The 107,211-nt window shown below is 41.3% G+C and overlaps 1 protein-coding gene across 1 annotated transcript; it reads right to left on the reverse strand.

Moving 5' to 3' along the window:
- Nucleotides 1-60,674: 60,674 nt before the first annotated feature.
- On the reverse strand, nt 60,675-85,873 carry PCTP (phosphatidylcholine transfer protein). The gene is made up of 6 exons (XM_004608887.2): nt 85,633-85,873; nt 71,462-71,579; nt 68,272-68,351; nt 64,703-64,874; nt 63,757-63,824; nt 60,675-62,123 (listed from the first exon to the last, which is right to left on the reverse strand). The coding sequence occupies exons 1-6, from the start codon at nt 85,771-85,773 to the stop codon at nt 62,052-62,054; spliced, it is 651 nt and encodes a 216-aa protein (XP_004608944.2). The 5' UTR covers nt 85,774-85,873; the 3' UTR covers nt 60,675-62,051.
- Nucleotides 85,874-107,211: the final 21,338 nt, after the last annotated feature.

The following is a 107,211-nucleotide window of genomic DNA, read 5'->3' on the forward strand; positions in this document are numbered from 1 at the left end:
CTCGGCTGACCCGGGTTCGATTCCCAGCATCCCATATGGTCCTCTGAGCACCACCAGGGGTAATTCCTGAGTGCAGAGCCAGGAGTGAAAAAAAAGAAAAAGTATGTCCTATGACTGCATTTATTATATCTATGAGTACATTCTTTACTAGATTATATTTACTTTCTGTAATAAATCTCTTAAATATATAGTTGATGTTATTATATGCCAGGGTTGGAGCGATAGTGCAGTGGGTAGGGCGTTCACCTTGCACGAGGCTGACCCGAGTTCGATTACTCCACCCCTCTCGGAGGCCCAGCAGGAGCCACCACAGAGCCTGGCAAGCTACGCATGGTGTATTCGATATGCCAAAAACAATAACAAGTCTCACAATGGAGATGTTACTGGTGCCCCGCTCAAGCAAATCGATGAGCAACGGGATGACAGTGACAGTAACAGTGATAATAAATCTCTAGCTAAACTGATCAAGAAATACAGAGAATACATAAATTCAAGAAAGAAAAGAGATTACTACAGTGTCTATTACTCTAGATACTACAGAACTGAACAAGAATAATATAGGAATACAACAAATAGCTCTGTGCTCCATAATGAACTCACTAGATAGATCAATTATGTGAAATACCCAAACTACTGAAAATTATTCATGAAGAAAGAAATAATGCATATTAACCCTATATTTATCAAGAAAATTGACTCTATCATTTAAAATCCTTTCCAAAGAAAGCCTCAGATGCTTTCACAGGCTAATTCTATCAAATATTTAAGGAAGAAATAGTACCAATTCAATGGATCTTTTTCAGAAAACAGTAGATGAACTAAAATCTTCCAATGCATTTACTGAGTACAGAATTACCATGACATCCAAATTAGACAAAGATGAAAATACTATTAAAACATTAATAAATATAACCCATGAACATGTACACAATAATTCCTAGCAAAGTATTAGGTCAAATACAATATTAACATGATGTGATATCAGACTCATCCATTGTTCTTGTTCCAGTCAATAATACTTTAAAGAAACATCAAACATAAGCAAATAATAGGCTTTTATGCTTATCCACTTGTTTACTATTGTTGGTACTTTTCATTTCTTCCTTTATTTTATTAAATTTATTTTTAACTTTCTGTTTTTTTGCATCACTCCTGGCAATGCTCATGGGTTCACAATGCTCATGGGTTCCTCCTTGCTCTGCACTAAGAGATTACTCCTGGTGGTGCTCAGGGGATCATAAGGGACCCAGGGATCAAACCTGGGTCAGCCGTGTGCAAAGCAAATGCCCTACACGCTGTGCTACCACTGCAGCCCCCATTTCTTTCTTTATATCTAAGTTCCCAACTTGTTTGTTTGACTTCCACTTAAAAATCTTTTTGTATGTAATGTAGTACATATGCACTGACACTGAATTCTCTCAGCTTTTTTTTTAATGTAATATCTTTATTTTGTTTTTCTCTTTGAAATATATTTCCATTGGATACTGAATTCTATACTTTTGGTTCTTTTAGTTTTTTTCTTTCTTGTAGAAATTTGGAGTTTTTGCCTTATTGCACTTTGGTTTCCATTGTTTCTGAGAAGAATTATTTATCAATCTTAGTTCTCCTTCCACTTCCACCCCAAATCATTCATAATTTTCTCTTTATTTTTCTTTAGGAAATTTTCTCTTTGTTTTTTAGTAGTTTAAATGTTTTATGTAAGTGTGGTTTTCAATAAACTTATCTTTCTTGGAATTTTCTAGCTTTAAATATGTATGATTTGCTTTTTTCCCCCATCAAATTTGAAATGTTATTGAATAGCAAATTCCATGTGATTTTTTCAAATATTATTCTGCCTCATTCTTTCCTTCCTACTGATCTATGTGTCTGTCTCTTCACCAAAACTGTCTATATTCAATAGAGACGTCTTTTAAAAATTTATTTATGTGTGTGAAGACAAATTTATTTGTGAAATAAAGGTAAAAAAGAAGGACCTATGGACTTGAGAAAGTGTGGGCCTCTCCAGAATGGAAAGAGCAGTGGTATATTTTGGACATATTGGGATATATCCAACTTTCTTCTTCTGTCAAAATTGGTCAGCTATTCTAGTTGTACTGATATATCATAGACATTTTTGAATCAGCTTTTTATATCTTCAAACATAAGCTGGGATTTGTAGTCATTTTTCATCACATCCGGTGGTGCTCAGGGGCCACTACCTGGCACAGCCAGAGACACCATGTGATGCCAGGAATCAAACCAAAGCCTACATTTGTGGCTGTGCAACATCTTAAGAATCTACAATACTAACATCCCAGTAGGAGCACACCGGGTTAGATGGGAATGTTACACAGATGCCGATTAGTCTTAACTAATGACAATATTGGAGCTGGAGCAATAGCACAGTCGGTAGGACATTTGCCTTGCATGAGGCCTACCCAGGTTCGATTCCTCCGTCCCTCTCTGAGAACCCGGCAAGCTACCGAGAGTATTCCGCCCGCACAGCAGAGCCTGGCAGGCTACCCATGGCTTATTCAATATGCCAAAAACAGTAACAACAAGTCTCACAATGGAGATGGTACTGGTGCCTGCTCAAGCAAATCTATGAACAATGGGATGACAGTGCTACAGTGCTACAGTGAAAATATTAACACAGAATGCTTAACTTGCAGCAAAAGCTTAGTAAACACTCAGATAAGGACTTAATGTTCTCTACTTAATCACTACTTAATATTGTAGTGAGATACAATAATTTTCACAAGTTTTCTTTTGCTGAAATATTTTTTCATTATTGCAGTAGCCTTTTAGTGGTAAAAAGCAATTTATAATAAATTATTGTGAGCCTGCCATGGGTTGGAAAATGGAGGCAATGGTGGAATAAAGGTGACAGTGGTGTTGGGATTGGTGTTGGAATATTGAATGCCTGTACCAAATCATCATGAGCAACTTTGTCAACCATGGTGCTTAAATAAAGTGTGTGTGGGGGGGGGGGGCAAAGGAAGGAGTAAAAGATGGATAGATGGATGAGTAGATAGATAATATAAAAAAAAACATATTTGTTTAAATTACTCTGCCTAATTAGATCCCAATCTGTGGTCAAATTGTAAGCTTCAAAACTAGATGGAGGTGGGCTGGGGTGATAGCACAGTGGGTAGGGCATTTGTCTTGCATGCGGCCGACCCAGGTTCAATTCCCAGCATCCTATATGGTCCCCTGAGCACTGCCAGGGGTGATTCCTGAGTGCAGAGCCAGGAGTAACCTCTGTGCATCACCAGGTGTGACCTAAAAAAAAAACTAGATGGGGAGGGACAAAGACATAGTACAATGAGTAGGGCATTTGCTTTGCACATGGCCAACCTAGATTCAATCCCTAGCATCCTATATGGTCCCCTGAGCACTGATAGGAGTGGACCAAAACCCAAAAATAACTAAATTTAAAAAAAACAAAACATCTAGATGGGGACCAGAATATGTGGGAGCTATTTTCAAGTGATTGAGCTTATTATGTGAGTTTTAATGTGTTTCTTATTGTTAAAAAAAAACAGAAATAGGATGAGCAAAAATTTAGGAATTTCTATTTTAGTCTCAATTAATTCAACAAGTATGCTTTTAGAATTTGTTATATATGGGCACTGTTCTTATACTTGGCTGTATCTATGAAGAAAGAAGACAAAATGTCTCTCTTATAGTATAGTTTACTTAAGAGAAAGCTATGGAACAAAGAGAAAATAAAACTGTGTCAAGTGGGAAAAGTGACATTTTTTGGACGCAAACCTCTGGAAGAATCTTGATAAAGGTTAAGCATACTTCTGAGATCCTCAGTATGAAGAGAATGACTCAGATGACCTCTAAAGTGTCTCTCACTGTAAGGTTCTCTCACTCTTTGACAAGTCAAATGGTCTACAAGCAATGTTTCTTACTTTCACTCACTGAAAGAATGAATTCATCTCTTTTCTAAATGTCCAAAAGTTGGGTAATAAAATAATCAACGACAGATTAATGGATTAAAAACATTGTCTTGTGTATACACAAAGGAATATTATGCAGCTATAAGGAAAGATGAAATCGGGACCCAGAGAGATAGTACAGCAAGTAAGTCATTTTCATTGCACTTAGCTGACCTGGGTTTAATCACTGACATCCCTCATGATCCCTCCAAAGCATGTCTGGAGCGACCCCTGAGTGTAGAGCCAGGAGTAAGCCCTGAGTACCTGTAGGTGTGGCCCAAACAGCCCTCTTCCTGATCCCCAATTTCACTCAAAGAATGGAAAGGAAGTGAAAAGAAAAGGAAAGAAGAGAAAAGAAAAGAGAGGAAAAGAAAAAAGAAAAGAAAAGAAAAGAAAAGAAAAGAAAAGAAAAGAAAAGAAAAGAAAAGAAAAGAAAAGAAAAGAAAAGGTGAAATCATGCAGTTCACTGCAACATGGAAGGAACTAGAGTGTAGCACTGCACTGTAGAACTGTCATCCCTTTGCTCATCGATTTGCTCGAGCGGGCACCAGTAATGTCTCCATTGTGAGACTTGTTGTTACTGTTTTTGGCATATCGAATACACCAAGGGTAGCTTAGCAGGCTCTGCCGTGCGGGTGGGATACTCTCGGCAGTTTGCCAGACTCTCCAAGAGGGATGGAGGGATCAAACCCGGGTTGGTGGTGTGCAAGGCAAACACCCTACCCACCGTGCTATTGCTCCAGTCTGGAACTGGAGTGTATCATGTTGAATGAATAAGTCAGAGGCAGGACAAATATCAAATGATCACTCTTATTTGTGAAATATAGAGAGACAAAATGAGGGAATAATCAGTACTGAATGATGAAAAGCCCTTGGCCTTGGATTACAAAATCAATTAGCAAGCAGTGACGGTTGGGGAAGGAATGAAGAGCAGGATAGAGGCAACTTAAGGACAGAGGTGGTGGGGTGCAGTAATTTTATATATCAATACCACAAACTCTAAGGTTATTGTCACCATACTACATAAACTGTAATAAGAAAATTAAGAACGACAACAACAACAACAAAACAACAAAAGTGGTATCTCTGTTACCACTCTCCACCGGCTATGCTGGATCAGTAATTTGGTTTCAACCACTGGTTCCTCCTACACAGAGAGCGTTCCATCCAAGAGCCTCTCTGAGATCTTAGCTAAAGCATCACTTCTGACTCCTGGACCCCCAAGTCTAGGTAGTTTAACATTATGCTTTCTTTTGCTCACCTCTGAATTTTCCTGCTGAGTGGACCCCTCCATTTAAATTTTTTTCTATTTTATAAGTTAGTTCACTATATTTGATTACATTTAATATTGAAACACCAACCCCACCACTATTACACTTTTCCACCACCAAATTCAGGATGTTTCCATCCTAAGCCCCAAGCCCTGTCCTAAAATACAAACAAAAGAATTTATTTTGTATTGTCTGTTATGAAGAACTGCTGAACATGCTTACAAGAAAAGTGTTCATGTAGGAAACAGTGTGGAGATTGTTCTATTTTGGCAGGATCCATTAAGACATTCTATAGGATATCACTAACATATTGTTAAAGTTCGGGTGATGTGAGCTTTGGTATATATGTCTGAATATATGTATATATGTGTATATATATATATATATTTCCTTCTATGATTGGTTGTCTACTGTCTGAATCCCATTAAATGTAGTGTGGTAAATACAGAGAATGGGTAGGGAGTGTCTTATGATGTGTCATGCGGTCCAGGAATATGTTCACTCATATGTGAGGTTCGGTCCGAGCATGTGGAAAGTGACCTGGAACCTGGCAGTGGTTGGGTTGTGGAAGTTGGCTGCTAAGGTTCAGTCCCTTGGGGCAGGAAGGGCTCTCACTTAGCCGTCCTCTGGTGAATCCCTCCATTTTTAAGATTGCCCTATGTGTGTTTATCTGTATATTCCTATCTCTCTATATGATTTACTAATAGGTAAGCTTTCTAAGAAAGGGACTGTGTTTATTTCCTTCTACGCTTTATAGGAAGAACCTTAGTCTTCACTGTCACTGTCACTGCCATCCCATTGCTCATCGATTTGCTCGAGCGGGCACCAGTAACATCTCCATTTTGAGACTTGTTGTTACTGTTTTTGGCATATTGAATATGCCACAGGAAGCTTGCCAGGCTCTGCCGTGCGGGGCAGATACTCTCGGTAGCTTGCCGGGCTCTTCGAGAGGGAGGGAGGAATCGAACCTGGGTCGGCCGTGTGCAAGGCAAATTTTCTACTGCTGTGCTATCACTCCAGCCCCTTAGTTTTCAATGCATGAAAAAGTACAGTAAATATGGGTTAGCAATGAATAGCAAATTAGTTGAGTAAGATGCCTAGGGGACAGATATTATTCATCTCCAAGCGATCCAGAGACGGTTGGATTACAAAATGGTTAAAATCTCAGCAGTGTCCCACAGATCTCTCAAACCATTGCATTACATTGGAGAAGTATTAGAGGAGAGAGAATTTCTCCAAGGTCTCCATTGAGTCCTTGCATAGATTTCTCTACAATTCATGAAAACCTAGAATGCCAAGTTGGGATAAAACCTTTAAAATGCTTATCTAACGTCTCATTTGACAAAGAAGAAACCTTGAAGAAGAGAGCACGTCATGAATATGCATGAATTCAACACATACACCCGGAGCATTTTAAGAGTTACTTTCAGAAATATTTTAGAAAATGCACAAACAAAAACAAACCTCTCAAACTCCCCAACTTCAACTCTAAATTCATGTTCAGCTGTTGATACAAAAGTGCTGAAAATGGTGTGTGTGTGTGTGTGTGTGTGTGTGTGTGTGTGTGTGTGTGTGTGCTGGGAGGTGTGAGACCAGTTGACCTGCTTTGTAGGCCCAGCACCCCCATGCCCACAAGATCCCTCCACACACCTTGGGCAGAGTGGCCCTCACTCTAGTGCCCAAGGTCCCTGGGGCTGGGTGCTGAAGGAGTTAGCGGGCCTGTCCAACAGAGCTGAAATGCTGACAGCCTTTGATTGCAGTGGTCACCACAGTAACTTTCCGAAACCTCCCACAGCGGGGGTTGGGGGAGGGGAAACCAAAAATCCCAAATATAATTTAATTTCCAGGGTAAACACTTTCATGTAAAAATGGCCAAGGCTTTCCTCGAGGCGAGGCTGCTTGCTTCAGCATTACCACACTGCCCCCTTGAGCTTTCAGGGAAAGTGTCCGCAAATCCGGCTCCAGTTGTAGTCAAAGTCTCAGGAAAGCATCTCCAGAGCTGGGGATACAGGGAGGGTGGTGCAGAGAAGCTCAGGAGGGAAGATATTTGAGGGGCTTCTCTCCTAAGACAGCTGAATGCACATAACAGAAACTTGAATCCTCAGGAATGCTCTCTAGATCGCCAAAGCCCTACGAGACGAGGGTACTATCAGTGTTAGAAATCAGCGACATCACTGGCCCTCTGAGCGCCGGGGAGCTGCACCCTACTCCAAACCCCATCCTGGGCTTCCATGGGTAATGAAGGGGAAATGCCTACCTGCGCGGGAAGTTGGGGAATCTCAGATCCTGTGATGCTTAACTCTTGGCAACTGGTAGAGGGAAGACACAGTTTCCTGGATTTTCCAGAGAACAGGAGGGAGGATATGGATGTTCACATCTCTGTTTCATCTCTGAGTGGTGGTCAGTTGCTAGGCTGGAATTTGAGTGAGATCTGTGGGACACGGTTGAGATTTTTAGAAAGTGCCCTGTACTTCTGTCAACAAATAATTTTGTCCAGGCCCCTTGCAGACCTTCCACTCTTCTGAAAAGTGAAGGAACGGCTGCTGGTTAACACAAGCAATCTTCTCTAAAGACAAGGTTCTGATAGCTTGACAAGACTAGTTCATTGAGGATTATGACCTAAGTTAAAATCTGGAAAGCAGATACAAGGTAGAGAAGTTGTGAGGGGCAGCGGTGGAGAGATGGAGGTCCACTTGACACAAGGCACAGGAATGGAAACTGCAGCCTGGGAAAATCTGATGAGGGCATGAAACTTAGAGGATGCAGGTCCAGATATATCCTATAATAACAGGTTTCAGCGGCTTGCTAATTTAGACATGTAGTGGCCTTGCACAGAGAGGGTTGTTAGTTCATCTTTGATCAAAGGCAAAATAATCTATTGTGCTCCATTTGATCAATTCCGCTTATCCAGCAGCGACCATGCTGATCAGGATTCATTTGAAGACAGCAGGAATGCAGCACTTAGAAAGTGTGGAACTAAATGAGATTGGAAAACCATTTATCTCTTCCCCTCTTAAAGCCATCTATCCCCTGCAGGGTTGTGGGTAAGTCAATAGGACCCCCTTCACTGCTCAATCAGAGTGAATTGCTAAGTTTGGAAAATTGCTTCTTGTCAGAGTAGTTATGATTTATTGAGCCCTATCTCTGTCACTAGTGTGAAATTTGTGATTGCTGAGCAGTTGCCAAATTTTTATTCCTGACCTTACATATATTGCAATATTTGAGTTCTTCAGTATACCAACCCCCCAGCCCCCCCCCACACACACCCCTGATTCAGTATATTATAGAAACTAGCTTAATAGCTCAGTTTTGCCTTCAAGAAATTCTTAGTCTGTGGTAAAGGAAAACAATAAACTAAAAAAAAAGACAGTTAAATCACAAGACAGTAAGAACTATGGGAGAGTTATGCCCAGGATGATGTAAGACTCACGACTCAACTCAGTCTTAAAACAAAAAGCTTAGGAAGAAGAAGTGACAAACACAGCTAAAGATAGGAGACTAGGAAAGACATTTGAGTCAGAGAAATTATAATAAGCAAAGACACTCCTGTGGGGAACAGTGTGATTTACTCGGGGAATTGCATAAGTAGCTAGGAGGATATCTGTGGAGAGCAACAGAAGACAAGTTTGAAGAAACAGGCAGGAGACAAACGTTGTTATGCATTAGAAATCATTTATTTAAAATTTTTATCCTAATGGAATTTGAGGTCACTAGGAATTTCATGTAATGTAATCCTCCTGAAATAAAATCAGAAGCCATTTAAAAGATCTCTGACAATAAAGAAACAAGGCTAAGACTGAAAAATAGTCTAATATGGCCATAAGAATCAATAAAATCATTCATTAGAATTTATTTATGCTGTTGACAATTTCTGGGTTTTATCACTGTAGGAAGGTATAGCATTTAATCTGTACTTGATATTTAATGTGTTTACATGGCAATAATAGCACCATGAATCTGATTCTTGGGGTCAGAACTCTTTACAAACAGTAAATAATTCCATCTTCCCTGTATCTTCTCGACGTTGACAGAACGTAGCCATACTGTATGAACTTTCCAGGGCTCTTCTTATTTTTGCATTTTCTCTCTTTGCAGTTATCTGACTTCCCATCAAAACACTTCTCTCCATGATTATAGATTGCAGAGCCCTTCTTTTCCCTAACCTCTCTATGAAATTCCAGTATTATTCTCCGGTTTTATTTGGAAATAAATGCCATGAAGAGATATCACTGAAGAGTCTGAAATCTATGAAAATGACAGAAACATAAACTCAAAATAGAATCGGAAAGCTTATTTGTTCTTTCCCTGGAGCTCTTATGCAGACAAGAAATTATGATGCAACTTCACTGGCTGACCATAAATTGTCCAATTTCTTCACGCCTCCTAGCTGACGCCAACCTGTCATCAGGATCTGGTCTTGATCTTTCCAGTCTGTTTCTTCACTTTTTAAACCAAAGCCTGGCTCTTTACAGTCTCTTTCTGATTAACTTAGGGTCTGGCTTTTCTCAGTCAAACTTCTGCCCATTCAAGAATTGACCTAACAACACTGGGTTTCCTGGGACTTCCAACCTCTCAATGAAAATCAGGCAATGGAAAAATCATGTAATTTAAACCAAACAATTCCCTGTTGCTCTGAAATTTAGGAGGCACTCTTGGACAGCAGACATATGTGCATACTCAAGTGCCACTTTGCTAAAAGTTCTCTTGACTACCTTATTTAAAGTTATGACCTGCCCCCAACACTCCCAATCTACTTGCCCCACCCTAATTCTTGAGTACCTTTTATTTTACTGTAGCCTATTTATGATAGGTATTGTTTATTAAACTCAATTCCACTTTGTCTGTGGAAAGAGATGTATAAATACATACACTCACATACTTATTTTTAATTGCAAGAGTGCACATGCACTCACACCTATTTTTCAATAACAAAAACTCATAGGAGGGAGGGAAGAAGGTAGGCAGAATCACATTTGTGTTTACATGAGTGTAGAAGAAGAGAAATTGACAACTAATTAGGCAACTATTTTTTTATGGGCAGTCGTATAAAAATATTTTGAGAGACATAAAATTTTGCAACAAAGTTTGCCAATATGAGAATCACCATATGTATGCTTCTGGGCATAGTGTTACTATACAAATATAAATATATCTAGTAAAACAATTACTTACGGGATCACATAAAAGCAATTAGAGTTGGGTCTCTTCCAGGAAGTCCTGGTGGGTCTCCGGTATTCCTCACTTAGATTTCATCCAAGTTTGGATGGCTGTAATCATTTTTAGGATCATCCAGAATCATCTATCATTAAAGCAGCATGTGAAACCACAGACCTTATCATCAGTCTTGTTTGAGAAATGAAGTAAATAATCATGTCCTAATAGATTTCTTAGTAACAGCACTAAGTTGTATCGTACCCCTGTCTCTAAGACTAGTACAACAGAGATATTAAAAAACTATACGAGATTCAAATTGTCTGGAAGAATGCAGTCATAGTGACCATATCCACCCCAAACCTCTCCCTAGATGGACCTCCTGGACTCCCTGTGGAAATTCCAGAATCTCACTTAATATCCTTCTTGGTACCCAAGAATGATCTAAAACCTACGGAATAATCTCTACTCAAGGAGCCTCAGGAGTACCAATGACTCAAGTGCCCGAATAATCAGGGCACTTTTGGAAGCCTGAATTCTGAAAGAAGGCTACTATACAAATAAATCTCCCTCCAGACATTTCCAAGCACTGTGATCCAAGTCTAAGTCTCATTTTCTTTTCCTTGTACACGCACACCACACACTCATCAGCTATTGGTTATTTTCTATGGCTTCTGGAGGATTCATCTGGAATAATGATCTGCATGGAGGCAGAGCCCTGCCTGTGCGTGCCACTGTGGATTGGAATGGTAACAGCTCTATTTTTTTTTTTTACAAGAAAAGGTGCACAAAGACACAGTTTATTTTACTTCCCCCCCGGGGAATCTACATATTCATGTTGTGTGCAATGAATGTGTTGCTATGGTAATGATTTTAGTTTTATATAAGTAGCAAGAAAATCAGCAGTAAGAAAACTGGTTTTATTTACCACGCAGTTATGGTCTCTCCTCTCTCTGCAGCTCCTATACTCTGAAGTTGCCAGAATTCCTTGCAACAAACATAATTTAACTATGACCCTGATCTGGGTGGCCACTTTTGGCAATTGCAGGCAGTGTAAAATAAACTGAAGTCTGTTAAGTCACTGCTCCCATTCTTTGTTCAGAGGGTAAAAGGACAAATGATTAAAAATAAAAAAGGCAACCAACAAAACAGTAACAACAGTCAAAAGAGGTTCCTATTGATTTGTTGTGGGTGTGCAGACAGAATTTATATGTCTTTCTTTTTCTTTTTGAATGAGGTTTCGCTTCCTTTTTAGCTAGATGACAATGGTAGACCAAATGTTTTCCAGATTTTCTCTTGTGGGAGCGTTCTGTACCCTATAGTTGAAACTAGTTGAAACAGCATAGCCAGAAGAAACATATATGCTTGAGTTTTAATCTTAACTAAAGACCAGGTATAAACTTTATAATCTCTGTTAAATTAATTTCTCTGAGATCAACTTGTCCTTATCATTAATATTAAAAAAAATTGCTAGCTCTTTTCTAGGTTGTGATTAAGGTCTAAGATCACACGTGGATAAAACATCTAGTCCACTTTTGTTTTCAGTCAACAAAAAGAGACATTTCATATTTGTTTAATTAGTCACTTTTTATTTAGTCACCAATAGTACCGATGGCCTATGAGACTCTGGGCTACAATGATAAGCAAGTAACCGGAAGTGAGCTTTCCCTCGTGGAGTTTGTTATCTAGTCAGGGGAAGAACGGACAATGAACTGAAGCAAATAGAAAATGGCAATCTTGGCAAACACTTAGTAGAGCTCTGAAATGCTGTAGCAAGAGGATTTCACAGGTCAGTACAGGCTCCCTGAGGAAGTGCTTCTTGAAGATATACTGAAGTAGTAATTCCAGTGAAACAAGAGGAAAATGAATGGGACAGAATAGTCTCAGCAGGGGAACAGCAGGGACAAACCCCAGGAGGAGGACATGCAGCGCAATGAACTGAGAGGATTCCCTGTGAATGGAAACAAGACTACGGGATGGTCAAAAAATAGATATTGAAGAGCTCGGAGGCCATATTAGTAAATTCTGTCTGCCTCTTCAAATCAGATGATCCCATCCTCAAATAAAGTCATATCCTGTGATGTATGGGGTATTAACTTCAACATGCCTTTTCATGTGTGGGGGGGGCTTTGGAGGGTGGCATAAGTCAACACAGATAAAATGCTAATTTTTAGAATTGGCATTAAAATTCTAATTTTAATATAATTTTAAAATAATAATTCTAATCCTTAGAATTATTAGCTGGGCTGGAGCAGTAGTACAGCAGATAGGGTGCTTGCTTGCAGGGGGCTTACCAAGGTTCAATCCCCAGTACCACATATGGACCCCTCAGTCCTACCAGTAGTGAAGCAGCAGTGAGCAGCCAGGAATAAGCCTTGAGCATCACTCTGTGTAGCCTACAATACAAAAAAAAAATCTCCTGGGAATTCATTCTTTGCATCCTCAGTTCCCCTTCCCTTTTCCATGTCCAATCTAGTTACCAGCACTCTTTATGGTTTAGTCAAACTTCTTTCCAGAAAACCATCCCTCCGCCACCCATACTACATCAGCTAATCAACTCCCAGAGGATATGTCCCTCCATACCCATCACACAGGTGACTAACCCCTAATGTTGAGTTGATTCTACAAGGGATGAGATTCTCATTTAGAAACCTGGGAATTTAGACTGGAAGACACATATAGGTTCTTTGCTGGTAGCTGGAGTTGCTCCATCTGCCAGCTGCAAGTAGTAGCCGTATTTTCCAATATGGACTGAGAAGTGGAGAAAGCCACTGAGCAATATGATGAGGAGGAGAGAATGGGAGAGGGTCCTGAAGCAGAGCAGAGGCACTGGGAAGTGGGGCTTGTTGTTTTTCTTACTATTTCATGAGACACCACTATCCCATTATGTGAAATTCTCCCACTTTTTCTTAAACATTGGCATTAATAGATTTTTAATTGAATCACCGTGAGCAACACTTACAAAGCTTTCGTGCTTGAGTTTTAGTCATACAATGATTAAACATCCATCCCTTCACTAGTATACATTTTCCATCACCAACGTCCCCAGTATCCCGCCCCCTGCCCCACCCCGTATCCCACTCCTCCTCCTGCCTCTATGGCAGACAGTTTCCCTCTTACTCTCTCTCTACTTATGGGAATTACAGTTTACAATACAGATAATGAAAGGCCATCATGTGAAGACTATTTCATGAGCGGAGGGGAGAAGGCAGATGGAATAGAGAAGGGATCACTAAGAAAATGATGGCTGGAGGAATCAGTCGGGATGGGAAATGCATGCTGAAAGTAGATAATGGACAAACATGATGACCTCTCAGTGTCTGTGTTGCAAGCCATAATGCCCAAAAGTAGAGAGAGAGTATGGGGAATATTGTCTGCCATGGAGGCAGGGGGAGGGTGGGAAGGGGGGGGTTATACCGAGGATATTGGTGGTGGGGAATGTGCACTGGTGAAGGGATGGCTGTTTGATCATTGTGTGATTGTAACCCAAACATGTAAGCTTGTAACTATCTCACAGTGATTCAATAAAATTAAAAAAAAAGAAAGACCATTATGTTTGGTCCTTTATCAAATTTCAGCACACAATAGATCTTAATTATAATTAAACTCTAATTATCAGTAGAGCTGGGGATATAGCACAATGGTAAACCCCTAACCTTGTATGAGTGAGGTTTTGGGTTTAATCCCAGGCACTGTCCAAAAGGAAAAAATATATACTATTAAAACACACTATACAAATCCAATCTAAAAGAAGTTTCTGATAAATAAAGTGTATATCCCATGTGTCCTAGTTGTATATAATATGCAAAGGTTTGAAAGGCCCAAATTGTTTTATATTTCAGTACAACCAAGAGCTAAAACTCTTAATCCAAAGATATAAATCTAAAAGAGTCCCAGGTCACGGCAGGTGGGAGGCAGGTCTTAAAGAGTGGAGAATATTCTGTTTCTAAAACCACATTGTTTTAGGAGAGTACAGAAATGTTCAGTGGCTCTCACATTCAAGCATTCACCAGAGTCACCTGGAAAGCTTGTAAAAACTCAGAGAGCTGGGACCACCTCCAAGTTTATGATTTGGTAGGTCTGGGTGGGGTGCAAGAGCTAGTTCTCCTAACAATATTCCAGGGAATGCTGGTGCTGCTGGTCGGGGGACCACACTTTGAGACCTGCTAATTTTGAAGCCTGGCATTATGAAAGGAAATAGTACCTACCAGGTGGTGTTTCTGAGTGGGGGGTCCTCAGGCAACCCAAAGTCTATTCCTCAGTGTGGGAGGGTACTTTACCTACTTAATGCAGTTTGGTGGATCAATTATGCATTTTTAAAAAGCACTGAAGAAATTTAGAGTTGGTTTCTAGGAGGTACAGCTAAATTTCTTTCTGGGATTGTCCCCATGGAAATTTAAGCCCTGGGGTCTCCCAAGATACTCAGGGGAGTATGTATGCGTAATATCTCTGGGTCTCAGGTTTCTCTTCTACTGAATGAAAGTACTGAATTATTATTTATCACTACTTTTCGTGGGCCTCCCCTGCAGTGTTCAGGGTACCTAATGGAAGCATGCTGCTCAGCCATCCAGGGGGTTATTAGGGCCATGCTCGAAATGTTGGCAGGAGCATGTGGTGTCGCAGATCAAACTTAGATCCTTGGACATGCAAGGTATACATACAACCCTAGCTCCCGACCTAGCTCCCTTTCTCCTTATTTAATTTTTAATGTATTTATATATATTTCCTTGCCCAGCCTTCTTCCCTTCTGATGTTTCAATGACCAGGGGTCACATACTTGCTCGCGGGACCCTCACATACAACCACGGTGCTTGCTGCAGTTCACACTCTTTTCCTTTCAATCCTTGCAAGATCTGGTTGCACTGCTCACTGAGGTGAACTGTGATGCCCATGCACAGCCTTTCCCGGGATCATGCTTCCTGGCCCAGGTGCTCCCACAATTCTTAGATTCAATACTTGCTGAGGTGAGAATATGCATCACACACCTTCATGATGTTTACCCACATCTGACTTCCCCTCCCATCTGGAAAGGGAGCTAGCTCAGGAGTTAGGGGTGCATGCCTTGCATGTTCAAGGAGCTAAGCTTGATCCCTGACACTATATGCTCCTGCCAACATCCCATACATGGCCCTGAAAACCTTCTGGATAACTGAGCCTGAGTAGCATGGTTTCACTGGGCCCCCTGAATCGTGCATGGGAGGCCCATGAAAAGTGATGATTTGAAAAAAAATCACTCGTGCACCAGAGATTCTAGACCTCAAAGCTTCCAGACACCAACAGAAGAGCGGCAAGGATTGTGCAGCAAATGTGGGACACTGAGGATTTGAACTTGTGACCATATGCTTGCAAGGCAGGCATTCTCTGCTTCTGTGATATTTCTCCAGACCTCTGAATTACTTTTGCTCTTATATCTTTCTTGGCTCTAACATTCTCAGGTCTAAGATTTTGCTTAGCCTTGGCTACTGAAATTCTGGAGTGAATTTTCCACCACTTCCACTCTAACAAATGACCTCAGCTGTTCCCCTACTGAGGGGCAGAGTGACATCACTGTGGAGCACACAACAGAAAAGCAGGAGTCAGGAAATGTTCCTGGAGGAGAACAATCATTTCTTCAAAGTTCTCTGTCACTTACACTGAACAGTGATAATGCTAGTACAGGTATCAAGAATCTAACTCCCCATCCCCTCTCTCCACTTGGAGGGTTGCACCTAGCTGGTTGTCCTGATCAAAATGTAAGCCACAGTCCAATGACCTGAATCTAGCATAATACAGAAATAATTAATACCTCAAAATCTCTATTACTCCACCAAATGTATCAATTAATATAATGTTCTTTCATGCCCAAATAGCTCAGAACAGACTTAGTTTAATAAACTCTTGAATGGGCCATATCTTAAGAAGTAAAGAGCTTTCCTCAAAATCCTATATGCATAAACTATGGTATTAAATTTAGAAAATGCACATAGGTTAAGTCCATGGCTCATGGCTACCCATTCTGTGCACATTTTGTGCACACAGGCAAGAAACTGAAGAACTTGGATTAGGGTAAAGAAGAAAACAACAATTTGCTTTTTTGACTCCCATTCCAAGGATTCCTGAATAACATGTTTCTGCTCTTCTGTCCTTTTTTCTTCTATCTTGAGGTTGGGACCCTTTATAAGAAGAATGAGTCTGGACATTAGAAAATAAAGGAATTAAAACCGCAGTAGTGTGCTTGGTGCAAGGCAGTGTCCTCAAGAGATGATTCTCTCTGGCTCCTATTTCTTTAAATTTATTTTAGCCCCTAATTACTTATTTTGCAGTTCTAGGGTGTTGAACTCAGGACCTTACACAGGTAAGACAAGAGCTCTACTGCTAAGCCACATCCCCAGCTAGTTCACTCTGAAATTTGATAGCATAAATTGTTGAAGTATGAATTTCACAGAAAAGAGTTAATGTAAAGGATTGACCCTATATGCAGACATTCACTATGAGACATGTAGTCAAGATAGCTTTCTGTACTGCCCCCAGTCCTTAACCATTTAACGGGTTAGTCTATAGGGCGGTACAGGAGCATGGGCAAAGGTCCTGAGCAATTTGGCATGAGGTAAGGTGAAGTAACTCTGTACACCAAGACTGTAAATGTAATCACATTACCATAACTATAATAAAATTTTAACTAGATCTAAGTGTAGTGTGAAAACCCAAGAGACTGTGGCTCAGTTAGTCAGAGGGATAAGAAATCATTCTTGATATTTTAATTAGCAAGGGATTTGATAGAGGTAACTGGGGAGTTTGAAAGTGCCCAAGTCAGGCCCACGTTGGGACAGTGGGAATAGCTCAGAGACTGTCTTGCACAAAGGCATCTTGCTAGAAGCCTTAGTCAAGCCCAGAACTTCAGAAGTAGCTTGAGAGATTTTGGGGAAAGATTTCTCATGCATGAGGGGGACTGATGCCTAGATAGCTTGGCGGTGTGGCCAGCACGACCCAGTGAATTGACACCATAGTGGGGAATTCAGTGCAGGTCTTCCTCTTCCAGGGCCTCTAAACTGGCTGCTCACACCCCTTTGCAACTCTCTCCACATCCTGAAGAGTCCTGCCAAAACAGACCCATGGGAAAATGATCCTTTGGGACCAAAAGCAAAGACTCTCAAGGAAGCTTGAATTGAACTCCTGAATTATGCAACAATGGAGCAAGCTAATAAGCTCTCCTGATCCTTCAATTAAGTACAAGGATAATTATACCCTGGAGTTAGAGGAACAACTGAGACTGGGAGTGTTACGGGAACTGTCAGGAGCTGAGTGGCTATTTAAATCCCAAGTTTCATTGTGGCTCCTTTTGAGGAGCCAAATAGAAAAGGAGGAGAAGCACTGGGTCTTCTGTCTTGTGGACAGCCTGCAGTAGATCCGATGAGCTCATTCCCTGCCTTGTGTGTGTGTGTGTGTTTGAGGGGTGGAGGGGGTGTGGGGAAAGAGAAGGTGCTTGAAGCTGGCAAGAAAAGTCTCTGTTGAAAACATATCTTTCCTTGTACCATCAGTTCCAACCTCAAGTCTTTTTTCCCCAAAGTCAAATTTCTTCCTGCAGAGCAATTCTACTGCTACTTTATATAACAGCCAGCATGTGTGGGTTCTCATGCTTCTGGACATGTTTAAATTCTGTCCCAGAAACCATTTGAACATGGAAAGCGTCATTTATTTTCACTCTCCCTCCCATTATTGTTATTGATAATATTCTGGGTCTTTCTTTGCTCAGCACTTTTGTCTGTGCTTTGCACAGCTTCACTTGTTCTGATTTACTAATATCCCATGTTATCCTACTGTGCAATTGCAGCTCTCTCGAGATACCTTAATTTTTTTTAAAAGCAATTTTTTCCGTAGTAGAAAGAAAACACTTTTCAGATTCACATATATCAGGCATTTTCCCTCCCTCTCCCCCACCATCAAAATCTGGAATTTCAGAGACCAAGTTTTATTCTAAGATGGCAGGCACAATTTTATGTGGCACGATATAAATGCACTAACCAACACTTATGAAAACTGAAGCATCAAAAAGATACTGACTTCGTAAGAAAATCAGACCCAAATCAATAAGTCTTTCATCCAGCAACAAAAATTTCATTGTAGGACACAACCATTAGAGGTAAACAGAAGGCTGAACAACATGGCCCTGAAATATAGTACAGGGGTTAAGGAAGTTGCCTTACATGCAGCCGACCCCAGTTCCATCCCTGCCACTGCATATGATTCCTTTAACACAGAGCCAGGACTGATGCCTGAGCACCACTGAGGGATATGCTCAACCATATCCCTCAGCCCCCTGCACGCCCCCCCCCCCACACACACATGTGTGCAAAGAAAGAACAAGAGCAGCTGATCTTTCAGACCCAATAGTAAAGCTTTCCAATCTTGGTCTCTCAACCCATCCCTTACTGCACAACAGGATCCTTAGAGACTTCGAAAATAAAATAACACAAAATGGAAAGCCATGTTGCAGCCCAGGTCAAGTAAACCAGGATCTCTGGGGGCTAGACATCAGTATTGTTCAGCTTTCCAGAAGGTTCTTATATCTCGGCTGGTTGCTGATGACCAATTATTCTCAGTAGCAGTTCAAGTAATATCAATTCTTACACTTAATTCAACATGCTACATCTACTTGGTATTATAAAAACACAGACAGTGGGAGACATGTCTGAAACACTTATCAAGTATAAAACACATTGCAAAGTAAAAAAAAAAAGCAATTTCACATCTCATTTGATCTTCCTATTAGTCCTGTGACTCATGGCTCTGTTTCATAGATGAAAAAGCAGCAACTCCCCCCAAAAAATCTAGTGCACTGTTGTTGTATGGAAAAAGCAAAGAAGTGGTAACCAGCATGAAAATCATGAATTTTATTCATCTGGACCTCTTTTGCAATAGCAGACCAGAACTTAAACAGCTTTTGCACAAGCTTGTGGATGTTGCATATGTGTGAGTGTGTGTGACTATGATTTCAAATTATAATATGAGGTCTACAGACAAGGCAACTGAGGCTCTGGGGAAGTTAAAACTAAAACCAATCAGTTAAAATCCCCAGGTCATACTGTTTACTTATTGACTGATTGGGAGAAAACACTTATCAGTGTTCAAGGTCTACTCCTGACTCTGCTTGGGATCACTTTGGGTGGTACTTGGGGGACCACGCAATTCTAGGGTTCAAACTCAGGCATCTTGCAGCATATTTTACAAGCACTTAACCTGTTGAGCTATCACTCAGATTCTGGTCTTCGAGTTTAGGGTTGAATTCCTAGAGCTTTTATACCTAAGAGTCTGACTAACTAAGTAAGATGTATGATTCTCCATGCTGACTGTGTTGCAAAATTTCTTTTCTCACCCTCATCTCCTCTTCTGGGCACAGCTTAGAGCTCTGTGGCCATGCAGGTCTCAGGAAGTCTGATGTAGCCCCCATTCAGTTTGGTAAGTTGAATTCAATTGAATTCAACCCTCACTTATTCCTTTCCTCCTTCTGTGGTCCAAGGGTCTTCAGCTAAAAGCAGAGCTGAGTCCTGCTGATCTAGGATATCCTCCAATGTGTCTTTCACCCCAGTGCAGGAGCCTGAGAAGGGTAGAGGAGACAGTAGTGGCCACTCTGGGAGTGGGTAGATCCTGGGGCCATGTGTGGCCCTTCTTGGCCATCAGGCTCTTTGTGAGGTGACAGGCACCAGGAGTTTTTCTCTTGAAGCATTTGCATGTTCTCCACAAGGCCCTCAGTACAGGGTCTCTCCCTGTTAGTCCACTAAGCTACATCTATTGTCCTGGCTCTGAAGACTGAATTTTCTCACCCTGGTGCCAAACATTTAGGTTGAGTTTGCCCTCAGTCCAACTCCTAGTCCCCATGTCCATGATTGTGACCTTGTTTGAAAATAAGGTTTTTGTCTTTAAAAATTCAGCTAATACTCAAGTGGGTCCTAATCCACCTGATGAACGACATCCACACAAGCCAATTCATCCTGAAGACACCATGAGAGGGAAGGCTCTACGCAGGCATGGAAGGAAGACAGCTGTGAAGTAGGAGGCAGAGAGAGTTTGGAGGTGTGCTGCCCTGAGCAAGGACAGCTGAGCTTCCAGAAGCAGGGAAAGGCCAGGAGGGGTCCTTCGCTAGAAGCGTCAGAGGGCGCACAGCCCTTCAGACGCCACAACTTTCACAGCTCCCATTCCTCTGGAAGTCAGAGACCAGCAGTTCTGGGATCTAACATAGACTCTGCACTAACAAAAAAATTCCAGTCCCCCTGCCTGGTTCCTTTTCCATAAGAAACTGCCAATTCCAGGTAATTGTAGACAAGACTGATGGGTGAATTTTCTATCCCTGACATCCTAGATGGCTCCTGAAAGTTTCCTGCCTTCAGGAATTTCTGGACAAGAAGCAGGCACAAGGTAGTATTTTCATGTACTTCCTCAAGTTCTATGGTATAAATGTCAGCTACGCACCCTCCCTCCCAACTTCTGCTCCACCCAAGCACTGGTCTCTGGTAGGAATAATGTGGTGCTATGGGACCTGCATTTATCCAGCCACTGCCCGAGAGTGAAATGCTAAAACCCATTTCCCAGGGGCCTCTTGCCCTCCACAACTGAGTCTCCAAAGTGATTTTGCTCCAAGTTTCTCCTTAGTTGTCTTGTCTGGTTTGTGCAGAAACCTGTCATCTTTTCTGTCAGGAGGGCAGACTGGTGTAGATTGTTTTTAGGAACTCTGTTCCCTCTAGACCTCGAGCTCCTGGTGCCACAGATGTCTCCTGTAAGGCAGGTTGTTCTGAGTTTGAGGTGAAGTCTGCCACCGCCTTAGCAAGTCTCTCTGGGGCATGACTCTGAGATTGCTTCAACACAGAGGTGTTTCTGTTGGCCAGTGCCACATAATGAGACCCCTCAGATTCCGTACTTTGAAATAATTCACAAGTGCAACACAGCGCCATCAGCAGTTTCGCTGCGATGGGCCTGGCTTAGCTGAATGGAGCTGTATTTCCTCCTGCTCCTGTGGCCTGCTGGTGGGTGGGCTGTGGGCTGGCTGAATGCTCAACAAGGAAGGATGGCCTCATTCACATCATTCACATATCTGGTGTTGGCTGGGAAGGCTGAACCTCATGGCTCTCATCATTCAGCAGACTAAGGCTTGTTGTCACGATTGAGAGGGAATGGCAGCAGCATCCAGAGCCTCCATCGGCCTTGATGGCACAGCAGAAAGCCTGTTGCTTCTTTACACTCCATTTGCCAAAAGCTGTCACATCTTTGCCTATATTCCAGGGCTAGCACATACACCGATTTTGACTCTTTTAGGAAAAAACCCAATTGCAAAGATCTTATACGAGTGGCAGGGAAGCATCCTGACATTATTATTTCTTTTTTAAATTTTTGCATTTGTAGAAGGGAGACTTAGTGTCTATTCTGTGTTAGTTAGTCATAGTGAATGCTGAAAAGAATGACCTCAGATTGCAGCAACTCTTTTCTTGTTCAAAGCCCACGCCAATAAAGCTGATATGAATGGAGGAAGGGCTCTCTGCTCCATTAAGTTTCCAGGACCTCAGCTTGGATGACACCTTTCTCTAAAACCTGTTATTCTTGAGGGCAACTCAGATAGAGAAGGGAACACCAAGTAAAATGTGGTTGGAGGCCACGCGGGGGAAGGGTGATGCGTGCTGAATGTAGACTAGAGACTGAACACAATGGCCACTCAACACCTTTAGGCCACAGTGGCAGGGTGGGGTGGGGGGAGATGGGATTGGGGGGGTGGGAGGGATGCTGGGTTTATTTGTGGTGGAAAAATGGGCACTGGTGAAGGGATGGGTTCTCGAACTTTGTATGAGGGAAGCATGAGCACGAAAATGTATAAATCTGTAACTGTACCCTCACTGTGACTCACTAACAAATAAATTTTAAAAAAAAACAACCTGTTACTCTTTGACTCATCCAAACATACCCTCAGTTGACTGAGAAGGAAGGTCTGAAGGGTGGCACAGGAAGCTACAGCTACCAGGCTGGCTCTCTTCATACCTGCTTGCCAGGAAGTGGTTAAGAGATTCCTGATCATCTGCAAAGGGAAACTCCTCTTCCCTTTGCCACAAGGAAGAAAATGAAGCTGGCTTGTTCCTCTACCCTTCACCTTGGAGGATTCAGCACAAATTCCAAAGCAAAAGAAGTCCCAACCTATATCCTGTCCACCACATTCGGTGGACTATTTCCTTTACATATGCAAGGGACTGCTAATGTCATCTTTTCTTTTACTTGCACTTTTAAATCCTTCAGGAAGGATGACCTCCACAAGATGCCTCATTTCTTCAGAAGAGGAAGTGAGGCACAGTGAAATTGGCCCTCCTGGGTTACCCTCTGTGTGGGGCAGAACTGCGGTCAGCACAGGAATTTTGAGTACCTCAAATCTGTACCCTATAGCACCCAAGTACATCTATGGTACCTTGCATTTGGATATGCGCCAAAAGCCAAGTGAGGCTGTACTGGATTTCGGCTCCTTATAAGCTGAGAAAGATTGCTACTCCCCACTGAGCAGCACCTTCCCGTCTCCTTAGACTCCCAGATCAGACACAGTAAGTTAAGTTCACTCCATGATTCTCAATTGACTATGCAATCTCAGCCTAGTTTCCTAACCTTTCTGAACCTAAGTTGCCTCAACTTTTCCATGGGTGTGCTTTTATCATTTGAGGTTAAATTGTGTACTACCATGGTTATTACGTACCCAGACCAACATAAGCCATGAGTTAGAGTGGAATCAGCCCAGCCCGGTATCAACGCAGTACTTAGGAATGAACTCCTCTATGTTATTGAACATTGCTGTGGAATTTTAGCTCTTCAAAAATTAACTATTGATCTGGAGAGAGAGTATAGGAGGCAGGGCATTTGCTTTGCATCTGGCTAACCTGGGTTTGATCCTCAACACGGCAATTGGTTCTCTAAACCTCACCAGGAGTGATCTCTAAGCACAGAGCCAGGAGTAAACCCTGGGAACAGTCATTTATGGCCCCAAATAAAAAGCAAACAAAAATAAACTACTAACAGCTTGTTGACCAGGCACATATTTTATATACTATGTGTACTATATATTAATTTTTTACGATAAAGTAAGCTACAGAAAATAAATAAAATCATATGGAAGAGAAAGTCCACGTACAATACTGTATTTTAGCATTGTTGTGAATTTATGTCATTCGTACATATATGGACCCCAGAAGTTCAAATCTGTGTTATTCAAGGGTCTACCGCAATTTTTTTCTTTCTTCCTGGGCCCCATCCTCGGGTACATGTAAATGCAGAGTGTGCCCACAATTGGAGCTGTCAAAATGATGCTTCTGTAAAGAGACAAGGATTGTGGAAAGAGTCCGGAAGAAATGTTATAGAAGTTGGTCTCTGAAAAAGTGTGTTTGTGTTAGAGAAGGTAGAGTTAAAAGGAAGCCCAGTTTCATTCTTATAGAGGTACTAAGAACAACAACAAAAAAAGCAGAGGCAGATATATACAAAGCATCTTGGGATTTACAAGGACACCCATTTTGTCACAGTTGTAAAGAGTAGGACTTTTAACCACCACACCTTCCTCTGGAGTGTGCCCCTATGTCATCTCCGTTCCAGAACCTGCAAGGGTGTGCCAGGTGCTGAGACATCTCCTTTTGAAGCAAAAAGATCCCTCTCCACCTTCCATGGGCAGCCAGGTGTCCATTCATCACTAGATGGCAGTAACATCTAACACTCAATTCTCCATGAACTCATCAAATATTTCACCTTTTTGTTTCTCTGTATTGAACCAGTATCCATTAAACACAAAATAGCAGTTTTAAACTTGTCTCATCCTCATTTTTCAGTTCACATGGAGAATCACAGGATTTGAAACAGAAGGGGATTCTATAGGCAAGACATTTCTCACTGGACTTCCTTCAGCCTCGTCCTAGACAAGGATGAAATGACAAGTCGCAACCCTCTGTACTTAACAGAGTTATATACATGAACCAAGTGTTCTTTGCCTTTAATAAGAGAAACAGGATATTACAATGTATGTACTAGGTAGGCATAGGGACCATGTTCCTAAAATATGAGCCATCTAGTTTTCTAAATAAGCCACTTCTAATTCCACTTTCACTTTCTCTCCCAGATCTGTTTCTTTCTCTTCTGGATTCATTTTCACTATCAATGTCAGTTTTTCTTTCTAAGAAATCCTTAGAGTAAAGATGAAAGAAAATGTAGAAGCACTGAAATAGATTGATAAGAATGGAAAACCTATACTATTGCTCTAAGTTTCCTAATGAATCTGGATTTAGGAAACCCAGGATATTCCCAGAGTGGATATAATGGGGCCTTGAATTAGTCCTTGAGATCTTTTTCCGTCCACTTGGGATGCTACCTCTTTGAGCTTGTTCAGAAAACTGAAGTAAATATGAAACCTAGATTGTCTTGTCTCTATGGTCAGGAACGTATGGTCTAGAGAATATGTAATAGCAAATGCCTATTGATACCCTTCTCACCATGAAGTGACTTCAGTGAAAGATTATTATAACTTGAGACTTGGACCCTAGAAACTTGCACTGATGCTGATAGTATTATCAAGTGAGCTATGAAGGGAGCAGGAGTTAACCTGAGAAATGCACCCTTAAGGAAGACAACTCCAAAGGTGCTAGAGGACAAATCATGCCCAGTGTCCTTGAGTATATATCTGTCTCCATTTTCAACTTGGAAATGGTTATACCCACAAATTGCCCTCAGTAAGTAGAAACCAGAATTAGTTTAGTGGACATTCACCAGTCTAACAGGCCACATAGGCAATCTCCACGGTCTTATTTTAAGTAAGAAAATCTACATCAGGACTGAGTTATTGGAGCCAAGGTTTCATGAATCTAAATGAGTAAACGAGAGGAGTAAATTGGTTGAACGACATAAAGGGCACTAAAGTCGTGGATTGATTCTGTGGACTAGGTAGATGTGGAAAGAAGCTAGTAGAACAGAGCTGCAACCCAAACTTACCCAGTCCACCAATATACTAACAGAGCTCAGATAAGTTAGGAGTAAACAGGATGGAAACTCCTCAGTCATCTTGGGTTACTGAGTCTTGTTACATGGGGTAACATGACACAGCCCTGGAACACAAACCATACTACATTATCTTATCCATCTCCAATTAGGAAATAGGTTATAAGCTTGGTCCTAAGCTAGAGAACATCATCAAAGTCAACTACAACCAGCTGAGAGGTCTACTAGATGGAGCTTACCATGGCAGTATGTGTGAGGGGAATGCTGTGGAGGAAGGCAGGGGGATGGAGACTCAGTGGAGTATTTGGAGACAATGGTGGGTGTAAACAAACACTCTGATGGGGATGTATGTGTTTTATTGTTATATACATAGAATTCTATCACTGACAGTGTTATAAAATTGTGACTAAAATACATTTTTTAAAAAGTGGTGAGAACAAGGCTGCATTTGAGAAGTTCTTTTGGAGCCAACGAGATAATACAATGGGTAAGGCACTTGCCTTATAAGCAGCCAGGTTTAATCCCCGGTACCCCATATGGTATCCTGAAACCACCAGGAGTGATTCTTGAGAGCAGAGTCAATCGAGCACAACCAAGAGTGGCCCAAGCCAAAAAAGAAAAAATTCCCTTAACATCTTCATAGTAGCTTACATACAGGTACTCTCTTGAACTGGGATTTACTAAAAACAGCATTTCTACCACCAAAAATTAATGTATGATACTGGCAGGTAAAAGAGAAAGAAGGCGTTTCTTTCACCAAGAAGCAAAAATATCAAAGGCTCTCTACTTCTCTCATAAGCCTCTAATTTATATCTCCACTTTCAAATTTTTCTTCTTCAGTAAAAATAAGATATTTGGTGATGAGTCAACAATGAACAGGGTCAACGTAGGAAGCCTTAACCCTGAGTTGATGTAAGTACTTCCAAATTTCTGTTTTTTCAGTCATTTGGGGAAAATATTTAAAGGATTAGTTTAGTTGCTTCTCCTGAGAAATTAAGATTTGGCAAAAGACTTGAGGTTAATGGCAAAAACATATTGAAAGTCCAGTAACAGTGAGGGTCGTCAGTATTAAAACTTAGCAGCAAAATAAAACAAATATTTTTTAGTACTATGGTAAAATTTTTGACAGGGATTGTAGCTATTTATAGGAGAAGAAAAATGAAACTCAACTCTTTCTTGGCTAATTGAGAAGTTGCCTTCGAAAGGTTTAGTAATTTAACATTCTAACTCTCAAATGATGATATTTTATCCATGAGAATGTGAACTGCAGGAGGGCAAGGGATTTTATGTCCCTCTAATCCATAGACAATGGTGAATCCTCAGTAAATATTGTAAGCAAATGACTTCATTCAGGGTTTATGTCACCTACCAGTCTGAATGCATTGCGTCTGATTATTGACAGCCTAACACCCATATCAATGTTTCAAAATGAACTCAGTTGTTTTTATGACTACATCATCACCTTCTTCCTTCCACTTAATTTATCATGGAAGGTTTGCATTCACTGAAAAGCTGAAAAGCAGAGAACTCGGATTCTGAGATTCCATTTGGTATAACTGATTCTAAAGAATACTAGGGAATAAACAAAGGAGAAGAGGAAGTGCATGACACAAATATTCCTGCTGATACTTCAGAATTCCCAGAAAAAAAGAATTGGAGACTGTCATGGAAAGATACTACAAAATATCCAGACTTTGGCTTTTGATTGTGATGACTGATGATGAATTTTAACTTAAATGTTGCTGCTCTTACCAATTTGTACCCTTGTTTAAAAAACAAACACCTTTTATCACAATTACAGCTATATCCCCCTGAAATGCACCATTTTAATACCCATTGAAATGAATGACAAAGGGTACCAGGTGCCAATTATCAACAAAGGGTAACCATACCTGTGGCTTCTTTTAAACTTGGAACATCACAGGTTATTTGGTCATTTTTGTCCAGGATGAAAGGGGTACAATCCAGGTACACTTCTGCCAAACTCAGACATCATGACATGTTTTTCAACATTTGGAATTTGACAAGATCCCAAACACAATTGGCTTTCATCTCCCCACCATCCCCATTAATTGCTGAGCCTAAACAAGAAAATGTAATTTATCTGCTTCACAGTCATTTTCCCAAAACTCATCCAAATTTTCCTTGGATGAGAGCTATTTGACATCTTTGTCTTCATGGGCCTAACACCTTCCTTCTCGTGTTTTATTTCTTGGAACTAGGAAGCAGACAGAGCCAAGAGTAACAAGACTCTGTTTTCAATACAAGATATGTCCTGTAAAATCAGGTGCTTGGGGTAGACAGTGACGAGTCTCACCTCCAAGGATTACAGCTGTGAATCCTGGGACAGGTAGCGGGATGAAAGCAGGGAGGCTAGGGGAGGGGTCGGGACGCTGTATTAAGTAAGTTGCTAGTGTTTTTGGAGAAGACCAGAAGCACGATTAACCAAGACAGATTTCTCTGCATCCATTCGCAAAAGCAACTGGTAAGAAGCCAAGACCCTATCGCAGTTGCATGGTGAGAAAGTTGGAAGCAAAGGTTTTACTAATTCTTGCTGTTTGATGGTTAGTCATACTATGAATTCTGTACGTGGAACATGGGAAAGCTCACAAGATCCACATAAGATCTTTCAGTTAGACACTGAAGTTCGAAGGGAAAAAAAAAGAGGTCAGAGTTCTTTGCTAATCCTTAACTAACATGGCACATACTACTTTCGAAAACTTGAACAAGTTCCTTATAATCTTTGAACTTATTTTTTTCACTGTGAATAAAGATGATAAATTCTCCCTGACAAATACATTGTGAGAATTAGATATGACTGTAGAGTTTTAGTGCCTGGGAGTTCAAAAACACTCAATTAATAATAACCATTTGTACTGTTAGTTTTTTTTAATTTATTTTATTGAATCACCATGTGGAAAGTTACAAAGTTCTCAGGCTTATGTCTCAGTTATACAATGCTCAAACACCCGTCCTTTCACCAGTGCCCATATTCCACCACCAAAAAAAAAAACCAGTATACATCCCACCCTCAACCCCCCAACAACCCTCCTTGCATAACTGATAAATTTCACTTCCTTTTCTCTTTACCTTGATTACATTCCATATTTCAACACAAAACTCACTATTGTTGTTGAGTTTCAACACAGAACTCACTATTCTTGTTGGAATTTATCCCCCAAGAATACGGCCCTATTGACAGGGAAATATTTGATAATCAGTTTTCCACTGATGAGAATGAAGAGATATAAAGTCGTGCGGCTGCAGTAGTGGCCGCGCGGTTTACAATTTCTGTATTTTAGTAATTAAGTCCAGGGAGATTTAAGTTGGAAATTGAATCACTTCCCTTCCTGGAGCAGCATGGAGCAAAAGCTTAGTTCACAGTCTGGATACATGGCTGCAAGCACTCGCTGGAACCCCAAATCATATAGCTGGCTCTGGATCCTGCTCGTTCAGCCGCCAAGCGGCTGTGCAAAGGCATGGCCACCCAGGTCGAGTCTCGGCGGAGCTCGAGCTGGCACCGGCCCTGGCCCGAGACTGTACTGTTAGTTTTGTAACAACCACAAACCATTCAATTCATGTATTAAAATTTTAGTAAGGATGCATTAGTTTATAATATTATGTTTGTTTTGAGTATATAGCATTATGTCAACATCTGTAAATGCTGCATTATAGTCCCAACCAAAAGTCTAGAAAGTTTAGTTTTCATCTATCACACATCTATCACCCTATACCCAATTTAATTTATGCACTTAAAGTGTACATTTTGATGGCTTTTAGTATATTCAGAGTTGTGTAACTATCATCACAATCGATTTTAGAGCTTTTTGTCATCTGAAAAAGAACTCTATACCCACTCCAGTCACATCCCATATCCCTCAATCTTAAATACTGACCAGGAAATTGATGTCCTTTTATGTTATAGAAACTGAATAGAGCAACCGAGTTACAACTCCAGTGTTATGGCTTCATGTTCAACTTCACTTAGGAGACCACAAAGACAGAAAGTATTTGAACCCTTTCTCCTCACTCCCAAAAATGTGTAGTGTGTAGTGATATCAGATAGAAAAAAGGTATTTCATGTGCAAACGAAGTTTTTAGCTGGTGCAATTCTGATTGGTGAAAGTTCTCAAGCAATGACTGGTCTGTTTGAATCCTGGGAGGTCTTTGTCTTACTAGCATCCTTTCATCTCAGTGATGCCTCTGGGAATCCGAAGCATTTGAGGTGCATTTGAATGTGACTCAGATCCTCAATAATCTTTCAGCTCTGATTTTTTTCTTATACAGAGTGAGAATGATTGCACTTAATTTCTTCCTCCATATTATTTAGCAGAGGGCTCCACTAATCTACATTCTGTCTCATTGGATTTGCTTATTGTGGACATTTTATATACTAGAATGATACAATATTTGGTCTCCTATTATCAAGTTTTTTCACTTGGAAAATTTGGATTGTAGCTTGTGTCATTACTTCATTTATTTTTATTTCTGAATATTTTTCCATCATATGGATATACTGTTTGTATTTATTAACTTATCAGGTATCATACATTATATATTATATTATAATAGTTTTCTATTATAAATAATATGCTGCTATGTTCAAGTTCGTGTGTGAATCTGTGTTTTCAGATCTCTTGTATTTCCTTTTGAGGAAATTCCAGATTTTTTTCAAAGTAGCTGCACTATTTTACGTTCCCTTCAGCAGTATATGAGAATTTCAACTTCCCTACATTCTCACCAACACTTACTTCCTTTTACACTGTAACCCCTGGATATAAAATGGTCTCTCATAGTGCTTTTGATTTGCACTCAAAAGTGCAAATCAAGTAGCTGATGATGTTGAGCATCTTTTATGTGTTTGTGGCTTATTTGTAAACATTCTTCAGCTAAACTTTTTGGATGTTTTTCTACATTTTTAGTTGGCTTGTAAAATTTTGTAATTGTGAGCATGTTGGAGGTTTATAGATGTTTTAAATACAAGCTCTTTATCAAAACATGATTCACAATCATTTTCTCCCATTTCATAAGGGTTATGTTTTTATTTTCTTGATGATATATTTTGAAGCAGAGGTTACTAAGTTTATGTTCATGTTCTCGACTTTTTCTTTTTTTCCTTTTTTTGCTTTTTGGGTCACACCCAGCGATGCTCAGGATTACTCCTGGCTCTACACTCAGTAATTACGCCTGGTGGTGCTGGGAGACCATATGGGATGCTGGGAATTGAACCCCGGTCAGCCGTGTGCAAGGCAAACGCCCTACTCGCTGTGCTATCACTCCAGCCCCTCTACTTTTTCTTTCATTGCTTGCATTATATTTAAAAAACTATTTGTGTCATCTGGAGAAATCAGTGTCAAATCTAATCTCTTGAAGATTTCCCCAGTTTCTTTTGTGAGATTTATAGATTTCGCTCTTTGATTCATTGTGAGGTAAAGTTTGTAATGATAATCCTCCAACTCCTTTGGATAGCCAGTTCTCTTATCAACTTTTTTTAAGAAAGAACAATTTCCCCCATTGATGTTTTTTGGCATTATTTATGAAAATAAATGCATCAGAAATGAGAATGATTATGTTTGACTCTTAATTCTAATCCATGGCATAGATATGTGTCATCAATGAAGTACTACACATCTTGATTAAAGTAGATTTGCAGTAAGTTTGATGATCAGGAACAAAATCTCCTTTATATTTCTCCTCTTTTAAGAATGTTGTCCTGTGTACAGAATCATATTGTCTATCATTGAGATACTGTCTTACTAATCTAAGAATCTTTTGTTTCTTGTTCTTTCCTAATCATCCTGGCCAGAACCTCCAAGGCAAGTTTTGAACAGAAGTGACAAGAGCAGATAGCCTGGCTTTTCCCTGATCTTCGAGAGAAAACACTGTGTCTTTCACCAGAAAGAATGATGTGTGTTGTGGGTTGTTCAGAGATGCCCTTTAACAGGTTGAGGAAGTTCCTTTCTATTCCTAGTTTGTTGACTGTTTTTATCAAAGGGTGTTATTGTTATTACATAAAAATGCAGCTGTTCCCTTCTTTCTCTCCCCTTTTTTTTTTGATTTCTTTCCAGAGATTGGTAGGACAGCAGGTTGACCTCAGGAAAGAGGAAGCCATGGGCTGCTGTGCAGTCACTCCCCGAAGCACCCTCCGAGCCAGTGTCCTCTCTTCCCTCCAGTCTGCACTCCTGCCCCAGTGATGCCCTTGTTGTTCTGGCACAAGCTGTGTTCCTCTCACTTTGATCTGCTTTGCTGGTCTACTGTCTCCTGGTGTGGAGTCCCTGGCTTCCTATCATTCTTTTTCAGGGTTCAGATCCCTTTTCTACCTCTTTCCAGGTGCCCTGCATTGCTTTGGCAGTTACTGGTGTTTGGCAAGCTGATTTCCCGAGCAGTAGAGTTTCCTTTTCACTCCTGTACCCAGTTGAATTCCACAGTTTGGGGGATGAGGCTTCAAAATGTCAGCCCTTGTACCTGTTTAATCCTGGCAATCCTCACAGCAGTCCCATGAGATTGTTCATGGTGCTTTCCCATTTTACAATAGCTGAAACAGAGGTTCCATGGGGATAAGTTATCAGAGATCACATGTGTAAGTGTCAAGGCCAGAATCTGAGCACGGATGTGTCTGTGCGGAGGCAGAATATACATTCAGTAGTCATTGTCTAGATGGAGATCATAACACCAGCAGTCATGTAGGAAGAACCAAGAAAAACTAGGAAAGTAGTGTTTCAAATGCAAGTTTTCTACTGATCTGGACCTTGCCAACTTGTCAGGCCCCATTTTCCAAAACACACAAGCCCTCTACTTAACACATGCTAAACCATATCTTGTTATCTCCATTTCTGCCCATTTCAGCACTTTTCCATCCATTGCTATGAAGCTGTCAACTATAGGTACCTAGCTAACACCTATGCCTACACGTAGGACCCAACCTTGGAATCTTGTTTCCTGGGAAATTTGACTTTCCCTGGGTTATGTTTCAGCCTATACATATGTAAATCATCACATTCATATCTTTCTCCCTCTCTCTCACACAACCAGTTGCCAATAAGTCATGTTTGGAAATAAGAGAGCAAGGCCCAAAATTAGCTCCCTTTTGTTTCCAAAAAATTCAGGTAAGTCCCTTACCCAATATTTCTAAAATAAATGAGTCTCTCAAATGAAATTTAATCCACAGATACCCTTTCTGGTAAGATTTTTTTCTTTTTGGGTCACACCCAGCAATACTGAGAGGTTACTCTTGGCTCTGATCTCAGGAATTACACCTGGTGACTCTCAGGAGACCTTATGGGATGCTAGGGATCAAACCCAAGTTATCCATGTACCAGGCAAATGCCCTACCTGGTGTACTACTGCTCTGGACCCTCTTTTTCTTCTGGTAAGATTTTAAACCATCTTGCAGCCAAACGAACAAAAGCTGGAACAATTTCTTGTTCTCTCCCATTCCGAAGATCTTAGAAGGATCAACATTCTAACATTTCACTTTTTGTTTTGATTTTGTTTTGGGTCACACCCAGCAATGCTCAGAGGTTATTCCTGGTTTTTCATTCAGGAATTACTCCCTGCAGTGCTTGGGAGACCATATGGGATCCCAGGAATCAAATCTAGGTCAGCCAAGTACAAGTCAAACACCCAGCCAGATGTACTATCACTCTGCCCCCCCTTAACATTTTACTTCTAAGTAAAATTACATTTTTGTTTTGTAAAAAAAAAAAAAAACAAAAACGAAAACAACTCACCCTCACCAGGCTACCTCAGGCAGGCCTCAGAAAAGATGGCACTCCAAAGCAGGGAACCCAGGGCCTCACTGTCTCTCTAGGCCAAAGAATACCCTAATATTCTACAGAATTTCTGAATCCCCGATGATCCATTGTCAGTGTCAGGGACTGTCTTTAGATAAAAAGACACAAACCCTTCCATAATGGAAGAAAATCCCATTCCTTCAACTGTTAAAAAAAAAAGGATAACTTCACTTCTAATGAGTCAGAAAGAGAAGGACAGACATAGAAAGATTGCACTCATTTGTGGAATATAAAGTAACAGAATGAGATACTAACATCCAAGAATAGTAGAGATAGGTACTAGGAGGATTAGTCCACAGCTTAGAAGCTGGCCTCACAAGCTGGGGGAAAAGGCAGCTCAGATAGAGAAGGGACCACCAAGTAAAGGGTTCTAGGAGGGCCCATTCAGAATGGGAGATACAGGCTGAAAGTAGACTATAGACCGAACATGATGGCCACTTAATACCTCTACTGCAAACCATGATGCCCAAAAGGAGAGAGAGAGCAAAAGGGAATGCCCTGCCACAGAAGCGGGTAGGGTTGGGGGAGGACGGGGAGGGTATGGTGGGAAGAATGCTGGGACCATTGATGGTGGAAAATGGGCACTGATGGAGGGATGGGCACTTGACCATTGTGTGATGAAACACAAGCACATAAGTTTATGTCTGTAACTGTACCTCATGGTGATTCACTAATAAAAAAATTAATATATATGTAAAACAAACAAACAAAAAAGATAACTTCACTTCTGACTCAATGCCATCTTAGTGAAAAGAGTCCAGCTGCAAGAAGAATCACTTTCTGGGCTCTTTTTTGGCAACTCTTAGGACAAAGCTTTCACATAGTCATCTCTTCTGTCTCTTCCAAGAGAAGGCTATGAGGTCAGACCCAGAATGACAATGCCCAACAGCCCCCAGAAGACTCTTGGCATTAATCTTTGCCAATTTCTTTCCAAGCCCTGGCATATTTTGGGCTGAAGGCACACATGTTATTTTCATTTAAGCATGAATGCTGAACCACAGGGTACTTTTTTTTCTCTGGGTTTTCTGTTAACTCTGTCTGCAGAATGTGGTTTTAAGAAATATTACTCCTGGTCATTTATCTAACAGACCATACTGTGATCTGTAAGCTCCATCCTTCTTGCAGCTTTCACATTCTATTAAAACGGGATCTTTTACCAGGAAATTTACTCAGACGGGGGAGTTCATTTGAGGTTGAAACTGTAAAGTGGCCAATTATCTCTCAGCCATTGGTTGCATATGATCTTTACCCCAAGCTTTGGAAATAAAGACAACATTTAGCAAACGTTCTGCTCCAAAGCTAATGTTTTGGAAAGAATAACAGCATGTTGGGAATAAATTACATGGTCTTTAGTGCATTTTAGTGTTATTGCCTGTTAACACGCAGTATGGTGTGCCAGCTCATGAGAGAACACCAGTCTGTTAAGGAATCGATTTCTGAATTGTTGGGCTGACAGCATCTGTGTTGCGCCACTTATCAGATTGGGAATATAGGGGTCTGGGTCTCTGGGAGCTGACCTGGGGTGGCAGTCAATCATTAGGTTACCCCTTCATTCTGATAATATTCATGAGCACATTCTGTGTAGGACACCTGAGGCTTTTCATCTGGGACTTTCCAGTCTGACACTTCATTTTAATCCTAAAACGAGGTCATTTAATATGCCCAAATACAAAAAGATGATTTTAGCCTTACTTAAAGGTCTACTAGGAATAGGGTCTTTTCCCAGGCTCTATGGGAGAATAATAGGATGTAAAAAAAAAATCCTTGGCTCCAGTTTTAGAAATGTTCAGAACAGCAGATCCATAGAGATATAAAGTAGGTTAATAGTTTGCTAGAGCTAGGAGGATGACAGGATCAGGATGGGCTAGCTTAAAGGATGTGGGGTTTCTCTGGAGGGTGATGAAAATACCATAAAATTGATTGTGATCATAGTAGCACAACTCTGTGAATATACTGAAAGTCCTGGAATTGAACAGTTTCAATGGGAAAATAATGCAGTATGGGAATGTTTACTCCATAAAATGGTTATAGTCAAACAAAATTCTATTGTTCTCACAAAGAGAAGAAAGGCACTCATAATTTCAGGTGGAAAACACTAACCACTATTACCAGGAGCATGGCGTGCATGCAAAAGGAGGTGAAACAGCTTAATCCCCAGACCTGAAGCCTCCACTTCCTCTTGGGACGTGTCACAATCTTTCAGCCATTCCTGTGGGTCTTTGAGGGAAAGAAAGGAGACTGTGCTTTCAGCACCAAATAGATATGAGGGTGATTGCAAAAGAGACCCTGCATTAACATCTGTCTTATGTCTGTCAGGAGGAGCCTGGCAAGCTACCCGTAGCATACTCGATATACCAAAAACAGTAACAATGATGATCCTCATTCCCCTGACCCTGAAAGAGCCCCCAATATGCCATCGGACTACACTAGCACGAGACAGGGACAAATGGAGACATTACTGGTGCCCCCTCGAGCAAATCGATGAACAACAGGATGACAGTGACACAGTGATTATCTCTGTAGCCCTGAGATTTATTTATTTTAACTAAAATATTGATTTTATAAGTCTTTTTTAAAAATTATCAAGCATTGCATCACCACACTATGTGGCACTGTGGCACTGATGTCCTATTATTCATAGATTTGCCCAAGTCTCCATTGTGAGACGTGTTACTGTTTTTGGCATATCGAATATGCCACGGGTAGCTTGCCACGCTCTGCCATGTGGGCGGGATACTCTCAGTAGCTTGCCAGGCTCTCCAAGAGGGACGGAGAAATAAAATCCAGGTCAGCCATATGCAAGGCAAACACCCTACCCACTGTGCTATTGCTCCAGCCCAATATGTAACCATGGCTAAAGAAAAAGTTTGTGGGGAGATTATTCCAGGTTTGGTCTCCTCAATGACTGTGAACTCTGGCTTCTGTAGTATGACACTTGAGGACCTGTTGCCTGTTGGGTCTGTCCCTAGTCTCTCTATCCACAAAGCTACAATAATAAACTGAGGCTTCTTTAAAGAGACAGTGAATCAGTAGGTCTGAAGGTACAGAGTTCAAATCTTTCCTACCCTCTTGGAAGTGCCTACAACTGGGTGACAGTTTGGTCAAATTCCAAGTTTGTGACTCAAGTTTGCTCACACGAAGCTGGGTGATATTGTGTTCTTCCCTGCACCTCTGGAAGAACCCAGGAAAAAGAGTTTCCTTTTTTCTAGTGCGTGCCCCTTCTCCCCCCATGACAATGCATGCCTCTGCTTGGGATGCTGCCAGATGTCTGGTATGGGACTTGAACCCTTGGCCTCCAGGGCAAAAGTAATGATGCTACCAGCTAAGTGACAATGACTGATTTCCTGAGTCAATGACCAAACAGATCTGAAGGTATGTGAAGCATTTTTTTCTCCCCACCTCACCCAGCCTGGACGCTGCCGCTGGCACAGTTAGAGACATAATCTCGCCCCTGCCTTTCCCCGCCCCCAGACCCCCCTTCCCTGGCACTGCACCCCACCCTCCACCCCAGGTAGCTGCTGCCGGGCCTCTACCAAGCCTGCCAAGTGATTTGTTGACCTCGTTCTATGACCTCAGTGATGTTTTTTCTCTTTTAGTTTTCTACTTGAAAAGAACTAGCCCCACAAAAAAAAAGCATGTTAATGAGAAATTTGGGCCTTTCCCCACTTTCTTGAATAGGGACAAATATGCTTACACTATAGAAACAGGGATAAAAATATCAGGATGTCAATGAAAAGAAAAAGCGAAGGCAGTACTAGATCCAGGTGATCCACACATTGATTTCTTCTCTAATAAGAAATAAAGGACAACTGGAAAAAATATTCACTCCAGACCCATTAAAGAGACCGAGAGATGAGCACAGATCCTATATAAGAATGTAGGATGTGAATATTTTCTCAGTTAAAATGATCCTAATGTTGCTTAAACTATTATTTAAAAATAGCATCTTTCTTTTAATAAGTGGAGGGCATTTGCCTTATACACAGCCGACCCAGGTTCAATCCCTGGCATCTCATGTGGTCCAGAGCCCACCAGAAGTGATCACTGAGCACAGAGCCAAGAGTAAGACCTGGCATGGCCCCCAGACAAAAACAAACATAAACCAAAAACCAACCAACAACAAAAAAAACAATTTGTTTTTTAAGACTAGTAAGTTAATCACTGGACATAAGAAAAATCTTCAACCCACCTGGTCTTTTCTCTCTCCCTTTTCCCGGAGAGGCTTGACTATTCTTAGTCCCTCTGGGGTGGCCTTTACTGTGGCTGCTGCTGCTTCTCCTGGAGAGGCCTAATAACCCCCACGGATGTGTAGATTCTTTCCTGGAGTGCTGAGAATTCTTCCTAACCCAAGTGTCCATTGTGTGGAGTGGTTCTCTGTCAGGCTTGTGAGTTTCCAGAGACTTGGCAAGGCACTTACGTATATTTTCTCCCCAGTTCATTCCCAATACAAGGGGATGAGGCATCCTAGACTCCATGCGTCTCAAGAACTCCACCACTGGCCACAGACTCTTAAGTCAGTCTTGGAACATGCAAGTATCCATTGACAAGTGTGATTTAGGCTAAATGGATTCCACTGGTAACAGTGGCAGGTTGACCTACTTTTGAGTGCTCATTGCGCTTTCTTTGAGTGCTCTTTCCCTGAAGACTCAGAACTATAGGAGCATCCCAGCAGCTCCTCCAGTAATGTGTGACCATCTGTTTCATCTAGAGTACAAAATAACTGGACTCAAATCTTAAAGCTCCTATTTGTTATCATGGACCAATCACAACATCTCTGAGCATCATTGTCCTGCTTTGCGACATGGGAGAAATACTAGCATCTACCTCAGATGGTTGTTGGAAGGATAAAATGAAAGGATGTCAGTTAGTGACCTCATAGTCCCTGTTGCTTAGTGAGAACCCAATAAATAATGGTGATGTGTATTAGTAGCATCTTCTGGGTGACATTGCTACCTCCTTTGTGTTTCTCCACCTCAAAGTGAGGTGCAAGCATTGTGATGAGCAACGAGGGTAGCAAACCTAGAATCCAAGCTTCCATTCTGTTAGCCGAATGACCTTTGACAAGTAATTTTTCACATTTGAAGTTACTTCCACTTCTGTACCATACAAATAGTGACACTCACTTCACAGCCACTCAGATTATCTGGTGTTAGAAGAAATGAAAAAAGGTCAGATAGACACTCAGCACTCAGTAGAGAATGGCTGCATTGGGACTTGGGTTTGGATGCCTCTTCTCAGTTGTCCCTTTTTAGCTTATGTTTGCAACTAGAGAAGGCGTCCACCCTCCTCTGCTCTGGCACTTCCAGCAAAGAGCAGCAGGACAGGAAGCCAAAGCATGAGTGAGCTTTTGGCAGGCACCGGACCAGGAGTGTGATCACAGGACCACCAGGCAGAACTTCGACAACTGAATGTGCACATGATGTGATCCAAGCTGGAATATCACCCAAGTGTGTTTTGGAACCACAGTGACCACATCCCAGCTGGACTGGGTAAGTGAAACTGCCCAGCCAAGGATTTTATTATTTTTATTTAGAAGTGTGAATCATCACACAAGCCACCCGCTCCAACCAGGTGCTGCATTCAGATTCCACACTAATAGCGACCTCTTGGGCAGCACAGCAAGGTGAATGTGCCTATGAGAAAAATCTCTGCGTTTAGGGGAGAAGATGTCAAAGGTTCATTAATATCCTAGTGGACTAGACAAGGTGACTTGGGGAATGTCAAGTCAGCTTTCTAGGATTCAGTTCGCATGCTTGTAATATAAGATAATCACAGCGGAAGTTGCATAGGCTGTTGTCAGGATTAACTAAGATATATGAAATGTGGGCAGAGAGTCTCTTGCCCCCATGCCTGACTGTCTTCCCCAGGGGCCCTCGGAGGGAATGGGCTCCAGCTTCCCTCCTCGCCCCGAGCAGAGCTCCTGGCGGCCGAAGACCACCAGAACCTAGGCACAGCCATGCTCAAGGCCCCTCTCCACACGTTCAAACAAGCCTCACGCATGAAGGTACCAGCAGAAGAACCCAGGTGTGTGTAATCCCATCAATGGCCAACATCCAGAGACTTAAAAGCAAGCTCCCAGAAGCATATCTTATAACCTACTTCTCCCTCTGGGAGAAACTGGCAATCTACTGAGAGTTTCCTGCCCACATGAGACAGCCTTGCAAGGTCCCCATGGTGTATTCATATGCTAAAGCTGGGTCTCATTCCCCTGACCCTGAAAGAGACTCCAATGCGGCATCGTTGGGAAGGCCGAGTAGAGAGGCTTCTAAAATCTCAGGGATAGGACGAATGGAGAGGTTACTGAGACCGCTCGAGAAATTCGATGATCAATGGGATGATAATCATGATGATATGAAATGTGATTAGGAGAAAATGTGGTGCAGAATAAGAAATAAGTGGATCTTTATTATAATGTTATTATTATACTAAAGCTTTTGATACTTTTATAGGGTCCCATGTTATCACCTTTATTTTCACCTTTATTTTAATAAATAAATTTTATAAAGAAATGAATTCTATTTTATTTTTGGGGGGGGATATAAATGTTCCCCAAAACAAATGAAATGGTAAGATAGAGCTGTTTAAAGTATATGACGGCTAAGTAAGATCTCTATAGTTTGGATTTCTTAGACTAATTCTTTGCTGGACAAAAATATGCTGGATGAAATATCAGAGCTAAGCCTTGCAGGAAATCAAAGTAATGGATAGGAAAAACAGGGTATCACATGGAAAGTAAATAGCTTGTTTGACAATTGTCTTTACCTGCTCCATCACTAATCACTTTTTAATTCTCCTGGCCTCCCAGCCAGCTCATGGCCTTGCAACTAACTATTGCTTTATCCCATTCTTAATCCATTAAATCAGCACCTAATTTGGTTTTTTAGATATTTTGACTCCTCTTCCCTTCCTATTATTTCCCCTAGTAAAGGGAAGCATCTAGTAGGTTGATTTTTTTTAAAAATTGAGGTTGACTGAAGTCCCCGAGTCCCCCCTTCTAAACACTACCTCCAGAAAGATCACTTCCACAAGCAGAATGTGAGTTAAGCAGTCATTGGACCTGCCATATTGAAAGGACAATGAGTATTTGAAATTCACACAGGCCATCAAGGCAGCTGGAGTAAACACAAAGCTCCTTAGAGTCACACTTAGTGCAGGAGATGCCTAGAATAACAGACCATTCATTATAACAGCCCCTTTGCCCCAGGCTGTGAAGAACATTAAGAACTCTGGGGTTCTGGCTTTATAGAGAGGATACTCACCTAGCCCCGCAAATCTCCCCTATCACTTTTTTATGCTACTTCTATCATTGGTTCACTTAATATTAGCAGAATTATATAGGTTTTACTTTCTGCTTAGATGAAATTATCTTTATGTCAACCTGAAGGCCAGTTTCTAGGTAGTAACCCCTACATTTGTTTTGTTTTTATTTCTTAAAAAGCTGGACTGGAGCGATAGCACAGTGGGTAGGTTTGCCTTGCATGTGGCCAACCCGGGTTCGATTCCTCCGTCCCTCTCAGAGAGCCTGGCAAGCTACCGAAGAGGATCCCGCCTGCACGGCAGACCCTGGAAAACTCCCGTGGCGTATTCAATCAATCATAGAATCCCGTTGTTCATCGATTTCTCCAGCGGGCTCAGTAACTTCTCTACTCGTCCTATTCCTGAGATTTTAGAAGCTCTCTCCATTCGGCCTTCCTAATGGTGCCCCATTGGAGGCCCCTTCAGGGTCAGGGGAATGAGATCAGACTTGTTACTGGCTTTAGCATATGAATACACCATGGGAAGCTTGCTAGGTTGTCCCATGTGGGCAGGAAACTCTCAGTAGTTTGCCAATTTCTCCCAGAGGGAGAAGTAGGTTATAAGACATCGCTTGTGGGAACTTGCTTTTAAGTCTGGATGTTGGCTGTTGATGGGATTACACACACCTGAGGGGGTGGGGGGTGGGGGGGAAAGGGCATTTTTTGTTGTGTTTTTAAAGCATTCAAATTTATTTTTTTAATTTTAAATGAAAAAATGTCTTTTTCTTAACCAAATGGGACACCAGTGATAATGTTCAGGTTGGCTTGGGACTTTGGCCTCTTTGCATTGAAACAACAAATCTCTTTCTGAACGGTGGAGCTGATGCCTAATATTGGGTTATCAAAATCCATTTGTCTGAGGTAGCAGGGCCACAGGGAGATAGTTGTGACGCAAGCTTTGTATCAGGTTAATTCCAGCTCATTCCTAGTAAGCATTGCGTGATTCCCCAAGGATCCATGGCCACAGCCGTAGAGGCCACCTAAGCATCACAATGTGGCAAAAAAACACAGGAAAAGCCTGATTCCAGAGCATCACTTGTGAGACCCCTATCCATCACTGCACAGCCCCTCCTTTCCCCCCAGCTCCTGGCCCCCAACACCTCAGCCAAATAAATGTGCTGGAAGGAGGACTAGAGGAATACTTTCCTTCGTTCTCTTTGATGTAGTGTGAACTTAGGTTTATTCTAGGACTATTCTTCCCAGTGTTCTCCATCTTTCCCTGCTCTTCAGAGATTTTTTTTGGGGGGTCACATTTGGCGATGCACGGGAGTTACTCCTGGTTTTGCACTCAGAAATTACTCCTGGTGGTGCTTGGGGGACCATATGGGATGATGGGAATCGAACCCACGTGCAAGGCAAACATCATACCCGCTGTACTATTGCTCCAACCCCCAGACATCTTCTTATAGGATATTTTGTTCCTCAGCAGTGACAGGATTAAGGTTCAGAGGTTTGAACAGAAATTAAAGATTACAAATTGCTGACTAATGTGAATAATTTTGAATAATGTGCTGATAATCTAGATTCTGCGAACCCTCAGTTAATGTGACTCTCTTTTTGTCACTTGTACTTTTCATGTTTAGGGTAAAGCATAGAGTCCAGTGGTCTATGCAGAAAAAGTATCCCACAATACAGTAAGTGCTTTCTATATCCTAGAAATTGGCCTATATCCTAGGATATTGAAACGGCCTATATCCTAGGCCATTGAGGAAATCCATTTTATCTCTGCAAAAGCTCCTGAGAAAAATACTTATTTGATGAATGAGTAACTTCATGTTAAATAGTTTTCCTTGAACCACATGGTTGATAAGTAACAGAGAATGCTTCTCAGAGGAGGTGAGGGTAATTCAAGTTCTGTTAGAGATAAGATACAACTGAAGGCTGGAGTGATAGTACAGAGGGTAGAACACTTGCCTTCCACACAGCAGACCCTGGTTCAATCCCTGATAACCCATATGTTCCCCTGAGCACTACCAGGAGTGATTCCTGAGCATAGAGGCAGGAGCAAGCCTGAGCACCACCAGGTGTGACCCAAAAACAAACAAGTAAGATACATTGACTGTTCTTAAAAATATAAAAATCGGGGCTGGAGCAATAGCACAGCAGGTAAGGCATTTGCCTTGCACACGGCCAGCCAGGTTCGAATCCCAGCATCCCATGTGGTCCCCTGAGCAATGCCAGGAGTAATTCCTGAGTGCATGAGCCAGAAGTAACCCTTGTACATCTCCAAGTGTGACCCCTGCCCCCAAAAAACAAATAGGAAAATTATTTTATACGATAGATTTGACTCTGTCTCTCTCTCTCTCTCTCTCTCTCTCTCTCTCTCTCTCTCTCTATATATATATATATATATATATATATATATATACCAAAGAGTCTGGACCAGAAGACTCCAAAACACTTTCTGATGTATATATGTGTTACTTTGGACAAGTAACTTCATACATTTTTGTTTAGTTTTCTACTCATAAGATTGCTGGAGAGATTAAGTAACATAATAAAATAATCTATTTTAAGACTGAGAAACCTAGAAGGGTACTTAATGAACCGCCATTGCCACTTTCCTCCTTCTCCTTATTATCATTATCAATACCAAAACCATTACTCTTACCAACACTAATTATCATTAACATCTACTAGATTTACTTTCAACATTTTAGTGATATAATAAAATAATGGACGTTTTGAAATGAAAAAAATAAAGGCACTTTAAAGGTATTGGAGCATATTTTAGGAACTTGGAGAGTTGAAAATAAAAAGCTATAGATTGAATTTAAGGTAACTGTCATGAACTTTGCAATTTTTTTCTCTCCACTTCAAGGTTTTGTGAACTGAAAATGCTGAAAGACGACTTAAATAAAAAAGAAAACACATTTAACCAACTCTTGATGTTTACACGCTCATGCTGTTTACATTTATAGAAGTCGGCTAGATGTATTTATGACTTAGTTAACCATTGGAAACTTAAATGGGCCAGTAAATCTCTTAGGTTGCATTCTAAGAAAAAGAATGAGGTAAGGGATTTAATATCTAATAAAAGAGATAATTATTGTCAATCTATGAAGAGAGAGGGAAGAAAGTAGAGATCCAATGGTTCTCTTAGTGCTCAGAGGAGACATAAAGGAAAGACAACTTCTTTAAAACTGAAATTGTGTGTATGGCACTGATGATGTCTGTCATGCCAAACCCCATCTGAGAAGGAATATAGAGAGACACCCCAGAATGCTGATGACTAGTTGCTGCCCAGGAGAAATATGAGTTGAATTATATCTAGACTCACTTCTGAGTGTGCATCCCTTAATGAACACAGCTGCTGTAAACTCAGTAGTTTCCAAGTCACCGTCATGGTGATGATGCTGATGATAAAATATCACCATTATCCATCAGCATGGTTGTATTGCCTGAAGGATTAGACTATCATTAACAGCTCATTTTTATATACTCTATTATGGCCTCACTTCTGTATCAAATGAGAACTTCGAAAATCAAAAGGATACTGCCATCCATCAAAATTACTGTGCCCCTCTCCTCCCCCAGCATTACCTTGTATGTTTTGATAAACTTTAGGTATGTGTATATATGTTCGCAAAATTCTTGTTCAACATGGGGAAAAGTGCCCCAAATGCTTGAGTCATTGACATGGTTTCATAGATCTCTGCGATGTGTAGAATTTCAAAATAGGAGAGACCACACACTTTATTCTGGAGAGACCACAAATGATGGTGCCACAGTCATGCTCAGCTTGTCAGGTGTCCGGGGATGGAACTTGAAACTTCATCCCTGATTGGCAGATACTCTGTGGTTGAGCTGTTCCCTGGCTTAGTCAGGAATGGAGTTGTTTTAGAGTTGTGAAGAACAATCCAGTGCCATATTTTCATTGTTACTTGTAAATAATAGTTCTTTCTGTGTTCCCAGAGTCAGGAGTAGGATGAGGCCAGTGGAATACTTACACAAAGGATTAAATGATTGCCTTTTAAATTTTGCATCATAGTCCCTTACTTTACTTCATTTCACCCCATTCTTCCTGGTCCTAGCATTAACTGAAAGTCTCTGATGTTTACCAAGCTTCTCTTCCTTGGCAGAGTCTGAATTCCATATGTTCCTTCCTAAGTCCTCTCCGATTCTCTCTGCTGAACGTAGCTCCTTGGCTTCTTTGCCTTCACTTACAAATTGGCAACTATTTCCAGAGAAAATGGAAAGTTTTACTATCAATCTCATCTATCTGCACTTCTCCCAGAACTTTTAAGCACTTAAGTCATTACTTATCTGTCATTGACGAGTGAGTTTCAAATGGATTTTTGGGTTTTGTTTTGGGGGTTCAGACTTAGCTGGCCTCAAGCCACTTCTGACTCTGTATTTGGGGGATTGCTCCCCGTGGTGCTAGGAAGATCATGCAGAATTAAACCCAGGTCACACATATGGCAAAGCGAGAGCTCTATCAATGAGTCATATTTCTTATCTTCAAATGAACAGGTTTGTCTTTCACTGATTCTCTGCAGCATGGTTAGTCTGATACAAGCTAGTCTTCATAGTCAAAAGTGAAAATTCCTTTGTGTGATAACACAAGGTAGAGAATGCCTTCACTTTTTTCTCAAATTATTAATATCCTGTAGATGTTTTAAATTCTCCCTAACTTTCTACCTTTCCTGATGACCGGTAAGTGTTGGGTTTCCTCAGGTTTTTCTTTGAACAATACTATCTGCATTGCATGAAATTCTACCCATATTCTGAAGAGTTCCAGTTTTCGATCTCCATGAAAGGCTTTGAACCCTTTCTGAGATATCTCTTTCTAGCAAATCTTTTCTGCTTCTTAATGTCTAGGGGCCAGAGAGATAGTACAGCGGGTAAAGCATTTGCCTTGCATGCAGCCAAACTGGGTTGGATTCCTGTCCTCTTATACCATCTCCCAAGCAGTGCCAGAAGTGAATCCTGGGTACAGAGCTAGGATTAACCCCCAAGTACCACTGGCTGTGGCCCCAAAACCAACCAAACAAAACAAGTCCAATAGTGAATCACCATTTTTCTTTTCTCTGCCTTATCCTCTTACTTTCCTATTCCCATTTCCTCTTGAAGTTAATGATGGTTGCTTTCTGCAGAATCCCTTCTGAAATTAAAACTTTAAAATTTCATTCTCTTACTGTATTTTAAACCTCACATAATTTATTGCTATACATGTATTCTCATATAAATATGTCACATATGGTATATTAAATTATTTAGTATCCGATGTTTAAATGTATTCCTTGCATCTCCTATTTTTCCATTTAGATTGCCCTAATTTAGAATGTCTTGCTTATGCCTTTCCAGCATCCTACTAATTTAGAAATGGCACATGTTTACCTTGCGTCTGTTCTCACTTTCTCCTCTTTCTCACACCCATGACAAGCACTGCTTCTTTATTACTGAGACTTTCCTAATGAATCCAGATGTAGTTTAAAATTTCTTCTCAGGGCAGTGCTCTTTGTAGTCACCACATGCACTGATAAACAAACCAAAGCCAACATTTCATTTTCTCTAACCTTTCTACCAGGTGGTAGGCATACAGATAGTATTGACTGTGTGGGCAGGAGATATCAGGAAAACCATGTCATCATTGACATTTTAAAAAACAATCTATGAGGGTCTGCTCTTGCTTGCAAAATAAAGTAACAGCTCACTGATCGAAGGTTTTTACAATCTAATTTATTGGAAAATTTAGATTCATTTACCATCATTGGGCTGGAGCGATAGCACAGTGGTTAGGGCGTTTGCCTTGCACGTGGCCGACCTGGGTTCAATTCCTCCGTCCCTCTCGGAGAGCCCGGCAAGCTACCGAGAATATCCCACCCGCATGGCAAAACCTGGAAAGCTCCCCTTTGCATATTCTATATGCCAAAAACAGTAACAACAAGTCTCACAATGGAGACGTTACTGAGGCCCACTCAAGCAAATCAATGAGCAACGGGACGACCGTGGCAGTGATACATCCTTGACAATAGTACTCTCATCTCCCAGGACAACACATTTCCCCCATTCCAGCATTCTCAGCATCTTGCTTGTGCTCTTTGTCCACGCCTTTACTTCTTTCAAAGACTCCCTTTCTCATTCATTATTTAGCCCCTCCCAACTCTTATCCTTTCCTAGACATCTCCTTGCAGAACTCATTGATCCTTTTTCCTGTTCTCCAGAACAAATTTTGCACCTTCCTTAGAGAATATAAAACTTCTTTCAACTGTTCGTGCATAGTTCCGGAAAAATCATTCCCGATAATCCTGGTGTCCTCCTTCAATGCAAAAATGCCTAGCAGGTGCTCAGTAAAGAAATGAAAGAATACATGAGTGGGAAGCCCTCTTTTCTCTCTAGGAGCCGTGACAGGCCTGGCTGCTTCTTTCAATTTCACCATAAATTCAATATTTCTTGGATAGCTAGTATGTGTTAGTCATTGTGCAAAATACATGACAGAAAGCTACAGTTTCTGCCAAAGCATCACACTGTATCTAAAGTAACAGGAACTAAGTGAGAACCACTTTAAGTAGCTTTTACACAAACATTTCAATCTGTCATGTTCCCTTCCATGGGTGAGGGAACTGTAAATGAAGTATTTGGCTCTCAGAGAGTTATGGCACAATTCTTGGCTCACTTTGATAAATATTGATCTTGTATAAATTACTCAGGAGAGGCAGCCGATGGTTCTCTGAGCAGCACACACAACCCCTACCCCCTTTATGCAAAGACATAAATCATTTATGAATAGAGCCCCACATGCTCTATGAATAAGTCCCTTGGATTCCAAAATGACTGATACTCAAGTATTTTTCTCATTTGAGTGCAGATCTAAATTTAAGCAAGCATTCAGACTACATGAAGATACAATGCCCTTTTGTTCCCAGTAAGGTGAGAGATGCATAATAGGCTTCCGAGGGTAAACATTGCATGTTTCAAAATAAACACCACTAAATGCGACTGCACATTTTATGTCTTTAATAAGGCTGATGGCAAGGGGATAGCTCTTTAGAAACATGTCATGTCATGTCCATTCAATTTTACGTTTAGTCACTTGTAGAAAGAGGAGGGTTAGAGTGTGTATGTATGTATGTGGAATTACAGAGAATTCGTTTTCTTTGACTACAGTTGAATCAAGCCTTTGGTTTCATCTGGAAAGTTGTGAATAGCACAATAAGGGGTCTGTGTGTGGTGAGGAGTCATTAAAATAAAGAACCAAAGGGCAGCAAACATTGGTTTTCAGGGATTCTTGTGGTAAGATTAATAATGAGTGTTTAACCTCTGGGGACTTCATCACTAAAGGGACAGGAGGGAGGATAAAGAGACATACTGACAAATAGCTTGTGGTCTCTTGGCAGGAGCTGGAATTTGACATTAGAGCTCACACAAAGGGTCAAAATGCTGAGACTTCTTAGGGGGAGAAAAAGGAATGTGACTTATGCTCTTTGGTACCTTTATTTATGTGACTTTCTCCACCTTAAATGTTTTTTTGTTCTCCAACTTTCCCCACGCACACACATTCTATGAATTTTTCTCATTTCTTTCATAATTTAAATTGCATATAACCATGTCACAGAAATCCTATATTTAGGAATTGATGAACAGAAAGTATTTAATGAGGCCAAAGAGTTATATACACAAGAATAGTTATTGCAAAATTATTTATAATGAGACAATCATCTAAATGCCCACAGTAGATTAATTGAACAAATTTGTGAAAATGCCAACAAACAAATGAAATGTAGCGGTAAAAATGTAGCATATATATGAGATACATATATATGTATATATATATATGCATACATATATAAACATACCAGATAGAAATTTGTCTATACTTACTATGGGTTAAAGGATAAAGGCTTCAGAACAATATTTATAGTGTCACTTAAGAAAACCAAATCACCATATCATATATATATATATATATATATAGATGACATGGTTTATAATGAATATGTCTGAGAATGTAATTAGAGGAAAAGGAGAGTGAATTTTTACATTGCATATGGAACATTGTCTATATTACTTGAATTTCTGGTATTGTATAAAGATTATTATTTGGTTTTGCAGTTGAAAATATTTTTTGTCAGAAAGTTTATTGTCTTTCAAGTCCAAGCTCAAATATCATCTCATATAGGAATGGACACTCCCTATTCCACAAAGAAGCAGAAATTGTGCCAATTTTGTGAACTTGATCCTATTGATGTAACATTAAGGAGAAAACACTGACTTTGGGGATAAGAATACTGGAGTTCTGCAGCTTTTTAGCTAGAGTAATCTAGAAATAACAAGAACTTCTAAGCCTAAATTTTCCTTTCTATAAAATGAAAAAAGCAACTTTATCACCACAATATCCTTGGAAGTTGCAAAATGAAATTATTAATTGTGTGCACGCCTTGTGGATCTTACAGTTTTTCAGTTCCCAGAGGGCAGAGCTTACACGTTCATTAATTCAATCAATAGGTAGAGGTTAAGCAACTCTATGTATCAGGCACTATAGTGAGATCTAGGAACACATCAAAGAACCAGAACAAGGACAGCTTCTCCCAGGTGAAAGATTAAGTAAAGAAATTACACAAATAATCAATCCCCAAACACTGTGATAAGTGATATAATAGGAAAATCAAGAAACGCCTTTCATCAGAAAAGACATTTTCAGCTAAGAAAAAAAATCTCTAATAGTCAAAAAATTACAGAGAGGATTTTAAGTGTCAGGTGAATAGGACAAAAAAATGGATGACAGTGGAGAGCTTTAAGGGTGTTAAGTATGGCATGATTGAAACTTGAAGGGTGAAGAGAGGGGACATATGTGGGTCTTGCACTCCACTAAGATGCCTCCTATCTTCCGCGAGGTTTTTGTTGGCTCTACAGAATATCACTGAAGCTTAGAATTTAAATGTCTTACAATCTTAAATTCAGCTGAAGTATAAGAAGGTCTCAGACTCAGAACCAGCACTACTTTAGAATTTATGCAGAGATTCAGCAGTTTCTAAGAAACATGGATCCATTTGACCTCTTCAAAATTAGGTCATGGGGCAGAAGTATTCTAATTCTAAACTAGGTCATCTGAGCAATGGAGAGGGTGAAAGAGAGAAGCTGATGAAAGAGTGAAGCCCGGATTTTCATTGACTGAATATTATTGATTAATCATATAATGCAACTTCATAGGATTAGCATCACACTTGTCCACGTGAAGAAGTATTATGAAGCAATGATACTTCGTTACACCAGCACCGAAGTTCTAATGCGATTTTACCCCTCAAAAGACCCCTTCATATACTCTTGCCACCTCTCTTTCTCTTTCTCTCAGGTAACCATCATAATTTTCACTGATTTTATGTTATTTTTGCTGCATTGTTTCCAGTTTGTTTTCTTCTGGAGTTGTTATTCTACATATGAGTGAAACCATTTGGTAATTGTCCTTCACTTCCTTACTTATTTCACTTAGTACCATCACCTCCAGATCCATCCCTTTTGTCTTCAAGATCACAATTTCATCTTTTTAAATAGCAGAGTAGTATTTCATTCACTGTATCACTGTCGTCCCATTGTTTATCGATTTGCTCAAGTGGGTGCCAGTAACATCTCCATTTGTCCCAGCCCTGAGATTTTAGCAGCCTCTCCTTACTCGTTCTTCTAAATGGTGCCATATTGGATGCTCTTTCAGGGTCAGGGGAATGAGACCCGTTATTATTACTGTATTTGGCATATTGAATATGTCACGGGGAGCTTCCCAGGCTCTGTTGTGAGGGCAGGATACTCTCGGTAGCTTGCCAGGCTCTCCGAGAGGGAAGGAGAATATAAGAGAATACAAGCATGTTAAAACCAAACACACGTGTGCTGCTTTAGGTATATCAGTGGGCTAGACTATAAGAGATTGGACCAGAACTGGACACCCTCCACCCAGATCCTTCATTTTCCAGTAGCTTTGCAGTCACAACAAAAAACTGCGCCCAGCACCTTGTAATCCCATCAATGGCCACGATCCAAAGACTATAAAACAAAGCTCCCAGAAGAGAGCGATGCAGAGTCTCCTGCCCCGGCACCAGCTATCCTCACTGGAGCCCCTAGGAGGGGGTGGGTTGTTTCCCTCCCTGCCCAAAGCAGAGCCCCGGTAGCTGAAACCTCCAGAAGCCAGTCATAGCCATGCTCAGGGCCACTCTCCACACACTCGTATGAGCATCACACATGAAGGGACTGGCAGAGGAACCCAGGTATGCAGGATCTGGGGCTGAGATCTCCAAGCTTGCTTGGATTGGGACTGGGCCTCCTCCACCCAGATCCCCCATTTTCCAGTAGCCATGTAATCCCATCAATGGCCAAGATCCAGAGACTATAAAACAAAGCTACCAGAAGCAGAGTATTTCATTGAATGTATAAAAGTCAAATGAGCTCGAGTCTATTCAGGCATGAACTCCATGAGAGCTTAGGTGTTCCCAGTCCTAAATGCCGGGCATAAAAAGATGGAAGAGTGTTTTTTACTCTTTCCTCACAATGTTTACCACAAGATGGTAAGCTATATATCATGTTTTGATATGTAACATGATAGTGTAGACATATCATGGGTGAATCTGGAGGATGAATTCAGAGATTCTTCACAAAAGGACATGACACGGAACTTATTCTCAAAGGGAGTGTAGAACATTTTTTCTAGTTAGCAGTGAGAAGGTCACACGATAGCGCAATGAGGACACATACTAAGGCAAGACAGGAATTGGAAATAAAGAACTTAAAATGTAGCAGCAATTATCCCTGCTCAGGGTATCAACTACATTCCTGATGTGGATGGAAGATGAAGGTGATTTTGAAGATGACAGATAATCTTCTGGCATCAGATTTGCGAAAGTAAGGCATATGATAATCTACTGTATTTGAGTTCTGAAAAATGTTATTTTACATAGGTAAGGTAAGAAAAAATAGCATTCAGAATAAAAAACTTTAAACTCATAATTTTTGTTGATACTGTTTGTTATTTCTTTTGATGGTTGTTTTACTTTTGTTTTAAAATGACGGAAAGAATTGTTAAGTGCCTGGTAGATCAGTGGAAGTGGGAAGGAAAGGTACATTTTAAACATGTCATTATTTTCACTATTTTATTTCATGTTCACAATATGGAGAAAGAGACTGCTGTATTCTCAGGTTTTATGAAAAGCAAGTAAAACAATTCAGAGTTTAAGGAGGTTAATGTAACTGAAAACTATAAATGAAATACTACTCATGAAGAATTGGTGAAGGTCCCAATGTTTTATTATTTAAATTATTATTTTATCAATATAATTAATATTACATAATTATTAAATTATTTAAATATGCAGGATCGTTGAAATAAATGTCCTATCAATAACAATATGCCCATCACCTATATTCTATAATTAACATTATATTGTTTTTGTCTTATCAATATTAAAACTTAAAAAAAGTCTGACCATGCAATCACTAGTCATAGTATGTAATTCTACAAGTAATTATTTTAAATGCATTTATAAGCTCCTGGGTTCAGTCCTTGACACCAAAATTAAACAAAAGTGTAGATCTTAAGTTTTGTGAGGTCAAGAACGATGTTTGTTTTCCTCCTTAGAGCCGATGCTCAGTTTTACTCTCAGCTCAGATTTAACCCTTAATAAATTTTTATTGAATGAATGACATCATCCCAGTGAATAAAAATGGGTCTCAGCTAGTGAGGCAATCTAGTATGCTCTTTGATAAGTTAATAACAGGGAGAAATATGTTCCAAAGTGGAAGGAACCAGAATTCAACAGATCGATATTGCAGAAATTGGATACTGAATGAAAACAAGATAAATTGAAGCCAGTCTTTCTGCATATGCTGACACACACGAGAAGGATTTGAAGAATTCAAGTGAACCATGGTAAACACATTAGACACTAGCATGAGGTCTCTCATTTTGGTTAGTGATTAATTAATCACACATGTGAGATATGGAAGAACTTCTGCTTAGCAGAGTTTCTACATTTAAAATCTGGTTGACAACTAGAGAAATAGTATAGTGGGTAGGGCACTTGCCTTGCACACTGCCAACCCAGGTTCCATACTTACATCCCATATAGTCAGTCCCCTGAGACCACTGGGAGTGAACCCTGAGTACAGAGCCAGGTGTTAATCCTGCACACCTCTAGGTGGCCCCCTTATCCCCCAAAATATTTAATGAGGGCTGGAAAATAATTGTGTTATTATAAACTGGAAGCATAAATATTTGGTTAAAAAATAGTTAAATATAAGACAAAGTAGACAGTATTAATGGGAAAAAATAGGCCTTAATAAGAAATGGTCCCACTTACTTTAAGTAGTCCTCTCAACACTGAGAGCTATAATAGTACTTATAATAGAATAAGTGTAAAATACATGATAGGTTAGAATTTTTAAAGGAATTTGGATATTTAGACTAAGCAGAAGAAAATAAGGAAGAATGTCTTAATAATCTTCAAATATTTGAAGAGCTGACAGAAAGTGACACAGAAATAAGGGTTCCAAGAGGGTAGCTAAACTGACTGCATATATATTCATTAGTCACTGTCACTGTCATCCCGTTGCTCATCGATTTGTTCGAGCGGGCACCAGTACGTCTCTCATTGAGAGACTTATTGTTACTGTTTTTGGCATATCTAATACGCACGGGTAGCTTGCCAGGCTCTGCCGAGAGGGCGCAATACTCTCGGTAGCTTGCCGGGCTCTCCGAGAGGGGTGGAGGAATCGAACTTGGGTCGGCCGCGTGAAAGGCCAAAGCCCTACCACTGTGCTATCGCTCCCACATATATATTCATATAAATAAAAATATAGTAATAGTTTATATTTTTAAATATATACATATACATATGAATACGTAAACCATAAGGATCAGAACATAAAAGAATTTATGCTCTATGGTCAAAAACAAAGAGAAAGTAAGTAAGACAACGTTGCAGAGAAAGCTATAGGTAAGGGTTTGTGGAAGAATTCAGTTTTATAAGATAAGAATGAAGCAAAAATAATATATATTCAGAAGAAGTGAAATCTGCCTAATTAACCAGGATAACTAACAAACATCTAACTTCCAACCCTAACCACACACACACACACACACACACACACACACACACACACACACACCCCAGAAATAAAAGAATCTGCATTCAGATGAGAACAGTGAATGTGAGAGCAGAAAATAATCCCATGTGGTAGCTTCTAGGTGTTCTTCTAGGCAGAAGAACTTCCCTAGGGATGTTCAGTTCCCAATGATCTGTTGTCCAGAAACTCTCCCAGGTATTAACACACCAGCCTCCATAGAAGGCAACTCTCAAAAGGCAAAACGCTTTATCGGAGAAATAGTGAGAAAAGCCACAAGGGAAAGTAAACAAAACCTCAAATTAGTCTTTTATAGCATAACTTTGGATGGGAGAGGCTTTCTGCTGTATTTAACTCTTAAGAAGCAAATCACGTGTCCAGTCCACACAGAGAAGGTTTTCACAAGCTTGTGAGGACCAGGTGAGGTCACTGGGACTCATGGCAGAAAGTTGTACCCCACAGCAGGACACTAAGGACTGGGGAACAAGGGCGTTCCAGATATTGGGAACAGCAAATGCAAACACCAAGGTGTGGTTTAGGGACAGAGGGAAGGCAGGATACAGATTAGGAGACCAAGAGGTAGTAACTTAAAAAGTAGATGGGGGCCAGATCCTAGGTGGTAAGGGACTTCTCAGATATGTTTGGATTTGATTATGATTGTGGAGAAAATTTCTTGGAGGGGTTTGAACAGAGAAAGGTAAATCAACATTCCTCTATGAAATCATAGGAATAGTAAATACGCATTTTATTTGTTCTATTTTTAAGCACCTTTCTAAGGGGAAGCTTGACAATTTCATGCCAGTTGTTTGATTTAAAATTTATCACATTATATTGGTTCTTAATACCATGCCAGCTAATGACCAGTGAAGAGATGATGCAAAGTCATAGAGTTCACGAATTTCAGCTCCTCTCTGGGGAAGATCTAGTTGATTTCTCATCATAATCATTATTAATGGGACTGGAGTGATAGCACCAGCGGGTAGGGCGTTTGTCTTGCACGTGGCTGACCGAGTTTGATTCTTCCGCCCCTCTCGGAGAGCCCAGCAAGCTACCAAGAGTATCCCACCCACACAGCAGAGCCTGGCAAGCTACCCGTGGCGTATTCAATATGCCAAATACAGTAACATGTCTCACAATGGAGATGTTACTGGTGCTTGCCCGAGCAAATCAGTTAACAACAGGACAACAGTGCTACAGTGCTACAATCATTATTAATATTATTATTGTTGGGCTATTTATTGCAAGCTCCCCGTGGCGTATTCATATGCCAAAATGAGTAATAATGATGGGTCTCATTCCCCTGACCCTGAAAGAGCCTCCAATGTGGCACTGTTGGGAAGGATGATTAAAGAGAGGCTTCTAAAATCTCAGGGCTAGGACAAATGGAGATGTTACTGAGACCTCTTGAGAAAATCGACGATCAACAGGATGATTATGAGGATGATGAGGATGATGATTTATGGCAATCAGTTGATCTTGTCCTACTACAACCTCAGTGGGGGAAAAACTTGGGGGGAAGCAAGGACTTCGCATGAGAGGCAATATGGTCAATAAGAACCTGACTATGTATGTAGTCACTGGGGAAAGTCTCCCAACACTCAGGGGTGCTCAGGAAATTTTCCTTCTTGAAGAGTAAACGTACTTAATTTTCTGATTCCTTCTCCAGAGTTGCCTGCGCCACTTAACCCCAACACATAACTACCAGTTGTATCTCTCCTCTGACCAGAGTGCTCGGCTTTGAAATTCTCCCCTAGGCTACCTCGCCCAGTGATGTCAGACGGGTGAACTCCCTGCCAGCCCTCGGCTCTCACAAGATGAGGTGCAAGGGGAAATGCACAGTCTCTGCTCAGGAAACATCTGGCTGATCGGCCAGTGCTCAAGCGGGTTGTAGGCTGTTTTACATGTTAGGGGAGAAGAATGGGATGGGAAGACAACTGCCGGTGTGGTTCAGCGATGACTCCACCCCGCCAACAAGTCACAAACTGAAATGAGACGTGAGGAAACAGCCTCTGCGGCAGGCCCTCTCCAGGGACCGGCATCGCTGTTGCACAGCCCCATTTCCTAGCTTGTAATGGAAAACGAATGCTGTTTACAAGAGCTTAAAGTAGCTGGGATGGGAACATGAGCCAAGCAGTGTTGAGGAGGACAAACTCCTACTTGGAGGCTTGCAGCGGTCCAGTACTTATTCAATACCAGGCCTGAAATAGAGGCTCTTAATGAAGAATATTATTCACTTTCCCTTGGAAAATGAAACACCACATTCATGGGTAAGCAGAATCCATGACCACTTTAAAATGGATCCAGCCCTTCCTAAGCTGTTTGACATAAAACAAAAGTGTCTGTATGTCCTTCACGGAGTTAAGTACCATTTTTGTCCTGTTTGGCTTCCAGGTGATTTCTACACCTACACACACACACACACACACACACACACACACACACACACACACACACAAACCGCGAAAGTTTATGAGCTACTATGAGAGGAACCATGTAAGGGATAGGAGTAAATGGATTGTGTTTGTAGTCCCCACCATGCCAACTCCCATCTCCATTCCTGGTAGAATTCAGGTTCCTTGACTCTCGGGATCCTAGCCTGCCAATATGAAGGGCTTCTCTTCTACCCTTGTCTTATTATCTGCCTCTTGCCCCCTCTCAGTTAAATCAAAACTATTCTGGTGTGTGGACTTTTCTTTTTTTGACAGAGTTTGGGTTTTTGGTTACACCTTATGATGCTCAGGGTTTACTCTTGTGTCTGCACCTCAGGAATCACTCCTGGTGGTGCTCAGGGTACAATCTGGGGTACAGGAGATAGAATCCTGGTCAGCCACATGAAGGCAAATGCTATACCCACTGTACAACTGCTCCAGCCCCAGGTGTGTGGATTTTCCAGTATAAGTTCTCTAAAGGCGGGCTGGAGCGATAGCACAGCGGGTAGGGCATTTGCCGTGCACGTGGCCAACCTGGGTTCGATTACCAGCATCCCATATGGTCCCTTGAGCACCGCCAGGGGTGATTCCTGAGTGCAGAGCCAGGAGTAACCCCTGTGCATTGCCAGGTGTGACCCGAAAAGCAAAAAAAAAAGTTCTCTAAGGGTACTTATTTTTTTATCACAATGGAAAAGTAAGGGAATTTTTAAAATATGAAAAGCAGAGGTGGGATGGGTGGGGAGGGACTCTGAAAAGCAAAGCAATCCTAGCTTTAAAAAAATTCTAGGAAATGCATTTGTTCTCCAAGTTCACTTTTTGAGAATTAGGTGGAAGACAAGATGAAATGAACAATTTTCATGGCCCCTTTCTCTATGCAAAAATCCATTCCCTCAGAGGAGTGGCGCTCATCTGAGATAGGGCATCTGCTTGACTCAATCTTCTTTACTGAAATGTTAATCTCATCCCAGAACCCTCTCACAACTACAAACATGGTTTTACCAAATACTGGGACAACCCAGGACCTGGTGAAGTGAACAGATAAAATAAACCATCACACTTGTTGAGATCCCAGTGTGCACAAACGGAAAAGAAAAAGAATTAACATTAAGAAACAGCTACTGTGTACTGGACACCCAAATACTTGGTTATTGTAAGGAGTATTTGGCCTGGAGAGACTCAATAGTCTATTTGTGGCAAGTCCACCAGTTAAGTGAGAAACTGGGAACTCAAATCCAGACCTCTTTGATTACTGACACCATGCTGGAGGACTTATTTACTGATTTGTTTGGGGAAGGGGGGTTGGGTTACATCTAGCAGTGCTCATGGGCTATTTTTGGTTCTGTGCTCAGAAAGGACCTCTAATAGTGCTCAGAGGACCATATGTGGTGCCAGAAATTCGATTAGGGATTAACAGGATGTAAGACAAATGACCTAACCCTTGTCCTATGTCTCCAGAATCAAGAACCCTTCATAAGTTTATGCTACATCATCAATGTGATATGAGCTAAGTTCCTTGATACCTCTACATGTACCACCTTCTCCCTCAAGGTGTGTGTTGAAATCACACAGAACCAGATCAAAAGCCTCCTCCTCTCTAAACTCCTGAAATCCCAATCCAGTGGGATACGTCCCTTTGAACTATTCCTTACTTGGTAAAGGCCAAGCTGATTTTGCTGTTGTTGTAACTAAATTAAGAAAAAAGCTTGTTTCTTCCTTTAATGTAATTGTGGATGGGTGGTAGAGTTGTTTTGTCATTCTTAATTTTAGCCTTTCTTCTTTGAAGCCGAGGCAGTGAATTGTTCCAGCTCTCATTATTTCCCTGCCATCACGAAGGGGAAGAGTACCAAGCCACTTCATACCCTTTTCTTTTAACATTCTGAGCTGGAAATGGCACATATTATTCATTCATGCTCATATGACTCAGGCCCAAAATTGGCTAAATAGCCACACTGCACTGCAAGGGGTGGGGGTTAGAGAGGCCATGCACTTTGCTAAAACTCAATCACTGGAATTACGAGAAAACAGACCTTCTGGAACAATTAGAAGTTAGCCACAAAAACTCCTAAAATATTAGTTTTCTTCCAAGGGGTGGTGACACACATTTCTCATTATAATAAACTGCATGTAAAACCTTTGTCCCCTGTAGACCTCTAATTCCCTAATGAAAGAATCCATTCCACCATCATGCACTCAACCAGCCAGCACTAGATCAGATATGCCATGCGGAGACCTTAACAGTTACTCACGTAACATGCAGGTTGGCTGTTGTTTCATTATTATAGCTTATAAAATGGAGCACACATTATGTCTATCCAAGTAATTTACTGATTGGCAGTGAGTGTTTTTCAAGCCCTTGTGTTTTGATGGCTCTCAGTTTTGGGAACCTATCCATATTTCTATCTACTCAAGCAGAACGATCTCCTTCCTCATTAAAGGTGAAGGTATAAAAAGACAATTTGGAGAAAACACATTTGTTCAAATTTTTTTTTTGTCTTTCCTCTCCCTGAAATAGTTCTGGTCCCTGAAATAGCTCCGCACTGCCCGACCCAGTCACCTCTATAATATGCATGCACCAGAAGGGACAGGGAAAGTAGGACTGGAAGTTCCCTACCTCCCTTTTGTTGAGGTTATCCTTCAGAGAAATTCATGTTCCAATTTGGAGAGATTTGTTTGGACTGTTCTGTACACTGCTTCATGGTGGAGATGGCTTAAAGGGACAGGCTGAGAGCATTTTGACTGATCCCCCTCTGATACTATGGGGATGACTACTGGAGTGATGGGGAATCCTTCAAACTGTACTGATGCGCAGGGCATCCAGGTGTGGCCTGAGAGCATCTTTATCCTAGTGAGCAGCAATTCTCTGACTTGTATTGCTCCCCTGCTACCTGCCTTTGGAGTTCTCCAGGCATGATGGAGTGCCTGATGTGTCCATTCCACTCAGTGAACTGCCATACCAAATTTCTTGCCAGATGGATGCCAGACCTCTGAGGAGTTTGTCTTAGGTGAAGGCAGGGTTCAAAGTTTAGAAAGATAATTCTTGGAATCACTCGATGGTTGCTGCCAGCCATGTGAGCTGAGTGGGTACTTGTCACTCTGTCTTTTTCAAGTCCTGCTGGGAAGCAGTTTTGAAGCGCAGGTATTTTAGACTGAGGTGGGGATTCTGGGTGAGGAATCTCAGCCAGGGAATCAGGCCAGACCTCTCTGTGAAATGGAACCCTTGGAAAAGGTCATGACCCTCTGCTGGAACTCCACAGTTCTAAGGTGGCTGTAAACTTTGCATTGTTAGGCAGTGTTGGCAATTTGCCTATGGAAAAAAAATTAGCATCGTTAATAGTGCTACTCTAGTCATTAAAATCCTGAGAGCCTGACTAATTACTACTGGACTCACTCCAAACTGCACCATTTCTGTAACAGTAATGTAGCCACACCAGCAAAGCAACTTCTCAAGCAAGAAAAAACCTTAGCATGCACGGCAAAGCCGGGCAAGCTACCCATGGCGTATTTGATATGCCCAAAACAGTAACAAGTCTCACAATGGAGACATTACTGGTGCCCGCTTGAGCAAATTGATGAACAGTGGGATGACAGTGCAACAGTGCGACAGTGCGACCTTCAAGAAAGAAAGGAAGGTGAGAAATCTAGAACTGCCAAAAAATTATAAATTAGGGATGTCACTATTTACTAAGGTTACTATTGAAATTTTATTTAATATAATCAGACTTCCATCTAGCTGGGTTTAGTCTTCTGAGTGTGTCGACTGGCCAATCTTCTTTGAATAACCTATTTACTCATTTAGTTACCATTTGCAGGTCTACTCTATAATATCCTAGGGGTCAGTAATCAAAGTGAAATAATTCTATTCACAAAGAGCAGATTACCTCTCAGAGAGACAAAAGGAATCTCGTAATTGATTCAGGTTACTAAGACAGAATGACAATAAATTTATAATTTCGAAATGGTAAATCCAGCCCCATGGAACACTGCTTCCCCCCCCCCCCAACCCAGACAATCATCTGTAGCCACTCAGGCCTAAGTACCACACTTTCTGCACTACTGGTGTTTACTCTCAACTTAGAGGTTCTGGTTCTTGCGTACCCTCATATTTCAGTGCCACTTAGGATAGTCTCCAAGGTAGCAAGTATAAATGTCAAAAAGTTTTAACTCCACTGATAATAGCTAATTTTGTGATATTTCATCCTCTGTCCTTCAAAGAAATGTGGTATTACTGGCATTCTCGGAGTTCTTAAATCATTGCATGCTATTAAAAGATAGATTGCTTGACACCACTGCATGTTGATTCTCTGCTTGAAGACTTAGCACTTGTGTTTTCTAGTGACTTCGTAAATTAAATTTCAACTCGATTGCTATTACTAAATTTAGATTCATCCAAAACTAAACTTCAGTTATAATAGTGACAATTTTACATGTGTGTATATGTGTGTCTACATACATGCGTACATACGTATATAGTTCTCTATATGGGTGTCAGCCTGGGAGAATGTATTTTATTTTTGCTGTGAGCAATAATCCTTCCACCCAGTACAATCCAAAAATCAAAGAAAATGAGAAGGATATCAGAGCTGATTTCTATGATCAGCTTGAGAACCTGTAACATCTCCACCTGAGGCAACTCTATGTCCAGCCTCACATACCATCGAGCCTACCTAAAATCCAATTTTGTGTCCAGGTCCATAAATTAGGTTGGCTGTAACTTGCAAATCAAAGAACCTTGTAATTGATTCAGGTTACTAAGATAGGAAAGAAGCTGCAAACAAGACAAATATAAGTCGATAAGCATTTATTAGGTCCAGAGAGAAAACCAAGAGAGTGAGGTATTTGTTTAAATAAATCATCTGCTTCTGACAAAACAAAGAGATAGACAGTACTGAATGATGACAAATCCTTAGCCTTGAATTACAAAACTAAGATTACTAAGCAGGGGGAGAGGAGAATAGGTGGGTTTAGAAGTAATATAAGGACATCGGTGGAGGTTCCTGAGCACTTTGGTGGTTGGGTGCAGTAACTGTACATTAAACCATAACATTAACAGTATTGTAAACATATCACCTAAATGTTATATACATGTCAATTGTTTTTTTATTTAAAAGAGCTTACTTCTGGCTTTACATTCTGAATTTCTAAGTCCACTAGTCAAAGTTCAGTACCATCATCTGTAGTATTTCACTTTTTTTCCCTGAGATTACCAAGACTCTTCCTTTCGCCACAGAATAGTTTGCCTCCCTACAATTTGGAAGAAAGCAAAGAAAACTGGGAGCCCTTCTGAGGTAGAAGAAGCAGAAAACTTAGGTAGAATTCCTCAGCAAAGGGGACAGACCACCAAACTACAAATTAACTACTTCCCTGGCCATGAGCCGGTCTATCTTCAACATCTCCCAACAGTCTGAAGGGAAATGCATCTAACTGCATATACACCAAACCCCAGATGAAGCATCTTCGCTGCTGCTGACTGCCAGAGTCATCTAAATGGCACCTCCGCTTCCAGTAAAATGCCTGGCTAGTGAGACATGGATGGCTTCCCCTTAGTGCCACATGGAAAAGGGAAAAACCTCGTCATGCACGAGGAGAACCAGTTACCACATTTTGTGCTCAGTCAGGCCTACCACTTGTCTGAAAGTGGTTGGATACCAAAACTGCTAGTGACCCTTCACAATTAGGAGTCGGGCGAGACTTCACAGAGGGTCGCTTCAATCAAAGCAAGTCACCAAAAGCACAAGCAAAGGGGCCGCTGCCCTAGTCTTCCCATCTTAGTGCACAATCAATGTCCGCTCAGAATGCCACACCAGAGGCCCCACCCACTACACTGCAAGAAATCCCACTCTGGGAAGGAGCCGGCTGGCTGGGGTCGGCCCGTCTTGTTGTCCCTCCACCCACCCATCCCCCTGGAAAGGCACAATGGAGTGATTGTGTTCCCTGTGGAGGACTTCCCTTTTAAAACATAAACAAGCAAAGGTTTCCCTGATCTGACCCATATTCAAGGCAGCCTGTCCTGGGGTGGGAGAGTGGGACAGGAAGCAGGCGGGTGAGCTGGACTGAGCCGCAGACACGTGCTGACGTGCTGAGGTGGGCACAGGCAGCTGAGCATGAGCGGGAGAGGGGGGAGCCCTTCTGGAGACATCGTCCCGTGGGTGTGTGGTTCTGAATTCCTTTACTGAGGTGCTCTTTGGGGGAAGGTCTGGCAGGCTTTTCCCAGGTCTTTCAGGAAGTTAGGCACTCCATTCTGCAAGGCAAAAGAAACAGTCAGGTTCATGTCCTCAGAGCCGACGCTCAGGGTTCTTTGAGGTGTGGCCAAGAGGTGAACAGAGATGACACGGGGAATACTGGAAGAAAACTGGTGGCCTCTGCCCAGGTTTCAAAAGATCCAAAGAGCGTTGCCACAGAGAGGGGCAAAAAGTAAGACCTAGGACACAGGCATTGATACAAGAAACTGCCTTGTATCAGCACTTGTGAGTAAAAATAAGTAAATAAATAAAATAGCTGTTTCAGAGAGATACTGACTACTTTTTGTTGTTGTTAGTGAATCACCATGAGATACAGTTATAGACTTACAAACTTTCGTTCTTGCATTTCAGTCATACAATGGTCGAGTATCCATCCTTTCTCCAGTGCCCATTTTCCACCACCAGCGGTTCCAGCATCCCTTCCTCCACCCCGCCTCTGTGGCAGGGCATTCCCTATTGCTCTCTCTCTCCTTTTGGGTGTTGTGGTTTGCAATAGAGGTATTAAGTGGCCATCATGTTCGGTCTATAGCCTGCTTTCAGGGTGCGTCTCCCATCCCAAGCAGATCCTCTTAGCACCATTTACTTGGTCATCCCTTCTCTATCTGAAGTACCTTTTCCCCCAGTATGTGATGCTGGCTTCTAAGCTGTGGAGTAATCCTCCCAGTACTTAATAATTTGGGGTGTTAATTTCCCATTCTGTTAATTTATATTCCACAAATGAGTAAAATCTTCCTATGGACACTGAATACTTTTTGAAAAGAGAAAAGGGACAGGAGGTGGGACTGGACTGAGTTACAGGACTCTGCCAAAGAAATGGAAAGAAAAAAAAATTCCTAACTGAATTAGAAAATGGTAAGGATTTGGACGGGTCAGGGTAGGACAGACTTAGTTATTATCGAGTTTTGTGCAAAACTTTCCCCAAACGTGATCTAATTTACTTTGAGTCCATGAGCTAAGTTGTATCTCTGTCTACTTTTTAAAGGGGATAAATCAATGGTTTCCCTAGATGACACACACAGTCAGAAACTGGGGCTGGAATTCAAAATCACATGAGTCTGACTCCAAGCCTGTGAGCTTTTTCCCTCTCTCCAGGCTCTGCTGCGCCCAGCCAATACGTGGGATTTGTACCAGCCAGGCTAACGAGCCCCGCAATTCCAGGCTCCGAGGCATTCGCTAGTGACGTGAACTGCCACTGCAGTTTCCTTTCCTCCAGAAACACAAAACCACCCTAACAAAACCAGTAACTTCCCTGGGGCCTGGACGCGTCTGGTTGTCTCCAGAGCCAGTCTGGTCTGTCTTACTCCTTCCTAAGCAGAGATGGAATCCAGAGGCGCTATTGTTCCTACAAGGAGCAGACTATTGTCCGGAGGTTCCAAAGAGTGATTCTGGCAGGGAGCTGGGGCATTAGCAGTCCGGAGGGCCTGGCATTCCAGCCAACAATCCTTTGTCTTTTGTTCCAGCCTCCATCCTGGGTGTTGGCAGCCCCAGTCCTCGCTGGAGTCACTCAACCAAGCTGCTTCATAAAAGAGCCTCATTAGGCCTGAGACAGTGTGTCTCTGCAGCCCGACAGCCCCATGGGTTAAGTCAACATTTGTCAAGCACACTTCCCCCTCCTGCCTCCTGGGATCTCACCTTGGCTGCCCAGTTAATGAGCCAGGACGGAATTTGGCCACCCGGGTTATCGAAGTAATACATGGAAACTAGGGAGAGAAAGAAAGGACAATTGAAAAGGATGAAAAAAAAAATGTTTTAGAAAGATCCAGCCACAAACCCTGAGAATTCTGCTTCTTCATATTAGACCTAGAAAGTAAGCGGGAGCTAAAACATAATGCAGAATTTTTTTTCTCTCTCCCTTGCCTATTTTAAAGGACAAATATATATGTATAATATATACTATATATATATTGATATATCAATCACAATCTCACAAGCACAGTCTGCAGTGGTCTAAACACCTGGAAGATAGTAGATAACTGGAACATCTCTTACTGAATAACCCTTACAATCCTGAAGAAATACAGAAGTTAAACACATTTCTAAATAATAAAACAGAGACTCTGAAAAGTGAATCTCTTTCCTATCAAGGTGGCGGATGGAGAAGCATCAGACATGGTGTTCAGGTATTCACATCTGGCCTGAGATGCAGGCTGTCTTCACTCCAGAACAGCAAGTGGCCGCCAACCCCATTCCCTTTTCCCCTCGAAGTCAGGAACTTGGGACAGACTGAGACAGAGAATACATACACCCTTGTGAACAGACCCTGTGTCTTCTGACAGGTTCTGCCAGTCTCTCACCCCCCCACCCCAGGCTTGGCCAGGACCAGCCTGCCATGATTCCTCAAACTTTCCACTCTGCCGGGCTGCTCTGATTTCATCTGAACAACAGAAGCATCCACCAAGAGCAGAGGGAGGCCAGGCAAACACCTGGCCCTCTAGCCCAGCTTGGAAAGCTGCAGGGGTGAGTTCATCCCTGATCCATTAGTATGGGGCCCATTCTTTGACCTCGGAGCAGGGGCAAAGTCTCCATCCTCTGACCTGCCCACCGTGAGCACAGCCTTGAGGGAAGGACCCGGCTTTACCTTTACTCCCCTGCTTGCCGTCACTCATAATCGCCAGGGTCTGCTTGTATTTCTTCACCCGGATCACTCCCGTTCTCTCAGCAATCTGTGGTACAGAGACGCCCTGCGACAGGATCACGTAGATCTTGTGCCCATCTATATCCAGGTCTCGCCGCTGCCGGATGTAGACATACTGCGCCTCCAGTCAAGGCATGCCCTCCACACCTGCATTTCAGACCTACACAGACGTGGCCCCCAGAGCCCAGAGCCAAAAAGTGTGATACGAAACCGCCCACGTGGCCTCTACTCCCTCCTACCATCACTCACTGCCCTGCTTCCCTTCCAGAACTATGTGATAAGTACCCCAACCAAGAGGATTCTGGTTTCAGAGCATGCCTTACTTACTTGCCTCTCTTGCTTTTAATCATGGGAAGCAGAGGGGACTGAGATACTCCCTTTTTCCCAGAAGGCATCATGATGCATCACTGCTCACTTCCCAGCAGGGTGGGTCTAGGTTCATAAACCTTTTCTGAGACTCAGTTTCCCAATCCAGGAGAAAAAGTAACTATGTGGGGCAGTGGGAGCAAGGCAGAGAATGCAAGGAGTTGAGTAAGCATGTGATAAACGACAGTCTTGTTTCACTATGTTCTACTTTTACTCAACGCTCTGATGATCAACTAGGCACAGACAATGGTTAAGCAGTGTGGCTTATAGCAGGTGACCTAACAGTACTTGAATATCTAGTAAACAGATATCCACTCTGGGTTAATACTGATTCACCTAAGTAGCAAAACCTACTTTATGTTAGTAGACATTCACAAAACAACCATAGGGTGCTATTCTAAGAACAGCAATTAATTCCTGACGAACAATGAGGACATTTAAGGGGTCCTTACCATGTCATATATACCGCAAAACTTTTACATATAGCATTAGTTTTGAACCAAATTCTCTCTAAATTTGATATTAAGTAACCCCATCTCACAGATGTCAAAATTAAGGCTCACAGATCTTGTCTGAGAAACTTGTCAAAGATCTCAGACTTTAGCTAAAGTAATGAAATCTCAATCTGAACCCAGATCTAGCTCCCAAACTTTCACAGCCAGACAGGGCTCATCTCTTTAATATGTTCATTATAGTTTCAAATGGTAGAAATTTAGGTCTACACAAGAAATGCCAGGAACAATCAAAAAGCCTTCCTAACACATCACACTTGCTGTGACGCAGAAACAACCCCAACCCCATGCATGCCTCCTCCAAGTCTCTATGGAACCCACAGTTGTTTCCCCCTTTCATTCAGGCACCCTACAGGGATACATAAACACTAGATCCTCTATTTAGATTCCTCTCCAGGTACCAATGAGTCAGGTTCTTAAATGTTTTAGGGAAGAAATAATGTGGCTTGGAACTGACTTTCCTCTCTTCCAAGCTTTTAACTTTTTCCCTAGAAGCAAATTTGTCCCATTCTCTCCCACACTGGACTCAGCTCATGTATTGGCCACCTGTGGCCAAATTATTGAGGGAAACTTAACTTGATCTACTGATGACAACTGACAAGGTCTTTGAAGGGTTGGAAAGTCTGTGTACCATATAACAATATTCCCAAAGAAGTTCAAGTTCATTGTGGACTCAGATTAAAAGGCCCTCTAACAAACCAGGGAAGGAATATACTCAACCAGGGATATATCACTCCAAAACAAATCTTCTTTTCTATTTCACAAGTCTGTTCTCAGGAATTTAACAACCCTGGGGCGTGGAGAGTTCGGTGTTTGTTTCGCCTGCTACCAATCCCCGTTCAATCACTGGCATAACAAAGACCCTAAATATTTCTGGGTCTAACCATGGAGGTCCCTAGGTGCCCCTAAGCACTGGCAGGGTGGCCTGGGTAAGCCCTAGCGCTGTAGGGTCCATGCAGCAATGTGTCCTCAGGCCCTTGCACTGAACCACTGGCCCAGTTAGCTGAGCACCACTTTGGAACCCATTACCCCCAAAGACTTTATCGACCCCATTAGAGTTAAAACACACGCAGATGGGAAGATTAAAGACTCACTATGGAGTTGCTAGCACTGGAAAGATACCAAACAGAACTTTAAGGAGCCCACATGTGTGCTAGTGAGAACACATCTGCAGTCAGGTTCCTGGGGCACCCAAGAGGTAGAACCATGCTCTGGTCAGGTTCACTGAGTCCACAGACAGCTGGACTAGACCCCAAACCTGCTTCTACCACTCACTAGTTGTGAACGTGAAAAAAAAACCCAACTTCTCTTTGCCTCAGTTTCCAAAGTTAAGATGATTCTCACTTTGCACAGTCAATGGCAGGATTAGAGAAAACCACATAAAGTCTAAGGGGCTTTTGTTTGTTTGTTTGCTTTTCGGGTTACAGCCAGTGATGCGATGCACAGAGGTTATTCCCGGCTTTGCACTCAATGAATTACTCCTGACAGTGCTTGGAGAACCATATGGGATGCTGGGAATTGAACCCGGTTCGGTCGCATGCAAGGCAAACGCCCTACCCACTGTACTATCGCTCCAGCCCCCAAGTCTAAGGGTTTTGTAAAAATCTAAGTAAAATCAAATACTTATTTAAATGTATATAGTATAGACATATACTAGCTAGCAGGAAGTGGAAATTGTGCCAAAAAAAAATCTTTAGAGAGTTTATCATCTACAAGGAGCCTAGGATATATACACTTAGACAACAACACCAGACACAAGTAACACACACAAAACATATCCCCTATCTCAAGTATTTAGAAACATATTAACTTATACTGTGGCAGAGCTAGAGAAGATTCCCATGATCATATAATTCAATGATTTAAATCCAAAAGACTCTGCTCAGATGCTTTTGCATGGAAATTCACTATGTAAATCACTCAGCTGCTGTGATTGAAGAAGACAGTGAAGGAGTTGAAACTCCCAGCTGCACATCCAGCAAATTTCTATCCTGTGCTCCCAGGCTAGCGTTAAGGGGATTTCTGAGACCCTTGGAAAATCAATTAAATATTACTTCATTCCACTCAGCCACTTCATTTCATAACCAAGGAAATGGAGGGGAAGGAAGATACATCCAGGGTAAAGAGTCAAGGAAGGGTCACCCTGGGGTCAACTGAAACAGGAGGCAGGAGGCTAGGTGGTGGTGGTGGTGGTGGTGGTGGTGGTGGTGGTGACAGAGGGAGCCAGGAATAAGAGGCCTGAGTTCCTGTCCCCAGCCGCCACTTATTGGTCATTTACCTCTCTGGGTTCCTACTATGGATATGAGTATATGAATATGTGACTCAATCCTTATCAAGATCTTCCCAGAGCCCCAATTCTGTGACTCAACAGTTTCAAGGCCTAGCAAAGTTCTCAAGCAAGTATGACTTTCTCTCCAATGAAACTCTCCACCGTGATAGACACTCCATGTGGCTAGACCCAGAAACCACACTCTCGCAAATGCAAAAGGACAAAAAGCTCTCACAGGTCTTTCTGGAAGAACCATCAGACATTGCTGTCCACACCTGCGGTAAAAACTAGCTCCACAAACACTGGGTGATGGAATACCAAAATACTCAGAAGGCCAAGTAACGGCATGTGGTCCAGAAGGATACATCTCTGTTGGACAGGGGAAAGGGGTACTTCACTTCCCAGTAGACCACAGTCTTTCCGTCGACTTCTTTTTCATAGAGTTCTAAAGAGGGAGGGGGAAAAAATGAATTTAGAAACCTCCAGAAACCTTTTGAGGTCCAGTAAATAAGAAATCGAGATATGACAACCTCTAGGGTATGATAATTCACTAACTCCCAAGGCACAGAATTCTAGACAAAAGTTAGGTAGACTCATTACCACTGAAAGATTGTTGTCTAGAGGTAAATCCTAGTAGAAATCAAGATGAAAAATAAAGAATTAGGCCAAACTTGTAGGGCACCGGCAACAGTCTCTGAAGGCAATAAAACAAACTCCAGGATCCAAAAATTCCACTTCAGAGGGGTTTTAAACCAGGGTAACCACCAGGTGGCACTGCAGTACCAATAGTTTTGATTCTTGGCTCTCTTCCCTTGTGAAAAGTAACCCCTCCCAGTCAGTCTGCAGCCAGTCGCCCAGTCTAGGAGATTCAGATGGGAAATGAAGGTTTCAGAGCTGGCAGTGTATTTCCTGGACAGTTGAGAAAGGGGCAAGCCTGCCAGAAACACGCTAACCCTAAGTTTCTTATTTCTCACTGTCTCTTTACATGAGAACCAGGCATCTGGGACCAAAATGCCCTTTTCACACTCTTGTGTACAAACAGCAGCTCACTTGTGCAGAGAAAAAGAGAGAGCAATGAGATTTCGTGACACCTATATCCAATGTCAGCTCCCACCTAACCACTGAAGAGTTGCTGAGGCAATCTAAGGAGACACTGATACGGGAAACTGGATCTTTTAGTTTGGAATTTGAAGAAAGCACCCCCCCCCCTTTTTTTAAGCTTGTTGGGTCATACCTGGTGGTGCTCAGGGGTTACTCCTGGTTCTGCACTCAGGAATTACTCCTGATGGTGCTCGGGGAACCATATGGGATGCCGGGGATAGAACCCAGGTCATCTGCATGCAAGGCAAATGCCCTACCTGCTATACTATCATTCTGGCCCCAAGAAAGCTTATTAAAATCAGACCACAAATTCCACAGCTTGCCAACCCACGGTGCCACGGGAGCAAAAGCCAGTCCTTAAGAGGAAGGAAAGCAGGAGAAGATATGGTCCCTTTTGGGAGGCTGCACACTGATTCCTCTTCCCAGGCCAGAGTCCCAGTTATCCCTCAGGACACCTCCTTCCTCCTTCTTGACTATACGGTTCAAGAAGGAGGGCACTGACATTAACTTCAGGGATAATGAGCAAACCCAAGCTTGGTGATTGTGCTACATCTGGGGAGAGTCTTAGCGGACCATTCTAGAAATTGAGATCAGAGAAGTGGTGCAGAAAAGATTCTGAGGAAGCTCCAAAATATCCAGGAGGAGCACAGTTAGCTTTCGAACTTTCAGAGTTCTTCAGAACTTCCAGAGTTCTAAAGTTTCAAGCTGGCTCTCGCCATCTCTACTGCCAGGAAGTGGTTAAGAGATCCCTGATCACCCACAGAGAGAAACTCCTCTTCCCTTTGCTACAAGGAAGAAAATGAAGCTGGCTTGTTCCTCTACCCTTCACCTCGGAGGCTCCAGCACAAATCCCTGGCAGAGAAGTCATGCTGTTGCTACCACTGGACCAAACAGCATGGTTCAAGCTGATGATGCCAAACTCAACACAGCAGAGGCCCTGGGATGGTTCACCCCAAATCAGACTGTCTCAGCTATGACAGTCTCTGGAGACATGATTTTACATGCTGCCTGCGCCTGTCTCCTTGCATTGCTTTACCCCCTAGTGGAGCCAGATATACACCTTATTAGCAGTATCTTATTCCATGATTGAGCCAACACTACTAGGGAGGTTGGAACAGAGAACACCTGAATTCTCCCTCAGATGATACCAAAAATCTCCAAAAATGGGAAGGGTAAATGGAAAACACCTCTTGGTTTGCCCAAACAATGACAAATGTCCACAGAGTATAAGCATGTGATCCAACTGAGCTGATATGAGCCAATCCATGACTCTGGCTACCAACAGTACAAAAGTGGTATTCTCATTCCTGTTCCTTCTGGGTTGTTTAAATAATTAGAATAGAAGCCTGGATCTTCTGGTGACCATCTTTGCCTTGACTGAGGAATCTGCCTAAGAATTAGGTCAACACATAAGAAACATCTGCTTGGAAAACTGTTTTAAGCACTGGATGCAGCTATCCTGGAAACCAGAAATTCATAGACTTTTCAATGCAATGAACTCATAATCACTCTCCATTTTTCATACTGGAACCTTAGTTCTCTGTTACTTGGCAACCAAGAGATCCGGCTCTAGGAGTTTTTCAGTGTTTCATCCCCTTGGTTAACCTGATACTTCAGTTCCACTGTGGCTGAAACTGCAGAGTCACTCATAGCTTTAAGAGGCAGGAAGAGCCTCCTCTAATGCCTTTCACTCACTCTCTGCCACTTACATCTAAGAACTGTAGCTTAAGAGTGGCCACGCTAGGGCTGGAGTGATAGCACAGCGGGTAGGGCATTTGCCTTGCACGCGGCCAACCTGGGCTCGATTCCCAGCATCCCATATGGTCCCCAGGAGCACCGCCAGGAGCAATTCCTGAGTGCATGAGCCAGGAGTAACACCTGTGCATTGCCAGGTGTGGCCCGACCACCACCCCCACCCCCCGCCAAAAAAAACCAGTGGCCTTGGGATCTGGATGCTCCTTCCAATCCCAGCCTCGGATTCTGCTTTCCCAACACCCCAACTATACAAAATTGCTTACTGTTTCTGAATATATCATGACTTTCATTAATATTTTCCTGCCATTGTTACCCATGTTTCTTCTTAGCCTGGAGTACCCTAGAACTACCTACCTCCTTGCTTTCTCCCCTCTTTACATAGATGTATTTCTGCCATTTACAAACCTTTAATTCAACTTTCAAAGCACTACCTCAACATCACCTCTTCGAAGAAGCTTTCCATGATTACCAATATACGGCATGATAACCAACTTAAAATGGGAACAGGGGCAGAGAAATAGCTCAGTGGTAAAAAACATACAAAAACACAGAAAGAAGAGAATAAAACTAACAGTATACAAGGAACAAATCCTAGGAATGTGATGGAACACTTCATCTTAAAATGACATGACAGAAATTACAGCAGCAACAGATTAAGCACTCTAATGGATTAAGAAACAAATTGTAGGCATCACTCACCTTTAACATACGGGTCCCACTGTTTTCGGTACTCTAAGTCCATATAGACTTCGGCCAGAAGAGATGGTGGACAGTCTTCCAGAGTACCTAAGACTTTGTACTCATAAAGTCCGGATGACTATGAAACAGAACAGGCAGAAACAGCCCAGTGATTTCCCCATTGTGAGAAAGCTGGATTCCACCATGCATGAAAAATAGCTGAGGATGACATATTCACATCACACACTGATGCCAGTGTCAAGACAGTGAAAAAGCAAATAAAGGCCCTGATCTCAGGAGGCCTCTATTTCACTGTAAGTTGATGGTAATGATAACTACAAACACTATCCTGGTGATTAGGATTTAAGAAGGATTAAGTGATAAGGGGTACATGGGCAAAAAAAAGAAAAGGACCACAGGAAGGTTAAAATGATCAAAAATATTGTTATAAATATCAGAAGTCAGTCATAAAATGTGAAATAAAGCCCATTTCTGGCAGGGGAAAGCCCTGAGACATCATTAACAATCAGAACACTGGGGGTCCAGAGAACAGAGAGTGGGGAGAGTGGAAAGAGAGAGCAAGAGAGACAGACAGACAGACAGAGACAGAGAGTGGGAGGGAGGGAAGGAGAGAGGGAGGGAGAGAAGAGGAGAGGGAGAAGGGGGGGAAGAGGGAGAGGGTGAGAGCGCTTTGTAAGTCAAAGTAGTAAGGTTTTTGCCTTAACTGCTCTGGAAAACCAATGGGCACATTTAAACATGGTGAACATTTAGAGATGATTTATGCTACTTGGTAGGAAAAATATCATAATGGAGCAAGAAGATGGGTTGAAGACCAGTATGATGCTTCAATGAGAGACGGCAATGATTTAATGGCAGTGGGGGAGGGAAATCAGTGAGCTAAGGGTATGCCTGGGAAGCGTTGTCAGTAGGAGTTGGTGGCAGTCTGGCGGCTGGGAAAGAGGCAGCAGCGAACTGTGGATGAATCCAAGAGCCTTTGAACAGCCAGGTAGGTGGGAGCTCTGTTTTCTAAGACAGCAACTTTCTACTGTGAGCATTGGGTGCTCACTAAACCTCTAAGTTGGTGTGCCATGTAAGCAGCCAGCATCAGGGATCACATTACTGATTTAGACATCCCTGGGGGCATAATGACACCCCAAACATTATTTTATCAATCCTATTCATTTCAAGAGAGAATTTTTTAACAACTACTCTTTTAAATGGAAGACAAGTAATAATAATACATATAGAAAGACAGAAAATCAGGAAGAAACACCAGGTTCAAATCACAGAATCCCTCTCAGTCAGAAAAATGCCCATTTCGGGCCGGAGCGATAGTACAGCAGGTAGGGCGTTTTCCTTGCATGCGGCCGACCCAGGTTTGATCCCCAGCATCCCATGTGGTACCCCAAGCACCACCAGGAATAATTCCTGAGTGCAGAATCAGGAGTAACCCCTGAGAATCACTGGGTGTGACCCAAAAAGGAAAAGAAAGAAAGAAAGAAAGAAAGAAAGAAAGAAAGAAAGAAAGAAAGAAAGAAAGAAAGAAAGAAGAAGGAAGGAAGGAAGGAAGGAAGGAAGGAAGGAAGGAAGGAAGGAAGGAAGGAAGGAAGGAAGGAAGGAAGGAAGGAAGGAAGGAAGGAAGGAAAGGAAAGAAAGAAAGAAAGAAAGAAAGAAAGAAAGAAAGAAAGAAAGAAAGAAAGAAAGAAAGAAAGAAAGAAAGAAAGAAAGGAAAGAAAGAAAGGAAGGAAGGAAGGAAGGAAGAAAGAAAGAAAGAAAGAAAGAAAGAAAGAAAGAAAGAAAGAAAGAAAGAAAGAAAGAAAGAAAGAAAGAAAGAAAGAAAGAAAGAAATGATCATTTCTAGATTCTTAAATGCAGAGTTTCCTTGCTCTCAGTCAGAGCCTGTCTGAAAGAGTGCTGCACTGGAATTGGTCCTGCTATACATTTCTCTTTGACCAGAGCAATAACCTAATTCCTGATTAAAGGGTCTATTATCATGATCAAGCCAATGACTCTTCATTTCAGTGAAAAAGTGAACAAAATAAATATAATAAAGCCATCTTCTTAACACCACACCAGTCACTTAGGTTATGTTAAACAGAAACATGGTGAATCTGTGTAGTTTTTTGTTTTGTTTTGTTTTGTTTTGTTTTATAAAGGATGTTATTAGCTTAATTTCAGTGCCCAGCTATGTCCTTTTTGTTTTACCAAGCTGCTCAGTAAAAAGACATGAATATAAATGACACAATTCTAAACATGGAGCTTCCTGGAGATCATGAGGCTTCAGGGTTTTCCAACTCTCGTGCTGTTAACTCTGAAATAAACACATCTCAGTATAGGAATCTTGGATGTGTGGGAAAGCTTGGGATGGGGGTAGGAGTGGAGATATTGGAAGGCAAAGCCAAAATTGAATTCCTATAGCCTTTTTTTAGCTCTAAAAGTATGTGACTTACACCCAGGATGCCCAGCAATGAGAATCTAGTAGACCAGATGCCTTCTGGGTTGTGCCAGGGGCACCTCTATGGAGGGCAGGCCTGGGGAGAAGTCTCTTTTTCTAGGAAGATAATTTGTATGTATTTGTGTGCAGGAGGGAATGTCCTACACACAAACACATACTCTTATTCCCACAGATTTCAATACACCTTGGAACACAGCCAGTTAACCCCTTGTTTAGGAAAGGAGGGTGGGTGCATTTTCTATACGCACTGAGCAAAAAATATGTGTTGAGATCATTATCTTCCCAACCTTACATGAATTAGGGTTGGTTATCTGGATAAATTAAGACATACTGTTTCCTTAAACTGGGTTCCTTTTCCTCCAGAATGCGGTCACAACCTTTAGTGACCTCAGTCCTATACATGTCACAGACAAGAAAAACAGAAAGTCCTCTAGGAAAAGAAAAATAGAATGACATAAGTACGTGAACACAGAAGAATGACCTATTGTGACGACTTCCTTTAAACACTCCCTTCGTGGCAGAACTGAGAAATGCCAGAACTCCGGAGGAACAAAATGCTCAGTAACACCTTTCCTAAGATATCAAGAAAATGTATTTTTCAAGTGCGGAATAGCTCCACCCAAATTCTTGGATCAAAGCACTTTCTCATCCACTGTTCCTTTACAAAAAAGGATCACAGCAAACATAGTTGCATTTTAATGTTATCTTATAAAAACACAGAATGTCTTTTTTAAAAGATCACAAAAATAATTAGAAAATGCCAACAAAAATAAAGAGAAAACACAGCAGCATGAGGACAAATAGCTTTTTTGGGGACATAGGTCTTTATTTATTTATTTATTTATTTATTTATTTTGGCTTTTTGGGTCACACCCAGCGATGCTCAGGGGTTAGTCCTGGCTTTGCACTCAGGAATTGCTCCTGGCAGTGCTTGGGGGACCATATGGGATGCCGGGTTCGAACCCAGGTTGGCCGAGTGCAAGGCAAATGCCCTACCCGCTGTGCTATCGCTCCAGCCCCCAACATAGGTCTTTTAAATAAATATATTTACAAAATAAATAACCTTGTTTTAATAAATAACAAATACATGTAAGTATTCTATTTTTTCCTTTTTGGGTCATACTCAGTGATGCACAGGGCTTACTCCTGGCTCATGCACTCAGGAATTACTCCTGGCAGGTGCTTGGGTGACCATATGGGATGCTGGTAATCGAACCCAGTTGGTCGCATGCAAGGCAAATGCCCTACCCACTGTGCTATCGCTCCAGCCCCACAAGTAAGTATTCTTAAGTTACAATATTGAAATGGTATGGTATAAACAACTTACATTCTTGGGGGCAGGGTGGGATGCACAAGCAGTGCTCAGGAGGACTGGGGGTCACTTACTGCCTGTGGTTGCCCCTTCTGTAGGTCCTGTGGACTAGGGGCCACACCCAGCAGAGTGCTGGGGAGGGAGTCTCCAGGATACGGAGCTAAACTGGGTGGGTGGGGTGAGCAGGGATCAAAGCTTGCAGAATGCACCTCTGCCCCCTCTACCAAGTCCCCAGCACCAGCACTCTTTTTCTGTCTGTCTGTTTCTGAGCCACACGCAACAGTGCTCAGGGCTTATTTCTGGCACTGTGCTCAGGGATCTCCTGGCAGTTGCTTGGAGGAACATACGTGGTACCAGGGATCAAATCCGGGTCAGTGTGTGCAAAGAAAGTACCCTAATCCCTGTATTATTTCTCTGGCTCCAATAACTTTATTTCAAATACACTGCATCGAAGCTATGGAGTTATCACAATCTTATTATTTTTATTAACATTTCTAAATACTGGCTATAAATATTGTTATATTTTCCCATGTCGATCAACTTCACCCCAGAATTCTTTACTTATTTGTTTTTCAATCTTAAAGCTTCCTTAGACGTTTTGTGGTAAAGGGGACTTTTTTTTTTCTTTTTGGGTCACGCCCAGCGTTGCACGGGGTTACTCCTGGCTGCTGCACTCAGGAATTACGCCTGGCAGTGCAAAGGGGACCATATGGATGCTGGGAATCGAATCCAGGTCGACCGCATACAAGGCAAACACCCTACCTCCTGTGCTATTGCTCCAGCCCCAGGACTAGTATTTTAGAGCAATTATACTTGGTATAAAACTTTTTATTTTTATTTATTAGTTTTTTAACTTTGTGTTGGGGTCACACCCAGCTGTGCTCACTGTTTTCTCCTGGCTCCGTACGCTAGATCATTCCTGGTGGTACTCAGGGGACATTACAAGATAATGGGGTTCGAACCTGGAAGGCCAAGTGCAAACCAAGTGCCCTATCCACTATACTATGTCTCCAGTCCCTGGACCTTTTGAAAAGTATGAAGCAGTTTATATTCTGGTAAGAAAGCAATGGCACATCTCATCAGAACTGGGTATCATTGTTCATACAATTTGAAAGAAACAAATATAAATGTCAGCTTGATCTGTGCAATTTTTCTTTTTTAATGGCTGATATGTAAGCTACCTTAAAAATTAAAGATGCGGGGTACAGAGAGATAGTACAGGGGCAAGCGTGTGCCTTGCATGAAACTGACCCCAGTTCAATGCCCTGCAATCCAGGGTCTTCTGAGTATCACTGGGTATGGCCCTAGAGGATCCCAAGAGCCACTGGGGTAACCCACATAACCCCCAGCACTGCAGGACCTGAGCAGCACCATATCTTTGGGTCCTTACATTGAATTCCTGACCTGGCAATGTAAGGTACATGCATACAAACAACCAACCCAGGTTCAATGCCTGACACCACACGGTCCCTCAAATATTACCAAGTGTGACCCCCCAGTATGACCAGGATAGCCCGGGGTGGTCTCCAGCACCACTAGTTCTGAGCAGCACTGCGTCCTCAGTTTCTTGCATTGAATCACCAGTTCGGTTAGCTGAGAATTCCTGATTGGAGACCTGAGCACTTCCTGGAAACCCTTCTCCATTCTCAAAAAAAAAAAAAGTCAATCTTTTGTTTTTTCCATTAAGGACAACTTATTTCAATAGCAGGGGTCAAAACTGCAAATGGCTTCGGAAAATATGTACCATGCCTAATATGAAGAAAGACAATTGAGTACATCTGATTCAATATTTTAAATCTAAGGAAATGTAATAGGTTTAATCCCTAAGGATGGTAGTTAGGTGAGTAAAATAGAAGTTAGTCCTTGATAGCTTATTCAATACCAGGCATGGGGCTGAGCGTTACGTGTAGAATGTTCTACCTAATGCACAAAAGGATAATGTGTGTCATGGGAAGTGGTGCATACCCAGTTTTTAGATAAATTAGTCTTAAGGATTTCTTTTTTAAATATTCAGAGAATGCAATCCTATAGAGACAGAAAGCAGATGAATGGTGGGTGGTCTGTTACTAGGAGCAGGAATAGTGACTGGAAATAGGCAAGCGGTTTCTTTGGGGGTAACACAAATGGTCTAAAATTAGACAGTGGTGAAAGTGGTATCGCTCCACAAATTCACTCAAGATCAGTGACCCGTACACTTCAAAATCAACACATTTTATGATATATAAATTATACCTTTTTAGAGCTGTTAAAATATTTGTAAGGTAGTAAAATTCACTCCAGTTCACACAGTTAATGATGGCAAAACCTGGACTTGAAGCCAGTGATCTGAAAACAGAGTTCACGGTCTGTGATATTGCTATGAAATTGTAGTTGGCTTCTGTGAACGTATCATTAGAGAAATAAGCTGTCCAGGGTGCATATGGCTATAACTTGGGTGAACGTATGATTTATCATTCCAACTGTCACACTTTTGAGAATGAAAGAGGTGTGGGAAATTTTTTCACCCAGTCTGGCATCTGTGTATTGGGACATCTGGTCTCCCTGGCTATCATTCACAACACAATACCATTAACTTACTAGATGCTTTAAAATGTACCCTGTCATTGGCTCCCCATGCAACTCTGGCTTATCTGAAGTCCTCTATTGCTTACGTGCGAGGAAACTGAGACTTTTCTTTTTTTCTTTTTGGATCACACCCGGCGATGCACAGGGGTTACTCCTGGCTCTGCACTCAGGAATTACTCCTAGCAGTGCTCAGGGGGCCATGTGGGATGCTGGGAATCGAACCCGGGTCGGCTGCATGCAAGGCAAACGCCCTACATGCTGTGCTATTGCTCCAGCCCCGAAACTGAGACTTATATAGGCCCATAAACCCGGGAATGAGGGAGCAATTACTTACTACAACTGTATGTAGACTGAGGATTGCCAAAACTGTCATACCCTTTTTTTCACACTTCACAGTCTAAGAATGGTATTTACATTTTAAAATGGCTACATATGATATTCTCTATTTACCTCAGCCTATGAAGCCTAAAAAAATTACTATTTGCCTTCTATAGAAAAAGTTAAGCAACCCCTTCTTTAGACACCACCATCACCATTTCCAAAATATAACCCCCCAAAATTCTAATTTACTATGGAAGTTTTATTGCAAAAGCACATGTAACTTCTTATAAGTCCCACTGTATATGAGAATGTCCGGTGTCATCAAAAAAAGAAAAGAAAATAGAAAAAGGGAAAAAGAAACAAGTGCTGGTGGATTGTAAAGCAAAAGAAACCCTCATATATTGTTGATGGAAATACAAACTGGCTCAGCCTGAGGTCTTTCAAAATTTTTTAAATATAGAACTACTATATGATATAGAAATTTTACTCCTAGGTATCTATCACAAAAGCTCTAATTCAAAAAAAAAATATGCACCCCTTAGTTTGTTGTAGTACTATTTACAATAGTTAGGATATGGAAACAATAAAATATCCAAAGCAGATGGGTGCATAAAGAGACTGTCGTATACAGACGGTGGAATACCACTCAAGTTAATAGGAAAAAAAAGAAAGAAACTTGCTTTTTGCTACATCATGGGTAGAACTGGAGGGGGGTCTATGCTAAGCAAAATAAATCAGAAGGTCAAAGACAAATACCAGATAATCTCACTCCTATGTGAGATAGAAAGAAAGAAAGTCAGGGACCAGCAATGTCCCAAGAAAACAAACCTTCAGTTTCCAGAGACAGAACTGAGGTTATCATGGAGTGACCTGAAAGAGACCAGCAGATCAGTATACTGGCACTTTCGCTGGGGAGCAGTTTTTCCCTAATGTGCCGGGTCATGCGACACACCGGGTTGGGGCAGACGTGTGGCAAAGGATGACAGGCGTGTGGAGAATGACCCTCTGGGAGCAGCTGATGCCTGTTCACTTTATTGCCAAATACACACATACTTTTAGAGGGTCTTGGCTTACAGGAAGGTCCAATCACATAAAATTTAGTATTATTGGCCTATCAGCTCTCCTCCTCTGCTTTGCCCCTGCGCAATCCCATTCAAGGCTAGTTGTGCGGTCAGTTCCTGCTAAGCTTACGTGACAGTTTCTGTGTCTAGGAGGTTGAGTGAGGCTCAAGGCCAAACACTTGGTGCTGGCTGGCACCCTGTTCTTGCCAACTTTGCCCAGATACTCCCTCTTTCGAGTCTTCGCTTCTGGGCCGCTTCGCAAGATCGAGGCTTACCTGCTCCAGTGCCCTTCACGATGCTTCACACACTTTGGTAGTGGGTGTGGAGCAACAACAATATACTCTCGAAACAAAGAAACGGTTTCATTTCTGTGAACCATTTTTTAAAATTTTTATTATGAAGTACATCAAACATATACACACATATGTCCGAATAGACTAATCAACCATTGGATGGAAAGGGGATCTTTCCAAAGGACCCACCAGCCAAGCGAATTAAGTCTGAGACTCTAAGGCAGGGTCTGGTGCTGTCTCCAAACCTCTCTTGGTGACTCTGATGTGCTTGAGCTTCAGGCACACTTTCAGGTGCACGCCTTTCCAGACATTTGTATGACATAATCTCTTACCTGGCTTCCGTCTCATATTTAAGTATTATTTCCAGAATCCTTCATCACAGATCCATAACTACAGCTTCCATACCTGTACTCTCTAGCCCTTTATCCCACTTTATTTTCTTCGAGGTGTTTTCCACCTGCTATGTCACTATATACCCTCTGGGTTTATTCTCATCAGGAAACGCAGTTCACTTTTCAACGACCATTCTGGTGGTGCTGGAGGCAGAGTCGTGTAAATGAGATCACCATGTAACAGTAAGTTAATATCATTACAGGCTGGCAGGGAAAAAAAGGGAGGGGAGAGGTAAGGAAGGAAGAATAAGCAGAGAAAGCATTAAAAAGAAGGAAAAGAAACACAAAATGGGTTCAAAGAAAGTTGCAAAATTCTAATGTCTAAAATTCTGTGATTTAATAAAAAAAAACAATCAAAATACTGTTTATCCCAAGAAGCCATCTGTTTAAGAAAAGCACTCAGTATTAGTCAAAAAGGTTTAAAAAAAAAGCTACAAATCTGTTTAAAAATACATATATATGTGGAAAATGTAAGACCCTATGAACACATTTTTGTCTTTTCAGAACACATCACAGTACCTCTCCTCATCAGCACTGAGATTATGAGCAGCTTACCATGGACCAGAGATTTCTCCACATGATCCAGGTACACAGAGGATTATTCCCGTGGGAAAAGCCAGCTTGGTGGACAATTGGTTGAAATCCACTGTAGGGTTGACCTGAGAAGGGAAACTGTCTAGTTCTTCCTATATTATACATTCTAAGTGATAAACCTCAGACAAAGTGACTCATATGTTTTGCATGCAAGCCATGTTGGACTGGGTATCCACTGACTAAAACTTTCCTTTATTCAGGTCATGGCAAGTACTCAGACACAGAGGCTTTCATTTCCCTTACCTACAGGTGACTTATAACCCTTCTGCATGGGAATGTGTCACAGGCTCAAAAGAGAAGCCTTATTGGATTATCAGCCCTAGCCTCTCCTAATGGATCTGACACATATCAAAAACAAGAGAGCGAATAAAAAGAAAATGGGAAGAGCTGGTGGGAAGAATCCAGGGCCTCATTCCAGCTAAATGGAAATCTCTAGGTGGTTATTAATAAATAGGATGAATTAAACATATATAAAAGGGGTTGAATCTAAGGAATGAAAGCAAAAAAAAATTATCAAAAGTTTGGTGGATCAATGACCCTATGTTATAGGGTCCAAACAAGTATACTCTATTCAACTGAACTGGAGGAATTTAAGGACTTAACAGCAAAGATGACAAAGAATAACCTTGTCTGGACTCACCTACAGCAACGGTCAGATAGATTTGTCAAGATGAAAAATGACAAAGGGGGGGCTGGAGTAATAGTACAGCAGAGAGGGCATTTGCCTTGCACATAGCCGACCTGGGTTCAATCCCTGGCATCCCATATGGCCCCCCAAGCACTGCCAGGAGTAATTCCTGAGTACAAAGCCAGGAGTAACCTCTGGGCACCATAGGGTCTGACTCAAAAAGCCAAAAAAAAAAAAAAGTAAAATAAGAGAGGGGCCAAGGCTAATAAAAAGTCTGGATACCAAAGCTTGGGTGGAGTTTCCAGGCAGTGAACACACTGATGTGTGGAAGAATGCCATGTCCCTGATTCTATGGAGAGAAGTCACAGGAGCTCTACACGGAAGACCTTCCCAGACCTCACCCTGTGTCTCCTAATTTTTCTCTTCCATTTTCTACAATATTTTCTTTATAATTATAAAACGTTTATGTATAGCATTTTCCTAAATTAAGTGAATCTAGTAAATTACTGAACCTGAGAGGGCAGGATTATGGAATTCCTCCCAATTAGCAGACAGTTGGTCAGAAATGAGGGCAACCTGTGCACTTTTTACCTTTCACCTCTATAGACCTGTACTTACTCTGGTTGCTCAGTGCTGGATTAAACTGCAATATAAGCATGGATGTCAGAATACCTATGGAGCAACTCAATTCTCCAAAGCAAGATAACAGAGAAAAAAAGTTCAAGAAAGAAATGCTTATTCACTCTGGAGCTTATTAAAAATTCAAAGGACTACTTAATGAGGAGAAGCCTGACTTAAGATAAAATTCAGAAAAAAAATCTGAAGCCCTGGTGTAAGAGAAAATGAAGCAAAGGGAATTCAGAAGAAAAATGCTCCTCTCTTCCCCCAAATATGAAGTAAGGTGGTTATGATATGCTATCCTACAGAAGATGCAATAATGCCAATTTCAACTTACATCGAATTTAATGACCAGAAAGAAGTTCCAAAGTCCCAGATAGACAAGTGATAAGAGCTACAGCATGACAGCAGTTTGGAAGGTTTATAAAAGTAAAAGGCATCCCAAAAATAAAGAGGAGAAGAAATGATATAGCAAAGAAAGATTTGACTTAACATAGGAGGAACTGGATTCCTAAGATTGGTTCACATTGTTTATTCTCTCTGTCTTCATTTCATTAAAGAAGAAGCAGTCCACCCCAGGAATCTAAGGACCTTTCTGGGTTGGACTTGCTGAGAATCTGTGATGGCAGAAAAGATGAGTTGAACCCCTACAGACAGGAATCTATTTCCTTGTTCATGAGTGAGTCTCAAGTCTTCGTTCCAATGTGCCCGGCACTCAGTAAACAACTATTCATTCAGAAGAAATAAGTGAACGAGCAGCATGACTGCTTTTGGGGAAGAAGCCACCTGATAAAGAGCATAAAGCTGTACATCTGGACCAAATCTGTGAAATGTTATTACAGATATAATTATCTAACCTGTAATTACAGCTATAAAGAATGCCTGATTTCTGCTTCCCCAAAGGTACATCAAGATTTTGTGAGATGTGAACACTAGGGAAGAAAAGGCCCTAAAGCAAAACTCACAGACCTTCTGGAGAGATGGAATGATCTAGGTTGCCTGCAGACCAGGAGGTCTGGATGACACTTGGAAGATGAAGCTAGAAACGAGAACTGGAATCAAATGAATTCAGTGCAACTCACTAATAACACCCCCTTCTTTCAGAGACGCAATGGAGGTGCCTGTTCAAAGCACAGGTCTTCAGCCAGGTGGCTGAGTGTTGGTGGTAGGTGTATTGAGCAATCAATGTAACCTTTCTATGCATTCATTTCTAAATAGGGGAAAAGGTAGCAATCAAAGACCCAGATATGAGAGCCAATGTAAGGACTGAGAAGCAAATACCTGAAAGCTTTGAAATAGTGCCTAGAACAGCAGAAAGCATGTAGTGCATTATCTCTTACAAAAGTCCTCACCACTATTTTATTAATTCCACATTTAACAGTGTTGCTAAAAGAAGTACAAATAATAAGTGTAAGTAATAAGATCACAGATTCTTTTTCAGGTGGGTGAAGTTGCATGTAGGGGACCAGGGAAGGGAAGGTTGATTGTAGGTTAACACTGGTTAGTCCTTTCTCCCTTGCCACAGGGAGCTTAGGTTTATCGGGTTAGACCCATCACAGTGCTCCTGAGTCACTCCCATTTCTTTGTTTATCTGTAACCTCTTCTCTGTGCTCTCCTCCCCAACCAGTTAATCACCTTTTCCCCCTAATCAGATTTTGTTAACTTATAAGGTCAGATCCTTCTAAGACATTGAACTTGTATTGTAAGTTAATATTGCCTTTCTCCTCTCCTTATATGTTTTGAGTAGTTTACTTTAAAGCAATGTCCTTTTTTGTATGGACAAAGGAAGACAGTTCGTATTATGCTTTTGTAACTTGGGAGTAAATTGTCTCTGAACAATACGCACTCCAGGGCATCTGCTTCCTTGACTTAAGCCTCAGTTGCCCCTAATTTCTACCATCCCAAAAGCAGGGTCCAATGAGGGACTGAATGGACCCAGGGCAAGCTATGAGCTACCCTGGCATCGAAATGAGCCAGGCCAAAGCACCACAATACTCAACTCTAAGTTGAGAACATGGTCATGGACAAATGCTGTCATGATCCAAAAGCAACGACGAGACTAGGACCCTGCTAGGGATAGGAAAGACTAATCTGGCCTGAGCACTGTAGCCTGAGATCGAGATGACCCCAGGAGAGCAATTCTATAAGCTTAATGTATCTCTTACTGTGTCCATACAAAATGATAATTATTATGAATGTTAATATGTTTGTTGGTTAAGGAGAGGAGAAACATAACCATGGGATTCCACTCTTGGGTGGGTCGTCCTGCTGAATGAGAATCTGTCCTAGAAGAAGCTTCCTCTAAGGGAAAGACTTTACCTCTGCTGCTTGTATGACCACACCTATATGTAATCCCCAACCCCTCATGCTTTGGGATTTATCTAGACTGCAAGAGTGGGCTGGGAGAGGAGACAGAGAAGGAGAGAGCGAGAAGGAGATTGATGGGGGATCGAGAAGGAGAATGAAATAGCATAGCGGGAGGAAGAAGCAGGAGGAAAATCAGAAGTGAATGGAGAGGAGATTAGAAAAAACTGCAATTGAGACCAACCAGCCTGGCCCTCATTTTTTCCTTTGCTTGCCAGTCACCATTGGCTTCCCCAGGGTGGGAGATGCGATGAGTGAATACACAGTTGAGAAACCAGTTAAGTAACTATACTTCTAGATGCCACCCAAAATGGCATATTTTCATGACAGAAGGGGATGCATCTGGAGTCAGATTAAATAGAAACAGTCAAATAGAAATGCCTGGCAATTGTTTGGAAATGAGTGGCAAAGAAAAATGAAATAGAGTAGCAGAAAGAGAAATGGATTTTGCCTGAAAATATGTCCAATCTGTTGACACTAAGAAATTAATATTGCCTGCTAGAATAAGAGTTTCCTCTTCTCCTATCCAATGGCCCTGGCACACAGCAAAGTTTCATCCATTGTTGGGTGAATGGTTAGTTATAGTACCAAGGTATAATGCAGGCGTGGGACACACCTTTCTAGGAATGCATGAGAAAAAAAATTAGTGAAAATAGGAAAATATGCCTTGATGTTTTTGACATTCCCTAAAGTTTTTAATAGAGATATAAATGAAGCTATACCACCATGAAGTCACCACTTGACAACAACCATCATGACAGGCTGATCATTGTCACTGGGAGATCAATGTCACTGGAATGTCAGAGCAGCATGCCCTACTGAGAGTCGTAGTTGATGCCGCCAAAATGGAATTACTTTTTCGCTAAAAAGGCAACTCTGAACAGCTCACTAACATCCACGATCTGTTCTGTTCTGAATTATAAAAGGCCTGCGATAACCCACGCCCTCTGCCAGGAAGCCTCGCTCTCACTTACCTTGCCTGAAAGTGACTTAAACTACTGTGCGGTAGGTAACTTCTACCGCACCCAGGAATAGAGGAACAAACCTCGGGTGCGATGTCATCCTTCTAAGAACTTGCTTAATAACCCCACTCCTCCTGTCCTTTTGGTTACCCTTTCTCCCTGAAGCTCCAGACTAAACTTTTTAGGGCAATTTACAAGGAAGGGACAGAAGCCCAAATAAGTTAGTAAAAATGCCAGGAATAGGCGTGATAGGAGGTCCTTTAAGCAACACTGCCCTTCCAGGTCTCCCTTCGCATCCCACCTCTTGCCAAGCCTTATTTCCTCTATATTCTAACTCTAGGGCATCCAAACACCACTGCGGGGTGGGGCCCCGGTCCCTCATAGGCAAGTGCAGAGGGGCCTGGAAAAATGAGCAGGCCCATAATTTAACTCTACAATGAATTCCTAGCAAACCACTTCCTCCTTTGGGGGCAGCCTCTAGCGAGAGGGCCCAATCAGCAGACAGCGCCCAGGCGCCGCCCCTGCGCTCGCTCCGCCCCGCTCCCCGACTTCCGCGGCGGCAGCGGCGGCGGCCTCCTGCACGCCTCGGGACCGACGCGCGCTGGCCTCCGGCAAGGCGGCAGCTACCTTGTCCATCTGTCGGAAGATGTGAATGCCCTGGGACTTCACCAGCAGCGTCCATTCGGCCCCGGTCAGCGAAGCCTGCTGCAGCTCGGCGCCGGCCGCCCGGAACGAGTCCTCCGAGAAGCAGGCGACTGCACTGTCCATCCTGGCTCAGCCGCGGTGCCTCCGGCCGCAGGGGAGGATAAGGACAGACCTGGTGTGGGTTCAGGGGCGGGGCGAGAGGCCGGTCCCGTGTGTGATTGGTAGGGAGCTGAGGAGAGACAGCGGGGAGGCGGGATTTGCGGGGAAGGAGGAGCCAGGGGCAGTGGGCGGGGCTGAGCTAGAGGTGAGACTCCAGAAAGGAAAACTTGAGAAAAACTGGGAAGTAATCTTGGGAAAGATGAAGGGGATAGGAAAGCTGGGCAAGCTTGTTTAGGCGGAGGGGAAGTGGAAAAGGGGAAGGCTGAGGCTTTAGAAACAGCTCAGTAGGAGCCCATCCCAGTTCTCTCCAGACTTGGCTTCGCACCTGTACCTTCACTGAGAACAATGGGGAATGTCTCAGAGACATAAAATATTTCAGAATGATAGATTTAGAAAAGTGAGGTTAACAGAACCTAAATGCTTAAAAATCCAGGGATCAGATGTTAAGACTGTATATCAATTTAATTTCTGTTTTTTTTTCCTATCATGCATTAAAAAAAAAAAAAGAAGCATTATTGTAGGAAAAGGTCCCTGGGATTCACTAAAAGACCAAAGGCTTCTTAGAGCCCCCAAACGGTTAAGAAACCTAATCCATAATGGATCTACAAGGTTATTTGTCACTATGCAGGGTGGAAATGATCTGAAACATATCATGGTACCCACCAAGATTTACGTGGCTTGCGGCATTTATGTCTTTGTGCTACTCAAAGATCCCTTTTGCTTCCTCAGGCCTCTTTGGTATTACTGTATTTCACCCAGCAAACTGTACTTGGCTCGAATAAAATAGTGTAAACATTAAAACAAGGTAATACCACAAGGGTGCCAAATAAACTCTGTTTACAGGTTGTTTCCCAATCTGTAAAATGGGGTAAGAATTACACAACCAGTTAGAATTGAAGAGGAAATAAATATGGGGCATTTTTATAGTCTTCATAAAAAAAAAAAAAACTTCAGCTTGTTTTACAGTACTTTACTGAAAATTTTCTCCTCCCATTATTTGAAGTTTGGTGGTGAGCTTTAAATTTGGTTGTAAATTACATTTATGCCAATTTCAAAAAAAATGAAAGCCTGTTGGTAGCATGGATAAATTAAATTTGGCAGCACATTGATGCAGTGCTGGTTGTGTTTTGTCTTATGGGGCTAGGAGAAGGCATGTGGTATTTTCACAAACTATTTATACAGGGGATTAAAGGCATTCATTCCTATTTTTACAATGCCTTTCATGTTTGCTCTTTTTTGTAACTAGAATTCAGTTTCTTGAAAGATGAACTTCATAAAAAATAATTGGCATTGAAAGATTCAGATATCATCAAGGATGGTTGTTACAAAGATGTGTTGTTGAAGTTGTACCATTATCTCTACATTACAGTAGACTGATGAAGGCAAGCATGAGAATATAAATGGTATCTTGCAAAATACAAGATAAAGGTCAATAAATTTTTATTGTATTTATTCTACGTATTTTAACACTCCATGTGCTTAGAGTTGTGTTTTCTAATAAACTCAGAGGATAAAAATTGTTTTGTTTGAGTATATTGCGGAAAACATGTGAATTTTATCACAATTAATATATCATATTAGAAAATAATTTTTTATTTTATATTATCTTAGAGACCTAGAAAAGTCTTGGAGTCTAAAAATGCCTCTTTTCCCCAAAAACTTGCCTATATAACAAGTTGAATTTTTTTTTTATGAAAAACATTTTAAAGGAAACTTCCAACAATATAGTTTCAGCCAAAACTCTGATTTCTAATACTGAAGAGTTGGATAAAATATGACCAAAAAAGTAGTCTTAAATGCAAGGTTTAGTGGAAAATAAAGAGTATGATTCAAATTTCATCAGAGAAAGAGTAAACGCCAGGAGCACAGCCTCTGGATGGCATTAGAAGAGATAACTATCTCTCACCTCTCCCCTGTACAGATGTTGCTCTGAAAAGAAACTTCCATTTGGTCAAACTTCTATTTTTAGTATAGAGAGGCCAACTCTAGCAGAGTTTCAGGTCTGGAGTCACTCCTGGTGATAGAGGCCTGAAGGTTTGGTGGTAGGCTATTCCTTGCAGTGCCCTATGGGTGCATGTGATGGGAGGATCAAACTGAGGGGTCACTGTGCCTGGCATTTGTACTCTTTGTACAAAATTCTTTGAAAAAGCATTTGTACTCTTTCCCCAGTAACTCTTGACCTTGCTTATTTACTCCTCAACGGAAGAGGATTGATTTAAATTATACCTTCCCAAACTGGGTTACAACTCTGTATAGGTTGTATAATTTTTTAAAAAGTTTTAAGTAAGTTTCTGTATGATATATAGGTATTCAAAATATTCAAATACACCTTAATGCCCAAAGGGAGAGAGGGAGAGAGAGAGAGAAAAGAGAGAAAGCGTCTGTGTGGAGGCAGGGTAGGGGAGTGGCAGAAGGGAAATGAGGGGACGTTGGTGGTGGAAAATTACACTGGTGAAGGGACTGGTGTTAGAACATTGTATGACTGAAACAACTCTTAACTGTGTATCTCATAGTGACTCAATGAAAGATTTATATAAATAAATAATTTAAAATATCCAAATATATAGGTATTCAAAATATTCAAAACAAATCAAACATTTGTTTACCTATATTTACCTATTTTGAATACCTATATATCTGGGTTCATGTGACAGTTACTTTGATTAAAAATGAGTCACAAGTGGAAAGATTTTTAAGAAACCATGAGTTAAACCATTAATGAATTGGGGAGAAGAGGCTACTGAGCATGTTTGTATCAACTCCTTCCTGTAAGATATAATAAAAGGCAGAACCTCTCACCTACCCAAGATTATATAGTAAATTAAAGAGGGAAGGTTCTGCTGCCATTATGATATTTTTTCCCTAATGCTTCCTATGTGTGGGGAGGAAATGCGTTACAGGCAGAGTGTTATAATTCCTTCATTGCTCAAGATTCAAGCTCTGTCATAAACTGCTTTGTTGCAATAAAGGTGAGATGTTATTCTCTTATATAAAGGTGAAATGTGTCTGGTCATCTCTGAATTGATTCAGAACACAGGTAGGGGCAAGGGTCACATTATATTTGGATCTTCCTAAAGCTCCTGCAGATAGAAACTCTAAGGGTTGAAGATTGGGGTTCTCATACTCACACATGGGACTGAAAACAGAGCCTGGGGCTCTGGGCTCATACTTGCTATAGCAAGTGTGATACTGGACTAAGGTCTCCTTTATAAAGTCTGTATCCTCCAAAAGTTGTCCTTTCCATTCTGAGGAAACCAATCCCTCCCCCCTTCCCAACCTATAAACCATGGAGATTGAGGAAGATCATGCTCTTCCTGCAGCCTTGGGTGGAAAGACAAAAAGGCACCTGGGAGAAACCAACCCCTAAGCCTGTCAGAGATCAAATTTATATTTATGTTATTTCCACTGAGTGGAACCTCCAAGGAGATCAATGAGCAAAAGTCTGGTTCAAGACCATTGAATCCCTGACACCCTGCCAAAGCTAAAATCAGGGACACCTTCACAAGTAGAAAAGTAGGACACAAGAAATTAGCCAAGAAAAACGCCCACAAAAAGCATGACAGAGACCTGAGGAAACACTCCTCATGATAGGCAATGCATGTCTATACAGGACAGTACAAGTAAGAATAATTACTGAACTTGTATTTGTGGTAGTTCAAGGAAAAAAAGGTTGACAAATGGTATACTAAGAAAAAGATAAAATGAATTTGACAAACTATATAGTTCTATGAACTTGAAAAAGATCAAATTCTTATTCACGTTTCAAGAAAGGAACAATATATATATGTGTATACATATATACACACATATGAACCATGTCATGTAAAGCAAAATGCACAGTATATACATAAACTCACACTAATAACTATGTTATATATAATAGAATATATAAATATGTTCACATGAATTCTTGTATGTACATATTTAATATGCATATATTCTGTCATATATTTTCATAATTACATGTCTATCATATGCATATACTCCATCATATACATATTGTGTTTAGTAGGAATTTGATTCATATGTATTCTATTATACATATTCAAATACGTATTTTTGTCCATAGAACATGACATTACCTATGTTCTATTATATATTTCATTGTAAACAGACTATGCGTAATGTCATCCTAAACAGATTATATATAATGCAATGTATCACATATATAATGCATTTACATATATGTAATGGAATGCATGCAGTTTAACATAGGAATTCAATTTAGAAGTAAAGTAAGACTAATACCTGTAATTTCCATGAAGAGTGTTCACATGTACAGCAGACCTAGAAGTGAGCCATGGTCTTAGGACAGGGACGCTGGTGGCAGGGGAGTGGGTCCGCACGTCCCAGTCCCATCTCTCCCTGCCGTTTGGCTCACCCCCTACTGCTAAAACGTAACTTGTTTGTTACGTGCTCTGGTCTCTATTGGGCCCCAGCTGCTTCTGGGAGCTTTGGCCGCCTCTGGAAGAGAAACCCCCCACCTCCCCACCTATCCTTGTTTCTCTCGTGCTCCACCCACCCAGCCTTCACCCTCGGAACCGCCAGCACCTTTTCTGGCCGTTAATTGCACAAATGAAATCACCTTCTCTTGTCCCTGGCTTGGGTGACTTCTGACAGCTCAGCCTCAGATCCGTGAACGCGCCTCTGCGCTGCAGGTTCCTGCCGCTGGGTCCTGGCGGCCCCCACCAGAAACTGACGTTGCAGCTGGGGAAACCTTTCGTGGGTCCGGTTGGGTCAACATTCCGGATTATGCAGTGTGGTTCTGGGCGCTCATATTGGTGATAATATTTTCTTGCTATTCCTACACACTCTTAGAGTTAACCGGTTCCGTCCTAAATGCCTGTATTATTATTATTATTTTTAGGATACGGTGTAGTGTTTGCAGGTGAGGAGAGCTAGACTAGACTCCATCTGTCTATAAATGCAGAGGAGGGTCGACGGAGCGCTGGGAGAACCAGCGGGTTTTGTTTCCGATTTTCAAATGAGATATTTCTCAGCTGACTGATTCCTTCTCTGTTGGGGAGCCTGCTTGCATTCTTGTTCCCCAAGTTAGAAAGGGAAGATCCTGCAAACGGAAAATGGAAGAAACGTGGGGGCTCCCTTGGAGCGGGCGTCTAAATTTTACCTTAAATTTGGAAACTTGTAATGAATCAAGCATCGCTTTTCAAACACAGTTCCTGAGGACACTGGTTTAAATTGCACCCATGTGTGGAGACCCACCTTCTAGGAATCTAGTCAAAGGCATAGATCTCCTGTCACTATACCAATTCTGGAAAATTGGCTTTGATAACAGCTCAAGAAGCCCAACATTGATTCTGTTCCACAGATACCCAGAAATACAAGACTGAGAGCCACCAGCCTAATCCTTAGAAACAACAGAACCCTCACCCAAAGGCATGCGGATGTTGGTTCCTTTCATCACATCACATCAGCTCTCTGTAGTCTGAATGTGGAGATGAAATTGGTGGTCTGGGACTGGGTCTAGAAGAAGCCACTGAGGGCTTGAGGCCTATACCCTCTGGGATGGGCCTCTCCCCAATGCCAGTGACTCCTAACCAGCAAGGTGGGCCCCTGGGTGTGAGATGCATTTTCCTAGCATACTTCTGCTTGGGAGGACCCATCCTAGAGAAGATGTCTGAAGGTCATCTTCTCCACTGGAATTCCTGGGGAAAGTTATTTTTCACCTCCCTGAATTGATCATTTCAGTCTATATTTGGAGGGAAAGTTGACCAAACTTTCATTTGAGGGAACTGGTAGTATCAAGAAACTGCTTGCCTTGTATTAAGTGCATTCAAGTATTTCTAATAAGATGACTTTGCAGGAAGGAAAATTTGTCATATTCTGGCCTTGAAGAAGTCAAGTATAGGGGCTGAGCCAATTCCCAGCATCCCGTCTGGTCCCCTGAGCACCGCCAGGGGTAATTCCTGAGTGCATGAGCCAGGAGTAACCCCTGTGCATTTCCAGGTGTGACTCAAAAAGAAAAAAAAATCAAGTATAAATAAATGATCACTTATCAAAATAAATAAATAAATGATCACTTATCAAAAAAACAAACAAAAAACAAAAAATACAAAATTGTTCAGTAAAAATACTGTATAATTGATGGAGATTAAAACAGGCAAAAGTGACAAAATGTAAACAGCTAATGAACTTAAGATGGAGGGTAGGCCTTTTTTGTTCAAGCCCTTTTGTTTTTCTGCATATTTGAAATTAATAGACATTTTTAGAAAAACCAATTATTTCATTTTATTTAAAATACAATTACACAGAAAATATAGAGACAAAGTTATGGAAAGTATGCACAATAAATTAAAAATAAATCAAGGTTATTGTGTCTCTAAAAATGTCAGATAAATTGGCATGGAGGCAAGAAAAAATAGAGTTTTGTGAGATTAAAAGACAACTCCAGGACATTTTTTTTGGGGGGGGAGTTGTTGGGGGTTGTTAGGGGAGGCAGGGCAGCATACCAGGCAGTGCCCAGTGCTTACTCCTGGCTGTGCTCAGGGATCACTCTTGGCAGGCTCAGAGGACCATATACAGTGCCAGGGATCAAATGTGTGTTGGCTGTTTTCAAGGCAAAACTCCTTAGTATCTCTCTGGCCTCTGACCTGAGTTTTAAAAGATCTTTTGTTTGTTTTTTGTTTTGGGCCATGCCAGGCATTTCTCAAGGCTTACTTCTGGCTCTGCACTCAGGACTCACTTTTGGTGGTGCTCACGGGCCATATGGGATTGGACGCTGGTCGTCCGTGTGCAAAACAAGCACCCTCCCACTATACCATCTCTCTGACCCCTTAATAGATTTCTTAAAGATAAACTATAGCACAAATGATAAGAGACTATCCCTCTACTTCAAAAACTAAGAACTTTTATTCAACAGTATGCTATGAATAAATTAAACCCAACAAATAAATGGGAAGATGTTTGTTATATCCAACAGAAGAAATAAAATGGTATTTGGGAATATGATGAAGGACAATAATTTAGTATTCAGGGCCAGAGCAATAGTACAGCAGGTAGGGAGTTTGCCTTGCATCCAGGTTCAATCCCCAGCATCCCATATGGTTTCCACAAGCACCGCCAGGAGTGACTCCTGAGTCAGAGTTCAGAATAATTCCTGAGTGCAGATTGCCAGGAAGGACCCCTGAACATTGCCAGGTGTGACTCAAAAAAGCAAAAAAAAAATTTTAAATGAGTGTTCACCAATGCTGAACTATGCACACAGAACACATTTAGTTTAAAATGTGTTTAAAATGTGACCACATAAATTGGTCAGTATTTTTTTTAATCTGGACGACTAAACATATATTTGTGTTCACTATAAAAGCTACTAGGCACCAAGCAACGAAGAAGTTAATGAAGTAAAAATAGAAGTATCACAGGCAGACACCTGGGTCATGTCAGAACTTTTCACTTTCCCTGGGAATGCTTTCCAATTACAGGACTTTGAGCTTTGTGTGCTCCCAAGATAAAGTTGGAGTGATAAATAACTATCACTTTTACAACAAAAAGTTTTACAACAAAAAGTCAAGTTTATAGTTACTTTAAGAACTGGACAAATAACTCTACTTTTTAAAATCCATCCACTCAGTGATGATATAAAAATAGTCATACCTAGTTCAAGGATTTGCTGAAAGGATTATGCAGCAACTGCAATTTAAAACCCTCTAAAAGGTGAAAGTGAAAACTTCCGGAATGTATCATCTTGAATACATTGAATTTGTCTAAATTTTATAGCTGAACTGATTTTACTTTTGTAAATGGGCATTCACGCTAGTTTAATTTTATTCTACTCAATGTAAACTGTTGAGTGTCTACTTCTATTAAAAATCTCAAAATTTACAGTCCTAGAAAAAGAGAAAAAGATCGTAATGATGTAGATACTGGGTTCCAAGGGTTATAAATGAATACCTTATAAGCCTATTAATAATAGTTTAAGCCTTGTGAGTACTCATGGTGAAACAAAAATTATGCTAAATATTTTTATTTCACTTGTGCAATTCTGTTCTTGAAATGAGTACTAGTATGCTCTCCAGATGTCTCATGAAGAAACTTCAGTTTACCGAAACTAAAGTTGTCCAAGGTCACATGGGTAAATAAAAGGCAGAACTAAAGCTTGGAATTTGTTCTTTTGGATTCTAGAGTCCATGTTCTCATGTCTAGATTGTTCATTTCTGAGTAGTAGCTATAGACATGAGGAAGTAAATATAAATTTTATCCCAATTGTAGCCACAAAGGTTTTATTCCTAAAAGGTAGTTTATGAGCTAGTAGCACTATAGCCCTGCCATCCCATTGTTCATCAATTTTCTTGAGCAGGCACCAGTAACGTCTCCATTGTGAGACTTGTTGTTACTGTTTTTGGCATATCGAATATGCCATGGGTAGCTTGCCAGGCCCTGCCGTGCGGGCGAGATACTCTCAGTAGCTTGCCGGGCTCTCCGGCAAGAGGGATGAAGGAATAGAACCCGGGTCAGCCTCGTGCAATGCAAACACCCTACCTGCTGTGCTATAGCTCCAGTTCAATTGTAGACACAAAGGTTTTATTCCTAAAAGGTGGTTTATGAGCTAATAGATCTGTAAAACTATAAAATTTAATTCTGCATGAGCATTTAGATCACCTGCAGTTTTTCTTCTGCATTGTATACAACTTGGTTTATAAATACTTAATATTTATTAATATTTATCATAAAGAGAGTACCTGCAGAAATAAAATAATAATTTAAAACAGTGCATGAATCCACCCAAAAATGTATGAATCCTTCTTAAATGTAAGTTTATATGTCTTTATGTCCATAACAGCTCTTGTAGGGTACATGAGATGTCTATTTCTTTTGTTGTTGTTGTTGCCTTTTGGGTCACATCTGGCGATGCACAGGGGTTACTCCTCATTCATGCACTCAGAAATTATTCCTGGTGGTGCTGGGGAGACCATATGGGATGCCCGGGATCAAACCTTGGTCGGCCACATGCAAGGCAAATGCCCTACCCGCTGTGCTATCGCTCCAGCCTGAGATGTCTATTTCTAGTTTTAGCTTGCCATCCACATCAGCACAACAACACAACAGACATGATTTTGTAGGTGTGTTTTATATTATCTAGTTTACCTCCTTCAATTTATAGGTGAGGGAATTAATTGACACACAAAGATATAATATCATGAACAATAACTTGGTTACTCAGGCAATCCAACTATGTTGTACGAAATGCTCCAAGACTAGGTCCCTACTATACTCTGCCTGCTCATGTAAATAAAGCAAGATACACAAATCAGGTTTAAGAAATATGAGATTACACTTTTGCCTGTTATGACAGACACTTTATGTGAATCTTATTAAATGAAATTGACAGTTCAGACAATGAGATTTGTTTTAATCCTGGAAGGGATCAGAGAATCAAGTCATCATCTACTTTTCTTCCAGTAAGGGGATTCCAGAGACTAACTGGATGTATTGAATTTCACGGTCTCTTCCGCTGCCCTGACTAATCAGAGCTAGGGTGTTTCAGACTAGGATTCTCAGGTTTCACTTGCACTGTGATCTCCAGAAAGTGGGGGTAGGCTCTCATATTAATCAGCATCAAGATCAATGCCTTTTATTCCTAATACCTGGAATTGCTTCTTACAGTGGAAGTTCGAACCGAAGCCTTGATTGTCTTTGGAAGTATAGAAGCTCTTAGTGACTTAATAAAAGCCATCTTACATGGGAAAATGACTCACTGGGTCCCCCAGAATTGTTCTTCCTCTCTCTCTCTCTCTCTCTCTCTCTCTCTCTCTCTCTCTCTCTCTCTCTCTCTCTCTCTCTCTCAATCTCTCTCTCTCTCAATCTCTCTCTCTCTCTCAATCTCTCTCTCTCTCTCTCTCTCTCTCTCTCTCTCTCTCTTGCTTTTTGGGTTACACCGGTGAAGTTCAGGGGTTACTCCTGGCTCTGCACTCAGGAATTACTCCTGGCACTGCTCAAGAGACCATATGGGATGCCAGGGATCGAACCTGGGTTGACTGCATGCAAGTCAAGTGCCCTCCCACTTTGCTATTTTTCCAGCCCCTGTTCCTCATTCTTAAGGAATCAGCTTGAATTTCCCTCCAAAGACTTCCCACACCAATCTTTTCCATTTACCGTCTTAGCCTTTTGTATTTTTTTTTCTGTGTAAAATTTTTTACCACTTAGAATTGAACCTGCACACCAGTTGGAACTAGAAGAAAGCAATTAAAAGTTAACTGGTGCTAATTGCTTTCTAGTACTTATTATAAGCTATAATGGAGGAGCATTTTCCCCTCTATCAGAGTCTGCATTCAACAGTGAGAATCATCTACCTTCTGTTACTTCAAAAACTGTGTCACAGAAAGGAATATGCCTTTCTCCTTAAGTTGGAACTCTCTTATAAACCAAAACAATGACATGAAGTCAAGCATTGTGGAACAATAATCATTTGGAAGAGATGCAATCCCCTGGCCCACACAGCCCTCACTGAGGTCCTGGCTAACAGGACCAACATGTCAGCCATGGAAGGGAATCATCTTGAAACCAGATCCTCTAGTAGAGTTGCCCCAGTTAATGCTGCAGGGATCAGTGATGAACTGTCTCCACTGAGGCCTGCCTAACCTTCAGATTCACGAGCAAAAGAAGTAGCAATAAGTGTTTTAAATCACTAAGATTTTGCCTAGTTACACACCAAAATATATCTCAAACAGTAGACATACAGAAGGCATACATCCTATGTGATTGTTTTACACACAAAAATGGAAAAGCAGAATTTTTTAAAAGGGGTTGGAGCAATAGAAGAGTGGGTAGGGGTAGGGCATTTGCCTTGCACATAACTGACCAGAGTCCAATTCCTGGCATTCCATACAGTCCCCTGAGCACCACCAGCAGTAATTCCTGAGTGCATGAGCCAGGAGTAACCCCTGAGCATCGCTGGGTGTGACCCAAAGAGCTAAAGAAAATAGAAAGAATTTTTTTTTAAAAAAAGTACATGTTAATGGCTAGGTTTTAAACATATATATGTATTAGTATTGAAGGAAAACAATTATTCATAACTTCACCTATGTAAGATAAAATATAGAGAGTTCATACTTCCTCTCTCTAACCTCTTCTACTTTCCTAATTTGGTATTTCTAAATACAAATAATTTACACTGTTTATATTATTTTGGAATAAAACACTGATTATTATTGTGGTATAATATGCATTTTCTCTTTAAAAAGTTATGGTTTTACAATTGAAAGCATTCTAAAAGTTTAATTCACTTACAGTTCTTCAGTATTGTGAGTTTTTAATTTTTATGCATCCTCAAAAATCCTGTAGCCATTGATGATTGACATTTAGCTGTAGGGAGAATAATTTGTGTGTCTTTCTAAAATGGAATGTTTCCTTCTAAAAGTCTAATTTGTAATAATACATTTGATTTGTCTCATATATTAAAGAATTTTTTCCTGGATGTACTTAGCATATGTTTCACTTATTTTCAGTGAACCTTTGAAGAAAGTCAAATTCAAATATTTCCTTAATTCAAAAAAAGTTTTCTGAGCTAGGTAGATCGCTCAAAGAACAAGAACGCATGATTTGCATGCTCAAGATCCTGAGTTCGATTCCTGACACTGCATAAATCATAAACATGCAACACCACTGAGCCCTCGCATCACTCCATATTGGCAAGAGTAGCACCACAGTCTTGTGACCATGTATGATCCACACAGACAGGTCAAGTATTATTGGGAGGCCTCCTGGGCCTCTGGCATTTCGGGGCGTGCTCCCCTGTCCCTACCTTGTCTTCTGCTGTTTTCATTTTTGTTGTATTCTATTGGTCCCATTTCCTGCTCTGAAATTCATACTTTACATAAGCTAAATCTCTTGAACTCCTTAGTTCTTATCTTTTTCCTTATTGTTTTTCATTATTATTTTCCCACAAATCTTGAGAGAACCCTCAAGTTTATCTTCAGCGTCACTATTTTTATTTTCCCAATATGATATAGCTCATTAATTACTTTGTTAAAATGGCAAAAGTATTTCTAATTTCTCCCTGTCTTCCCAGACTGTTGGATATTAATCCTAAGGGCTTTAGACTTCATCAGTGATTGGCCCCTTTCCCTCCCCCCAGAGAAGCTTATAGAGCTCTTGTGAGCAACCCTAGTCTCCTGGGTTTATCTTTAACCTTTCCTTTGTGTTTTACCTCTTATTGTCACAATCCCCCAAGTCAGTCTTGGTTACTTTTAAGCCAAACCTTTTTGGTAACTCTGAACTTTGTATTTGTAGTGAATGACCTGCTTTTCTATTTCCCCTATAGGTTTTCCATATTTTACTATAGAACAATGTTCTTTGCTTAAGCACAGAAGGACCATTAATACTGTGCTCCTTATATTTGGGAGTTTATTGACTCTGAAATATATCTACTCCTGGGCATCTGCCATAATTACTTGACTCAGGCTTCAATTGCCACAGTTCCTAACTCCCCACAAAGAGAGGCCTGCCATGGGACTGGGATGGACCCAGGTGAATGATGAAGCTACCCCAGCATTGAAATGGCACAATGTAGAAAACATAAAAGCATGGTCTTGATGCAAGCTATTATGACTTAAGAGACAGGATTCCCGACCCTCTGAGCCTAAAGACTTTGATTCCAGAGATCTAACACATTCGTGCATCCAGCGCAGCATCTAATAGCAATGCACTGGGACTGCGAACTGGGCTTCAACTCTGTGCTGCCAGGGGGTGGATTTTTTCCTCCCCACCCTGTCTTTCTGCACGGAAAACGGCGGGTTGGCGGCACCCACGTGGCAGGTGCCATCTTCTAAGACTCCAAACCCAGAGGTATTCGATTTTTACTCTTGGGGCTCCCAGGAACTCATGGGAAGGGGGCATAACCGGCATGCCTTCGGCCCAGATAAATCTGGAGCCGCTGAGCATGAAGCAGACCCTCTGCGCCTAAAGACTTTGATTCCAGAGACTTCTTACAGCAATGCACTGGGACTGTGAGCTGGGCTATGCAATTTCTGGCAGAATTTTCCCTGAACTTTATACAGAAATCCAAAACATTTATAATTGTCAGCAATGTGAAACAGTTCCTTTTGAACAGGTCTGACTTGGGGGGGGGAACTCCAAATAATAACAGTAAGTTTTTGTTGAAATATTGAAGGTTATTAATGTAGCAGCCACCTCTCTGGACTGTGAACTAAGCAAAAGTCCCACGCTGGCCGACGCGGCGTGGTGTACACCATACTATGAGGAGCGGGAAGGGGGATGAGGGGGAAAAAAAAAAGGGGGAAAGGAAAAAGGAAAAAAAAAAGAGAGTTATGTACTTGTAGCAGTGGGGCTCCATATCTCTTCATTTCCAGCAATGGAAAACTAATTATCAAATGCTTCCTTGGTCTGTCTCTCTTGGGTGGAAACTCCAACAACTATAGTGAGTTTTGTGTTGAATTATGGAATGTAATCAAGGTAAAGAGAAAATGAAGTGAAATTCATTAGTTATACAGTAGGGGGTAGGGGTGGGGGCGGGGGGTATACTGGGGTTTTTGGTGGTGGAATATGGGCACTGGTGAAGGGATGGGTGTTTGAATATTGTATAACTGAGACATAAACCTGAGAACTTTGTAACTTTCCACATGGTGATTTAATAAAAAGTTAAAAAAAAAAAAAGAGACAGGATTCCCATGGGGAAGGACAAGCTGAACTGGCCTGAGGACTTAGTCTGGGATTTACAATAAAAGTCTTTCTTGCTCTTAGAGTCCAGACAACTAAGTTTTGGAACCTATATCTCTTTTTTTTTCCTTTTTGGGTCATACCTAGCTACACACAGGGGTTACTCCTGGCTCTTCACTCAGGAATTACTCCTGGCGGTGCTCAGGGGACCATATGGGATTCTAGGACTCGAACCCAGAATATATTTTTGAAACTATATTCTGGGAGCATAGGCAAACTCCCTACCCGCTGTGTTATTGCTTCAGCCCCAGAACCTGTATCTCTTACTGTGTTTATCCGAATAACTGCAAACATTAATAAGAAGTAAACTTCATTGTTTAATACGTACAACTAAAGGGAAAGAGAAAAGTAATATAGATGTCTCTGGGAGATAGAGCTACTCCTTGATTAAAGCCTCCCCAAGAAAATTGCGACTGTCAAAACACTTTATCTTCAGAAATGATCAATCACATCTATGTGCAGTCCTACACCTCAAACTCCTTCAGATGTTCTATACGTATGTTAGCAGCTCTGCATTAAAGGGGCCATTTTTGCCATCTATCCATGAGTCCTTTGTCTCTTTATTCCTCTGCTGGGGAGGCCTGGGGAAGACAGGAGGCGGCTCTTGACCACTGAACACACCCCTCACGCCGCCCCCAGACTTTGTGAACTCATACCAGGCCGTAGCTTTTTCCTTCCTCATGCCTAGCAGTTCTCATCTGGGGAATGAAAATAACTTCTTGAATCTTATGGGGCAAACTTCTTAAATTATTTAAAAAATATTAACCCTTTTCTTGCTACCAGTATAATCTGATTCAATTTACAGTAGAAGGGCAAGCAGAGCAAGGAATTAGAAAGAACTAGGAGAACTGTTTGGCAATATAGTATATTGTGACCTTGCTTATGGCATATCTTTTTAGGATACTATAATTAGAAACTACTAATATTGGCTCTAGTTTCTAACATGTCTGCATGAGGAATATTGGAAATTAGAAGACTAGTTTCAAAAATATATTCAGTATGAGAGAGGCCTAGAGGCATTCCATGGAGGCACTGAAATCACCCTCTCTCCGAGAAGCCCACAGTAAGGAGTTGATTTGAGTACATAGTCTCACCTGAGATCCAGCAGTGGAAAGCACTGGCTCCGGGCATACACCTGGGGCAGTAACTCCAAGGATGGATTGAGAGAGCAGTGGCAAGTTAGGGGAAAACACAGGGCAGGAGAATTCTGTGTTGGCAGAGGAATGCTTAACTACTGGCCAGGAGGGGTTCCAATTGTTGCAGACCTCTGGCAGAATGCAAACAGCATACGGATCCCAAAGACATGGTGCTAAATGCATGCATTTGCTGAGGGAGGTAGGAAGAAACTGGGAGCTGGTGGGAACCATCCCAGGCAGTGCCTTTGTTGCTTCTGGAGCAGCCACCCCAGGGGAGAACCCCACCCATTCAGTTGGCCATGGAGCAAGATGGCACACTTGCATAGCCAAGCCTCAGCCCCACCCAGCCCGCTGTGGTGGGCTTGCAGGCATATTCTTGAAGTATTGGCAACTGGCAGTGGAACTTGTGCCCAGACCTGTGGAACACAGTGGGGTAGATGTCAGACTGCAAAGCACTGGTGATAAAGAGCCCCTGTCTGCCAGTCAGTTCTTCCCAATAGAGATGCTGGACAACTGGGGCCATTTTGCTTTGAATCTTATTGATTATTCATTCAATCCTGAGATTATTCGTTCAATCCCAGGATTGAATGAATCTGATTTACAGCTATTCTTGGCTTTGCACAAATCCAGTTTCTCCATCATTGCTGTGCTAGTTCCTTCAAAACTGGTAAAAAGGCATCCTGCATTGTCAGAAAAATAGTCTATCACTAGGTATCAGGAACTGTGCACCCTGCTCAGTCATTTTTTTTTTTTGCTTTTTGGGTCACACCCAGCGATGCTCAGGGGTTACTCCTGGCTTTGCACTCAGGAATTACTCCTGGCGGTGCTTGGGGGACCATATGGGATGCCGGGGATCGAACCCGGGTCGGCGCGTGCAAGGCAAACGCCCTACCCGCTGTGCTATCGCTCCGGCCCCCTGCCCAGTCATTTTAAACACCTACTTAAACATAGTATATGGGGTTATTCGAATTATCAAGCATATGGGAACGGGGTGGAGGGGGGCAGAGAGTCTCTTGCCCACACGTTTGACTGTCTTCCCTGGGGCCTCCTTAGAGGGGCTGGGCTCCAGCTTCCCTCCTCACCCCGAACAGAGCTCCGGGAGGCAGAAGGCCTCCAAAGCCTAGCCACAGCCATGCTCAAGGCCCCTCTCCACACGTTCAGAGAGCCTCACGAATCATGCATGAAGGAACCGGCAGAGGAAACCAGATGTGTGGGACCCGGGGCTGAGACCTCCAAGGCTGCTTGGATCGGGACTGGGCCTCCTCCACCCAGATTTCCCATTTCCCAGTAGCTAGGCGGTCACTCACACCCAGGGACTGAGGGATTGACCCCCCTCCCCTCCCCCCTTCCCGTGCTGTGTAATCCTGTCAACGGCCAGCATCCAGAGACTTAAAACCAAGTTCCCGGAAGCGCAAGGCCGCTTCATAAGACAAATGAAAACCATTTCTAGCCTTCATATAGCATCATGCCAAAAAAAAAAAAAAATTGAACTTTGATAGTGGGTGGAGACAAAAACCCAGGAAGATCTTCAAACAAATCAAAACTTTCTAAACAAACCAGAACTTTGAGGAAGACTCAAAGCAACAATGCTTTTGATACTTAGTGAAATGAAAAATCAGTGAAAGAGACAATCAATTTGGAGAAAGTTGGAACGTATGAAAAAGTCTCCAAACAGAGGTGAATGAGCTTCAAAAATATAATAAAATACATTAACTGGTCTCAGTAGAAGTGGAAGAAACTAAAATTCAAATCAATAACCTTGAGGATTAGGTACTCAACATCATCAGTAAAGAAGAGGAAAAAGAGAAAATTTGAAAAACGAAGAAAACAACAGATATCTGGGGCTGTGGTAAGAGGAATAACATCTGCATCATAGGAATTCAGAGAGAGGAAAGAGATAAGAGGAAGAATTGCTGGTGGAAGAAATAATATCTGAGAATTTCCCCCAAATGAAGAGAGAAACATGTACCCTGATCCAAGAAGCTCAAATAATTCCAAACAAAATAAACCCAAACCAAAAAAAAATGCCAAGAAACACTAATCAAAATGGCAAAAATCAAGAAGAGAGAAATACTTCTAAAAGTAACAATAACAAAGAATGGACTCACATGGATAGAGACCCTCATAAGACTCATCACATGATTTTTCAAATGAAAATTTGCAGACCAAAAGAGAATGGAATGATATACTCAATGTGTTGAACAAAAAAGTCTCCAACCAAGAATCTTCTAATTTGCCAGGTTTGTCACTCAGATTTCAAGGTGTAATTTAAAAAGATTTTTTTTTCAGCTAGGTAACAAATAGAAGCATTCATCGTCTCTAAACCAGTTCTGCAAGAAATTAATAACTGATCTATAAAAGGCAAGGAAACTCCACTCAGAAAGACACAAAAAAATGGGGAAAACATAGTTATTAAAATGAGGACTTTACAAATAAACTCAAGACTTACTTTAATTTCACAAGGAAAAATAAGTTTAGAATTTCAGATCTAAACCACATGGTAATCTCAAAGTAAAATTATTTAGGACAAGCTGACAAGAAAAGATCAATGGAAGCAGAGAACTACATTAAAGGCCAGAATAGAAATGCATGCAGAGAAAATAAGAAAAAATTAAAGAAATAAAGTTAAGTTACAAAAACAGCTGAAATCCTCGTAGAAAAATTCTAATAAATTCCTTTTTGACAATAATTTCTATAAATGTCTATTAATTAAATTCCCTAATTAAAAAGCACAGAGTAGATGCTTAGCTCAGGAAATAAAATCCAACCAATTCTGTATACAACAGACAGGCTTGTAATCTCACAATAAGTATAGACTCAGAGTTAAATGCCGAAAACATACAAGCAAATGGTAGCCTGTAAAAAGCAATACTTGTATTAGACCAAATAGTGTTCAAACTAAAGAAGATAATGAGAGATAGTATTGGAAATTATACACTGAATAAGGATCAAAACATCAAAAGGGTAAGTCTGTAACTTTATCTCACGGTGATTCACTAATAAAAAAGAAATTAAAAAGAAAACAGCAAAAGGACTCATCAAGATATATGCATCAAATGAAAGGCTAGTCACATTCTTAAGACAAAATCTAATAGATATTAAGAGACACACTGATGGCAACAACGTAGTAGAGGGAAACTTTAACACTATCTCTGGTCCAGAGAAATAGGATAGTAGACAGGGTGTTTGCCTTGCAAGTGGTCGACCTGGGTTCAATCCCCTAAACCCCATATGGTACCCCAAGCACTGCATGGGTGATCCCTCAGCGCAGAGCCAGGAGTAAGCCCTGAGCACCATGGGGTGTGGCAAAAAAAAACAAAAACATAAACAAAAACATATTACTCTCACTATGGGACAAATAAGCCATACACAAAATAAATATAACGTGAAATGAGAAATTGGATGAGCTGGGATTAATAGACATGTACAGTGCTATCCACCCCACAAAAGCTGAGAACTCATTCCTCTCCAATGTGCATGGAACAAGTTGGAACATGGAACACAAGCCAATAAAGTAAAAAAAAAATATTGAAGTCTTAGTCACAGAAATTAGGAAAGAAAAGTTAAAAAAAGGCATTAAAATTCAAAAAATCAAATTACAATTTGCAGACAGCATAATAAGACACATAGAAGAACCTAATGATCACAAAAACTTTAAAATCTATAAAAACAATACAGAAGAGAAGCAGGCCAAAAAAATCAGCACTAAAAAAATCTGTTGTATTTATATAAGAAAGCAATGAACTAAAAATATATTTCAAAAATACACTCAAAATTGTGCCCTCAGATTTAAAATAGTCAAATTTGCTAAATTAATTCAAAGTTGTACTCAGTAGTGGGCACAAAAGAGAGAGAAGAAACAGGGGTGAATGGTGTGTATTTAAAAGGCTTCATAGAAGCTGGAGCGATGGCATAGCGGGTAGGGCATTTGCCTTGCACGAGGTTGACCTGGGTTCGATTCCCAGTATCCCATATGGACCCTGAGCACCACCAGGAGAAATTCCTGAGTGTAGAACCAGGAGTAACCCCTGTGTATTGCTGGGTGTGACCAAAAGAGGGGGAAAAAAAGCTTCATAATTGAAAATATTTTTTTATTTTCTCTAAGTTTATTCTTTGAAGAAAATTTCAAAAATTTTTCAAAGATTACTTGTGTCTCACTTATATTGTAAAATGTCTGTCATTATATTATCTGGACAGAGAAAATGTACTTTTAATGAGTGAAAAGAAGTAAAAAATAACGTTCTATTTTGTGCTAACTGATATAAGCATTATATACTGCAGTCTGCTATGCAAAAATTTATTTTGATAAGGTTTCAGGCATCATAGCAGACTTTCATACATTTCATAAAGTCTTATCACTGAAAAAATCCAGAACTGACTTTGATTAAAGAATTAATCAGTTCTATCAAAGTCTGGAGACAGACAAGTCCTAATGCTACAGACCATTATAGATTTTATTAATGCTTTCTGATTCATGATTCGATCTCATGCAACCTGCGAAACTTCTTTCGAAGATGAAGGAACAAGCAAGCTAAGTAGTTTAAGTGGCAAATTTAGAGACTCCTAACAAGACTTGTTTATCTGGGCAGACTGATTTTCAGTAATCTAAAATCTCCCAACATAAATAATACTTTGGCCCACTGCTGTGTAGGAGCCAGTGAGATAGTACAGAGGCTAAAACATTGCAATGAGCTCGGCTGACCCCTAGTTTGATCCCTGGCAACTGCTTCCCTGGCACCCTGAGCACCTCTAGAAGTGTTCATAGAGTCAGGAGCAAACCCTGAGCACCTCTGGGTACGGCCCCAAAACAAACAAACCAGCCACTTTATATGGGCAACGGTTAACACCAACACAGATCAAAGAATGTTAAGTCTCCTTTCTTCTCAAAAAAAAAAAAACACCAAGATTTGACTTTATAATTTCTATTTCTGGTTCCTGGATAAATCACTCTAGATTTGGTATTTGTTAAAAGTCATTTTGAAGACATGCACTCAAAATGTGAAGACAGGGATAATGAGATTATCCTGTTTTTTTGTTTGTTTGTTTTTCTAAACTATTCCCTTTTTTAAGAAATTAAAAATGGCTGATGAGGGTCTTTATGGAGATCTTTTTTATTTTCCAATTTGTTTCTGAAGTACTTGTTCAGCAGAATTGGGGTTTGAAATCCTCTGTAAGTCTCCGCTCCCCACTCACTGTACTTTCTGATTGATTTGAATCCCCAGGGAAAGAGTGTTTTTTGTTGGTTGGTTAGTTGGTATTGGTTTCTGGTTTTTGGACCATATCCGGTAGTGCTCCTGACTCTCTGCTCAGAGATCACTCCTGACGTGACACTCAGAGATCAGTCCTGTCAAGACTCTGGGGATGGTATGTGATGCTGGGGACTGAACCTGGGTCAGCACATAAAAGGCACATACTCTGCCTGCTGTGCTATCTCTCAAGTCCCCAGTGATGCAAGGTTTTGATCAGCAAGGACCACCCGAAATTTGCAGGGTAGAGCAGGCTGCCAAATGCTTCTGTAAAGCCCAGGATGTGCTTTTTAAGCAAACTGGCAGAAAGGAATATTCACCGTGCAACTTCTTTAAATTTCTCTTATTGAAAATATATAGTGGCAAATGAGTAGTGCACATTTTCTCAATAGCAATCTTTTCCTAATAAGTTCTATAAGTTTTCTTAAAAGAAATTATAAGAAAAAATTTAGGACAACTGAGTATAGCATTTTTGATTTATATGAGGCAAAAAGTGTCTCATTTGGGGGTAAGAATAAATAAATAAATAAATAAATAAATAAACAAACAAACCACCCTGTTCATTCTAAGTTATGTGCTATGATTTAAAAGAAAAAATAGATACACAGATCTCACTATTTTAAGAAGCTCTTTGGGCTGAAGAGATCATAGAGCAGGTAGGGTTCTGCCTTTGCAGGGGACAACCGACCTGGGGTCAGTATCTCTTGAGTGCAAAGCCAGGAATAAGCCCTGAGCACAGCTGGGAGTGGCCCCCAAACAAAAACAGTAACAACCAAAATTTGAAAAAGTCTCCAAAAAAAAATATATCCCAGAGAGGCAAAAAAGTACAATCGAAACAACATCTGCACATGTATGTTCATCGCAGCACTGTTTACAATAGCCAGAATCTGGAAAAAACCCGAATGCCCCAGAACGGATGACTGGTTGAGGAAACTTTGGTACATCTATACAATGGAATACTATGCAGCTGTTAGAAAAAAGGAGGTCAAGAATTTTGTAGTCAAGTGGATGGGCATGAAAAGTTTCATGCTGAGTGAAATGAGTCAGAAAGAGAGAGACAGACATAGAAAGATTGCACTCATCTATGGTATATAGAATAACAGAGTGGGAGACTAACACCCAAGAACTGTAGAAATAAGTACCAGGAGGTTGACTCCATGGCTTCGAGGCTGGCCTCACGTTCCGGGGAAAGGTCAACTCAGAGAAGCGATCACCAACTACATTGTAGTGGAAGGCCATGTGGGGGAAGGGAGTTGCGGGCTGAATGAGGGCTAGAGACTGAGCACAGCGGCCACTCAACACCTTTATTGCAAACCACAACAGCT

This window comes from Sorex araneus, chromosome 3 (genome assembly GCF_027595985.1).
Source record: "Sorex araneus isolate mSorAra2 chromosome 3, mSorAra2.pri, whole genome shotgun sequence".
NCBI classification, from domain to species: Eukaryota; Metazoa; Chordata; class Mammalia; order Eulipotyphla; family Soricidae; genus Sorex; species Sorex araneus.

What these genes read in the sequence shown, in the direction of transcription:
- PCTP (XM_004608887.2), bottom strand. Translation starts at nt 85,773, where the DNA reads ATGGACAGTGCAGTCGCCTGCTTCTCGGAGGACTCGTTCCGGGCGGCC. An exon ending in TTCCCCTGTCCAACAGAGAT is followed by an intron (nt 64,875 to 68,271) that starts GTATCCTTCTGG and finishes CTGGAGGCGCAG; the next exon opens with TATGTCTACATCCGGCAGCG. An exon ending in CGGCAAGCAGGGGAGTAAAG is followed by an intron (nt 63,825 to 64,702) that starts GTAAAGCCGGGT and finishes TTCTCTCCCTAG; the next exon opens with TTTCCATGTATTACTTCGAT.